The sequence below is a fragment of the Pinus tabuliformis genome, chromosome Q (genome assembly GCF_031772625.1).
Source record: "Pinus tabuliformis cultivar Carrire ecotype Pingquan chromosome Q, CPIR1, whole genome shotgun sequence".
In the NCBI taxonomy this organism is placed as follows: Eukaryota; Viridiplantae; Streptophyta; class Pinopsida; order Pinales; family Pinaceae; genus Pinus; species Pinus tabuliformis.
The window spans coordinates 368,314,506-368,458,684 of record NC_142296.1 but is presented as its reverse complement, the minus strand read 5'-3'; the positions used below and the strand labels follow the sequence as shown (position 1 = coordinate 368,458,684).

General features: G+C 38.9%; 1 protein-coding gene and 1 long non-coding RNA gene across 2 annotated transcripts; both read right to left on the bottom strand.

The window, feature by feature from the left end:
- Positions 1–52,888: 52,888 nt before the first annotated feature.
- On the bottom strand, positions 52,889–139,183 carry LOC149219704 (uncharacterized). The gene is made up of 4 exons (XR_016249252.1): positions 139,159–139,183; positions 135,115–135,227; positions 54,484–54,753; positions 52,889–54,180 (listed from the first exon to the last, which is right to left on the bottom strand). It is a non-coding gene; the product is annotated as an uncharacterized LOC149219704 (long non-coding RNA).
- An 89-nt stretch (positions 139,184–139,272) lies between these two features.
- On the bottom strand, positions 139,273–141,937 carry LOC149219703 (uncharacterized). The gene has a single exon (XM_089384456.1). The coding sequence runs from the start codon at positions 141,607–141,609 to the stop codon at positions 139,345–139,347; it is 2,265 nt and encodes a 754-aa protein (XP_089240582.1). The 5' UTR covers positions 141,610–141,937; the 3' UTR covers positions 139,273–139,344.
- Between the last annotated feature and the right edge of the window lie 2,242 nt (positions 141,938–144,179).

The window sequence follows — 144,179 nt, the reverse complement described above, 5'->3', positions numbered from 1 at the left end:
GATAAGGTGGTTGCACATGGGAGAGAATTTTTATAACACCACTTATCACATGTCAATTTGGATGACTCCCTTCAAAGCCTTGTATAAGTATGATGCACAAACATTTGTAGATCGAGTGTTTGGAGAAAACAGAGCACCTAAAGCTAAGGATTGGATTCAAGATAGCTAGGAAATACTTCAACTCCTCAAAGATAATTTGCAGATAGATCATAATAAACAAAATATTTATGAAAATAGGCATCGAGTGGAGTTATATTTAAGGTGGGGGACTTGGTATATCTTTGTCTCCATCCCTACTAGAAATCATCACTTAAAAGGAAGTGGGAAGAGAAATTGAAACCTGTATTTTATAGACCCTATAGGATTGTGAGGCATATACGAGACGTGGCCTATGAGCTAGAGCTTCCAGAGGGGTGTAAGATACATAATGTCTTCCATTTTTCATGCCTAAATAAAGCTATAGGGCAACACATTGTCACTTCTATTGAGTTCCCACTATTGGACGAAGTAAGGGAGTTGATTCTGGTCTTGTAAGAAATTTTGGATATAAGGGAGCATAATTTAAGAAGTGGGATAATTAAAGAATATATGTTCAAATGGAAATAATTTTTGTCAGAGATGCCACTTGGAAAGGATAACAGGTACTCCAACATCCTAGATTGAAATTACTTGAGGACAAGCAATCTTGAGTGAGGAGGAATGTAATGTCCCCATCTACTTAGGAGACATAAGGGGAATATTTTGCTAGCATAATTAAGTTCTTCTAGGCAAGGATAGGAAAAATTAATCAAGGACAATTCTCCTAGGAGAAAAAATTTTAAAATCTAAATAGGGAAAATGGGGACATGGGTCCCAGGCTAACAAAAAGTAACTTTTAAATCATAAAGTGAGAAAACCTACTAAGTGACTTTATTAAAATAAAAGGTAAAAAGGTTAGAAAAAGAGTCGGGTGAGTTATAAAAAAATGGGAAATGAGGAGTCTCTCCTCATTCTTGCATTCACTCACTTGAAAATTAGAATCTGGAGAGCACTTGAGAAAGAGACTAGGGTTTTTGGAAACTCTCATTTTGGTTCTCGATTTCACTATTGAAACTATACACCCTAGCTAGTATTGGAGTGGAATCACTCATATTTCAACATTGGGCTTCATTGTTGACAAATATAAAGGCACTAGAAGAAATAGAGAATATTTGAAGGTTTATCAATTGATTTTATAACCTATGTTAGGTATTCTCTACTCTCTCTATACAGGTCAAGTATCACTATGCTTGTTGGTTTATTGGGTTGAGTTCATATTCATATTGTCAGTCGAATTTATTATCAAGGATATATAATTTTCTTGGGTCGAGTTGTATTCTATTGTGGTTGACCGAGTTTTTCATTTTGTGGGGTTGAATTCTCCCCTTTATTAGCACTGAGTTTACAGTCCACTTGTGGAGTTCGAGCTGTTATTTAAAAGAGGGTCGAGTCCCTTCCTTTATGCCTATTCGAGGTTCCCAAGATCTATGTTAAGGTTGGTAAGGACTTGTTTGAAGGGACTGTGGATATTCTTATATATTAATCCAGCATTTTGACTTGGGTCAAGTTCCTTTATTTGGGTTCCTACTCGCTCTGTCAAGGGAAAACCTCTATCACTTTCTAGGGACGTGTTTGAAAGGGTTGAAGGAGTTCAATGTTTACTAGTTCAACTTATCTTGATGGGCCTAGTTTCCATATCGTTCATTGGAGTTTCCATCCTATATATGAATTGTTTGCACTAAATTTGTTGATATTTATTGTTATATTTCTCCTAATACTATTGTGGCACACTTTATCAGTGGTATGTACCATATTTGAGTTCAATATACATTATATATTATTGTTCTAAAGTTTTTTTATGGTGTCTTTTGGGTACTTTGTACATTTATTAAATTAAAAATGAAAAAGAATGCACCTACATCCATATGCATGCAAATTGTTTGACAAAACTCTTCAGTGACAAACTAAACAAAACACATAAAATTTAGTGGGGATTTCAAGATATTCCTAAGGGGGTATCCTGCAAATGGATTTAAAACCTCTAGAGATCATTACAAAAGCTATGCTTGAAGACCAAACTCTCTTCTACTACATCATGACCGAGAGAATCTTACTCAACTATAATAATCGAAGGCCAAAATCCCATCATCCATTCTCATACTTACAATTTATAATTGGGCTCAAGAATGCAAGCAGTTACAAGAAGTCAAAGTCTTCCCACTTTCAAAGACCAAGAAATCATAATGGTTAGTTACGTGGAGCATAACTCCTTTTTCTTCATGGTATAATTGAATCACAAACATAATTAGAATTCATTGTTCTTATTTGTGTCTAACTCCATGCTCTTTCCATCATTAGGATTTGTAAACAAGTTTGCCTTTCCCTTGCCATTCTTCTTCTTAAACTTGTTATTATGTTTTTCTCTATGTACCTTCACATGCCTCTACACTTCTTCCAATTTGCATCTTATATAGTAGAAAATTTTCTATGACAATGATTGTCATAACAAGGTTTTGCATGCTTTATCACCCCAATTCACAATGCACCCAAGTTTTCAATGCCTTCATAAAGTGGAAAAACAATCTTCATTGAAAATGCCCTTTATCTCCAATATTAATCCTGAAAAATTATTAATGTACACCTAAACCCTCCCTAAATGCTTCAACATCATCCATTGGTTCCTTCCAATCTAGGGTTAATTCTCCCCAGTCCACATTTAGTGTTCAATCCTTGTTTCATCTCTACCCAATGGTCGATCTTCACAACATTTCTCCCCACAACCAGGTTGTCCACTAAATTTTGGGGGAAGCAATGAGTTGATTCCTTGGCATTGTTTAACCTCTATTAGGTTGCAGCAAGTGGTCAAACCTATGTTTTAACATATTTATAATAAATGTTCACAATAAATTTTAGGCACTTATCTTGGGTGTCTCTCTACAAGTGTTGTCATTGTTTATTGTGTTGTTCATCATTCTAGAAATATGTTGAAATGGTTTAAGTTTGAAAATTGGAATGTATTATGAAACAATTGGATGACACCCTCTTGTGTTATTTTTTTTGTAAAGCTTACTAACATAACTCTAGGCATAGGGTTGGGCCCTCTAAAGGTTGTTGGCATTGTCTAGTCACATTAAGCACATGGTAAATTTGTCACCATGTTTGTGTTAGAACTGATAAATATGCATTAACATACAACAAAGATCTACAAAAGCTTCATTCTCCTATAAAATCATTAGAAAACCAATAAATAAACAATACATGAAAAAGGAAGGCAGAGACAAGGAATTACATGGTAAAAACCTAGTGTGGGGAAACACCCACAAAGTTGCTATGTTACTTTCCAAGTAAATTGTCGAATCATACAAGGATACACCACCACATAAGCATTAAATCTCATTACATTCAACCTTGCACACTCAATAGAGCCTCCTTCACCTCAATTATATATGAATGAGTGAAAAAGGAATAATTCCCTTGATAAATGTGGAATAAATATTTTAACAATATGGTGAGTTATTGAGGACTAACTTAGTCTAAGTTTATAAAATTCTATAGGCATGTACACATGACCACTAGGAAATGATTAGCACATTCTATCATTCCCCCTTAATTATGACTAAATGGTTAGAATCATAAGAGGAATATGTCATCAACTAACATTCCCACTTGATGACAACTTCCCACATACCCAAGAAGTTACAAAGTCATGGAGACTTCATCATTGTGTTCGATTTGGTGAAGATATTTGTAGTTTTCTATTCAGTAGAATAATACTTAAGACAAAAAATTCCATCAACTACCAAATCTCGAATCATTATCAAGATATTAGAGACAAAAAACACCATTATCTATCAAATCTTGAATGAGTATCATGATCAAAGTGTTTTGTCTTAGAGACAAAAAACTCCATCAACTACTAGATCTCAAACGAGTATCAAGATCAATATGTTTTCTCTTGGAGACAAAAAATGACATTAGCTATTAAATCTCAAATTAATATCAAGACCAACGTGTTTGGTCTCGAAGTGATATATTGAATTGTAAGCAAGCACCCTGATTGTCACATCTTAGCTTAGTGGGAGAATTCTAAACCGGTTGGGGCCACTCTACTTCTTTAGCTACTCAAAGGACCTTCGGTTGCAATACCCCTTTGTAAACTAATCTTCAAGGAAAAAAAATTACAAGGCACAAAATTCCCCCTTAAGTTGTTATCACTACAAAGGTTGAAAAATCACAATACAACAACACTCTTAAATAAGCTTGAACGCTATCATTAGTAACAAAACAACAGTTATGAGGAACTCTAAACATATCACCAAGAAAAAGCAACACTCCTAAAGAATTCTAAACATTGTCACCAACAATAAGAAATACTCCTAAATAAGTCCAAACCACATCACTAGTAACAAACCAACACTTCTAAGGAAGTAAACATTGCCACCGACAACAGCCAACGCTCATGAAAAAGTATGAACATTGTCACTAGCAACAACAAGCAACACCCCTGAATAAGTATGAACTTTCATCTTTTTCCATGTCACCAATAAAAAAGAAACACTTATGAGGAAGTTCGAACATTGTCACTAGTAACGAGAAATACTCATGAAGAAGTATAAACATTTTCACTAGCAATAAACATTGACACTCATAAAGAAGTATGAACAAAGTCACCAAAAACAAGAAACATTGTTGAATAAGTTTGAACATTGTCACCAATAACAAAAAAACACTTCTGAGGAAGTCGGAACATTGTCACCAATAGCAAGCAATGCTCATAAATAAATTTGAACATTGTCGCCAGCAACAAAGGAACAATTTTGAGGAAGTACGAACATTGTCACTATCAATGTTCACCAAACACAAGTAATGGAATATCATATAATAAATCATCCAATTCATTAAAGGGGGTTACCAAATTGTTGTCCAAAAATTGTCTTAGTCAATGACTATACAACAAGATAGCACAGTCCAATCAATCAATTAAATAAAAAAAGTTGCAACAATAGGATGTATGTATCCACAATACAAACTATGTCAATCCTTAGATAAGTACTAACATATGTGGTAGTATGCAACTACATATCCCAACGTCTTAGTGAAACAAAGTTCAATCAGTGTTGGCAAGTAATAGAAGTGACTCCAATCGACAAACATCTCATGTTGAGCCTCAATTGACCACATCCAAGGTAATCAACAACAGGTAAGAGGATAATTGTATGGTTGTACACTTGAGATACAACAATATAAAGTCCACAAGCATCTATGAAATGTACTCTGTGACTATTCATCACTCCAACCATGTAGTATACCATTATAGTCATTATTAGTCTCATTCTACCTTTCACATCTTCACTACAAATATATAAAAGCACAGTTTCCATGTTTCTAAGAGTTATGATTCCTTGATAAATTCCTCTACTTTTTATGAGGATGATGTTATGGCATAGATATAGGCTCGGGTTCAGATTCACTAACAAGGGTAGAATAACCTTGTATATTTTTGGGAACGGGATCCCCCAAGGATAGTTTTGGGGCTAAAAGCCCATGTTTTGGGTCAAATTTTGTAATAAAGTTGTAAAGTCTCCGCATTTTGTGGTCGCAGAGCACGGAGGTGTCAAGATTCATAAAGGGTTGTCCACCCTTATTTTGTAAAGTGTAATGTCGATTGTAAAGATATCCCCATGGACCGCGAACCATGGGATTGTATAAAAAGAGCTAAGTAAGTAAGCTCTAAGAGGTCAGAAGTCTTTTAGCAAAGAATGGAGTGAAGAGTCTTGGTAGAGAAGTCTAAGTATTTCGGGTCTTAGCGTAGGTAGAGGCTCTGTAGCTGAGTGCGCAGAGGCCTAGGGTAGAAGTCTGTAGCTGAGTGCGCGGACCCTGCAGCTGTGTGTGCAGGGCAGATAGAGTCTGTAATAATCTAAAGATATCAATAAAGAGAAGTATTCTACAAATTCTATGTATTTATTTCCTATTAATGCATCTTGTTATATTGCATATGGGTTTAATTCACAATGTTTATGTGATGCGCGAATATATGTGATTATATTGGGTAATTGACGTAAGTAATAATATCATATTATGCAACGCTAACTGTGATTGTTTAGTAAGATAAGTAAAACACTTAAGATAACTTAGGAACCTGTACAATACGGTGTCATAGCAACGCGAAATTACCTAGACCGCATGTTAGGGTTGCGCGAAGGTCAACTATACTCCTTCGCAGAGGTACTGAAGGGCAAAATAAAGGGTTAGACTGACAAAGACCTAGAACTTAGTGACCTGCGTGAAAGAAGGAACAGAGGGTATAAACTGACATCATGACCATATCAGGGTGTGGAAACTTGGTTCCAGCATCCCCCCATACTACTTTGGGTGAGACTTCGGTCCGCGCTCCGCGGGCTGATGCCAAAAAGGCTAGTAGTGTAGGGATTTGTTTGGCTAACAATGTTGAACATGGGTTAGGCCAGGACCGAAATCTACATGAGAGATGTGTGATGTTGTATCATTGGAATCCAACTAAGAAAGAGATCAAAGACTAGTTGGACATGAAGATCCACGAATTCGTGGCGCAGGAGAACAGAAATCTGCAGCTGAAAAAAGAACAGTGGCTGGACAGGTACTTATATACAAAAATCCAAGAGATCTTTTTTTGTTCCTTTCCAGTTGAATTATACGAGTGGATCGTGAAGCTAGCGGATAGCCAAGGAAGGTGGAGACTTGACGGTCCTATTGATTGGACCCCAGAGTTAGTACACAGACTAGAAGCCTCTGAGGATAAGATCACCCGTGCTGTCGATCATTGGCTTGATCGCATCATAGGAGGATTTGTGATTGAATTCGCGGTCGATACCTCAGTTAGCTAAAATGAGGCAGAACAGCGCTTTTTCAAGGGTCCACGAGGTAATTACTTGAAGTCTTTGAATACCTAGGTTAAGATGTTATTGTGCGAAAAACAGGTTATGCAGCTACCTTGATGTTTGGAGCTATGCGAAGTGGAAAGTCTTACAAGAATGAAGGAAGAAAGGGTCTTGAATATAGCCCACTGATTTCACCTCCATTGGGTGATGAAGAGGGAGTAGCGTAGGCTTCTCTACGAAGTGCAATTCAGTTAATAAGACAAGGATTCCCGTGACTGCCACCTCCACCCACACCACCTCCAACTTCACCACCATCACCTGCGACTTCACCCATACCACCACCACCTCCACCGCAGTTTAGCATGAAAAATTCAGTGAAGCTGACTTTGTTTAAAGGCTTGGGAAATGAGAACCCAGACCAGTTTTGGTACATCATGAAAGTTGTATGGGAAGCTTAGGGCATTACAGATGATCACATGAAGAAGGCAACATTGGGTAGTGCTTTGCAGGATCGCACACTAACCTGGTACATCAAGTACTCTAATGATAACCCAGACGCTGGGGTGGTGGACATCCACACTGTGCTAAATAAAGAGTTTAGTAGGCCTAAATCTAAGGCAAAGTCGATTGTGGGGTTCAAGGAAATCGCGATGAAACCAAGCAAGACACCTTGGGAATTGGATCAGAGGTTGAAGTGTAAAATCCGTGAAGCAAATATGAAATTAACAGATGGACAGCATCGTGAATGGTTCGTGGCTTCGCTCCTACCACACCTAAGGGTTGCACTGTCACAACAAAAAATTACGACTCAGGCAGAGGCCTTGGATATTTCAATGAGACTGCATGAAACACCGATGCAAGATCTGAATCTGGGGGTTCAGCAGATCCATGCGCAGTTGCAAAATCTTTGCCTTGAAATGCAAAGTTTGAAGCAAGACAGAACAGTTCGACTGGAGGTGCGCGAAGAGGTATGGTGCTTGAAATGTAAAGGTCAGGGGCATGACAAAGACCATTGCCCAGTCTTTGCAAAATATATTGCAGGAGGAGGACCGATTCCTTTGAGGCCGAAAGCCCAAGCAGGACCGAGCACGGGGCCTGCGTTGCGGTGTGCTATATGTCAGGTAGCAGGAAAACATACGATGGATAATTGTCATTTGCTGTAGAAGTTTGTACAAACACCGAACAATTGTTTGCAACTTTTGTAGATTGGTAGGGCATGATGAGCACAACTACAGAAGTTATGAATTGATGATGGACAGAACACCCGCATATTGGGTTCAAGCAGAAACGTAGCCCCCTAACCAAAGCATAGGGATGGCACGAACAGGCTTTCAAGGGTGCGGATGAGGCCGAGGTAGAGGAGGACCTGGTAGAGGTTGGGGACAGCTAATCTCCTACAATTGTGAAGGACCAAGACACTATGCCGATGATTGCACTAACCCAACGCATCCGTCGTGCAAATATTGCACTATGTTTTATCATGAAATGGAGGATTGTCCTATGTTGATAGCGAGGATACACAACAAAGGGCTGCTACCACCTCAGCTAACTCAGAACCTACAGATGATGAGGTCTCATCCTCGCAAAGAGGATCTGAACATGAATATAGTGCTTCGAAGTGGAATTACAACGAACGATGATAAGGGGAAATAGCCCGAAGACAGCGCATGGATTCGCAAAGCTCCGACGAAGGAGGCTGAGTTTGACTTAAAGCGTGCACGCGAAATGTACATGCAATCAAAGAAGAGATCCGTTGAGGCCTCCACCTCAGGGAGCAAGGATAATCCTGAGCAAGAAATGGACCCTTCTATGCTTACAACCTTTCTACAAACCTGCATGAAGTTGTTGCTTGATAGCAAGGCTGTGAAGGGATTATAGGAGCTTATAAATAGATGCGCCGGAAACACTCTGGTGAACCACGCGTTGTAGGAAAGATTGGTAAGAATAAAGCAAGCACAGGACAAGAGATGAGACTGACCGCGTAGATAGGAGAATATGAAATGGATCAAGTTATCTTGGATCTGGGGTCAGACGTGAACGTTCTACCGAAGCAGACTTGGGATAGGATGGGAAGACCCACACTGCAGTGGTCTTCGATTCATTGAAGGATGGAAAATCAGCAAAAGATCATCCCCATGGGGTGGCTGCAAGGGGTGACTGTAGATATTGAAGGCATGAGCACGTTGGCAGACTTTGAAGTGATAGAAATTATGGACGACAGCAACCCCTACCCTGCGCTCCTTGGCATTGATTGGGCTACTAATATGAATAGGGTAATCAACCTAAAGAATCAAAAGATGATTTTTGAGAAGAAATCTCTCCACGTAATAGTACCCATAGATCATGTTGAAGGATCATGCTATACTAAACCAGTCCGCAATTATGAGAGCGATGATGATTTGGACTGCATATATAAGATAACAGCGCGAGACCAAGATTGGGTGAATCCAACAGTAGATGGATGAATTACATGGGATCGCAAGAGTTCCTACACCTTAGACTATGATGAAGAATTAGAGCGTTGGCAGAATCGATTACATGAAGTAACCAGCCTAAGTTGTAACATGATGACCCAGTCGCTGCATTGTGTGTCGTCAGAGGTAATACATCTACCCACTTATGATGGCTTGAATGATGTAGATGTATTTCTTGATGCATTTGAGAGGGAAGTTCCATAGAAGTAGTGCTTCCAGGCTTTGGACTGGGCACTACGCCGACAAGATGGTGGGGTACGCACAAGGGTAGCTTTGATGATTGGCGCAAGTGTAGGAGGATGATACGAACATGCTTTGGGAAGCCAAAAGTAATAATGACAGACAAATATGACAGGAAGGATGATCCATGCACACACTTGGCCAAATGGGCTAAGGCTTATGGAGCAAAGCCCCAACCTAAATGGGTGCACTTGTTCTGTCATACTTTGGATGTCATCCCAATGAACTGGTACTTGGAAAAAGAGCTCCGCCATGGTATAAGTGAATGGGATATTCTACTCGAAGGATTCATAATGACATTCAACTTTCAAGACGAGTTTGACTGTAATGACGAAGCGCTACAAGAAGTGAAAGCAACAATATTTAGGATATCGCATGATCCTTTGGATCTGATTCAACCCGATTGGACTACTCAGCTGAGCCACACGCTGGAATGCTATAATGTGACTACTGAAGAAGAATATGAGGAGCCGCCAAAGATTAACATCCCTAAAATAGAGGGTCACCGTGAGGTTGAGGGACCACAGATTGAGAATCTCGATATAACTGCGCCACTGAAAACAAAACAGATAAATATTGGTATGGAGACAAAGCCCAAATTTGCGAAGATTGAATATTACTGGGATGACGCGACGGTGGATAAGGTCACTAAATGGCTCCATGAATACTAGGATGTGTTCCCTACCAAGTGTACGAAGCTAAAAGGGATAATAGGAGACCTGGGCGTTATGAAGATCACGTTTAAACTCGATGCGAAGCCAGTTAAGAAAATACCTTACCGCCTCAATCCGAAGTATAAGGAGAAGGTTCTCTTAGAGCTAGACAAGATGATCGTGGTAGGCATCATTGAGCCCGTAGACAAATCTAATTGGGTAAGCCCAATGGTGGTACAGGAAAAGAAGCAGAAGGATGAAATAAGGATATGTGTAGATCTCAAGAAGTTGAATGATGCTTGCGTACATGATCCTTTCCCAATTCCATTCACTGATGAGGTATTGGATAATGTAGGTGGCTAGGAAGCATACTCCTTCACTGATGGGTTCTCCGGGTACCATCAGATCAAAATCGCGCTGGAGTATAGAAGCAAGACAACCTTCGTGACTGAGTGGGGATGTTTTTAGTACACTGTAATGCCTTTCGGATTGAAGAATGCACCTGCGCTTTTTTCGCGTGTATTCATTGTTGCATTCAAGGAATTTATTCATAAGTTTCTGGAGGTGTACTTTGATGACTGGACTGTGTTTGGGCTGGTGAAACACCATGTGGCAAGTTTGTGCCTGATACTAGATACCCGTCGAAGGTACCAGATCGTGCTCAATATGAAGAAGTGTCTGTTTTGTGTTCCTTTGGGACCCTGTTGATTCATGTGGTTTGTAGGCAGGGACTAATGGTAGATCCCGCGAATATCGTAGTGATACTTAACTTGTAGGCACCGAGGAGTGTGAAACAGCTGCACGCAACCTTAGGACATACTGGGTATTACAGGAATTTTATCAAGGGTTATGCCCAGATCATTGCGCCTATGCATAAGTTGTTGAAAAAGGATGTCACGTTCTATTGGAATGAGGACTATAAGAAAAGCTTGGATGTATTGAAAGAAAAGATGGTCACTGCGTCAATTTTAGTCTTCCCGGATTGGAAGAAGGAGTTTCATGTACATGTTGATGCGTCATGTATAGTGTTGGGAGAAGTACTAACACAGGCTGGCGGAGGAAAATTGGACCATCCTATAGCGTTCGCAAGTAGAAGGTTATCCAAGGCTAAGAAGAACTATTCCACCACCGAGCACAAAGGGTTAGCCATGGTATACACGCTCCAGAAGTTTAGACACTATTTGCTGGGTGGACATTTTAAGACGTATACGGATCATTCCGCTTTGAAATAACTGGTCAATAAGCCTGTGTTGGGGGGGAGAATCTGCAGGTGGTTGTTATTATTCCATGAGTATGTTTTGAAGTTATTGTAAAGCCTAGACGACTGAACGCGGGACCAGACCATCTGTCGCGCATCGAAACGGGGGAAGAGCCCACTAATTTGGAGGAGGGATTTCCTGACGTGTAGCTATTTGTAGTGCACGTCGCGGATGGTCATTTTGAAGACACCATACACTTCCTAACGATAGGAACAGCCCTGGAAGGTTACATCATCCGGCAGAAGGAGTTAGTGGTGTGCGTAGCAGGCTTTTCTGTCATTGTCAGGCATCTGTACAAAATGGGGTCTGATGAAATATTGCAACGATATGTACTGGAGTTTGAAAGGAGTAGTATCCTCATGGATGCTCATGGGGGCGCCGCAGGGGTCATTATGCAGGGAGAGCGACCGCACAAAAGATTCTACATGCAGGGTTGAGGTGGCCGACCCTCCATCAGATTCAAAAGCTTATTGCAAGGCGTGCAATGTGTGTCAAAGGACTGGCAGGCCATCATGGAGAGATGAGTTGCCTTTGAATCCACAGATGACGTTACAACCCTTTGAGAAATGGGCGATAAATTTTGTGGGACCCATTTAGCCCCAAGGGAAGAAGACAAGAGCACAGTACATTATCACCGTAACTGAGTATTTGACTCGATGGGCAGAGGCACAACCTGTGAAGGATTTCACAGGCGTGACCGCTGCAAAGTTCCTCTTTGAGTATGTACTAACGCGATTCGGGTGTCCAAATATTTTGATGAGTGATCACAGTACACACTTTCTGAATGAGACGATCAGCACGCTAACGAAGGAATGTCAGGTATATCACCAGAAAAGCATGCCTTATCACCCACAGGCTAATGGGACGCTGGAAGCATTCAATAAGGTGTTGGAGAATGCGCTAACTGAGGTTTTCAATGCTCAGCGAAGTGATTGGGACCTACGCATACCTGCAATACTATGGGCCTATCGGACGACATGCAAGAAGTTGACTAGACAGACACCCTTTAGGATTGTATATGGAGTTGAAGCAGTGATGCCCATAATTGTGCCAAGTCTGTGCATAGCGGCACTCACGAGTATGACGGTTTGCAGATCCCTAGAAGAGAGGATCACGCAACTGGCTGGGCTTGAGGAAGATATTTCTAGCAGGATTCCACCAACAGATCCAAAAGCAACGCGAAAAAGCATGGCATCATCGGCACATTAAGTTGCACACCTTTAAGGTAAATAATCTGGTTTTGTTATATGACCGTAAGTTTGATAAATTTCCAGGGAAGTTCAGAATGCGCTGGTTAGGGCCCTATATCATTAAGGATATTACCGATGGTGGAGTGGTTCAGTTGGTTAAAATGAATGGAGATCCCTTCCCAGGAAAGGTGAATGGCAGTCCATTTAAGCCATACACCGGTGGTCCGACCATGTGACTATATGAGGGTAGCACAGTCTTAGCGCTCCAGGTAGCTGAAAGGAGGCGTGGGACTATAAACTACACTACCCGGGTTGGGGAGCTGCGCGATTGGAGGATTGTGCGAATCAAGGAAGTGTCACATGGTTCGCGACGGTGCGAAGGGAGTTGCTACTCAGGGATAAATCACGCAGGTCAGCCGAAAAGTGACTGTTAAAGTCACTGTTCATGATTTGATGATAGAATTGCGGCCAAATGGAGCGGGCGGCACTGGTATTTAAGATGAAATTTATGGGTAAGATCCTTGGAAATCTGCTGCCAATCCGGCACTAATGAAGTGAATGTGGGGGAACGATCGGATTTGAATTCAAAATGCCCTATAAATTACAAGTGGCTGCCTAGCGAAAAACACTTGGAATTTTGAGAATTGAGTTGTTGAGCTCTCAGGCACACATGAACCGAGAATTCTTCGAAGCTCTGATAGCGAGTTCGACGTTTGAGCAATTACCAGAGATGACACAAGAACTGTTGAATAGCATCATGTCGACACCCGCAGAAGCTATGGACACCGAAGCAGTGATGGCCAAGGAGGTTGTGCCGGAAGTTGTTAGAGAGATAGAGGAAGCTACTCCAGAGGTTTCCGAGGTATTAGTTGAAGTTCCCAAATCACCACGAACACCTAGACTGAAGCCGACCCCAACCAAGGAGAGCACAAAGGATAAGAAGGGTAAGCAGCCTGTAATACCGGTGCGCGCATTGCTGACAAGGAACCCACTGAAGGACAAGCCCACCGCACAAGAAAAATGTTGAAATATGGCAACAAGAATATTCCAATTTAATTTGTCCTTGAATTAAATTGTGAATTAAAATCGAATTTAGTCTTAACAGCTACTTGGAAATAATTAATTTATTTATTTTAAATTAATTAGTTGGAGAAATTCAAGTTAGAAGTCTTTCTGAAGTCATGCAAGAGTTATCCCTTAAATTAAGGAGATAAGATTGAGTTATATTTGAGTTGTAATTAGTTAACTCAGTTTATTGAGTTAAGTCCAATTAAATTAGTTCCACTATTTGAGGAACTAATAGTGAGTTAATAGCCAGTTGTTGCATTAATGCACTCAACTAGTGCTACTCCAGTTAACTGAAGATTCCCTCATCAGAAACTCATGCATGTCTATTCTGAGAAAGACCCAGCTGAGATTAAATTCAAGGACAGTGTACTATCAGTTGCATGTGTTTTCTCATGGAGAAAACTCATGCATGCAGTCAAGGATTTAATCCTTGAGGATTGTGCAGTTTTGGAATGAGATCGTCCACTGGGTAAGAGGTGAATCATCCACAAGGAACAGCGCAAGGAAATAGGAGCTTGGAGGGTAGAGAGGAAGGCTGGAGAGAAGCCAAGATTTCCTGTGAGCATCTGTGAGGATTGTACTAAGAGCTAGCTAGCAGTGAGAGCTAAGGCTTTGTATAATTCCTATGTATTTCCACCATGTATGATAATACAATAGTGTGGGGTTTTTAACGGAGGCTTTCCCCAAAGTATTTTCATGTGTATTGTGCGATTGATTCTTCTTCTTCTGGTTATATTGTTCAGCTCGATCTTTAAGCTTCCGCAAATTTATAGTAGAAGTAGGTTATAGTATTCTGCTTTGATTTATATTGCATTATCTGGTTAACCTACCATCATATTTTCTATAAAAAGGGTAAATCCATTAACCGAGAGCTGGAGGAGGAAGAAATTGTAAACATCCCAATGGATGATGAGGACTTGGGGATAGACATGGAGGAAATTGAAGTCTAGGGTGTTGATCCTATCACTCAGTTGCATGAGTACGTCCCTCTGCACAAAGGAAATACCAAGGTGCCGAAGGAATTGACGAGAGCAAGGTCCCCTTGCAAACCCCTCTGCTGCCAAAGGAGATTGTCTTTGAAGGACCGCACTTGGGGCGGGTTCCTCTGTTAAATCTCTAAGACTGGGACTTAGTTGACCATGAGAATTTCCCACACTTGCCAACCGAGCAGCTAATGCACCACATTATTGACACAACCATTGGGATGACCACATTGGAGCCGCAGAAGTGGCTCAAGGGAGTAGACAAGGCAGGTCTACTCAACCTGCTATGGGTGCCGCACTACAACCGCACCACGATTACAGTATTGGTCATCAAGCAGCTGTTATAATTGGTGCATGATGGGTTTCTATTGCTGGAGGAGCCAATACCCATCACCGATAGATTAATCCCTAGGATCAAGCAGCTGCCCTACACAGGTGAAAATCCGGCCATGATGTTTGGTGCAAAAGGTAGTAAGCAAGCCCTCGCGGAGGCCATGAAGGAGAAATTTAAGCTTGTGAAGAAACCACGAGGCTATGCCATCTCAAGTATCAGTGAACCTGTAGTCAAGGTGGCCATGCAGATTTTGGCAGGACAGGTGATGAGGAAGTGTCGCGCAGATAAGGTGTCGGCACCTGTCGTCGTGCTAGCATCCAAATGCACCGAAGGACTCCAGTTCAATTAGGTGCACTATCTCTGCGATGAGTTCCTTGCGAACTTTCGTGAGGCACAAGAGCTTAGCAAGACCTTCCACTATGCGTGGCTCTTGTTGCCAATTGTGCTGGTAGCATGGGAGTTGCCAGAAGATAGTCAATTCCCCTCGTTCGTACCGGACCTACCAGAAGCAGCGAAGTACGCTTCATTGTGGGTGACCAAGGATGTGCAGCGCATCAAAGATAGCAATATCTTCTGGATATTCATGGAGATGAACATCTGCATGGCTATCAATCGCAAACCACGGTTGTCACCTATCGTGTTTTCCAACCTGCAGGGGTATGTAGAGTTCAAGGTATACTTTCACCATGTGTCAATTAGGGCACGAAAGGACCCTGCGTAGGCATGGTATGACTTGCCTTACTTGGAAACAGATGACGCAATTGATGCAGTGCTTGATCGCTGGCAGGTAGAGTGGTGCACTACATCAGACTTGCCGGTGGGGGCGAGCAAGTCCACTATTAGACCTCAGAATTACTCTCTCTTTGACAAGTTTTCTCACTTTTTTCTCTTGTTTTTCCATGAAATACAGATCCCCATCACTGATAAATGATAGATTTTGTCTCAAGGAAGACATTAAATGATTGACATGTTATACTTTTATGTTTTTGATATTTGAAATAATTTTTTTCAAATTAGCTACGGAATGTAACCTATTGTGCAGCTAACAGTGTGTTCTGTAGCTACTTCCATGGTTGAATAGGTTACAGGTGTCAAACGAGGAAATCGGCCATATGGGCATCTCTAGAATGGTCACGACATGGATCCTATCCTAGTCACCCAGTCCAGATCGACAAAAAAGCCAACTCAAGACCACAGTCAAAGGTGGAGTCAAACGAAGAAACCCGGGAGCAATAGGACTCTATGTCCACTCTTCGTGGTTAATTAATAAATCCGACAGTTTTGTTGTAGCATTAACTCGAACCAGCCACTGGTGATAACAGTTTCATGCAACCATCTTGCTGACTTAAAGTCACCTGTAGCTGATCAATCATTTACGCAGATCTATTGTAATACGTGGAGACCACCTGTAGCTTAATTCTCTCAAAAGACAGTTAGGAATGTTTCTTTAAATATCATTTGTAAAGAACTGAGAAAGAGTTCAAATTTATATATGTATTAAGCTTAGACTTACATCTCTATAATTTTGGAACTTATTTTCCTGTTAATAATATGAAGCCGTGTTTGACCAAGTGATCATTTGAAAGAGTATCTTTAGCTAGTTAGCATCTCAACTCAATCAGTTGCAGAGGGCCCCTGCGCTGAAGGAGATTTTTCTTTTGTTATTTTGGTTATTGTTCAGTTTAGTTTCATTATTTACTTTTAGCAATAATTGTAGTTTAGGTTTATTTCCTATAGTTTGTTTTATTTTAATTCTATCTAGTAGCATAATGTTAGAATTCGATGGTGCAGTCTTGTTCTCCTATCTATTTCATAAATGAAAATTGTTTTGTTTTAACAGGGTAAGGTGGAAAAGTAACAAGGATGCATTGTTGATTAGTTTACTTATTGTTTGTTTCCTCTGTTATTTATTTCCTAGTTCATATTTCCAATGCACTGTGTGGATAAATATTTTTGGTCACCATTTCAAGTTGATATCCATCCTAACTAAATGGTTTCACTTCACACAAGGATTGAAATCAATTAGTTACTCTCTGCATATTTGATTTAGTTCTCTAAACTATAAAGTACAGTAAGTTGCTTGTTTGCCATCTCAAGAAAGTTATCTTTCAAAATTGGAGGCTTGGACAACTAAAAGTGCTTTAGTCATTTTTCATTCTCTGTAATTATTTCAATTTGCCTTACAACTTCACCTTTTAATTTTTGACTTAGGATTAAATGACAAGATAGGATAGATGCTTTGTTTTTCCTTCCTTTAACTTAGATTTTGATTAGTTCACCTTTAGGAAATTTAGACTCAGTTTCTCATAATTTAGACTGTACATCATTAGAAATCAAGGAAACCCCCAAAACAAAACAATATAAAAATACAAAACAACGAAGTAAGAAGGGTTAACTAGCACATACAGTGCACTACACTTCATCAGCTTACGAGCCTCGGTTGATAATTTATGCAAAGCAATTTAGGAAACTAAATTGACTAAACATTTTGGTGCCGTTGTTGGGGAAGTGTAACTAGGTAACTTTATCTCTTACATTCAAAAAAAATGATATGCATAGAGAAAGAGACTCTAGGGGTAGATTTATAGCTAGAGGCAGGAGTTCAATTCCTACAACACCACCTACTCCACCAAGAACAAGAAAATATACACCTCCATCCCAAACTCATACTCCCAGTCATAGAACTCCTGAAATTCCAGGGGCAGAAATCCAATCAAAAGAATCTCCTACTTCATCTACCAAGTCAGTCCTAGAGGAGAAAAATCTTGAATCTCCAACAATAGGAGTAGCCTTTTTCACCTCCACAGGGGAGCACATTTTAGTTGAATAATTAGGAATACCTAGTGAGGAAGAAGAAGTAGAACCTCTCTCCCATATCCCATTAATAGAAGAACCAGAGGAGGAGAAAGTAACCTTGCAGGTTGAACCCTATATTAACCCTGAAGAAACTATAATGGCAGAAGAAGTAGAAGATGGAGAATTCACACTGTTTGGAGGAGGGGGTAGAGGAAGAGGTAGAGGAAATAATGGAGGAGGCAGAGGAAATAGGGAAATAGATAATTCTTTTGGATTCCTTATAGTGGATTAAAAAACAAATGCCACAATGAAAAATATCTCACCTTCTGTCCCCCCAAACATCCATGGGTTAAAAAGTGAGGATCCTGAAATATTTTTATTTGAGTTTGAAGTCTTGTGTAGAACCTATGATTATCTAGAAGACTCTAAAAAACTTAAGTTGTTCCCTTCAACATTAAAAGGAGCTGCTTTGAAGTGGTTCATGGGGTTAGTCACTCAGTCCATTAGAACATGGAATGACATGAAGAAAGTATTTTTGGATAGGTATTTGGATCATTGCATGCCTACCAATCACAAAGATGAAGTGTTCAAAATTATGCAAAGAGAGGATGAAAACTTAGAGGATTTGATTGAGAGATTCAACTATAATTTGAAAAGAGCAAAGATGGACAATGTAGATGAAGATACCTTAGAAGCTCTTTTATTAAAATCCATTACAGATGAGTGGATAGATATCCTTAACACGATGGGGAAGGGAGATATCTCTCAACTCCCATTAAATGATATAGGAGAACTATGTGTTCATCTCTTAAGAGGGAAATCCAAAACTGGGAAAGGTCCAAGTGATCCTTCTCTTGTTAGAGTAAATAAGTCTGCAACTAGATCAGTGAGTAGGGCAGAAATTGGTAATATGCTTGATGAATTCAAAACAGATATCCTAGGGAGTCTTAGTGAGCAAATAGACAACCTTAAGTTGCAAAACAAGCAGAAAACCGAGGTTGATGCTTAAGATATTTTCTGTCCAAAATGCAAAAAACAAAAAAAAACAAAAAAAAAACAAAACAAAAAACAAAAAATGAAAACAAAAAACAAAAAACAAAAAACAAAAAACAAAAAACAAAAAACAAAAAACAAAAAACAAAAAACAAAAACAAAAACAAATACAAATACAAATACAAATACAAAAACAAAAACAAAAACAAAAAAATACAAAAAAAAACAAAACAAAACAAAACAAAAAACAAAAAACAAAAAAAAACATGCTCTAAGAGAATGCCCTTTAGATGCAAAAATTATAGAGACTTGTATGATTTGCTCAGAGAATCATGAAACCAAGGGTTGTCCTTCGATTCCAAGTCTTAAGGTTGTTTTTCAAGAAGAAACAGTTTCAAATTCAGCATAACCTCTTTGCTTTGTATCTAGAAAACCTTGGCAGGGGCCACAAAATCTGGGATTTAACAATCAAATGCATCTTCAGCCCCCACCAAATTGGAATTCTTCTCAACAACCTTGGCCCCAACCTCAATCTCAATCTCAACCTTGGCCTCAACCTCAATCTCAATCTCAACCGTGGGCATGAGGAGTACAAAATCCTTATGGGAGATTTTCTCAATATTATCAATATCCTCCATCATATTAGAATTATCCTCCCCCGCACATTCCACAACAAAATCAGTAGCCACAACTTCAAAATCAGAACCCTCAACTTTCATTACCATTTCCACAATAAATTCCACAACAAAACCAAAATCTTCAACTCTCACTGCCATTTCAGCAGAAACCAAATCAGCTACCTGCCCAACCATTACCAAACCCCAACAATAAAAATCCTCAGAATACTTACATGGTGGAAGGACAAAAATTTCCAACTTATATGATCACTCCTCCAGATCTTAATGATGTTCCACTGAGATCTGGTAGGATATTAGAAAAGGAAAGACCTTCTGTAGTTATTCAGGAACAAGACAATTCTGAGGAATATTCTCTACAGCCCAATAAAAGTTTTGAGGGAACATCTTTTCAAAACCAAAATACTAAAAATGAAAAATAGAAAGAACCAGTGAACTCAACTCCTATCATTGAGTAGCCAGTAGCTACTTCTGCACCTCCTTTTCATGAAAGACTACGAGTTGATAGAGGAGTAGAAAAGCAGATCATGTTGCCCAATTATGATTTTCTAAATGAATTGAAAAATGTCTATATCAAAAGTCCTTTGTTACAAGCCATTAAGGAGATTCCAATATTAGCTAAAACAATAAAGGAGTTGAGCATAAAGAAACTAGGAAGAAAAGAAAAAGAAACAAAAATAATTCACCTGGTAGGAAAAATCGCAGATATAATGATGGGAAAAATTGCCATACAAAAATATGTAGATCCAGGAAGTCCAATTGTGAAAACACATATCAATGGTTTTGAAATTCCAAATACATTGATTGATTTAGGGGCAGCAATAAACATCATGAGCAAACAAGCCATGGAAAAGCTCAAGCTTCCTAATCTTCTTTACACACCTACATTATTGCAATTAGCGGACAGATCTGTAATCAAACCAGATGGAGTGTTAGAAGATATTTCAGTATCCTTAGATTCTTGGGAATATCCTATTGATTTTATGATCTTAACCCCCAAGAACAATCTAGGAGGACATCCACTCATATTAGGAAGACATTAGCTAGCCACAGTTGATTCTTTCATTAGCTGTAGATTTGGAGATATGTATATTTCTTATGGGAATTCAACAAAGAAATTCACTCTATATCCTCTAGCAAGAAAAATAATAGAAATATATGATAAAGAATGGATTGATGATGAAAATGACATTCAGCATCTCTTTACTATTTCAGATATTAGTGAAGATAGCCAAATCCTAAATACAATGGAAAATTTTGAATCATCTCAAGAATATGACATGATCAATTTCAAGAAAAATCCAATATTGAATATTTGTCATCTAGGCATATGTTTGTTTATTGTATGGAAGAATTTGGTAGCTCTACAATTGAAATCTTTCCAAGGAGAACATTGAACATAAACAATAACTTGGAAAAATTACGACAGGAAAAGCTAATCAAGACATTACAACAACTGTTAGGTCCCTATAATACTAGTGATTACCCCATTACTATTGTAGTTATATCCCTTATTAATATTGTTGTGCCCCTATTGTCCCCATATTGTTATTACTGTGCCCCATACAATCCCTCTATTATTATTTTTGTGCCTTCATATTATTATTGTTAGGTCGGCTGGGTTATATTGTGACTCCTTAGACTCCTATATATAGAAAGGAGGTTTTGTCATTTGAATCATCAAAGAATCATTCATTTGTGTAATGTAAAGGAGGTTTCCCCCTCGAAGACATTGAATTCTAAGGCGTTGATCTATCTTTTCTATCTTTTTGTGAGCTGGTTTCATAACATTTGGTATCAGAGCTTTGGATTCTAGGGCTTCACTGCTCCAAATAGGTCATCGTGGCATTTTCGCTATAACTTTTTTTCTGTGATGTTTCAGAAGAAAAAAAAAAAACTCCATTTGAGACGAAATCACATGAACCTCAAGTCTGCATTTCAGAGCTTTTCACACTATATTTGCGGAGATATGATCTGAGGAAGTTGGTCTTTTTGCAGACTCCTGAATTACATTCCAAACAGGTGACCTGGGGAAAATCATCATAACTTTCTCTCTGAGCATCGGATTGAAGTTTTGTAAGAAGGTACAGAAAGAGGACGGACTGTCGTTTCTTGTATATATTTTTTAGATCCAAAGGTCGAAACAGGGACACTTGGCATGTCGTACAAGTTCGCTCTGCTGAACTAGTCTATAATCAAGTCACTGTGGGAGATTTGGCATAACTTTTTCTTGGAGAACCAAATTTGGATCAGACTAGTGGCATTGGCAAGAGGACACAGAGGGCTACTGTAGATAAAAATTTCAGAACTGGATGATCCGAAATTACAGAGATACATCAGAGGCAATATCGAGCTCCTACAAAGTGGAAAAAGGGGTGTAGATTTTTTAAATTTTTGCTTAAGCTTGGTTTGAAAAATTATTTTGAAGGAATTCAAAGGGAATAGTAGAGAATTATTATCAGTAACTAATGCCCCAAGGAAATAAAATGCAAACACCTAGTAAGCAACCTGAAAGCTCTAGCATGACTCATGAAGAAGAGGAAGAAATATTGCATGATATATCAAAATTACAAGACCAAGTGCAACAAATGTCACTCTCACAAAAGCTAACAGAAGCTAAGATAAATGGCGTGGAATCTAAGAAAAAGGGCGTGGAAGCTAAGATGGATGATTTGAAGATAGATTTGAAGACAGATTTGAAGAGAGACATGGTAGATTCGAAGACAGACATGGTAGATTTGAAGACAAATTTGACAAATTTTCTACAAGAAATACTTACAAATGGTGAAAGGGTAGTAAAGGAAACTCATGATGCAAACAAAAGAAATGTTAATCATGATTTCATAGACTCTAATGTTGGATCGAAGACCCACCATTTTCCAAAAATCGATATGAGGAAGTTTGATGGCAAGGATCCCGCAACATGGATATTACAGATGGAGCAATTTTTCGATCTCAATAATGTGCATAACACACAAAAGGTACCTATTGCAACTTTATATTTGGAACCAAATCAGTTTGTATGGCATCAATGGCTTTACTCTCATAAACAAATTATCGCTTGGGAAATTTTTATGGAAGAATTGACAGCACATTATGAGGATACAAAAAGCAACACTTTTTTTAGCCAATTGATAAGTCTCAAACAAAAGGGTTCAATAATGGAGCACATTGAAGAGTTCCAAAAATTGAACATAAGGGTAAAAAATATTCCAGAGGAGCATAGGATTGATGTGTTCATAGGGACTTTAAAGGATAATATCCAACATGATGTTCGCCTTTAGGAACCTGATTCATTAGAGAATGCATTCAGGTTAGCAAGAAAAATGGAAAGCAAAATTATGGCAACCAAAAAGCATGCCACTCACAACTATAAAGATGGAAGTGTTGTTTCCCCTAGTCTTCCACAACCTATAAGGTTGACACCACAGCATTTGGAAGAAAAAAGAGCAAAAGGGCTTTGTTACAGTTGTGATAGCAAATACACTAAAGGTCATAAGTGTGCTAAGAAGAAATTATTATACATAGATTGTGAAGAGGAAGAAGAAAAGGAGCAAGAAAGGTCAAAAGAAGGGGATATACTCCAGGAACAAAGCCTAGATAAAGAAGAAATGAATCTGACCATATCTTGTAATGCATTTGTGGGAATTACCACTCCTCAAACCATCAAGATAGAAGGAAAAATCAAGAATAAAAAGGTAATAGTGTTGATTGATTCAGGAAGTACCCACAATTTTATTCATTGTAAGGTAGCAAAATAATTGAATTGCTTCCTATATCCAGCACCAGAGTGTCAAGTGATGGTTGCAAATGGAGGAACAATAAATTGCTCTAGAAAGTGCCATAATATCAAGCTATCCATGGGAGAATATGTATTGACTAGCCCAATGCTTTCCATTCCAATGGAAAGTGCTGATGTTGTACTAGGAGTCCAATGGCTACAATCATTGGGTACAATAGCTTTTAATTTTCAAGAACTTTTCATGAAATTTTCTACGGAAGGAAAGAAAGTTGAATTAAGGGGTATTGCAGGGAAACCAGGAAAGATAATCATCTCTAACGGTATGACAAAGCTTCTAAAAAAGTAACAAAGAGGTGTAATTGCACAATTATGTTCGCTAGATGTCTCCACATCGAAATCATCTATTTCTCCATATTTCCAAAAAGTCTTGGACAATCATTCCAATGTATTTGAGACTCCCAAAGGTCTCCCACCTATTCATGATCATGATCATGCTATTCATCTGATTCTAGGAAGTGTTCCTCCAAACAGCAGGCCGTACAGATATCCCTATGCCCAAAAGAGTGAAATTGAATGTATGGTTGCAGAAATGCTAGAGGCTGGTATAATTCAACCTAGTCAAAGTTCTTTCTCTGCTCCAGTAGTATTGGTGCACAAGAAGGATGGATCATGGCGCATGTGTCTGAATTATAGGGAGCTCAACAAGCTCACTATTAAAGATAAGTTTCCCATTCCTGTCATTGATGAATTACTGGATGAATTGCATGGATCAATTTACTTCACCAAGTTGGATCTTCGTTCAGGATATCATCAAATCAGAATGAAGACTGAAGACATTCTGAAAATAGCATTTAGAACTCATGAGGGTCATTATGAATTTTTGGTCATGCCTTTTGGCCTTACCAATGCACCTTCTACATTTCAAGGTTTGATGAATTCCATTTTCAAACCCTTCCTTAGAAAATTTGTGTTAGTATTTTCTGATGATATACTAATCTACAACAAGTCTTGGAAGGATCATGTTGACAGGGTGCTACAACTACTGGAGGAGAAACAATTATATGCAAAAAGATCCAAATGTTTCTTTGGAGTACAAGGGGTGGAATATCTAGGTCATATTGTATCTCATGAAGGAGTTAAGGTAGACCCTAGAAAAATTAAAGCCATTAAGGAATGGAAAATCCCCACATCCATAAAACATCTGCGAGGATTTCTTGAGTTGACAGGGTATTTTCGCAAGTTTGTTAAAAATTATGGGAGAATAGTAGCACCTCTAACAACATTATTGAAGAAAGATGCATTTTCATGGACTTCAGAAGCAACAAAGGCCTTCGAACATCTTAAAGAGGAAATGTGCCAAGCACCGGTCTTAGCTACATCGGACTTCACAAAAACCTTTATTGTGGAATGTGATGCTTCAGGAAATGGAATTGGTGTTGTTTTAATGCAAGATGAAAGACCCATTGCTTTTGAAAGTTTTCCAATCAAGAGAAAGTTTTTACACAAAGCCATTTATGAGAAGGAAATGTTGGCAATACTACATGCACTTAAGAAATGGTGACCCTACCTAATGGGAAGACACTTCAAGGTAAAAATGGATCATGATAGCCTTAAATAATTTTTAGAACAAATATTATCCTCTAAAGAGCAAAAAAAGTGGGTCACAAATATGTTGGGTTATGACTTTGAAATCATCTACCAAAAAGGGAAGCAAAATGTGGTGGCAGATGCACTCTCAAGAAAGGATGAGGATGTGGAAGCATTGTTGTGTGCAATTTCTATTATCCAACCAGATTGGATAAACGAAGCAAGGGTGGAATGGAAGAATGATGAAGAAGTGTGGGCACTTATTCAAAAGTTATAACAAGATTCCAGTACATCTGATACATTTAGCTAGCAAGATGATTCGTTATGGTACAAAGATCGCTTATACCTCTGTAAGAATTCCCAACTCAAACAAAATATTCTTATGGAATTGCACACTTCTCCCTTAGGAGGGGACTCAGGATTTTTAAAAACTTACCACAAGGTTAAGAAGGAATTTTTTTGGGATGGCCTTAAATCGGATATTCAAAAGTTTGTGGCAGAATGTTTGGTTTGCCAACAAAATAAAGTTGAAACAATTAAAACCCCACGTCTATTACAACCTTTATCCATTCCAAGCCAACGTTGGGAGGAGGTTTCAATGGATTTTATCACAGGTTTACCCAAGTCTGAGGGAAAGAGTGTCATCATGGTGGTAGTTGACAGACTTACCAAGTATGCAAACTTTTGTGCATTATCACATCCTTTTAAATCCAGTACAGTTTCTACTGCATTTATGGAAACAATTCAAAAGCTACATGGAAACCCAAAGATTATTGGAAGTGACAGAGATCCCATTTTTACTGGAAATTTTTGGACAAAATTATTTTCTTGTCTCGGTACTCAGTTTGCTCATAACTCATCTTATCACCCTCAATCTAATGGGAAAACTGAGATAGTAAACAAATGTTTGGAAGGATATCTTCGTTGCTTTGTATCTGATAAACAGACACAGTGGGTCAAATGGTTGCCTCTGGCTGAATGGCGGTATAACACTTCCTTCCGTACATCAACAAAAATGACCCCATTTATGGCACTTTATGGATATCAGCCACCATTCATCACATCATATTTAAGAGAAAATTCTAAGGTTCAAGCAGTGAAACATCACATCGAGCATCAACAACAAGTCCTCCAACTCTTAAAGGATAACCTCGTGTTGGCGCAGAATAGAATGAAACAACAGACAGATCAACATCGCAGTGAAAGAAGTTTTGATGTAGGTGATTGGGTATTCCTATGGCTACAACCATATAAACAAATGTCCCTCAAGCAAGCTAATAAGGATAATAAATTATCACCAAAGTATTACGGTCCGTACAAGGTGTTACAAAATATTGGTACTATGGCATACAAATTCGAGCTTCTTGCAGCTTCTCGAGTGCACCTAGTTTTCCATGTTTCAAGTTTAAAGAAGGTTATAGGCGACAAGCTCCCAATTCAAACAATATTTCTAGAACTTGACGAGGAAGGAAAAGTTATATTGGAACCGGAAGCAGTCATAGAAACAAGAACTCAACAGCTACAAAATCGATCAATTTCGGAGTATCTCATCAAGTGGAAGAACTTATCCGCTGAAGATTCCACATGGGAGGATGAGAATTTTATACAGAAGCATCCAGAACTACTCAAGCGTTGAGGACAACACTTTTTTGAAGGAGAGGGGCATGTTAGATCCCTATAATACTAGTGATTACCCCATTACTATTGTAGTTATATCCCTTATTAATATTGTTGTGCCCCTATTGTCCCTATATTGTTATTATTGTGCCCCATACAATCCTCTATTGTTATTCTTGTGCCTTTATATTATTATTGTTAGGTTGGCTAGGTTATATTGTGACTCCTTAGACTCCTATATATAGAAAGGAGGTTTTGTCATTTGAATCATCAAAGAATCATTCATTTGTGTAATGTAAAGGAGGTTTCCCCCTTGAAGAGGCTGAATTCTAAGGCGTTGATCTATCTTTTCTATCTTTTTGTGAGCTGGTTTCATAACAACAACATTCTGCTGCATATGCATGGGAATATACTGACATTAAAGGGATTAGTCCTAAGACTTGTATTCATCACATCTACATTGAGGAAAATTGTAGACCTATCAGACAACCGCAGAGAAGAATGAATCCAAATCTTAGGGAAATTGTGAAAGAAGAGCTGCAAAAACTGCTGAATGTAAACTTCATTTACCCAATTTCACACAGCCAATGGGTTTCCCCTTTAGTGATTGTGCCTAAAAAGAATGGTAAATGGAGCGTGTGCATTGATTATTGAGAATTGAATAAATCTACCCTTAAAGATCATTTTCCTTTGCCCTTTATAGATCAAATGTTAGATACATTAGCAGGTAAGAAGTATTTCTCATTCTTGGATGGTTTTAGTGGTTATAATCAGATTCAAGTGGCACCTAAAGATCAAGATAAAACCACATTTACTTGTCCATGGGGAACTTATGCCTACTGAGTACTTCCTTTTGGGTTATGTAATGTACCTGCAACATTCCAAAGAGCAGTACTAGGAATTTTTTCTGATCTAATACATGATTGTGTAGAGGTATATATGGATGATTTTACAGTCTATGGGAATACATTTGAAGAAGCTTTCGAAAATTTGGAAAGAGTTCTTGAAGATGTAAGGAAGCAAACCTTTTAGTAAGCCATGAAAAAAAAATTATGATGTTTATAGAAGGTATTGTTTTAGGGCATCACATTTCAGGAGATGGGATTAAAGTTGATAAATCTAAAGTAGAAGTCATCTCTAAATTATCAATTCCAAATTGCCTAAAGGATGTTTGAAGTTTTCTAGGATTCACAGGATACTATAGACGATTTATAGAAAATTTCTCTAAAATAGAATCCCCGCTCTTCAAATTACTCACCAAGGATTGTGAATTCAATTGGAATCTGACTGCCAATTAGCATTTGAGACTTTAAAAACAAAAATTTTTGAAGCACCCATCTTGAGAGGTCCAAATTGGAAACTACCTTTTCACATTTCAACAAATGCTTCAGATACAGCTCTGGGACCTGTATTAGGACAAAAGGACTTGATTCCCTATGCCATCTACTATACAAGTAAGAATTTGACTCCCACTAAGTTGAACCATACTGTAACTGAAAAAGAATTTTTAGCTATTGTTCATGCAATCAACAAGTTCAGACATTATATAACAGGCTATGAAACCTTTGTTCATACAAATCACTCTGCAATTAGATATTTAATGAATAAACCTATTACTAATGGCAGAGTTACAAGATGGCTTTTACTCTTGCAAGAATTCAATATTATTGTGCTAGATAGACCTGGAAAACAAAACACAGTTGCTGATTTCTTGTCCAGAATTCAGAATATCAAAGATGACACTCTGGTTGAAGATAAGTTTCCTAATGAATATCTTTTTGCAGTGACTACTCAAACTCCTTGGTTTGTAGATATTGCTAATTACTTAGTCACAGGGAAATTGCCTTCACATTTGTTTCCTAGAGAAAAAAGAAAAATCATTTAGATAAGTGCAAGATACTCATGGATCAACAATGAATTGTATAAAACAGGCCCAGATCTTATGATCAGAAGATGCGTTAGGGAAGATGAAATGCCTGAGATTCTTAAGGCATGTCATGATGAGTCGTGTGGTGAACACCTTGCTGACAAGAGGACAGCCTATAAAATCCTTTCTTTAGGATATTATTGGCCATCCATCTTCAAAGATGCCAAAGAATATGTCAGGAGGTGTAGGTTTCAATTTGAAACTCTATAGGGAACAGGGTTTGTTTCTCATAAACAAGTTCATAGGGTGTATGTCCCGTTGTGTTCCTCCATGTAGTTCTATAGGCCCATAAGGCTTCAGGAAGCCTTTCTACCCAATCTCTTCTATGTAGATGCACAGTCTTAATGAGAATTCCTTCAATCACCTTATTTGTAGATTCAAGTTGACCATTTGCTTGTGGATGATAGGGAGTAGATTTCCTATGTTTGATCTTGTAATTTTCCACAAGATCCTTCACCATTTTAGATGTAAATTGAGATCCTTGATCTGTCACAATTTCTCTTGGAACACAAAAACAAGTGAAGATGTCCTTAAAAATAAAATTAACTACGGATTTTTCATTAGCAAAGGGTAATGCTTTGGCCTCTACCCATTTAGTGACATCATACTTGGCGGTGGGGGTGAGCAAGTTCTCCACTCAGCGTAAAAAGGAGGAGGCCAAGCTCAATATGGCGCAGCTGGCCAAGAAGAGGAAGAAGGAGGCCGCTGACAAGGCCCAAGTGGAACGCGATGCCGCCCAGTAGACGGAGAAGCAGACAGGTGGAACAGAGCAGGGCTCTAACAAAGGCACGAGGTCACCTTCACTCGAAACAGAGGAAGAAACGGACGAGCAAACAGAGCAGCATGGCACGGACCCGCAGGAGACATCTGCCCGCATCAAGCATCCAAGGGAACAAGATAAAGGAGGGTCAAGGAAGAAATCCAAGGCCATTAAGATGTCACTGGACCCAATCACCCTCACAGAGGGAAATTTGCATAACATTGGAGACACGGTGTGAGATATCACTGTATAGGCCCTACAACAGTTTGAGCAGCAGCAACAACTAATATTGGGGGCCATCCAACAGGCCTATAGGAGCTAGAGACCCGCACATAATAGGTTGGCACAGTGTCCACCAGCCTTGCTATCGGCACTTCAGAAGCTGTTGAGATGTTGTGCATGAAGGTCTCCAGCGCTATAGTGTTACCAGATGAAGCACTGACCACGGAGAATGAATCTGATAGGCCCACTGTCAGTGCCCTCAAGGGAGTGGGGTTGAACTTGGCAGTGCTCCCTGGCGATGCGCTCCACCTACTGTAGGATGGAGTGATTGCGGAGTTGAGGGCCCACGAGCACTGCACTTTGCAGGTGATCATCTAACAAAGGATTAATAATGAATAGATGGCCCTACAGCGAGACTCTACCATTGTCGCTGTGATCGAGGTAACCGACCGAAAAAAGCATATAATTCAGGTTGTGGAAGAGGCATGTCAAATGGTCCCGGAGTTGGCCCTTCTTGAGGAAGTACCGGTCGAGGTGCATGTCTGCAATCTTGCTAAAGGGGTGCACGATGCTCGCACAAAGATGGCTAGGGTTTAGCTGGAGCTGAACCTACAAATTACAGAATTACAGTTGAAGGCCCAGCGTTCAACTCTGCCAGAAGTAAAGAATCAGCGTGCAACTGCTATCACAGAGGCGATAGCGGCGGTCAAAAGTGCAGTAGCAGACTGTACACAACATTTTAAACATTCGTTCAAGGTCCTTACGAGCCTGCATGAGAACCCTAATGTATAGCAGCAGTCGATAGTGCAATAGCAGACTGCACAAAAAATTTTAAATAGTCGTTCGAGGTCCTCACGAGCCTACATGAGGACCCTAATGTACAACGGCTGGAGATAGAAGCGCGAGAGCTGCAACAGCGCAATGATGAATTAAAAGGTACAGTGTGAACCGTCACTCTCATGCAGAGACTGGAAAAGTTGCAAGAGGCCAAGCAATTGAAAGAACAAGTAGATGTCGCGCAACACAAGGAGGCAATGTTGAAGGCGCACTTGAAGCCCTGGTTGGACAAGGCTTATGTAGTCACAGCCTCTATTGAAGGAAAGCTTGTGAATTTACAAGCAACTCAGCAAAAGCTTTAGGCCAACATTTTAGGAGCATTGACTGAGCAGATGGTTGAAGAAGTGAAGTAGGTGGCCGCACATCGCACTGCCTGAGTTGCGGTCATACAGGTTGAGCTGGGAGGTCTTCGTGCCAAGATCTTTGCACCTGCAGAGTGACTCGAGGACGATTCATGATGTTTGTGTTGGGGGCCTATTGGGAATGGGATCCCCCAAGGATAGTTTTGGGGCTAAAAGCCCATGTTTTGGGTCAAATTTTGTAATAAAGTTGTAAAGTCTTCGCATTTTGTGGTCACGGAGCGCGAAGGTGTCAAGAGTCATAAAGGGTTGTCTGCCCTTATTTTGTAAGTGTAAAGTCAGTTGTAAAGATCTACTCATGGTCTGCGGACCATGGGATTGTATAAAAAGAGCTAAGTAAGCTCTAAGAGGTCAGAAGTCTTTTAGTGAAGAATGGCGTGAAGAGTGTTGGTAGAGAAGTCTAAGTATTTCGGGTCTTAGCGTAGGTAGAGGCTCTGCAACTGAGTGTGCAAAGGCCTAGGGTAGAAGTCCGCAACTAAGTGTTCAGATCCCTGCAGCTCTGTGCGCAGGGTGGATAGAGTCTGTAATAATCTGAAGATATCAATAAAGAGAAGTATTCTATAAATTATGTGTATTTATTTCTTGTTATATTGAGTATGGGTTTAATTTACAATGTTTATGTGATGCACGAATATATGTGATTATATTGGGTAATTGGACGCAAGTAAGAATATCATATTACGCGGCGCTAACTGTGATTGTTTAGTAAGATAAGTAAAGCACTTAAGATAACTTGGGAACCTATACAATACGTTGTCATAGCAACACAAAAGTACCTGGGCCGCAAGTTAGGGCTACCCAAAGGTTAATCGTACTCCTTCGCGGAGGTACTGAAAGGTGGAATAAAGGGCTAGACTGACAGAGCCCTAGAACTTAGCGACCTGCGCAAAAGCAGGAATAGAGGGTATAAACCGACATCACGACCATCTCAAGGTGCGGAAACTTGGTTCCAGCATCCCCACATACTGCTTCGAGTGAGACTTCGGTCCACGCTCTGCGGGCTGATGCCGAAAGGGCCAGAAGTGTAGGGATTTGTTTGGCTAACTAATGTTGAACCTGGGTCAGGCCCCACGCAGCCAACAGATATCAGCAACATTATCATTTGCAATGACACTTTCAATCATCTCATTGGTTTTCTCAACACAGTGCACAAAGGGTTTCCCTTCCCATAACCGAGTCTGAACTGCACCTAAAATAGATAACACCTTCCTAGACTCAACAAGATTAGATGTAGACAATGAAGCAAAAGTAGCAACATCATATCCAAGACATACTCTATATTTCTCTATCTCAATGGTAATATGTTCAAAAATGTTGTATTCTCCCTAAGTCCACCACTAGTATAGCTCAATTTTCTCAATAGTCGGGACCGAATACCTATAGTGAATTTTTTTGCACTAGGAGAAACAACATGATTAATGGCCAATAAACCATGTGATTAAATAGAAACAAAAACATCATTTATCTTATAATTAACTGGCCTACAAGAAATATCATCAATAGATGATCCTAGTTGCTCAAAAACATATGTATTATTCTCATCATTCCGCGGACAATTGAATTCTAGCTCGAGGTTTTGTTTGTATCCCTGCAAACTTTGAATAGTCTCATCATTCTTAACCTAAAACATTAAGAAGGATTCATGATCTTCCTTCTAATCCTAATACTAATGTTTCAATCCTTCTTTCTTTGTATACTACCAATGAACAACAGACTACAAGGTAATGACTTCTTGACACAGTGGATCAATAGCATTCTTCTCTAGTGAATAGGAAAAAACAACATCAAATTGGTCATGCAGAGAAGCTAAAGTTTGCCACACCTCAATTGGGTTATATTCAATTGCTATATGTTCTTGTAAACTATCTAAGACACTTTTTTGAATGAAACCTCTTGCCTATTTACATTGTTCCTCCCATATAGCCAAATCTTTGGCATATATTGGTTTCATGCTAACACCACTCATGATACACTATAGATTATTCCCCTTGAGAATGTCAATCAATGTTCTCTTCCAAATAAAGTAGTTAGCAGCAAAGAACTCGGGAATGGAGACAACCTTTTACGACATGATGATCAAGCTCATAAACTAAGAATATGATGCAAAGGATTGAAGTGAAGATGAACACAACAAATTGAATCTACAAAAAATGTAAGAGATCACTGCAAAAACACTCCATATATGCAAAAAAAAAGTGGAGGAATTACTATAAAATGATGATAAATCACTACAAAAACACTTGATTCACAAACTTTTTATGTGGTATGATTTGAATTGGAGTGGTTCCATAAAATTTTTATGTTGGATGATTTGAATTGTCTTGATCTTGCTGTGGTAAAACCAATTTGGATCAAATTAACCCAATATTGATCAATTCCATGCTAGACTGAGTTGCAATATCTTACTAACACACCCACATAAAGTTATTTGATTTAAATAAAATAGTCAATAAGATCTTGGTCAAACCAATAACAGAATTATGAAATCTTGTCAATCCTTCTACGAGGCACAGGATTTAACTAATTGATCCTACTCTGGTCAAGCAAATACTGAGCAAATCCACAAAGGGTTACTTAATTTAGTAGTGGTTTACCACAAGACTCTCGGGCTCTTTTCTCGATGAATTGGGATTGATTTAAGAATCCCACAGCAATTTCGATCCCCAAATGGAATTTGGATCCCAGAAAATTGGATGGTTTAAAAAAAAAACTTTAGTATTTAGATTCAAATCTCAAGCCCTCTCACAAACTTCTTGCAACGAGCTTAAACTAACAATGTATATATTGAAAACAACCCACTTTCTTAAAGGGTCTCTGTCACATTGTACCAATCACATACCATTGTCCACAAACCACACAACTTAGACCCATAAGAATAAGGTACAGTGTTGCTCTCATTATTTTTGTTGTCCAAATATCTCTAGAAAAGACCAAAAAATATGAGAGAAATTGGTTGTAGAATGAACTGAATAATGGTCGTATGTTGAAGAGCGGATAGAAGCAACCCAACAATGTTTTGGCATTGTCTACAGATGCATCAATTTCACCCAAACAATCAAAAATAGTTGGAATCTGGCCTTTTTTTTTCAAAAAATCTGACAATATGAGTGTTTGAAACATGTTTTTATAGTGGAAATGGATTCAACACCATCAAAAACCCTGGGGTACCAAAATCTTGAAGCATAACGGTCGTAACTTGAATTCCGTAAGATTTTATCAAAATCGTACCACTCTTTCTATTGTTTTCTGAACAAAAACAATGCCTCGATAGACTATGTCCAAAAGAATCTGCAAAACTCAACCATACGCTGCAAAAATCGATCATATGTTGCAAAAAAAAAAACCAATAGTACAAACTTAAACATATGCTAATCACATGATTACCTCTGAGAGAGATGAAATGCAAAGAATGTGAAATGTGTTGTTTTTCCACAATATTGGTGTCTAGGATATAATATTAAATCATTGATGCTACCAAACCAAGTATCATAATAAGTCTACTTTGCACAGCAGAATATAAATAGCAATAAATGTACTAGTGCACAAAATATACACAATTTTACAATAACCCAACTTCGTTATATTAATCCAATTGAATAATACAACAGTCTAGGGCTACCGCACCAGGGATAATGACCCTCAAAAGCATCCACTAGTACAAGAATACAAAATACAAGATACACTAACAATCTCGCTGATGTAACATGCAATCGCAGTTGCTTTATCATATCTTGTACATTGTGGGTCTTTCGCTTCCGTTCTGTAGCATTACATTAGAGGAAATTTCAGCCTAAAAGTGCCCATGAAATTTTCACATAATTTCCATGTCATAATATGTAAACCAATCAAAATCCTTTAAATTTAAAAAGAGGTACATGTCCTAAATAATTTTAAATTGTTTAATTTGGGTATCCATGAAATATTTTATTATTAATTTAGGTATCGGTGAAATATTTTATTATTAATTTGGGTATTCATGAAATATTTTATTAATGTTATTTACCTACCTTACCCATATGAATTAGAATATCAAAAAAGTTATTAATGCAATGTAAATCTTGATATTAGTGAAAAAATATAAATTAAAAATGTAGGCTCATTTGACATTAATAACCATGGCCAAAAAAACACCAAAAAAAATAGTTAAATATAAAATATAAATATAGACAGTCATAGTTAAAAATAAAATATAATTATAGTTAAATATAAAATAATTAAATGGTTAAAAATGAAATATAGCTATAGTTAAATATAAAATAGTCAAATAGTTAAAAAAATGTATTCTAGAAAAGACAAATTATTGGATTTCAGGTAAAAAATATATTTCGAGTGAAATTGTGACTTCAATAGACAATGTCGTTAAAAAACCCCAAAAAAATATTTAAATATAAAATATATATACATAGTTAAATATAAAATATAACTATAGACAGTTAAATTTAAATATAAAATATATATAGACGGTTATTTAATAAAAGTGCTATATATTGAGGGATTTCAATAAAATTTAAAAAATAGAAATAATATATTAAATTTTTTTATTAAATCTCATGCTAATAAATATTGTGGAATATAGATAAAAGTAAAATAACGTTAAAAGTTTGTCTACTTAGCATTTTTTATTAATTTCTTGTTTTTTCCTTAGGACACCACTTTTAGGCTGAAATATCCTCTAATGCCTCTATCAATGCACCAACTCATTTAGGCCACTGAACTCGGTCTCTACAATCTTCCCTCTAGTTGATCATAATTCCATCTATCATCAACACATAGGGTCTTCATGCTCACTAGTTGCTCCATCCCTCAAGGAAACTACACTTTGAGACTTTTGCCCACTACTGCTCAGCTTTTTTGGGACTTGTCTTCCCACTGTAATCTTCCTACGTCACTCCAACGAAGACTAACATAGGGCAGGAGGGTTTCCACCTATCACCATCGAATGTCACTTCTCCAACAATGAACACCGGTTGTCAAAAACTACTCTTCTTGTCTGGTCAAACCTTGAGCTCCTCCAAACTACCACTCTTAGCAGCCACCTTTGTCCATCAATGTGTTGCACTAACGGCTCATACTTAGGCACTGTCATGTTTCCCTCCAACAGACCTCAAATGTCCAATACCAATGTCCAAAATAGGACCTCATCCACTAGCATCAATTCAACATAAATACATCAACAACATACCTCTTTACTCCTCAATCGCTAGTGTAAAGATACTGTAGGTTTGGTTCACCTGGTTAGGGTTGTTGGAAAGCTGCTACAACCCTCTTTTCTACCTCCATACCTCTTCCAAAGGATGCAGCCTCCCTTCAAACAATTTTGTCCACTCTTCTATGTTGTTATGCGTTAATTCCAACCCTCAAGCATACCTCACGGCCTCCCTTCTCTCAAGAAACAAGGTCTGCGGCCTACCTAGGTTGTTCCTCAACCATTCAACCCAATGTCCAAGTTGTTCTAGGTTTGTGGCCTACCTGAACTATCCTCCCTGAGGTGTGGCCCACCTTCAAAAGTAATATCCCACACAAGACAAGCCCAAGACACCATAAAAACTGCCCTTAAGGACTGTGGCTACCTACTTGTAGCTACTTGGCCCTAAAATATACCTCAAGAGGCACAAAATAAGTCTTCCTGTTCCACGTCTAGCCTCCTCGCTAACTCGGTTATCTCAAATATGTGTTATCTATGAAGTGATGCACTTTGATGGTGATAAATGACCTCACACGCACCTCTTATTTATATCTTAATGTGTGGCTCCAACAAATTGCACATGTGGGCTTGACAACCTATCATAAGGCCTATAAATACCAAGCCAACTCTAACCTTGTGCCTTGCTTCTTTCTTCTCTCGAGATCCTCTATCGTCTCAAATCATCACATGTCAAAATATCCTTATGGTTTCACACCCACCAGCTTAGGTGTAAAGCCCACATCTTGGTTTCCAAGCCCACAAAGCACTTTTGTGGTGCACCAACCTCCAAACCTGAACCCTAAGGCTTGAAGTACCTCCCAAGCTACCAAATCTCAACACTCCCTCTTAGGGAGGGAGGTACTTCCAAAACTAAGAAGTAACTCGTCATCATCATTGTCACTTCTCGCAACACTCTCCTTACTCTTGGCACCCAAAACTGTAGAAATCCCTGTAGCATGGACTACGCCTCTCTCAAAAGCATCACTGTCACTAGAAGCCTCCTGCTTCTTCTTCTTTTCCTGAAATGATTTCCACTTTCTCCACGATTCCTTCTTGGCAGATGTAGAATCACTCTTGCTCCCCATGGACCACGTGCTCTTCTTGGGCTTTAAAGTCTCCCTCTGAACCTACAAACTCCCTATAGAAATCGACTCCCTCTGAGCCTCTAGAACCTGTACCAGCTCCTTTGAAGCCTGCACCTACTTCACTGGAACCTGTACCTAGTCCTCCTTCTTCTTCTTCTCATGATCTATAGGCTTGCCTATCAACCTGTATAGACCATGCTCTCTAACTCCAATCACGACACCTCCAGAGCTAGAGCCTTTGGGCTTGATTCTTGCCTTCCCATCTTGGAACAAGACCTCAAACCCCTTCTGCTCGATGACTGAGACAGACATCATGTCATATCTAAGTCTTGGTACAAACAATACATCTTGAACTCGTGTCACCTATTATGACTTTATCCTGAATGGCACAACTCTCGATCCTCTAATCTCTTTCTGACTCTTATCGTTGAACACCATGTGCAACTTTGAGTCCGACTCAGCTAGAGTCTTGAACACATCCTGTGGCCTTGTCATATGCTTCGATGCTCCATCGTCCATGTACCATTCAGCCTTGTTAATGGTACCCTGCGAGAAATGAGATATCAAGGCAAAGTCCTCCTCCTCCAATCTCTTGGAGAGATCATCTATCTCGATAGAAGTGGAAACACATGTGACTTGCTTCCCTTTCTTCTTCTCATCATCTCCCTTCTTCTTCATCGGACATCTCATTGAAAAATGACCCATCTCGCCACAGTTGAAGCACTTGATCTTACTCAAGTACTTCTTTTGTTTTCCCTTCATCCGTGCTGCAAGTGCCATGTCATCATCTAAAGCCCTCTTTTTTTGATGAAGTTCCTCATCTCGCAACTCTTCTTGAATGAATTCATCCCACAACCTATTCCAATCTGGCAGCTTGTCCCTAGAAATGATTCCCTTGATGAATGGCTTCCACTCTAGAGTAATCCCTTTCAAGGAAATCCTCACCATCTTGGAATCTGCAATAGTCACACCAACGGTGGCAATCTCATCTCGAACCTGAGACAACCTCATCAGATACAATCTCACCCCTTCACCCTGTATCATCTTGGTGGACTTCAACTTATCCTCCAATACCAACACCCAATTCCCATTCTTATTCTGGAACAAATTATGAAGAGCTACCCACATCTCATGTGCAATGTTCTTCCCAGAAAAATGAGGTATAAAGGAATACTTCACACCATCTAGGATGATTAAATTTTCCTTCATATAACTCCTAGTACACTTCCAACTCCTTAGGGTCTGTTGGATTCTTGATTGCTTTCTCAAAAAATTCCCAGATCTTGTTGATCATTTACTTCCACAGACTATAAGTGGACATACCTTCCAACTTGTCCTCATACTAGAGACCAACCTGCGACTTCGAAATTGTTGTGAGACCTTCACCAACAATGTGACCAACTCCCTCTTAAGTTGTACATCATTGTGCATACTCTGATCCTCTGGCCCTTCAAAGTAGCTCTATTACCATGTCGTTTTTCCACGATACTAGTGTCTAGGATAGAATCTTAAATCACGGATGCTACCAAACCGAGTATCACAACAAGTCTACTTTGCACAACATAATATAAACAGAAGTAAATCTACTAGTGCACAAAATATCGCAACTTTTACACAATTCTACAATAAACCAACTTTTTTATATTAATCCAACTGAATAATACAACATTTTAGGGCTCTCGCACCAGGGATAATGGCCCTCAAATATCCACTAGTACAAGAATACAAAATAGAAGATAAACTGACGATCTAATTGATGCAGCATGCAATCACAACTGCTTTATCGTATCCTGTACACTGCAGGTCCTTCGCTTTTTTTCTTCAGCACTGCCTCTATCAATGCACTAACTCCTTTAGGCCAAAGAATGTGATCTCCATAATCTTCCCTCTAGCTAATCATAAGTCCATCTATTATCAACACATAGGGTCTTCACGCTAACTAGTTGCTCCTTTGTCCTTCAAAGCAACAACACTTTGATATTTATGCCCACTGCTACTCCTCAACTCTTTTGGGACTTTTCTTCCCACTATAGTCTTCCTGTAGTTCTCCAATGAAGACTAACATAGGGCAGGTGGGTTTCCACCTATCACCATTGAATGTTGCTTCTCCAAAAATGAACACGGGTTGTCAACAACTTCTCTTCCCAGCTGGACAAACCTTGAGCTCCTCCAAACTTCCACTGATAGCAACCACTTGTGTCCATCAAGGTGTTGTACATAGGGCTCAAACTTGGGGACTTTCACATTTCCCTCCAACAAACCTCAAATTCCTAATACCAATGTCCAAACTAGGACCTCATCTACTAGCATCACTTCAAAATAAATACATCAAAAAAATACCTCTTTACTCCTCAAGGGATGGTGTAATGTTATTGTAGGTATGGTTCACTAGGTTAGGATTGTTGGCAAGCTGCTACAGGCCTTTTTTTTTTACCTCCAGGCCTCCTCCAAAGGTTTCATCCTTCCTTCAAACAATTATGTCCACTCTTCTAGGTTGTTTTGGGCTAATTCTAGCCCTCAAGCATATTTCATAGCCTCCCTGCTCTCAAGAAACAAGGTTTGTGGCCTACTTGAGTTTTTCCTCAACCATTCGGCCCCTTGTCCAAGTTGTTCTAGGCCTATGGCCTACCTAAATTATCCTACCTGAGTTGCAGCCCACCTGTAGAAGAAAGATCCCACACAAAATAAGCCCAAGACACCATACAAATTGCCCTTAAGGATCGTGATTTCCTACCTGTAGCTTCTCAGCGCTGAAAGATACCTTTATAGACACAAAACATGTCCTCCTCTTCCGAATCTAGCCTCATCACTAACTCAGATGCCTCAGAGATGTATTATTTATGAAATGATGCACTTGGATGGTGACAAATGACCTGACACACACCTCTTATTTATATCTTAAGGTGTGGCTCCAACAAATTGCACTTGTGGGCTTGATAACCCGTCATAAGGACTCTAAACAACCAAGCCAACCTTAACCTTGCCACCATGCCCACGCATTAACTTTAAAAATTAATATCTCAAGTTCTACAACTTGGATTTAAGTGATTTTTGTTGCCACCTTCTTCTCTCGATGTCCTCTATCGTCTCAAATCATCACATGTCAAAATATCATTGTGACTTCACACCCACCAGCTTGGGTGCAAAGCCCACACCTTGGGTTCAAAGCCCACAAATAACTTTTGTGGCACTCCAACCTCCAAACCCTGAACTCTAGGGCTTGGAGTACCTCCAAAGCTACCAAATCTAAACAAAATGTACAACTGCAAATTAAGTTCTATGAGGGTTGAATTGCAAAGAATTGTTGTAAAAATGCAACCTGAGGAGAGAAAACATGGTTGTACAGATTTGTGCAGGTCCATACAATGTTGGAAGATGACAAAGAAATGGCTAAGAAACCACCCAAAAAAAAATCACTCAAAATAACCTCTCCATCAAAAGTTAGGAGGTTTAGAAGAAAACACAAGCCTAGTAAAAATGCAAACTTTTGTATAAATATGCCAAAAAAATATTTAGAAAAACAAAAACAAAAAATACCTAGACTAAGGTAGGTAAATTAATTCAAATTTGGGCAAACTAGTGTTAAATTTAGCGAGCTAATAGTCAATTTTGATTGATTTTATTGTTTCGGAGCCAATGGTGAGATCAAAATTTGGATAAATGCCCTTAAATAGTAAGATGTGCTTAGATCCAATGAAAACTCAAGTGGTTGTCTATGTTGAAGAATCTAGGGAAAAATAGTGTTATGATGATTCTTCGTTACTTGATAACAGTTTGTGGAGTCTTTTTACTTTTCTTGCTAGCTTATACTCCTTCTTATTATTAGTGCTTATGTGTGTACTTCATCAAACTGCTACCAAAACAAAATAACAAGAACACAAAGTTTGACTCTCTGCCAGGGACAAAACCTCTCCACTCTTGAGAGGAAAACCCTTTTTAAGTTTTTTCTTATTGAAGCTTCTTATTTGAACAACTCCCAAACCCTAGACCCTTGACTAGGATATCCTCCAAGCATGAGTCAAATCCTTACTCTTTCTACACTATAACTTCTAGCACATGGACCTCTTCCTTCCGGCACTTTGCTCCTTAGTACTTTTTCCTTCTTTTGTTGCTTGTCCAAGTCAAACTTTTCTTCTTCTTAGGAGAAACCCTAGAAAATTTGGGCTTCTTTACTTTGCTATAGGGAGAGATTTCCTTAGAGACCTTGTAGACCTAGTTGTACATCCAAATGAGGTCTCTCAATATGTTTCCTTCCTCTGCTATCAAATCTGCAATAGTTCACTTCTGAAGTCTTCACATGTGTGGACAGAAACCCTAACACAATCCTATTATATTTGCCATATTTTCCTTCCTTCTTCGTTGGATGAGGAGGCCTTATAGGCCTTGTTTATTAGCCCAGAGCAGAGATTTTTTTCCACTGTAATTCCTTGTTGTAATGACCGTAGGTAGAAATTCATTCCTTCGCACATGTGATTGTGTGAACCCTATAAATAGTCCCTTTTAACCTTTGTTGTTCCTCCTTGCTTCGACGTCCTTGTAGACCTTTTTCTTGACTTTTCTTCATCCTTCTTTTTCTCTCTTGCTTGCAGATTTCAGAGCACAATATATGCATTGAATGAGAAGTGGACAGCCTCTATAAATAGAGGTATGTCTCTCTTCTTTAGGCCGAATTGACTATCCTTTAGGCTGACATGGCAATTTGCTCTATAATTCATTTTTATTCATTGTTTTGTTGCTTGTAGACTTCGTTGGTGCTAGGAGAGGATTTGACTATGCTCGGAGGTGTTACCATGAACTTGTATGATGACATACATGATGTAACATGCCCTCAAAGGGTCTTATCATAATTACATTTTGACATTGAATCTCTAGAAGCACTTCGAAATGTGCTTGACCTATTTTCAATGAGTAAGAAACTCATTGACAAAAAATACAAAAATAATTTATCTTTTCTTGAATAAGTACAAATATCAAAATTACATTTATGAAGAACTACCCTAGTTACATTTCCTTCAACACTCCCTCTTAACTAGGGAGGTATTCATACAACATTACAAGGTGTTTGGCAATTTTCAATCTTGAAGAATTCACATAAGAGAAACTAGATTAGCAATCCATCTGTTATAGCATCATATCCATCAACGTTGTCATAGTGTAAGGCCTTGACTAACTACTCCATCTCTTTACGATACCATGAGCTACAATGCTAGCGAGACAAATTATTTATAGACACCTTCATCATTGTCTCTCAAGGTACACACCCACTCGAGTGTTCTCCGAGTATGACCTTCTAGGACTATTCTTATCTTGGGTTCCCAACGCTCAAATAATATCGGTCCTCTTGCCTACTATTGTCTTGGATGCCCTACACATCCTCAAAGAGTACCGGATGCCAGATGATTATCTAATCCTCCCATTCTTTCTTCCCAAATGAAGAAAAGAATGTTGTGTCTATCTTGTGTCTACATTTCCATTCATGGCCTTCATCTAGACTTGCGGTTGTTAGTCCTAGTCTAGTGCATGACCCATGAAATGGAAAACACAATTGTCACTCCTTTATAATCAGGGGTGATTCAAAAACTCCCTCCTGATCAAGGACTTGTCAGAGCTCCCTCTTAAATGGAAACTCTTTCCTTCATCAGCAGCTTCTTCTTCATGGGTCCTTCAGCTGCTTGATCTCCTTCCTTTCTTGACGTCATGAAGTCTTTGATCGAACTTCTTCTAAGTAGGGCACCATCCCTTGATCACTTTCCTTCTTGGTTTGTCATGTCATTGCTTTGTGGAAAGTGACTATTAGGTTTTTCTTGTCATCTTGGCTACTCCTTTGTCATCTTGTCCAAGTTTCAGAATACTCTCCTCATGGATGCTTCATAGTACTTGCTAGGTTACATTCTTTGACCTAGTAGCCCATCATGACTTCATCCTGATATTGCTTCAACGTTACCTTTTCTTTTGTTGGATAGCTTCTTCATCGTGACATCTTTGTAGAGTAGAATCAGTTACCTGAACCTTTGTATCTCGAAGGCCTTCATAGGTGTCAAGGGTCCTTTCTTCCTTTATCAGAGTTGTCTTGCCTTCTTTCGGGAGATATCTTTCAAGGCATTTTGTCAAATAGTGATTCTTGGTGATCATGGTGTTCCTCACATGCTTGATCTATATCTTCATTTTCTTCTTCTCAGATAGATATGTCAACCATCTAATGCTTCTTGTGAGAGAATTCCTTCATTGCTTGCTTTATGTACTTGTCAGCATTTCTTCTTGCTTCTTAGTCAGCAATCTTATGCTCCTTATGTGAGCATATTCTTTTGTTGACCTTCATTGCATTGTGGTACATGCCTTCGAGAATGTTCTTGGTGAAAGAGATTCTTTTATGCTTGATCATGTTATATAACTATACACATGACTCAATAATATACAAATGATAACATGACTTAAACTTTGATGCATACATACCTCATCTTGATTCTCCTTTGATCATCCTTTAGTGTGGCCCTTCTTGCTTCATCTTAGTTTGCCTACTTATCATCCCTTTCTTGAATCCCATGAATGGGATTCCTAATGAGACATCTGCTTTGGTCCATGAACCCTCTTTTGAAGATTCCATCATAGGATCTTAAAGATCTTTTCCTTGCAAATGTTTCCTTTCTTTTGATGATGTAGGTCTTTTAAGATTCTTATCATGATCAATTTTCTTTCATCATGTATGAGGTCCTATACTAGGTATGCTTCTTCTACATGAATATCTTGAGTTATATCTGCCATGCTCCTATATTCTAGAAGATATTTCTACTTATGCATTTTTGTTCTTATCATAAATGTTACATCTACATGAGTGTCTAGAATTCTATGTACATCACGTTGCTAGATTCTAGAGGGTAATTCTAGCCATGCAATTTAATTTAATCCTACATGCTCCTATTCTGCTCAAAACTTTGAAAGAAGTCTAGAAGTAAAGAGTTTTGCCTAGTCATAGTAGAGATCCAGATGATCTTCCTTCTTTTGCTTCTTTCCTTTTCTTTCATCTCTTGAGTTACGTGAGCTTCTTCCCTCTTCCTTTTGTTATTCTTGTCCTTCTTAAGCTTAGGACAATTCCTTTTGTACTGTCCATACTATTGGCATCCAAAAAATTGGATCTTGGACATGTCTTTGTTGTTTGTTCTTCGTGGACCAAACTTGCCAAATTTACCCTTTCTTTTGGCCATGGTAGTAAATGCTTACTCCTTTGTTCCCACGTCTTCTTTTTCCTTGAGCCTGGTTTCCTTTGTTCTGCATAAAGACCACATTTTACTTAGAGTGGTTGTTCCTTCTTGGCATATATGATTGATGTGAAGTTTCCCCACTCCTCAAATAGAGCATTGAGTACTATAGTTGTCGTCTCTCTGTCAAACATGACTTCCCAAGCTCTTGAAGTTGATATCTCATTTCAGATATTTTCATGACATAGGGAGCTATTCCTTCCTTTGTTATCTTCATCTTGTATAATTCATTCCTCAGAGATATTACTTCTCCAATTATGGATACCGAGAATAGCTCTACTAGCTTATCATAGATTTCTTTCGATGTCTCAAACTTGAAGACATAAGGAATGAGAGAGTCTTTGATTGATTCTATCATAATCCTTTGAGCTCTTGTCATCCTCACTGTACTTGGTTAAGACTTGAGTCTGCTCCCTAGCAGGGATAGTGATATTACCTTTGACATGCTCTAGGAGTTCATTCTCCTTGAGTAGTAGATTAGTCCTCTTATTCCATGCAAGAAAGTTATTGGTACCTACCAATTTATTGCTTTCTGCAAAAAGAAATTGATGTATATTCAGAAGGGGACATGTATTTGATAGATTTTGAGATGTAATGGAATTGCTTCCTCCTTGAAGGCTTGATGGCTTGTCTTCCCTGGATCTTGATGTTCTTCAAGTTTCCTTCTTCAAGTGCACTGACTTGATGATGAGGTTTTCTTGAAGACTTGTAGCTTGATGTAGGTCCTGCTTCAATCTGCTCTTCTTTGTAGGTGCCTTTATGTAAGGCTCTTCTTCTAGCTTTGTAGACCTCCTTGGTGAATGATGGATTGTAGACCCTTCTTGTCCTTAAAGTGGTTGATACTTTTATGCTTGATGCTTCAACTTTGTAGATGCTTCTTTTGATGAGTGTTCTTGAGTTGCCCTTTCCTTGATGTGTCACCTACGCTCTGATACCATGTTGAAGAATCTAGGGCAAAATAGTGTTGTGATGATTCTTCATTACTTGATAACAATTTGTGGAGTCTTTTTACTTTTTTTGTTAACTTATACTTCTTATTATTATTAATGCTTATGTGTGTACTTCATCAAACAAAAAAACAAAATAACAAGAACACAAAGTTTGGCTCTCTGCCAAGGACAAAACCTCTCCACTCTTGAGAGAAAAACCCTTTGTAAGTTTTCTCTTATTGAAGCTTCTTATTTGAACAACTACCAAACCCTAGGACCCTTGACTAGGATATCCTCCAAGCATGAGTCAAATCATTCCTCTTTCTACACTATAACTTCCGGCACATGGACCTCTTCCTTCTGGGACTTTTCTCCTTAGTACTTTGTCCTTCTTCTGCTGCTTGTCCAAGTCAGACTTTTCTTCTTCTTAGGAGAAACCCTAGAACATTTGGGCTTATTTACTTTGCTATAGGGAGAGCTTTCCTTATAGACCTTGTAGACCTAGTTGTACATCCAAATGAGGTCTCTCAATATGTTGCCTTCATCTACTGTCAAATCTGCAACAGTTCACTTCTGAAATCTCCGCATGTGTGGACAGAAACCCTAACACAATCCTATTATAGTTTCCATCTTTTCCTTCGTTGGATGGGGAGGCCTTATAGGCCTTGTTTATTAGCCAAGAACAGAGATATTTTGCCACTGTAATTCCCTATTGTAATGACCGTAGGCAGTTCTTCATTCCTTCCCATGTGTGATTGTGTGAACCCTAGAAACAATCCCTTTTAACCTTCGTTGTTCCTCCTTGCTTCGTTGTCCTTGTAGACCTTTTTCTTGACTTTTCTTCGTCCTCCTTGTTCTCTCTTGCTTGCATATTTCAGAGCACAAGATATGCGTTGAATGAGGAGTGGATAGCCTCTTTAAATAGAGGTATGTCCCTCTTCTTTAGGCCGACTTGATTGTCCTTTAGGTTGACATGGCAGTTTGCTCTATAATTCATTTTTATTCATTGTTTTGCTGCTTTTATAATTTGTTGGTGCTAGGAGAGGATTTGACAATGCTTGGAGGTGTTCCCATGACCTTGTATGATGACATACATGATATAACATGCCCTCAAAGGGTCTTATCATAATTTCATTTTGACTTTGACTCTCTAGAAGCACTTCAAATGTGCTTGACCTATTTTCAATGAGAAAGAAACTCATTGACAAATAATACTAAAATAATTTCTCTTTTCTTGAATAAGTACAAATATCAAAATTACATTTATGAAGACCTAGCCTATTTACATTTCCTTCAACAATCTAGATATGAATGAAAATCTAGAAGAGCCCAAAAGCATGGATTTGCTAAAGTCTCATGGAAAAAGGAAATACAACTTGGTCACCCACTTAGAGAGCATGTTAGATTTGATAAATATGCATTAACATACAACAAAGATATACACATTCTAATCTCATACGAAAGAATCAAAAGACCACTACATAAACAATGCAAGACAAAATAAGGGAGAGACAAAGAATTACATGGTAAATAAAACTTCAATGTGAGAAATCATCCACAAAGGTGCTCTCATATTCTCCAAGTAAATTACCCAATCATACAAGGCTCCACCCCCACATACGCATTAGAGCTCACTACATTTCCCTTGCACACTCAATAGAGCCTCCTTCGCTTCAATTATATATGAGAGAGTGAAAGAAGAACAATTCCCATAATACATGTGAGATCAAAAAAAAATACAATATAGTGAGTTATTGAGGAATAACTTGGTCTAAGTTTACAAAATGCAATAGACATGTACACAAAATCAATAGGAAATAATTATCACATTCTGATAGTTTGAAGTAAGTTAGAATCACACTCCCTAAGAATGCCAAAACGAAAAAGTCCAGCAGCTCTAGGGGCAAGACAAGGATGTAGCCTTTAAAAGTGTCTTTCACAAGAATAAAGAATGATGTTGTCGACGGTAACATTACAACAAGAAGGCAATGTTTCATGGTCTCTTTGTATCCAAAATCGTTATGTTAAAGTCAATACTCATTGAAGGAGAAGCTAGCAACCATGGAAGAAAACCATGTGCCATAGAGTTTAAGGACTAGCATGGCCACTTTGAGTGTGTTGGTAAGTGCTTTGACTAAAGGTCAAGATAGTGTGTTGTGGAGCTGAGGCATATTAAATGACCTTCGCTTTGTGAACATGAATATGAGTGGGTTAAAGGTGGTGGCTTTAACCGACACTAAGTGCAACTCATTGTTATAATTGAATGAGATGCTAAGTGTCTTCATTGCAAGGTTAAGTGTAACAGAAACTCCTTCAACGATGTTAACTCAAATGTGAACACAATTGCAAGAGTAGATTGTCAAATTCCACTAAAAGTTGGACAGTGGATTGGTACATTAGATTTGCCATAATGATTCCTTTGGACAAGCACATGGTCATTTTGGGACACAGTCATGCCAACATAGCAGCAATCCCCTACATGAATAATTTGGAATTCTTTTATGGATCGTCTTATATTATGCCAATGGTGACAAGACAGAATTTGGAATTAATGCCACAAATGTCAACAATCAAATAACTTAATGTAAGCAACAAGCAAACCAACTAATAGACCTTGTGTTGTTGCACCAAAGCAAGGAGTGGTGGGACATACCTAACTACTATTGAAGAGAAACAATAATGTTAGCTCTAACCGGGAAACTTTGGGTGAGCAAGCTAACATTATCACCATGGAGAGTAGGTTAACAAATATGGAAGCTTTGATAGAGTTGGCTTTAAGGAAAATCAAGTGATTAAGAAGGTTAAAAGCAAGATCCAAAGCAACAATGGTGGTAAGGAGAAACTTGCATTAACAATGAATGCAAGGGCTCTTGTTGAATATATTTGCTAAGGTGTGACCTACGATGTTGAGGAGAACACAGAATTGGCAGTAAAATAGGATCCAAGTCTTTTGTTGGAAAATGGCCCAACCATGGGATCGAATCAATATGTGGAAATACTTAGCAAACAAAGCCCTCAATTGTAGATTGGTGAAAAAGTTGAAGAAAGGATTGTTGAGTCATAAATAGATGAACCTTAGATGGAATCTAAGGACTTGTTAATTGCACTTCCACAAAATGAATATGAAAAGAGTAAAGGGATTGGGGAAGATTTTCAAAGTGTTGACCATGCTTTGCATAACTAACAAATAACGACTCAAAGCTCATTTTAGAAAGGCAACCCCCCACATGGCAGATGAGGTGTTAACACAAATCTTGGAAGAAAAAATAACATAATATGAAGAATGAGGCAAAGGCTTTTTCCACTATGGAAATAGTTTTGTAACTCGTGAATACCTAAGTGGAACAAAACATTCATTTTAGCAAAAATGAAGGGTTCAATCAAGTGATTCAAAAGATTTCATTGAACCAAAAATGGTGAAGTGTTCATTCAATGTGCAATCATGGAGATAGAGTGGCGCAAAGGTGCACCTAGTGAACACATTGATGACCATGTAGTGGAGTGTGTTGTGTTAGTGTTTGGTGAGGCATAATGGGTCCCACAAAACTTGCTAGGAACTCAATTGCCCTAATACTCAAAATGGAAGTTTCAATGAGCCAAAGGATAACGATTTTAATATTTTCTCTAGGTACTAGAGCAAGAATCATGAGTATGAGAGAATAATTTTAGAATTGGATGATGAAGATAGTTTATCCAATCTTAATGAAGATGGTGGCAATAGTTCATGATGATGGCAACCTACTTGAAGGTGCCATGGTGATAGTGTTGTTTTTTAGGCTAGGAGAAAAATGTTTGTTTTTCACTGCAATTAGGCATGTGCATAAAGGCAGTTCAACGTGTGATCATTGATGGCAAGAGGATACATCGCTCTTATACCAATATGATGTCTAAATTGTCTTGGATATCCCAACGTACAATTCTACTCTTGTGCCAATGGCTCAATTCAAGGTTCAAATAGCTTTGCTTCTATGTAATGGACTCCAAACTAGTTATTATAGCTACAGATACTTCCTTTGTTCTATTATTTAAGACTTGGCACCCTTCTTCAACAACTCAGCTAAATATTTTCACTAGGTACTTGAGCAAGAATCATGAGTATGAGAGAATGACTTTAGAATTGGATGATGAAGATAGTTTATCCAAACTTGATGATGATGATGGCAACAGTGCATGTTGATGGGAACTTGCTTGAAGGCGCCATGGTGATAGTGTCGTTTTTTAGAATAGGAAAAAAAAAGTGTTTTGTCATTGCAATTAGGAACGTGCTTAGTGTCAATTCTCTTAGGTATCCCAATGTATAATTCTACTCTTGAGCCAATGACTCAATTCAAGGTTCAAAGAGCTCTCAAATAGCTTTGATGTGTAATGGACTCCAAACTAGCTATTGTAGCTACAAATGCTTACTATGTTCTATTATTTGAGACTTAGCACCCTTCTTCAACAGTTTAGCTAGAGCTTTGACAAGTATGTTTCTAAGCCCTTCTCTTTGGGCTTTCAAACCAAGCCAAATAATTAAAGACTGCTCTTATTTTCTCAAAGGAGTATTCTCTATGCAATTTGCAAAAAGAGCTCTTTAAAGAGCAATCACCTTGTAGCATGGATAATTGAATACTTTCCTTCTTTACTCTACAACTACCTAGCAAACGCTCTCTTGCTATGTATTTCAACTAGCAAGGATATCCTCTCCTCTATTATGGATCCACTCCATCTGGAACATGTTCTAGTAGTCCTCTTCATTTTTCTTTGCACCAAATTGAACTCCCTCTCCAAATCATTGAACTCTCCCTTTAAGATGGGTATTTTATCCTCTCTTTGTCAAAGACATTAAGAGGCTATCCACTCTTCCCCTTCACAAAATCATGATACTAATGTGGAAAAAATATAAGAGCCAAATCATTATGTGGTGTTGGTTTTCATTTTCTCCAACACCAATCCTTATATCATTGAAAATACATCTTTGACATCCCCATTTAATCATTCTTTTGACAAAGGAGAACCAACATCAATCATGAACCATAAAAAATCCTAAACCCACATTTATATGTCTATTTATCTCCTCTTTTTCTAGAAGGCCAAACGTTTACCAAGAATTAATGACAATTTCAACCTAGCATCCCTCTTTGAGCTTTCCTCCACCAAGAAAAATGACTTATTCTAAGTTATGTTACACAAAGCATCATTGGTGTGTCTTAATGGGGTTATAACGGCATTCAAGTGTCCACTATGTACAAGGCAAATACATAAAAATGGGCCTAGAGGCTACACAATCTTGTTGCATTGGTGCCATCATCTCTAGGAGAATACCCATCAACTAGCTAGTCATGCTTGACAATAATAGTTCCTTCCAAAATTTCTCAACCTCAAGCTCATTTCTTTCATGAGACATGTCAATCACTCATTGGCACCGGGTCCCATCCCCCTGTAGCAACTTTTTTCTTCATTTCTCTTTGATGTGAGGGGTAAGGGTGGAATGGTGTCTATGCACCTCTCATTTATTGTCTACTCCACATCCTGCATGACCTAGGGCCTACTGTCACTTTGTGATGCAAAGGAGAGGTAACTCTTTTCTTTTACATGTTACCTGGCTCCACCTTTGCATTGGGTGTTGCCCCCACCATTCAGTGAGTTCCTTGTGCATTTCATCATGTTTAGGGGTTGCCTTCTCCACCATTTAGTGATGCAAGGAGTGGAGAGTAAAACTCTTCCTTGTGCATTTCAACATGATCTATCTCCACACTTCATATTTGTCTTCGCCAACTTTTTTGGTGCAGAGAGTGGAGTGTAACAACAAAGTAACACTTCTCACTTGAATTCTCAGCTTCTGGTTTTGTATGATATACAAAACTTGTCAGAATTCAATCCTAAAGTCTAGAAGACATGGCTTGAAGAGTAAGCTCCCCCACCCACATGACATCTTGGCTCTTGCCAAGTCACAAGTTATTGGTATGTCTGGCTTGTGGGCTGTTGCATATAATCTTGGTGTTATAGTGGCAGCCGGAAGATTTGATACCCACATTGCCCAAATTACTCAAATGTGTTACTGATCCATCCTAGTTTTGAAATTAAAAACGAACACCTCTAATGTTCATAACCAGTGATCACAAATTACTTGAGTGGGATTTCACCCAAGCAGAAAGTGAGATTTTATTGTTTTAGATGCTGTTTTGAAGTGCCAATAATGGCATAAATTAACAGTTGGTTTACATTAATGTCATTTCTCTCTTATGTCCAGGTTATCAATATTGCTCCTATTCATGGTGGATCTATGAATCCTCTTCATTGATCCATTTGCGATCATCCATAAAATGCAAGCAGCTCTACATTCCAACAGGAAAGAGATGCCTGTAGTCCATATTCCTACCCAAAATATAACAAATTCTCTCTCCAATATTGTCATAATGTGTCTTTATTTTTAACATTTTGCGAGACATTTTTAAATTGCTTTATAGTACAGTTTTCCATCCCTGTATTCAAGGTGCATTTTTTAACACTATATACGAGGAAATCAATTGAAGGTACGACATGACTTACCTTCGACAAGGGCATTCAATTCAAGAGCATATGATTACAAAGCAGATAGTCATAAATGATTCATCATCTTGTTATAATGATTATTTCAGGAGATTCTTGTGGTTTGTTGAATGGAAGATCAAGTAGCTGCAATCCATGGGGTTAAGACTGCAATTTAGCTTTTGTTAGTATTCCATCTTCCAGTCCTCGAGGTGATGATATACAAGGCCAAGCCGGCAACATTCTCCCCTAACTATGGGCCAGGTTGATTCATACATTGTTAAAAGCTCAACCATTATTTTGGTTCAATGCCAATAACAATAAACTCAATAGTAAGATATCCTTAAAAAATGCAATAATAACTTTCAACCGGTAATAACTCCAAAATCTCAATTTATTAAGTTACACGCTGTTGAAAATACCAATACAACCTTATACAGATTATCTCACATTTATGACTGCATATGTATAAACCTCTGGGGTTTCAATGTGTCAACGATATTGAAAATTTTAACTAGCATGTACAAATTATTTCAAAGCTCCAGTATGTACAATCTAATTCTTAACACATGTCCATTCTTTGTATGTGCTATGAAATTTATTTCATGATCAAATATATCTGTATAGAGGTGTTTCTGCAAATGATTCATCACACTGTTCAACAATGGCTTGCCCTTATTTTCTTGGCAAGGAGCCCACAACTATGAGTACACCCGGAAATAATCTTAACGAGATAACACAAAGCAAATGCACTATATGAGGGTAAAATCTCAGAGATTTATACACCCATAAAAGGGATAAGTCTTGACAAAGCCAAGGAAGAAACACGAATGATCTCCTGTCATCCATGCATCAAAGAATCTGAAATAATTTTCCAAGAGCAGTATAAGATCCCTGCATCAATTTCAAGAGCATATCACATTTGTTAATTTAGTTCTAAAAACAACATGCACGCATAGACAGTCATAAAGGAATAGAAGCTACATGAGACGGCAAATCCAGTCGCAATTTATTTAACAAAGTGGATAAAGGAACACTCCCATGTCAAGCCTGTTGATGGCACCTAACCTACGCTGACTTAAAACGAAAAATGATTGCAGGCCATAAATCTAAAAAATCACCTTAAAAAATTTATACTTGTTGCATATGTTTAATGGCTCATAAGACTTCCAAAAATCAAGGACAGCAGCTCATTTTTCGCTATCACTTTACATAAGGATTATGACAACACATGTACGCCATGGCATAGACAGAAGCCACATCATGAAATTCCATTAATTTTAAACAGATTTAGGCACATTTCCTATAAGAGAATCACATGTAATTTTAACGCTTCTACCATCTGTTTTGGTATCGTTTCAAGTAGACAATATTGCCAGAATTTTGGTCTACCACCTTTACAAACTTCTTAAAAATGTTACTGTGCTGATGTTACAAAACCAGACTAAATCTGGATGCTAAAACTTGCCATACAAGAGACAAGTGCAGACCTAATGATTACAGTTCCCAGAAAATACCATCTTATTTAAAATGACCTTATCCACTAAATGACCTGGCCATATTAGACTCATACAGCTATAACTTGATTCAGATCAGCTTGCTTGCATGATAAGTTAAATACCAAATAGCTTTCGTAAGGAAATAAACTATTACGGCAGACTTGATTTCAAAGATCAAACAGACAGGTTAAAGACCACTAGGAGAAATTGATGATTTCAAGAACACTGAAGCTAGAGCAAGGATATAAACTTCCCTCATGGGATACATACATTGTCACATGGCTTAAGAAAATATATAAAATCCGTCTGCTTTACTCTTTCTGTAAGTGGATGTGTATATGGTGGGATTTAAACAAAGATACCATCATTCTTCTTAAATTTATGAAGATTGTCCAACATGCACACTTCAACCTATAGTAGGTGAATATCCCAGCAAGAAGAAGAACCCAAAGGTTGCCACATAATTATATCAAACCTGTAAGAAATTCACTTTACTTTAGAATAACCCTCCAAACCCTGTGCATATGGTGAATGCTAGCATGCCCGTAAGTGTCACTGCTCCTCTAGAAATTTACCATTTACCAATATTTCCGAAGTGCGTACTCCATCCTAAAATTGTGGCCATCCTAAAATTGTGGTAATCCTCCTTTTGCTTACTCCAACTACTGCAACTTGTTGCTTGTTCTAACAGGGAAGCAAAACCAAAAATTTGAATCCATAATTATATTGCAAATCTGTAGGAAATTGAATTCTCAACTGTTGAGTGCACATACAAACACCACATTGAACTTCTATCAGGAAATAGTATGCCACCCATCAGTCTGTGCAGCTAGCAGAACGTTGCTAGTTCTGTTGTGTCTGTCCTTTGTTCTTCTCGTCCAGAAGGACGTTCATCAGCATTTGAAATTCTTCTTCTCATATTCAAGGCTGATAATTGTATTTGAAATTTTACCTTATGTAGATAATTCTTTGATGGTTCCCCAATGGGCCCAACGATAGTCCTGAGTGTCCGTGGCCTTTTGCTTGAGAAACTTAGATCGCTTAGGGATAACTGACAAGATGATGTCACAAAAGCCCAACGGCCTTAGTTTCAATTTTTCACTGATGGAAGATGGGACTCGTGAAATACAAGAAATGCCCCCTGCAGTAAGAATAGATAATCCCTCTATCATCCACAAAACACAAATTTAATTAGAAGGCATAATACAGCATTGAATCAACACTGACATCTTCAAGGATGTATTCAATAAACTATGATACATCGTTAACTAATCACAAATCAACTCATGACATCGTCAAGGATGTATTCAGTAAACTATGCTACCTTATAGACTAGCCATGTACAGATTTCTCTTCAAGCAGATATACACACTTACGCCAAGGCCAATTTCATTTCCCTTTGGATCCATAATATAAATTGCATTTAAGGATTTCTTCTACTTAGCACGATCAAATTTGACAAACTTACCATGTTGACAAGCATTTCATGGTGACTTTTATGTCATGGTAACTACTTTTAATGAAGGGCTTCATCCAATTCTTTCCAACCAAATTTAGATTGTGAATTTATCCATCGTTTTTCGATCCATTAGTACTTCCAAACATCATCATTTTGTGGCCACAACGAATAAGGAATTGGTTGATTTAGGCTGGCATGAACATTGTTTTCTGGAAAGCATTCTGTGGTTTTGAGAGGTAACTTGAGGATATTTCTGAAATGCAGTCTTTCATGTCAACCCTGCAAGACAAACCATTTAAAAGCATTATGTATCATATAACAGGAAGGCATAGTTCTTTATTCAATATGAGTAAAATAATGGCAGCACCTGGACGTTTAAGGTGCAAAGTCATGAAACCAGACCTTAATTTAATAAACATCTAACAACTTCTAAAAGTATTATTAACTATACTGAATGTTTGACCTAACTGATTCTAACAACTCTTCTCAAGTCCAAACATTGCAAAGCAACCATGCAAGATCTGTGGTTGCAACAATCAAAACTTCAAAAAACAATTGGATGTTCAATCCTATTTACCATAGAAATTCTTATCCAGTCCATATATTCAAAAGCAGCCATGCAAGATAGGATCCATGATTGCAAAGAAACAGAACTTCGGAAAACAAAGTATCTAGTAGCTTTTTTTAATCCAATTTTAGAGGGATCATCCCAGAGCACAACAAGGAACATAAATCACTGAAAGACGCACTTTATCCCAATGTTATCATGACCATAACCATTTTGCCCAAAAATTAGACTCAAACCGGAACAGGCCACAGAACTGGTAAACAAATCAATTGAATAAAAAATATATAATATACAAAATTTTAATTTATATATATATCAATATTCAATGAATCCAAAATTTTGAGATAGTAAATATACAAAGATTCCTTGTTTATATTGCATGTTATGGTGCAAATAGCAAACTTACAAGAAGATTTAAGTTCTGAGATACATTAAATTAAAGATGAAAGAAAATACATAAAAATTGAGGCTCCAAATGGCCACTACAGTCCAAAAATTACCACATACTGTAGATCATCAGAAATAGCATCTGCTAAACATTCTGTATCATCCTCATAGTCTGATGTATGGTTACCCTCCTCTTTAGTTGCAGTGATTCTTTAGTAACAGTTGCAGTTGTAGTAACTCAGCTCAATTGAGCTGGGCCACTTCTCAGACTTTTTTGGGTGACTGAGCCACGCGAATGAGACCCAGTCAGCCTATTGGGACTGGCCAGTGCGGACCCTGAACCAACAAGTTGATTGGTTTTGTGCTGAACTGGCCAGTTCAGTGGCCAACTCAGCCAGCCACTGACCAGAACTGGTTGACCACAAAACCACTTCAAAACTAGCAGGTTCTGGCTACATTGTGTTCTCCATCTAAACTTATCTGATTAGTCCAACCTTGTGAATGCATTGGACACTAACTCTGAGACGGCAATACATGAAAAATGTTAAAATGAACAAAGAGAGAGGAAATGAAGCAAAATGGGAAAACTAATGAAATTTATGGCAATGTAATAGAGGCTGAATGGCCTTTGAACATTATTGTAGTAGGGCAAAGCTCTCAGGTTTTGGGACTTGAATTTTGAAGATTCTTAGCCAGTTATTTAATAGCAATTACTTTGCCTAGAGGGCAATGCTTTACAGAAAAGAGAAACATCCATCTCAAACCACCAAATACACAGTGATATATTCTACCTGCTTCTTACATCACCAACGAACATTTATTTTTAGTGTACATACTCTCTTCGTTCTTGGTCAATACCAGGAGTTTTGTTGTTAGGAAATCCAATAGGATGTATGGATTTTTTTAATCATAAATGACTTATTGGGCTCTAACTCGCCTGTTTAATTGAAAATCGGATGCCACACTTAATTTACCTATGCATATGCAAAGGGCAAAAGATTGAAAATTTAATGTTTCTTGTAACTGTGATTATGCTGGCAACGAGAGAACACTAATATTAATAAGCTTCTATTCTTTTACAATGTTGGCCAATCTGTTGGCCAAATCATCATATAGAAAGATTAAACCAAAAAAATAGCAGAAACTCTATTGTAAAGAAACAGTATTTAAATAGTAGAGGTTCAACAATGGGATCCCTATGTTGCCAATTTCAAGAAAAATATGCATCACAGAATATTTTAATACAGATCTAAGTACACCCAAAAGATTAACGACACTGCACTCAAAAATACATTAATACAAAACTGATTTTAACAGAAACAACCTCCCTCAACAGGCAATCCAATCTACCCACAGAACCTTACCCAGCAGAAATTGGTGGTGAATAACACATACTCTACACCTAATCCCTTTGAATAGATGAATAGTTGAAGATTGTTGGTTCATTCTCTTCAACTAGCTGACACATAATTTCCAATGCAATCCTAATAAATATACTAATTGAAACAGATCTAAGGCATCTACAAAACCCCAGAGTCCAAGACATTGCAGTTAACTGCACATCTATGCCATGTCCTTATCACAAAATACTTCCTCAGCGCTAAAAAAAGATCTAGCCCATATTTGACATGCAGAACAAAAAATTGTAGGGAATTGAATAAGCTATTACCCCCACTGTAAAATGCCCCCATTATAGCTTAATTCACCCTGCAACTTTCAATCTTTCTTAGGAGTGGCCCTCTCTTTGTGATTGTTGAGAAATGTAACTAGTATCAGTCTTCATAATTGTACTTGAGTCATGATGTAATGTATTTGTCAAAAAGAAAGAAAATAAAAGTTATTATAAAATAAAAAAATTATTTTTATGAGCATGGGTTTCACGCTCTGTATTTTATTTCTAGGTCAAGCCTCCATTGAAGGCTTCTAGGATTGAATCATAAGTCATTGTATTCTAGACCCTTCTTGGGCTATTTATGTCAAGAAAGAAAAATATTTTTATGTTAAACTTCTTGTCCCTCCTCCTCCATCAAGTCGGCCTAGCCTCCTACCAAGTTGGCCTCAATGTCGTCCCACTTAAAGACTATAGGTTAGCAAGGGCACTCGACCTATTGGAGTATTGATCATTCAAGATTCGATCTGCAGTTGTCAATTCAAGAGAAGAAAATGTGAAGGCTGAAGGAAGAGACAAGGCTAGCAAGGAAGAAGGAAACTTTTATCTAGCAATAAAGAAGACCAAAAATTCTCTATTTTACTGCCACACATGTGAAGAACGCTGAAGTAATTTGCAGGGTCGAAAATCAGAATTGCAGAGAGGGCCGAGACAAATGTTGATCTATACCGAAGAAGCTGACTCATGCTGAATTGTGAAGAATTTGACTAAAGTTTGACATGTCTACATGAGGGGCTGACTTGATGGATGGAAGGAAGTCTGTCTTGGTCAAAGGGTCTAGGTTGTCTCATTTGATTTGATTCTAAAGAAGAAAAGAAGAATTTTTTGGGTTTTTCCCTAGGAAAGGGGTTTTGCCCTGGCCTACATCTTGTTTCCTTTTTAGTGTTTGTGATCTTCATTGTTTGGCAATTGTCTTGATGATAAGAATACAATAATTGCAAAGAAGAATTAATAAGAAACATCACAAGAAAGTGTCAAAGAAAGAGAAATCAGATTAATAAAACCCTAACTATGCTTCCCTAAGGATTTCTCAACATGGTATCAAAGCTAAGGTCAGTGGCATAAGAGGCAGCTATAAGATCACTGTTGATTGGAAAGAGAAGAGTTTCATGTCCAGCCCTCAAGACTGAGCCACCTAGAAGGAGGACCAAATTAAAATAACTCATTTCTGGACTTGATTATAAGACAAAAACTCAGTAGTTCGTACGCATGCATGAACTAGAAAACAAAGTAATAAAGGGAGTCGTGAAGCATCAATTAGGGATCCCAGAAGGCTAATCTATAAGCCTTAACCAAGCCGAGATCTCTGGAGGATAAAGCGAAGGTCTGTGCCTGAAGTATTGGGTATGAATTGACCTCAGAAATCCGATTTCCAAGCCATCTCAGAGATCTGAAATTGCCAGGATCTCTGGATAACAAAAATTAGTAATTCCAAGGATCAATCTAAAGTCACTTTAATCTTTAAAAAGGAACCAAGATCCCTGTGGGAAAAGGACGAAGACCTGTGCATATATGTAAGGGAATAGAAGAAGTCGAGTCTCCTGTACTAGAATGCGAGCATATATATATATATATAAAGACCAAGATTTATCAGTGACATTGAAGCCGACTTTTATTAGCAGAATAAATTTCCTAGAAAGAAGTATACATCAATCTTTGATAAGGTCTGTAGCAGCCTTTCTATCTCACGAGATCAAGTCCCCATTCTTTTGGCAAAAGGACCAGCCTTATTGTCAAAGACAGTGAAGAAAGAATCAAGTCCGTAGTCTATCATTGAAGAAAGGAAGACCTCGTTAAGCAAACTTAGTATCTCTGTCTCAAAGAAGGAAGCAGTCTACAACAGTGAGAAGAACTTGTTTGATCGTCTTTCAGCAACATGTGGAAAAAGCCTTGAAGATTTCATCAAGGTCTAGTAAGTATTGTTTTTGTTCTTTATGTCTTGATCATCTAACGATATGTCTTCAGTTTGCAAGGAAAGCAATAAGCTCTATGGAACATCAATCTTTCAATCATAAAAGACAGAGGTATGTATAGCATCTATTACAAAATATTTTAGGGTTTAATTGCCTACTTGTAAGTTCTTATTGTGTTGAAGATTGTTAATGTCTAGGGATTATGGATCCTAGATAGAACATATGGAAATCCTTATCCTAATTCTCTTAACTCATGATATCTAGGGTTTGTAGGTATATGACAATCCTTTGTGAAAATAGAATTGAATAATGTCTAAGTTTTGACATATTGCTCTTTAGAGCTAGTTAGGGTTTGTACTCAAAATCCCTAGGAATTCATTCTCTAAAAGGTAAGGGAAATCCTAGAAAATCATCTCACTCTTGTACTTGTATATTTTATTTTGGTTGTGCTTGTCAATGAATATTGCAGGTATATTCTAAAAGGAAAGATTGTGGCTAGATTTAGAGGGAGCCCTCCAATAAGGAAACCCTACAAGGTTTGTAAAAGGAGCAACTCAAGGTATGTTTAAGACCACATGATTTGTAGCTAGGTACGAACATTTTTTAAATTTTCTTTGTATTACTAACTCTCTCGTGTGTAAGGTTTTGAATCATGAAGATTCTTATTGTTAGGGTGATTAATCTCTAGATTAAATCAACCCTTATCATACTATTTATCGTTTGTTCACTTTGGTAAAACCCTAACCTTTAGGGTTCACTATAAAAACCATATCCTTTTTTATGTTTAGGGTTTGTTGATGTTATGATGAAACCCTAGCTTTTTAGGGTTTGTTGTTGACATCCAGAATATATGATGAAACCCTAGATTTGTAGGGTTTGATGAATTAGGGTTTATGACAAAACCCTTCCAATAGTCAATATAAAATCCTAGGAGCGAAACCCTAGGTAAATATGCTTCTGTTTGATTGAATCCGTAGCTTGGTCCAGCTATTGTATATCTAACATTAAAACTTTGATGTTTGTGTCTAGGGTTTACAACAAAACCCTAGTAGAGATTGATATAAGTTTCTAGGGCATGATAATGAAACCCTATATGTAATAATGCTTTCGCTATGATTAAATTGTTGATATCTAAGGCTTTAGTCTTGATGATGGAATCTAGGGTTTGTGACAAAAACCCTAGCAAAGATGGTTGTGTAAGTCTAAGACATGAAAATGGAACCCTAGTTGACTGCTTCTCTCTTGATTACTATCTAGGTTTAGAATTTGATACTTAAAGTTCAAGTTCTTGCTCAAAGTTTTTGATAACCCTAGATACTCTCTCTATGATAATATGCTAACCCTAGTTTCATAAAATTGATTTCAAACCCTTGTATCTATGCTTGGTTGTACTTGCTACTGAAGATTCACAAGTACATAGTCTTCAAGATGTTGAAGATGCCTCATATTTGATGATAACATAATGATGATGAGCATGATGGAAAGAGGGAGCTATAAGAATCGTGATAGCATTGAAGTATACATTGTTGATTAATAAATGACCTTGTTTCCATGTGAGGATAAAAGGAATGATCTTCCGGAAGGTTGAAGTTCTCCGATGATATGATGATAAAGCCTGTGTGGCTGAGTTGTTAATGGATTTGTACCCTAGAAGAAAAGAAGCTTAGATAAAGAAAGTGTATAACTCCCTAGTTAAGAGGGAGGGCATATTGTGACAGCTATAGTAAAGACCTTGAAGAAAGAGTAAGACCGAAGAACAGTTAAAGCACTACAAATGGTTATTCATCATTGATAAAGTTGTGTTCATGATTAAGAATTGGAAAAGTGTTGAGGTTGAGTTTGATGTTGCTGGAAAAGTTGAAGGAAGCTTTCGTCAATATGTGTTTCGATATTGTGATAACCTAAGCAGCATCAGAATAGTTGAAGACCCCAAAGATTGTGCTAGCATACAAGAACATATACATTGAAAGTTTGATACTGATTGGGGTCGTGAAGCTACAGTACATGCCAACAAATGAACAAGTAGTTGATGTGTTGACAAAATCTCTTCCCCAAAGTTAGTTTTAGGAGCATTCTCGGATTGGTGGATGTGTTGACCCAGTGTTGATACCTGGATCCCTGTAAGGGTTGGTCTCAGGGCATGGAGGCCTAGATGGTATTTATATTCTATTGGATTGATACTAGAGTTGTAGCCTGATGGTATCTATAGTGGAAAAGGCCTAGATGACACCTTAGTCCCTGTTGGGAGGATACCTTGGCAGTGAGGGTATCACAAGCGTTGTGTATGTTGTTCTACTCTTCTTAAGAACATTTCAAATTGAGATCAAACCTGTACTAGTTGAACAATCATGAATACCTCCTTAGTTAAGAGGGAATGTTGAGAAATGTAACTAGTATTGGTCATCATAATTGTACTTGAGTCATGATGTAATGTACTTGTCAAAAAGAAAGAAAAGAAAAATTATTATAAGAGAATTTTATTTTTATGAGCATGGGTTTCATGTTCTATGTTTTTTGTTTCTAGGTCAAGCCTCCATTGAAGGCTTCTAGGGTTGAGTCATAAATCATTATATTCTAGACCCTTCTTGGGATATTTATGTCAAGAAAGAAAAATATTTTTATGTTAAAATGTGTCTTGTCCCTCCATCAAGTCGGCCTAGCCTCCTACCAAGTCGACCTCAATGAAGGAATGTCGTCCCACTTGAAGACTATATATTAGCAAGGGCACTCAAGCTATTGGAGTATTGATCATTCAAGATTCGATCTGTAGTTGTCAAGTATGAGAAGAAAATGTGAAGGATGGAGAAGGAAGAGACAAGGCTAGCAAGGAAGAAGGAAACTTTTATCTAGCAATAATGAAGACCGAAAATTCTCTAGTTTACTGCCACTCGTGTGAAGAAGGCTAAAATAATTTGCAAGGTCGAAAATCAGAATTGCAGAGAGGGCCGAGTCATATGTTGATCTATATTGAAGAAGCTGGCTCATGTTGAATTGTGAAGAATTTGACTAAAGTTTAACTTGTCTACATGAGAGGCTAACTTGATGGATAGAAGTCTATCTTCGTCAAAGGGTCTAGGTTGTCTCATTTGATTTGATTCTAAAGAAGAGAAGAAGAGCTTTTTGAGTTTTCCCCTAGGAGAGAAGTTTTGCCTTGGCTGAGTGCCTACATCTTGAGTCCTCTTCGGTGTTTGTGATCTTTATTGTTTGGCATTTGTCTTGATGATAAGAATACAATAATTGCAAAGAAGAATTAATAAGAAACATCACAAGAAAGTGTCAAAGAAAGAGAAATCAAATTAATAAAACCATAACTATGTTGCCCTAAGGATTTCTCAACAGTGATGTCTCCAACCTTTGTTCTCTATGTGCAGCAAAATAGAAATCTTGGAATAGTAAAGCCCCCTTTCTAAGTAGTTTAAAATCCACAGACTGATTCACCCGCAAAACCAAAACAAACAAGTGGGGAACCCTAGTTGCTTGCTTCCACGTAGTGTATTAGCTCCTCAATGGAAAAGAACATTAGTCTTAAGATAAATTTAATCATTAGGAAGATGAAATCAGATAAAAATGATGCCTAATAGCAATAACAAGAAAACTAACATTAGCAAAAACCACTCGACAATTATACAAAACGTACAAAGGTTTGCAAAATAGATGAACTCTTTTTATTAGATAGCACTTGTCTCATGTGAACAACAATGATTTACAAATAAGGAGAGGCTAGCCTTATATAGAAAAAATTATAACAAAGAACTAACGGCAAGTTTGACTCTTCCCAAATAAAATATTTACTAGTCGTCCACATGTTGGAGACTTAATAAATTAATCCATAAAATATTACTATAATTTTTAATTCACACACTAGGGGGTTAATTTGGACAAATTTCCACAATTTAGCTCAAAATTACCTTTGATCATGGTCCATCGCTCAACTAATTGGTCCATCGAGTCTCCAATGACTAATTAAACTCTCTAACAGTTAGTTGACTTCACCAACAGTTAGTTGATTGCACCAACAGCTATTTTTTACTTGACTTTTCCCTTTAGTAATTCGACTTAGCCACATGGAAGTTGAATCTCCAACACCCTTGACTTTCTAACAATTCTAGCACCTGAGAATGTTGAAACCAGCCTCGATCTAAACTAGGTATCTTTAGAAATCTTCATATCTTGCCCAACATTGCCACATCACCATGCACAATTAGAACTCTAATGCCCTTGGGAATTTGGAGAAACTAGGACATGGGTTTTGTTCCTCTCGTTCTATATGTTGAAAATGTAGCGAGCAAGATCTTCTAGCTTGTGCCTTAGTTAGTGAAGACCTCGAGTTGTCCTCGTGAGTTAGACTTCAGTTAAGATGAGTTATTTCCAATTTACTGGAATAATCATCAAGTTAGCATGCATAGAGTTGGAGCTTCAGTTAAGTGGAGTCTTCATCAGTTTGACTACAGAACAAGGTGGCAGTTAGCAATTCAGTTAGAGCGAGTTAGTCTTCAATCTTGATTGAAGGAAGAGCGAGTTAGATCTCCAGTGTTGATTGGAGAGAGCACGAGTTAACAACTCCAGTGATGATTGGAAGGAGAGCGAGTAACACTCTCAATTAACTCACTATCAGAGCTCAAGTTCTAAATTAAGTTGGGCCTCCTTGCATGGATCGAAGTTCACCTATAAAGAGAGGACAAAGACACAAGTAAATCACAATTGTTTTGTGCACAAAGGTTTGTGACAAAACAGAGCTCACGAGTTTGTGAGAGAGCCTTGATTGTGGAGCGCAAGAATTATGTCCTAAGAAATAGGAGCCACAAGTGTGCTAGGATTTAGAAGTTGGTTGTGTGCAAGAGAGAGGAGTTGGGGTCCTAAAGAATAAGAGCCTAGAATGCGCTAAGAAACGAGGCACAAGTCCGCTTGAAAATAGGGCCTAGAATGCACTAGGAAATAAGAGATCAGTGAGAGGAATAAGGGGCTAAGTGTGCAAGGAAGGAGGAGCATAATTGAAGCCTATGTTGCAAGAAACGTGGGGCAGGGGTACATTTCCGTACGGACACTGGTACGAAACGGTGAAACGCGTTTGGTATGGCCGTGAAACGTGTTTTCGGTCGTACTGCCACGTTTCACGAAACGGAAACGTGGCCAATACGGCCGGAAACGTGTTTCACAGCCGTACAACCCACGTTTTAGCATTTACTTGTGTGTGTGTGTGTGTGTTTTTTTTTAATTTGTATTTTAATTTATTTTTAGGGTATGCTAGTGATTTCTAGCTGCTTCTAGATGCCTGTCTAAAGTTATAAAAGTGAACTTTGTCTCATTCTCTCATCACACTATTCAGCAAGTCGTTTCTCTTGGAGACTGGCAATTGTTTCAGCTAGGCTGTTTTGAGCAGTGAGCAAAGTAGATTTCAGCAGCAAAAGCAAGAGATTTCAGCAGCAAGAGAAAGAGATTTCAGCAGCAGATTTGGCTCAGCTACAGCCATATTTCTCCTCTTTTCTGGCATTTTGGGGTAGCTTCAGCTACAGAAAATTAATTTGGGTAAGCAACATTCATTTTGTTAGTTTTTTCCTACTATTTCTTCAATTTTTTTAGGGTTTATGCTGCCAAAAATATGAAAAACGTTTTTTATTTATAGATTTGTTTTTTTAATTTATTTCTGCAGCAGATTTGGCTCAGCTACATCCATTTTTCTCTTCTCTTTTCTAGCATTTTGGGGTAGCTTCAGCTACAGAAAATTAATTTGGGTAAGCCACATTCATTTTGTTAGGTTTTTCCTACTATTTCTTCAATTTTTCTAGGGTTTATGCTGCCAGAAATATGAAAAACGTTTTTTATTTACAGATTTGTTTTTTTAATTTATTTTTGCAGCAATGGCTTCCAGCCAAAGTGTAGCTGCAAGTTCAAGCCCTAGGGCCAACCCAAGGGCTGAATATTATCCTCTTTGGAGGCATGTGACGAAGATTCAAAGATGTGGAGGTGGTGGCTCATGGGAATGGCGATGCAATCTTTGCAATAATTCGTACAAGGGCTCCTACCCAAGAGTGAAGGCACATCTATTGCATGGCGGAGGACAAGGGATTTCAGGTTGAACAAAAACAGCAGATCCATTGGCAAGGAGGGCATATCAAAGAGAGAAAGATGAGCCGGATGGTACTAAGAGAAGGCATGATGACCTTACTCAAGCTCCATTTAACATTGACCCAAGGATTGTAGTTGAAGCAAGAAAGAGGAGAGCCGGTCCCACTCAACAACATGAACAACCAGCACCCAAAAATACTAGAGGCCCAGGGGCATCCCCTTCAATTCAGGATAGCAAAATTGCTAAATTGGTGAATGTGCAAGCAAGAGAAGAAACAGATTCCAGAGTGGCTAGGTGCATTTATGCATGTGGTATCCCATTCAATGTTGTTCGCTCTCCTTATTGGCAAGATATGATAAGGGCAGTTAACAAAGCTCCTCAAGGGTACAAGGGGCCCAATTATGAGAAAGGTAGAACCCAACTTCTCAAAAAGGAGAAGGACCTTGTGGAGGATATTTTAGCTCCAATTTGTTCTTCCTGGAGTAGCTCTGGGGTTACCATAGTCTCAAATGGTTGGACAGATATAAGGCGCAGACCATTGATAAATATCATTGCCACTTCCCCCAAAGGAGCAATGTTTATCAAGGCAGAAGACTGCTCAGGAGAGGTGAAAGATGCACAGTTCATTGCTGATGTTATTATAAAAGCTATTGAACAAATAGGGCCTAACAAGGTGGTGCAAGTTATCACGGATAATGCACCAGTTTGCAAAGCTGCAGGTTTAATTATTGAGGAGAGGTATGACCACATCTTTTGGACACCATGCATTGTCCATAATCTGAATCTGATCGTAGAGGAGATCGACAACAAAGTTTCATGGATAAAGGAACTCACAGGGGAAGCAAGGGAGATTGTCAAATTCATCACCAACCACCACCAATCTCAGGCCATATTTCGAGAGTACTCCAAATTGGAGTTGTTAAAAGTTTTTGAGATAAGATATGCCACAAACTTCCTGATGTTGTGCCGCCTTGTTGAGGTTAAGCATGCATTAGTTTCTATGGTGGTGAGTCAACTTTGGATTGAGTGGAGACAAGCAGATTCAGAGCGAGGATCTATGGTGCGTAGATTGTGCCTTGATGAGGATTGGTGGATCAAGGTAGATTTCTTGCTAAAGTTCACAACCCCTGCATTTGAGCTTCTCCGGAGTGCTGACACTGACCAACCTTTCTTAGGAGAGGTATATGATGGCATGGATTCCATGGTTGAGAAAACTATGGAAATCATTTCGCAAGAGTCTCCACAACTTTTGTTTGTTGATGATCATTTTGCTGGTTTGGTCAAGAAAATCATTGTTGATAGGTGGAACAATTTCAACACTCCATTGCACACTTTAGCACATGCTTTGAACCCCAAATTTTATGATGAGGAGCTTATTGCTCAAAGCAATGGGAAGTGGAAGGCACCCCATAAGGATAGAAAGGTGGCTAATGGGGTGAAAAAAGCCCTTATGAGAATCTTTCCTTCTCATCTACACAGGGAGGTAAAGGAGGAATTTGCCAATTTTGCTGTAGGAATAGATGATTATGCAGATATATCAGCTTTGGAGGAGAGGAGCACCATGAATCCAGTGAAGTGGTGGATTTGTCATGGAGCAAATGGTGTACATTTGCAAAACCTTGTCATTCGTATTCTTTCACAAGTGGCAAGCTCTTCATCAGCAGAAAGGAATTGGAGCACTTATGGTTTTATTCATTCTGTGAAGCGCAATAGGTTGGGCTCACAGAAGGCAGAGGATCTTGTTTATGTGCACTTCAACCTTCGCCTTGCATCTCGTAGGGGTCCAGAATACAATAGTGGTCCTCCTAAAGAATGGGATGTGGATGCAGAAAAGCCTGATTTGGAGCTCTCTCTTGCTGCCCTGAATATTGAGGCTGAGTCTGGAAGTGGAATTGGTGCATCATCTTTTTCAGCACCACCATCCACTGTTGAGCATTGTGCTGCTTCTATTTTTTATGAGGATTGTTATGATGAGGATTAGTCTTTTGTCTCTATAGTTCTTGCAGCCTTATAGTCTTTATTGTACTTGTAGCCTCATATATTAATATAAATAAAGGCTGATTTTGAGAATTGGTCCTTGGATATATAAGAAAGGTTGCTTTTGGATATAACGATATTTTTATTTTCATTATGTGATCATTCATGAGTAAATGCGATATAAATTTAATCTTAATGTTTAAATGTAATAAATTATAATGTATCATTTATGCTTTATGATTGCACATATATATATATATATATATATATATATATATATATATATGTATGTATATATTCGCGTTTCCCTGTTTCCAAAATTTGGGGAGGTCACGTTTCATATCGCTTCCCATTTCGGAAACTCGTACCCATTTCCCCGTTTCTTGCAACCTAGAATGAAGCAAGACAACAGGGTTTGCAGAGCAAGTCAAGGAGGCAACAGAGGAAGAATTGTGTGCAGGAACTGAGATCAAGTAGTGATCAAGGAAGGCCAAGACCAGTTGTGTCAACTGAGAGTTGTGTGAGAAGTAGAACACTTTCTTGAGAGAGACGAATTGCTTTGTAACAGATTCAAAATTGCTCCAAAAAAAATCAATAAAATAGCCACATCAGGCAAGCAAGTTTTCCTGTTGGGTTTCCTAAGAAAAATAAGTGTGTCAATTTGTGTGATGTGTTTTTATCTTTGTGGTTTTATTACGTTACTTATAAGTTGTTAAGAGGCTTTGTGTCTTGGTGAAAGTTAACGAGTTTCGTTTTTCAGTTATTCATCTAAGTAGTTGCAGAGTTTTATGGAATTTTAACATGGTATCAGAGGAAAGATCAAAATAAAGATCAGCACCGAGTTGATCAGTTAGTGAAGAGCGCATATCAATCAGGAAGGCTAGCACCAGAGTTTGAAGAGCAAAGCAGAGCAGTTCTTTGGATAGCAGTATGGCATTCCTAGGATTATGGTCAAATAACAAGTTAGATAGAGCCTTGAATTTCTATGCACAGAAGGAGCGGATATCAGTGGTGTTGGAAGATAATGGAGTGCTCGAGTTTGCAAAGAAGCAGATAGTGCCACCTACAGATGCCCAATAGTTGGCCCAAAATAACAAGAATGACACAAACGCCAGGAGGATCATTCTTGAGGGGATTAGAGACCATATTACCCCTAATCTCCATGGGAAGAAGACAACATATGAGATGTTTAAAGCCATCTTAGATCTGTATCAAGGTTCCAGTGATGCCAGGAAGCTCTCAAGGAGAAGCTAAGAAGTATCCAGATGAGCAAAGGAGCGCCCATCATCACATACTTTGAAGTTCACTCAAGTTCGAGATGACCTAGGTGATGTGGGCGAGACAATAGCCAAAAAAGACCTTGTGAGTCTTGCGCTTCTAGGACTTCCATAAGACTTGATATAGTTTCTAAGATGTCGTAAGTGGCGGAGAGAATATTCCCATGTTGGGAAACGTTATGGAGTGATTGTGTTCAAGAAGAAATCCGGAGAGGATCAAGCGCTTGTAGAGAAGCTCTAGCAGTGGATAAGGAGAACTTTGCCTTGGCAAGCAAAGGTAGTAGAGCCAAGGGCAAGAAGGGCCTAGTTGAGGCCGAGTTCAGTCAGAAGGGTGAGAAGAAGGAGGATCTGAGTAAGATCAAGTGCTTCCATTACCATGAGTTTGGGCATTATGCCACTAAGTGCCCTAATCGGAAGAAAGAGTCCAGTAAGGATCATGTGGCTGCATCAACGGAGGTAGATGCATTTTTTGCGCAGTTCGAGAAAGATTTCTCATTGATAGCTTGCATTGCAAGCTTAGCAGACAGCAATGTATGGCACATTGGTTCAGGAGCATCCTTCTGCATGACCGAGAACAAAAAGTATTTCAACCACCTGAAGAATAAGGACGTGCATTTTCAGATTAAGCTAGGAGATGATGGCATGTATGTGACTAGAGAAGTTGGTACTGTCAGTTTTCAGAGGGAGTCAGGTAATCCTCTCCATCTCAAAGATGACCTCCATGTTCCAGGCCTGAAGCAAAATCTTGTTTCAGTAGCTACCCTTGAGGACAAGGGTTATGATGTCATATTCAGCAAAGGTAAGGCTTACCTACAACACTTAGCTTCTAGATGTAAAAAGCAGATAGGTGTGAGGATGAAGAATCTCTACAAGTTCCAAGTAGAGAAATGTGCAGCCTTGAGTAGCAAGGCAGGAAGTTCTCAAAGTAGAGAAGTGATGGTTGAGGAAAGCGGGGCTCCGAGAGAGTCCTTACAGCAAGAGCGGGTTAGAGTACCTAAGAAGAAGCTACTCAAGAAAGAGCCTCAACTAGTATCTTAGTTTGAGTCTCAGCTAATTGACAGTTGGGCCGACCAGCATGATGATGAGTAGAGCCCAAGGCGAGTGGAGGCGGTCACTCGATCAGTGACTCCTAGAATAGGGAGAGTTCGAGCCAAGTGCACATAAGAGTCGTTTAGGGAGGATTATAAGAGAGATGGACCTCCTAGTACCACCTTCAGGCAGAATAAGCAGCCACCGAGATACATGAGGTACATGTCAATTATGACTGAGGTGATAGACTCCCAGAACATGGTTGGAAAGAACAGGTCTTCAGATCAAATTCCACAAGAGAAAGTAGGGAATTCTTCTAGTTTAGAGGTGGAAGTTGCAGCAGCTGAGAATGTGGTAGTGTTGAAGACAGATCCAGGGGGACGAGGATCTTCCAGAAGTACCTTCCTCGCTAAGAGGGAGTGTTGAAAATGTAGTGAGCAAGGTCTTTTGGCTTGTGCCTTAGCTAGAGAAGACCTCGAGTTGTCCTCATGAATTAGACTTCAATTAGGATGAGTTATTTCCAGTTTACTGGAATAATCATCAAGTTAGCATCCGTAGAGTTGCAGCGTTAGTTAAGCGAAGTCTTCATCAATTTGACTACAAAACGAGGTGGCAGTTAACAATTCAGATAGAGCGAGTTAGTCTTTAGTCTTGATTGACGGAAGAGTGAGTTAGATCTCTGGTGTTGATTGGAGAGAGCACGAGTTAGCAACTCCAGTGATGATTGGAAGGAGAGCAAGTAGCACTCTCAGTTAACTTATTATCAGAGCTCGATTCTAAACTAAGTTGGGCCTCCTTGCATGGATCGAAGTTCACCTATAAAGAGAGGATGAAGGCACACATAAATCACAATTGTTTTGTGCACAAAGTTTTGTGACAAGACAGAGCTCACGAGTTTGTGAGAGAGCTTTGATTGTGGAGCGAAGAAATTGTGTCCTAAGAAATAGGAGCCACAAGTGCGTTAGGATTTAAGAGTTGGTTGTGCATAGGCGGCATGAGAGAAGAGTTGGGGCCCTAAATAATAGGAGGCTAAAGTGCGCTAAGAAATAGAGCACAAGTGCGTTGGAAAATAGGGCATGAGTGCGCTAGGAAATAGGAGTCAATGCAAAGAATAAGGGACTCAAGTGCACAAGGAAGGAGGAGCAGAATTCAAGCAAGACAACAGGGTTTGCAGAGCAAGTCAAGGAGGCAGCAGAGGAAGAATTGTGTGTAGGAATCGAGATCAAGTAGTGATCAAGGCAGGCTAAGATCAGTTGTATCAGTTGAGAATTGTGTGAGAAGCAAAATGTTTTCTCAGGAGAGACAAATTGTTTTGTAATAGATTCAATTGCTCCAAGAACAATTAATAAAATGGCCACATCAAGCAAGCAGGTTTTCCGTATTGGGTTTCCTGAGAAAAATAAGTGTGCCATTTTGTGATGAGTTTTTATCTCTATGTTTTTATTTCGCTGCTTATAAGTTGTTAAGAGGCTTTGTATCTTGGTGAAAGCTAACTAGTTTCAGTTTTTAGTTATTCATCTAAGTAGTTGCAAAGTTTCATGGAAATTTAACACTATAGACCAATTTTGACATATTATACGTCAAATTCTATCAATATTTGCCTCTATTACTCCTAGAAACCTATCCTACTACATCATCACACCCAAGTGGATGATTTCTAACACCCTTGAGGATTTGAAAAATCTGAAACGTGAGTTTTGTTCCTCTCATTAAGTAGACCACTTTTGACGTCATGCATGTCACAACCTATTGGAAATGTAACTAAGTTTGGTCTTCATAATTATCAATGTACTTGTATCAAAAGAAGAAGAAAAAATTATTATTATTATCACTTTTATTTTTAGTTAAAGCATGTTCTTCATGCTTGTCGGGTCATTTGAGTCAAAAAAAAATATTACGAGTCAAAGAAATGTAATTGAGTCAAAGTCCCATTTGGACTTCTTGTAAGGAAAAAAAAAATTATTGAGTTGAAAAGTCAATTTTGTCATCCACAAGTCAAGTCATCCTAGAGAGACACCTTTTCAACCTCTTGAATGTGTATAAATACAAGTCAACTAAGACATTTGGAGACCATCAATCATCACATTGATTTATGTGCCAAGATAAAGAAGAAAATTAGTTGAAGTCAAAGGCGAGAGAGAGGAAAGTCAAAGGCAAGAGAAATTTGGAGTTTTCTACCCTAGATGTACTTACGTGTGAATTTTTCCATGGAATTGCAGGCCCGAAATTTCAAGAGGACTGAAATTCTAGGAGTTGACCATATTTCAGAGATTTGACCAACGTTGACATTGACTTGCTGGATGTGACTTGAAGGAGGGTTGACTTGAGGTCTTTGTGGCAATCTTGGTCTTGGTCTTGGGTCTTGGATATCTCACGTTGATTTGATTCTAATAAGAAGAGTATTTTCTTTGGTTTTCCCCCTTGTGGGGTTTTGCCCTGGCTTGGAGCCTAATTCCTTGTGTCCTTTGTCTCTTTGTGAGATTCATGTTTTATACATTTTAGGTAATTGCTTGATGAAGGAAATATAAATTTAATAAAAAAGCCAACAAACACTCACAAGTAATTATCAAGTTAAGAGAAATCAACCCTAATCTATAGCATATTGATTTCTCAACACAAACATTCCAATGCTCTACCTGAAAATCCTCTTGGAAGCCTTCCCTGTATTGTTGACCAAGTTTGACCAAGTTGTAACTAGCCACTAGGTGCTCAGATTGAGAAAATTCCATGTGACATGCAATCCTCTCATCATGCTCTATAATGTGAGACTGGGTTGACTTTTTGACCACCTGAACCATTTTGCATTGGGAAGCATGCACTACCTTGGGAAATGTGAAAATTGCCACAAGAGACTGTTAGGTTGTGAGCATTGCAATGAGTAATACCAAATCAAAGCCAAGGTCACCTACATACTCTATAGACACTAAACATGTGGAATGACAAAGGTGCACCTTAAGAGTTGGACTAGCCCATACACCTGTGATCACCCCTACAAATGCAAGCTCCCATAAAACCATGAGCCCTCATGAAAAGCTAGTCCAACCAAAACAAAATGGATATAGACTCAAACCAACAAGATATAAGTCTAGGAAACCTAATACAACGCCTCACATGGTTTTTACATGGCTTTAACTTGTGACCTTGAGCTTACAATGGCAGTGAATGCTACACTTAAAAAAACTACGTACCCCCATAGACAAAGGGGTAACAAGGCTTTTTTGTGTTGTTTGCTACCAAACTAGCTAAATTTGAATGAATCAATTTGTTGCAACGGTGAAATGAGGTTAAGAAATTTTTCCACCAAAACTATAAGCAGCCTCCCATCCGTCTATCAAGCCATGGAAGAACAGGGCTTGAGGAAGGAGAATTATGGTGACAACAAGTGTAAGTTGTGCCATGACTATTGTCGAATCACCTAGGAACAGTGCAACATGGGCTACGTGAATAGTTGTGCAAGTACAATACCAATATCCAAAGCACAATTGATATGTAACTTAGCAATTACTAAAGTGTGCACCAAAGTTGGAGAAAATGGCATACCTAGTTCAAAGGTGTAGTTGTTCTTGTCTTCGTGCAAATCTATGACCACAACAAAACAATTAACCAACTTCTCAGAGCTCACCACCAAATTGATACTAACAAGCAAGTCCTAGACTAGATTACAGTGTATCGAATTTGAATTGCGCATTGAGAGACAATCAACAAACCGCACCCTTTGGATGAGCTTTGTCCAACTCTAAATGAGGGTTATAAGAAAATGGAAATCACATCAAGTAGATATTTTCATCTTCTTCACAACATTGGGAGCACTCAATTTGTAATTCAAAAACCATTGGTGAAGACACATGATTGGGATCAGCTAAAGGATAACAGTGGGGCACACTTTCACCATTGCAAAGGATTCATGTGATGCACTATATGAAACAACATGATCTAGATTTGGTCATTTATATTATTTCTCATCCATCTTGAAGCTTTCATAATGGAAATTTGGAGGAATCAATGTACACAACCATTTTTACCAGTAGTCTCAGTTTGGAAAATTGGGGACAAAAAAAATTCAAGAGTCATTTTGAGGCCTTAAATGACCACTTTTTGTGGTCGTGACCTTACTATGGACCTAGATTCCATAATCTACCCACCAATACCTTTCCAATGACGCAAAAATCAACTCAATCGAGGAAATATGAGAAAGTTATGCCTCCCAAAAGTTGACCTATTGTGAATTGACCCCCATAATTCAAGAAGGTACCATGCCAACCCCTATTAGGCTATTACTCATGGAAAAAGTGCTAGCCATGTGAACATGATGAAGAAGACACTAGAAGGGTTAATATTGTGACTCTAATTAAGAGTTGAAGGAGTCAAACTTAACCACTAGTAGGCTATCAAGCTATGTTACAACCAAGCCACTAGGAAGAAAAGGGGTTCAATTCTATTCTAAGCACATTATGTTACATAGTTGAGCAAAGTAGCTGAGAGTGGATAGAGACAGGGCATAAGAGAGAGGGTTTGTGTTCTATTGCAGAACAGGGGCCACAGGTCTCACTCCTTTATATTTACACCATTTCCATTAGGAGAAAGAGAGCATAGAGCAACCTCACCTTCCCGATAGAAATTCCTTGGTCATATCTTGTGTTATAGTAGTTTTATGAGTGATTGTTCTATTTGCTCTCAATTTTCTGTATTTTATATATTGCATGCATAAGCAAAAACAATAATTTAATAAAATCCAAAAAGTGTAAGTAAAAATCAAACCACATAGTGTAGATTTTTGTATTTCAGTAAATATTTATTAGATTTGTTGTGACGAACTATCTAATGGAATATCCACGACAATTTACAGATCATATTGGTAATAGCGCAAGTTACTTTGGTTATATTTTAGGAAGTTACAAGGGATCCAGATCGGTTAAGTTGAAAGTCATAAAACCCTAACAATGGCCAACAAATCTATTAATAACCCTCAATATCTAACAAACAAGAAATCTGCAAGGCTAAAATAGCAAGTCATATATATCAACCATTATATGAACCTTCTCATGGCAACTTTGGAAAATACCCTTCAAATCAAAGAAGATAGAGGTTCCAACTTAGAGGTCAAATCAGAGGGAAAATCGGGGGATTGGGAAGAACTAGAGGAGTCTAGGAAAGAACTTAAAAAATAACAATCCAATTCCAATTCTATGAACTACTCACAATCCTTATTCAATATGGAAACGAAGGTTGGCATCAAGCTATATCAAGGTGAGATTGATGTTTTGAAATTAAATCACAGGTTGCAATAGTTAGAGGTTTGTTTCAGCATTCATCACGTAGAGTTAGAACAAAAAAATTATTTCACCCATTTGAAACTAGAGGGCCATGCCCTAACCTGGTGAAAAGGCCATACAAAAACATTGAAGTTGGAGCCTGGAGGGGGATCCTCCAGTGACTAAGTGGGAGGATTTCAAAACTCTCATAAAGTCTCAGTTCTACCCTATCAGGTATGTAGAGGACCAGTGGATCTGGTGGCATTACTTCAGGCAAACACAGTGGCAGAGTGTACAAAAGTACACCATAGAATTTAGGAAAATGGAAATAATGTTAGGTATCTCTCCCAAGAACCCAGACGTACTCCTCAAGTATCTAGTGGCATTACTTCAGGAAAAGACAGTGGCAAAGTGTACAGAGGTACACCATGGAATTCAGGAAGATGGGAATAATGTTGGGGATCTCTTCGAAGAACCTAGAAGTACTCCTCCCTCCAGTATCTGGGGGGTCTATGGAAGAAAGTGATGGTTTTCAAACCCAGAACAGTGGATGAGGCTTGAGTACAAGCACAGTACAGGCAAAACATATGCTTAAAAAAAGGGCAATCAAGTGGATTGAAGCAGAAGGAACACCCGAAAGCTTCCAAAGAAGGGAAGAAGAAATGGAAAGGGGGGAAAGACAAAAAGACAACAACCATAGCGCACCAGAGCAAAGATCCCCACAACCACTATAACATTGATGGTCATACAAAAGAGAAGCGTTGGAAACTACATCCAAAACTCAACCCAAACAACCAGGATGGAAAGAAGAAAAATCTCAAGGCCGCATACTAGAGTAATCATGTGTAAAGCAGCTTCAACATGAATGAGAAGATTGTCTACACATCAATGAAGAAGGGGGTGAATGTGAGTAGTCTTCATCAACAAGAAGTGAATGAGATGACCAAACTCTTCCATATAAAGATATAGGTTAAGAAGATGAAAATCGATGTTTAACTCGGGATCATAGGCGAATCTCATTACAACAGAGCTGGTCAACAAATTGGGATTTGAGGTTCATGACCATCCTAGCCCATATCCACTGGGATGTGTCAACAAGGAGGCCAAAATAAAGGTAAACAAACAGTGTAGAATCAGTTGAGAAATCAATGCTAGTAGAATTAGAGTTAGATTTCTCTTTCTTGATAATTACTTGTGAGATTATGTTGGCTTCTTTTACTTATTTGTTATATTATCTTCAATCAAGCATTTACCAAATTATGTGTGCATGAAGATCACAAAAACACTGGACACAAGATGTAGGCACTCTGCCAAGGAAAAACCCCCATCTAGGGGAAAACCAAGTCAAAAATCTCTTCCTTCAATAGTTTTCCTAAGACTCTTCAACCTAGACACAGACCTCCTCCACACCAAGCCAGCCTTTCCTTCTTCGATCCAACCTTCGACCTAGCAGCAGCAACACTTCGACCCCAGCGACTTCGACTTGGCAGCTTTAGTCAGCAACTAGCAGCAGATCCCAAAAACTTCGATTTTGTCCTTCCCTTCTTTCTTGACCAATTTCGCACTCCTTTTAGCCTCCTCCTTCAACTTCGCACTTTTCCCAACTCTTTCTTGGATATCGAACTTGTGAGAGAGAGTGTGTCCAAATGAATTCAATCTGCTCCAATATATAGGCTTTTGGTGAGGTCGAATTGCCCAGTTGAGGTCGACTTGATCTCCTTGAGGCTGACTTGGTGTGGAGGTTACATAATTCATCTTTGACTCAAAAATAATTCTTTTTACATCGTTCAAAAGCCCAAGAAGGGTCTCATAAAATATACAATGACTCTAATGACTCAATATTAATCCTAGGAGTCCACAATGGGGACTTTGACTAATAAAATGATGACCCAAGCATGAAACCCATGCTTTAATAAGTCATTGTAACAATAATAAAAAATCTTTTGATGAATACATTTTATGAAGACTGGACCTAGTTACATTCTTCAACAGAATCAAAATTGCTATTAGTGTTGATTTTATTGATGAAGTAGAATTTGATGTAGTTTCACTTGATGTATGTGGAGTTGTGTTTGGGAGTCCCTATATGTACATGCGAGATGTGATCTTCATGCAGAGGTCCAACCAATACTACCTCAAGGACGGAAAATCCTTCATCATTATTGCGCATGTAATGTCCCCAATAGATTAATTGCCCAAGAGACGAAAAAGCCTATCAATTCCCATAGGATAGTCCTTGATAAAGGGGAAAACCCCAAATTTCCCAATGTTTTGGAAGCGGAGGGCAATTTTGGAGCAGTTGGGGCAAAAAAATCCAAAGTTGGGTTTTGTTGTGAACCCTACTCAATTAATTAATTTGAAAAATCCCCTCAAGGAAATCTATAAATACAAGAGGGTTAGATTCATTTGGAACATCATGGAATTGAATTGAATTGAATTGTCTCTATTTTTTTTAGCATGAGGCTCTGAGGGTTTTAAGACCCTTTTTCTCTTTGATTGATTTCGGTGGTGAAAGATTCCACCCTAATCAATCTCCTCCCTTATTCTCCTTTGTCTTGCATAATTCTCGGAGGCACATTTCAAATGATTTCTGGTAAATAATGAGGTTCTGTGATTAAGTTATGGAGGCATGCTAAGACAATTGTTTTGTGCGGGAATTCTAAGGCGAGATAATTCTTTGGCTAGGATTTCTCTACGACAGTTAATCCACAAAAAGAGCGAAGGTTTGATTAAAGTGTATTATGCGGCAGTCAAAATCTGGTTATAGCATCCTCTGCAGTAGTCAGCCCCAGGAAGAGTGAGGATCAATCCTCATTTCCCAACCAGCGAATTACATCACGACGAGTCTCCTGCACAATGGATAGTAAATGGGTAAGTGTTGGCTCTGTTACGAATAACAATACGTGGATGTGAAGCGAGACTGGGTGGCGAGGTATTCCTAGTAGCAGTATGAACATCGATGAAGTCGCAAAGGAGATACAGGAGGGTCCCTATGCCAAGTTGTAGCTACGAAAAGAAATAAGAAAGGGTTCCTATGACCAATTGAAGCCGCAAAAAAGGATATGTGGGGGTCCCTATGTCAGACTATAGCTGCGGAAAAAGATAAATGACGACTCCTGTGACAAATTGAAGTTGCGAAAGAGCCAAAGTGAGGACCCTGTAACCGGTTGTAGCTACAGGAAGGTTAAAACGAGGGTTACTATGACCATGTGAGGGACAACGACTGAAGCAGCAGGGGATGAGCTAGGGCGTGGTATCAAGTTGGCACCGGTGTCAAACCTGAAGCAGTTGGCTATATAGTAGAATACAATAATAGGATAGGCAATCCATTAAGGCATCACTAGAGTCACAAAATTGATAAAGACAGGTTCAAGTTGTTTTCATAAGCAATCCTGTAAGTGGTTGTTGGGTTAGAATTGTGATTAGAGTGTTGATAGTAGTTACAATCACATAATTGCCAATTCTTATATTGGAGAGATTTCCCTAGGAGCAATTGTTAAATTAGAATTGATTATATATTATGAAATTAGAATTGGTAAATTTTGTTTTTTTTATTAACCTATGGTTTAAGTGGGGCCTAGGGTGAGTTAGGGGTGAGTTAGGGAGAGGGAGGATGAGGTTAAAAAGCCTCTCCCCCCTCTCTTTTCCTCATTCTTGCATCTTTGGCTCAAGCTTGGAGAAGAGAGGAGATAGCAAGATTTCAAGATCAGATTTGTGAGAGGTTTGAGGATAAAGCAAATGAGAGTTTGGAGGAGTGAAGGAGGAGGAGAGGAGGAGCTTGGAGAAGTGAAGAAGGACAACTACCTCAAGTTCTAAACTTCTCAAGAGTTAAAGAGGTAAGTGCAAACCCCAATTAACTTCCTCATTTTCTTGTCCTTTTTGTTTGTATATTTCTCCTCTCCTACTCTTTCCCATTCTTTCTTCTTGCTCATTATCATTCCACTTTTGGTTTTCATGGTGTTGATGGGGGGTAGGCATAAAGGGGAAGAAATGGAAGAAGATAATAGTGGTTTCACTCATAGTGACCCAATTTATGATGAGGAAGAAGGGTTTGAAGAGAAGGGGGATGAAGAGGGCACTAAAAAATGCAAGGGGGGGAAGTTGCATTGAGGCCCTCGTGGAATTTCGTGACAAAACTTGAGGGGGGAGAGGTGGTGGAACCTTCAAGTTTTTATGCCCTCATGATTGTCATGGAGAAAAACCTTATAGTGGTTCGTATACCCGTGTGAGGAGGCATCTTTGTGGATAATGGGAAATGATGAAAAAAAGGGTGCCATAAGGATCTCAATTTGCCCTAATGTATCAATGGAACAAAGGAAAAATACATCCAAATAAAGGAGGTTGCACAAAAGAAAAGTAAGAAACAAAAACTTCAGTCTGATACAAGTGCAACCTCTAGATTTGGTGGCCACACCTCATCTCCTCTTGGTACTTCTGGAACCTCTAAATCTAGAAGAACAATAGCAGATTTCTTGAATATTGGTGGGATGGATGATGTGGATGCAAAAGTGGTTTAGTTTCTTTGTGCTTGCGGTATACCATTCAATGTGCTTCGCTCTCCCTACTAGCATGATTTGGTTAAGGCCATCAATGAAGCCCCAAAATGATACAAGAGCCCCAACTATGAGAAGTTAGAACTTTGTTATTAGATAGAGAAAAAGCAACGATTCATACAGCTTTGACACAGTTTACAGATCAGTGGGCGAATTGCGAACTATCCATTATATCAGATGGTTGGAAAAATGTTAGAAACCAACATTTGATAAATGTTCTTGGAATTTCTTGCAAGTCATGACTCCTCCATCACTGCATATTCTCAAAACATTGCAGCTGATCCCACTCACATCAAACCCAGTGCCCAAGTAGTTTGGCCAATATTAGGCCAAGAAATAATGAATGGGGATGTAGGTGGAGGTTTTCAAGGGATACAAATAACCTCCTATTGAAAATAATTAATGATGTTGGTCCTAATAATGTCGTTCAAGTGATCATTGATAATGTAACAAATTGTAAGGGCGCAGGAAGAATCATTAAGCAAACTCATCCACACATCTTTTGGTTTGGGTGCTTGGTGCATACATTGAACCTCTTGATCCATGATATTGTGAAGCATAAAGAATGTGGATTAATCAGCGATACAAGATAGGGAAGCAACTCATTAAATATGTCATAGGGCATATAAGGGTCAACTATTTTTAGTGCACTTGCTCCAAGTTACAGTTGCTTAAGCTTTCAACAACTAGATTTGCAAGTTATTACCTCACCTTTAGGCGCCTAGTGAAGGTGAGACAAGTTTTAAGTGCTATGGTGATGTATAATTCATGGGATGAGATGAGCACTGATAGAGATGCTGCTTTTGGTCACAAATTAAATATGTTTTCAAAATTCACCAAAGCCAATTTATAACATGATCAAGTTTGCAGATTTAGATCAACCAATTTTTGGGGAGGTGTATGAGCAAATGGATAGCATGTTGGGGCAAATTAAAAGCATTGTTGAGCCTAGAGATATCACCATGTACAATTATATTTTTGTGGAGATGGAAAAACGATTGGAAATGTTAAACATTCCATTACATGCCTTAGCATATGTGCTTACACCTAAATATTATCATGCATCATGGCTTTCAACACTAGCACATTGTTGTGTGTGGAGCCTGATTATCTTCTATATTCAAAGGTATCGCCACATTGGACCCCAGTTCGAAAAGAGGCGGCAACGCCGCCCATAAAATATTCGCTGCAGGGGGGGGCAGCTGCGACCTTTGGGGAGCCCCCCCCCCCCCCCGCCCCCGGCAGGGGAACAGATGCAAAATTGCCTTGTAAAAGTATAGTAATTTCTAATCATTCTAGACCGTTCATTAGGTAGATGATTTGACGGTAGAACTTATGTTTAGTTTAGGGTTTTTTGCCCTAGAAGGAAACCCCTCTCTTTGTATGAGGGCATTGTATTGAGTCTCTGTAATATATGTGTATTCTCCGAGTGAGAAGTAGAGAGATGACACTGTGAGAGAAAACAAAGGATATTACAGCGGATCTACTGTAGGTTGTGTCTCTTCATTTTGCTGGATAATAGAAAGAAAGCACTGGTTGTTTAGGGTGGACGTGGCCCAAACTAGATGAACCACGTGTATCTATGTCTCTTGTTTCATGCGTTTTCTGTGTTTATATCTCTGCAATATTTTATGTGTTCCATTGCTCCGTAATATATAATTTTCTAACAACTGATATCAGAGTCGAAGGTCTATTTGGCTGATAAACTCGCAGGAAAGAAGGGTTCCTCGTTTGAGTGGGAGCAATGGCAGAAGATGGTAAGTTTAGGGTCAAGAAATTTAACGGCCAAAACTTCTCGTTGTGGAAGATGCAGATGGAAGATTATCTGTATCAGAAATATTTGTACCTACCATTGGGCGGAAAAACAAAAATGCCGACGGGAATGACAAATGAAGAATGGAACCTTCTCGATAGAAAAGCACTCAGAACAGTACGGTTGTGCCTCACAGCGTCGGTCGCCTTCAACATTTCGAAGGAAACAACAACAGAGGGTTTGATTAAGGCGTTGGAGAAACTATATGAAAAACCCTCGGCCTCAAACAAGGTATTTCTTATGAAACGGTTATTTAATATGAAGATGTCGGAAGGTGGATCTGTTGCAGACCATTTAAATGATTTTAATACTGTTACAAATCAGTTAGGTTCTGTAGGGGTAAACTTTGATGATGAAGTTAGAGCTCTGTTATTCTTGTGCTCATTACCAGAAAGTTGGAATGGTTTAGTAATGGCCATTAGTAACTCTGTTTCTGGATCTAGTACTCTAAAGTTTGATGATGTTGTCGGTGCTATCCTTAGCGAGGAAATGCGATGGAAAAGCTCCGGTGAGACATCGGGTAATGCTTTGAGTGCAGAGTCTAGGGGAAGAAAAATGGAAAGAGGAAAGAGCTCAGGATATCACAGTAAATCAAGGAAAGGCAGATCCAAGTCTAGATCGGGGATAATGTGCTGGAAATGCGGAAAGAAATGACACTTAAAGAAAGATTGTAGATCTCGGAAGGGAAAAGAAGGAGATGCACAGCAAGAAAACAATCATAAAACAAATGTGACAGGTGAGGTGTTACAAAATGCTTTGATTCTTTCTTTCGAAAATATTACTGATTCCTGAGTGGTAGATTCAGGGGCCTCATTCCATGCCACACCTGATAAGAAATAATTTCATGACTATGTTCAAGGAGATTTTGGACAAGTTCGTTTGGGTGATGATAAACCCTGTAAAAATGTTGGAATGGGTAAGGTTCTTGTAAAACAACAGAATGGAAACCAATGACTACTAAAGGAAGTAAGGCATGTTCCAGATCTAAAGAAAAATCAGATTTCAACAGGGCAGTTAGGCGGTGAAGGTTGTGTGACAACTTTCACAGATAGAGCTTGGAAGGTTACTAAAGGAGCCCTGGTAATAGCAAAAGGTGAAAAGGTTGGTACATTGTATTTATGCAATGGTATTTCTAACTTTGTTAATGCTTTAACTTCCAAAGGAGCAGATGCAGCATTTTGGCATCATAGGCTCGGACACATGAGTGAAAAGGGGATGAAGATTCTTCACTCAAGGAATTTGTTGCCGGGTTTGAAGAATGTTGATTTGGACTTCTATGAGAATTGCATTTATGGAAAATAGAAGAAAGTCAGATTTCTTAGAGTTGGGAAAGAAAAGAAGAGCGAAAAATTAGAGCTTGTGCATACAGATGTATGGGGACCTGCTCAAATATCATCTCTCGGTGGCTCTCGTTATTATGTTACTTTTATTGATGATGCAACTAGAAAAACTTGGATTTATTGTATTAAGAATAAATCTGATGTATTTGATACTTTCAAGAAATGGAAAGCTTTGGTTGAGATTGAGACAGGAAAGAAATTAAAGTGTCTCAGATCAGACAATGGAGGTGAATATTGCAGCAAAGAGTTTGATAGGTATTGTTCAGAGCATGGAATTCGCAAAGAGAAGACAATTCCAAGAACGCCACAAGAAAATGGTGTGTCAGAAAGGATGAACAGGACAATCATGGAGCGTGCAAGGTGCATGAGATTGCATGCAGGATTACCTTTACAATTTTGGGCAGATGCTGTAGATACTGTTGTTTATCTAATAAACAGAGGGCCTTCAAGTTCCTTGGATGGTGGTGTTCCAGAGGAAGCATGGACAGGTAAAAAGGTAAACTACTCTTTTTTAAAGCCTTTTGGTTGTGAGGCCTTTGTCCATATTGATAAAGAAAATAGAACAAAGCTTGAGGCAAAGTCAAAGAAATGTACCTTTATTGGATATGGTGTTAATGATTTTGGTTATCGCTTATATGATTACGAAAATCACAAAATCATTAGGAGCAGAGATGTAATATTCAACGAAAAGGTCTTGTATAAGAATCAGTGGCAGGAAAAGAAACAGGAAAAAGAAAACAACAAATACGCAGTTCTTGATGAAATCACTGAAAAAGTAAAGGTGCCTGAAAATAATAATAATCAACAACCACAACAACAGCAACCACCACAACAGCAACAGGCACCCCAAACACTTGAAAGTGGTGTTAAAAGATCTACCAGGATAAGTAGACCCCCTGAACGATACTCTCCTTCATTATATTATTTATTGTTGACTGATTATGGTGAACCCGAATGTTATGAAGAAGCAATGCAGGTTGAAAGCAGGAAAAAGTGGGAGGTTACCATGGAAGAAGAAATGGACTCCTTAATGCATAACCAGACTTGGGACTTAGTCAGGTTGCCTGCAGGAAAAACTACATTGAAGAATAAATGGGTTTACAGGCTGAAGGAAAAAGATGGAGGAAAACAGAGGTACAAAGCTAGACTTGTGGTGAAGGGGTTTGCACAGAAGAAAGGTATTGATTTTGATGAAATATTTTCTCATGTTGTTAAAATGACTTCAATCAGAACTATTTTAAGCCTAGTAGCAGTTGAAGATTTGCATCTTGAGCAGTTAGATGTCAAGACAACCTTTCTCCATGGGGATTTGGAGGAAGAAATATATATGCAGCAGCCACAAGGATATGAAGTGAAAGGGAAGGAGAAACTAGTGTGCAGGTCGAAGAAGAGCTTGTATGGCTTAAAACAGGCTCCAAGGCAATGGTATCTAAAATTTGACAAGTTTATGTCTGAACAAGGTTATACTAGACGTCACTCTGATCATTGTGTTTATCTAAAAAACAAAATAATGGCAGCTATATTATATTGTTATTGTATGTAGATGACATGCTTGTTGCAGGGTCTTAACATGCAAGAAATAAATGTGCTCAAAAGAAAATTGACAAATTCATTTGCAATGAAGGATTTGGGAGCTGCAAAACAAATCCTTGGTATGAGAATAACTAGAGACAGGAAAAATCGTAAATTAACAGTCTTAGAATGAGTACATACAAAAGGTGTTGAAAAAATTTAATATGCACAATGCAAAACCAGTTAGTACACCTTTTTCTAGCCATTTCAAACTTAGTAAGGAAATGTGCCCAAAGACCCAAGAAGACATGGATTATATGTCTAAAGTTCCATATGCATCAGCAATTAGAAGCTTAATGTATGCAATGGTCTGCACAAGGCCTGATATTGCACATGCAGTGAGAGTTGTAAGCAGGTACATGAACAATCCAAGAAAGGAACATTGGATGGCAGTGAAATGGATTCTCAGATATTTGAAAGGTACCACAAATCAAGCATTATGCTTTGGTGGTTCAAAAATTTCTCTACAGGGATATGTTGATGCAAATATGGCAGGTGACAGAGATAACAGGAGGAGCGCTACAGGATATGTATTTACTATTGGTGGAACAGCTGTCAGTTGGGTTTCAAAAATCCAAAGTGTTGTTGCACTTTCAACAACAGAAGCAGAGTATGTTGCTGCTACAAAGGCTAGTAAAGAAATGATTTGGTTACAAAGGTTTATGGGTGAATTGGGTAAGAAGCATGATATGGGCACGTTATACAGTGATAGCCAGAGTGCCATTCATCTTGCAAAGAACTCAGCATTTCATTCCAAGACTAAACACATACAGCTCAAGTACCATTTCATACAATCAGTGTTGGAAGATAGAGAGTTGAAGCTGGAAAAGATACACACTAGCCAGAATCCTGCAGATGTGCTAACAAAAGTTGTAACCAAGGAGAAACTAAGAATATGCTCAGTTTCAATTGGTCTTCAAGGATGACGATGAAGATGAGAAACAGCCAGGTCCAAAGAGGAGTCATTGTCCAGCAAATGAAGCAGCGGTGGAGTTTCTATAATCAGTCTCCAAGTGGGAGATTGTTGGGTGTGGAGCCTGATTATCTTATGTATTCAAAGGTATCGCCACATTGGACCCCAGTTCGAAATGTCGCCCATAAAATATTCACTGCAGGGGGTCCAGGAGGGGGCAGCTGCGACCTTTGGGGAGCCCCCCCCCCCCCCCCCTTGCGAGGTTTTCGGGCGCACCACCCCTGAAGCTAAAAACAGATGTAAAATTGCCTTGTAAAAATATAGTAATTTCTAGTCAATATGGGTCGTTCATTAGGTAGATGATCTGACGGTAGAACTTATGTTTAGTTTAGGGTTTTTTGCACTAGAAGGAAACCCCTCTCCTTGTATGAGGGCATTGTATTGGGTCTGTGTAATATATGTGTATTCTCCGAGCGAGAAGTAGAGAGGTGAGACTGTGAGAGAAAACAGAGGATATTACAACGAATCTGCTGTAGTTTTGACTCTTCATTTTGCTGGATAATAGAGAGGAAGGACTGGCTGTTTGGGGTGGACGTAGCCCAAACTGGGTGAACCATGTATATTTGTGTCTCTCTTGTTTTATACATTTTCTGTGTTTATATCTTTGCAATATTTTATGTGTTCCATTGCTCCGTAATATATAATTTTCTAACACACATGGTGGGGGGACCAACAAAAAACCACACCAAGAACCAAAGGTTCTAGTTGGTTAAAAGAAAATTCATTAGATAAATTTCTCCCTGATGAGGAGTGTGAATCATATGAAAACAATTAAGCAACTATATCCTTGCCACTGGTGCATTTGGGACCAATCATGCAATTAGAGATCGACGGAATTTGTCATCTCTTGAGTGGTGGAACATGCATGCTAAATGTTTGGCAATAAGAGTGCTCTCGCAGGAGTTGAACACTTCTTCTGGAATCTGCAGAGAGGTGATGAAGCACCTATAGTTTCATCCACAATGTTAAAAGAAACAAGCTAAATGTAAATCGAGCAAAGAGCTTGGTTCATGTCCATTACAACTTGAGATTGTTGTCCCATTACTGTGAGGAGGCAAAAACTAAATAAAGACTAAAATCTAGAGGAGGCCAATTTGGAGGACATTTAGAGAAATTGGAGGAGGCCCTTATCCAAGATGATGATGATCAGTTGTTTTTAGATTATTGTGGGATTGTGATTTGACACTTGAACAGTGTCCATTGTGGAGTTTACTTCAGACAATTTAAGTATCAAATGATGATGATTGTTATGTGAGGGCACCCCCATCCAGTGCCATGGTCACCATGTTCCAATCTTCAACAGCAACAACAGGGGCTTTATCTTCAGTGCCACGACCACCATCTTCTTCACTGCCACCACATGGAGGCTCACGTAGTGGTCATGGTGGTGTAAGGAGGAGAGATTAGTAGATAGATTCACACTTAACTACTTTTTTGGTCATAGTCTATAGATGATAGATTAGAATGTTAGACTTTAGTGTTTTGAATTTGAACTTTTCAATCTTCCTAATTCAGTGTGCAGTTGGTGGTGGCCAAGTGGCCTATTTTGTAAACATTATTATTTGGTCATGACTCATGTTGACAGTTGCTCACTTGCTACCATGCTAGATAAGTTATTTGAATGTTTTATCTTCTAAATGTCTACTTTTTATTATATCCTTAAAAACTTCATACTTTCTAATTTTGTACCTTCTATTATCTGTCATGTGCTTAAAAAATTGTTGTATGTATGTAACTGCTAGAATCTAGATGGTTAATGCTCAAATAATTAATCATTGATGTACTATGGTTGCCATATCTATCTTGATTTATGTACAAATATGCATGTTTTCATATCTTCTGCAACTAATTTGATATCTTGGATGTTTTTTTAATATAAATGTATATGTATATATAGACGCTTTTGCGATGCTTCGCTTCCAAATACTTTTGGAAAATCACGCTTCTAACATTTCGCTTCGGAAAAACACCCCTGCTTCGTGTAACATTGCCTTGACGGTTGCTTCTTATACAACACCATTGGTGTTACCGACGAATAGCAACTATGATATGTTACTTTTTCTAAAATAACATTACCTTGAGCTTTACCTTGTTTTATTTTGAAGCATACGCTTCATTTTCTAGACAGTCAGCGTATAATGACCGGCACATGTCACTTTCCAATGTTTTTTTACATCGCTTCTAGTTATTGCATTGGGAGATTTTGAGCAAGATGTATCTGCTGGTTTCTGCCTACAGTTTATAGTTCTATATCAAGAAGTACTACAAAATATCATCTTCCGTTGGGCTCCGAATTTTGGCTGGATGTTTAATGGGATTTGTAGTTCTACCACTATTTTTTTTCTCTACAAGCATCCTTAAGCATCAATCATTCTGACATGGTGGTCAAGTTTCAGATATGGAGATCCTTGGAGCAACCATGTATACTTTCCATGTCTAGATAGTAATGGCCATCAGTTATTTCACGTGGGAAGGACAACAGATCTTACAGCACCTGAATCTGCAATTGCTTGAGGACAAGCAATGTCAAGATGGGGGGATTGTAATATCCTCTTCAAATTAATTACCAAGGAAGAATGTAGCGACCTATTTAACCCCATAGGCTATAGTCATTTCAAAAGGGGGAACTACTATTTAATGTTACTTAGGTAACATTAGATAGTAAGAAGTAAATTGGTGCAAATGGAGGGAAAACTTGCAAGTCAGTCAAATTTGATATTAGGAGGGAAAAGCCCCAAAGAGAAACTATAAAAGGAAAGGGGGGGGAGTCATTATGATCATCATGGATTGTTAATCTTCTTGATTTTGGGTTGAGGCTCTTGGAGGGTTTTAAGAACCCTTTTCTTTGAATAGTTTCAGTGATGAAAGATTCCACATTAGTCAATCCTCCTATCTTACTTGCTACACGACATAATTATGGCTAAGTTATAACTTTCTGAGGCATCAAAAGGCTGGCACTTATCTATTTGTGGCAGCAAATTACCTTTCTGGGGTAGCAAATGTCTTCCTGGAGGCAACGGACCGGCTTTCTGTGGCAGCAAAGGCTCTTCTAATGCAGCGGTCTAGCTTTCTGCGGTAGCAAAGGTCTTCTAAGGCAGTGGTCTAGCTTTATGTGGCAGCAAAGGTCATTGTAAGGCAATGGACTGATTTTCTGGGCAGTGAACGCTTTTCTGAGGCAAGCAAGGGTTAAATCTTAGTTTCTAAGGCAGCGAGGCTGGAATTGATCCTTCTGAGGAAGTACGCCACCTTTCTGAGGCAAGCAAGGGTTGAAATCCTAAGTCTTTGTGGCAACAAGGGTTGTAATGAGTCCTTTTGAGGCAGTGAACTAACTTTCTGAGGCTACCAAGGGCCAAGAGGCCATTTTCCTGAGGGAGCGAGTGACCTAGATATTGGTAAATATCCTCTTGTGGCAGCGGAAGGCTAAGACCTAACTTTCTGAAACAGCGGAGGGCCAAGAGGCCATTTTCCTAAAGCAGGTGGCAACAAAAGTTTGAGCCCTAATTCTCTGAGGCAGTGGAGGGCCAAGAAACCATTTTTCTGAGTCAACAAGTGGCCTAAAGAGCCACGATCAAGAGGCAAAAAGGGTAAACAAGGGTGCAAGGCAGCAGTGAAGTCTGTTGGTGTGATTTTGTGGCAACAAGGAGACGGCTACAGTTTGTAAGCCTAGAAACCATGTTTGATTTGATATTCCTGTTGTGAGACTGTTGACCGTTGTAAGTCTATTATTTAACTGTTGAATCAGCACTACTTCATAATGGGTGCTTGTGGAATCAACTGTTGATTGAGTTCTTTACTATACTACTTGTGTATTCATTATAGAGCATCATTGTTTCATAGATTGATGAATACTGCAATATTGTTATGAAATACAATTCTTTCATATGTTTTTGAAAACCCTAACCCAACATTGCATCCCAAGGGTAATCTTCTCAAGATAGACATTACAAAGTTCACAGTCTTAAAGCTTGACATCGCCATATCATCAAAGCTCTCATAGATCAAAGTTAGACCAGTTGACTCTTGCTAAAAATTAGCTAGCCCAAAACACACTAGTCTTCACTCCATTGAACCAAGGTTTCATAAGCAACATTTTATGTCATACCCAATCATGGAGCTCTAATATCATGTAAGATTCTGCATATCCAAGCAAAGTAGATAAATGCCTACAATGCCACAAACTAGATATAAGATCAAATAAGGAAGTGATAACCTATGTATAGTGGCAAAAACCTAGAAGAGAAAAACTCCATTATGAAGTTGACATAATATTAGTGTGTGCAACACATTGCAATGGAACATGATCCCATTGCAAAGGGACTAGAAATAACCAAGTCGGTAAGGCCTCTAATGATCTCATAATATAAGGATTAGACATAACCAAGTCATTAATGCATTTAACGAGAGAGCTCTACGACTTAGGTATGTCGAAGGTTTGCAGTAAGGGTTTTTATTCTTAGTCGAGGGAATATAGAAGATTTTTGTAACCCTCATTTGGCGTACTGTCTACAAGCAAGGGATTTTTTACGTCTGAAGGTCGTTTTATATTATTTCATGCTAGTTGTTAAATGGATAAGTCTGTCGTTGAGGGTGTTGGCAGAATGGAGGAAGCAGTGGACTCTTCGTTCAATCCCAATGATTATGCCCCTATCTGGACAGAGATGCCACCTCAGACGAATGTGATGGAGGTTTAGGGGACAGTTGGCTCTATGGATCTAGGAGTTAACCCAACACTTCAGCTTTGAGAGACAGTAATGCCAAATGCCCCCTTCATCTCCTCTCTTGTCTACCCTTCTGAATAGGGTCGGGGTTCACCAACAATGTTAGGGTCTCAGAATTTGTTAGGGGTTAGCACCCCGGATGTATACGATGAACAATATATCGATGCTCCTAGAGATGACCAGTTTCTGGGTATTTTCTCAGGGTAATTCCCTACATTTGAGTAGTCATAAAACAAGACAGTTGTGGACAGCATCGGGTTTTATCAAGCAAGAGGCTCTTTTGAAGGGGACTTCGAAGAAGGGTTTGATTATGGCCAAGAGCAAAGGGCAAGGACTAATCTGTTTGCAAATTCCCCCTAGGGTTTGAGGGTTTTTTTTTTTAGGAACCCAAAAATTGCTCAATTGTTTCAGCGGGGGATAATCGCAGGCCTTTGGGGAGAGACGATGGGCTCGAACAACGGGTGCAAACCTTAGAAGCTCAAGCGAGCCCAAAAGGCTAACAACGTCCAGGGAAAAAATGGAAAAAAGGAAAGTGTGATAAAATTAAAACTAACGACCGCACTTTGGTGTTGGCGAAAGATGTACAATTAAGTGAAGTTATCGAGATATCAGAAAAAGTGGTGGTGGGACGACCCAGAGGAAGGCTATTCTTGGTTGAGCTCTTACGTGAGTGAACAAAAAAGGAATAGGGGAAAGGGTTGAATAAACCCCCTAAGGTAAGCACCCTTACTCAAGGCTAGTTCATGTTCAAATTCAATTCGGCAAAAACGACCAGTTGGGTCCTTGGTAAAAACATGCAGCATTGATTCCTCACCAGTGATGATGAAACGGTGGAACCCTTTATTCGATGCCAGTCATCAAAAATTGGGCTATGCCCCTGTGTTGGTACGACTTATGGCCTATTGCCACAACTTTGGTCCATGGATATTTTCAAGATTATTGGGAATAAATTAGGGACATTTTTGGAGGCTAACTGGTCTTATGAAACAAGTGGGAAGATGGCCATGGCAAGGGTGCTGGTAAATTTGGACTCGTGTGATGGGCTTTATGAAAAATTGAATATAAACTATCAAAGGTTTACTCACCGACAGGTTTTGGACTATCAAGGAATTCCCTTCAAGTGTCGTAGATGTCATAAACACGGTCACATCTTGAAGGACTACCCTCTACCTTTCTTGGGCAAGAAAGGTATGAAGGATTCACATGAGGGAGATTACAGGAGGGGGAAGGGGAAGTTTTTGGATGTTTGTCGACACTCCCCAAGTACAACAGTAGGATGCTCCAAAGCTTATGATGATGCATGAGGGCATAAATACGGTGGGCAAAGCGGCAGCTAAATCTAGGTGGACCGACACATGAGGGCAGTCCATCGTCCTCGAGAATCTCCTCTTCGAGTAACTGCTCTCCTCCTCTCCATGATTCAAATCTCATTAGCTCTTTTTGTTCACTTGCTATGGGGTCGAGCCATCTCTCATAATCTCCATCTTTAACTTTTGTTACCCCTTCTCTGCTCGAATTGGATCCTGTATATTGTCTTATTCCCCCCCGCCCCTACCTATTGCTCGTCTCCGATATCTTACCCATCTATGGCTATGGCAGCATCCTCTGAATCAAACTCTGGGAGCATCTCTGTTAAAGTTGGCAACCAGGGCAAAACTTCATGTGGGTCATCTTATTCATGGCTGATAATATTTTTATTAGATTCCTCTCGTCGAGAGGTGTAGGATTGATATAAAGATCATCCGATTCCGATAAGTATTCATGGAGATATGAATTTATTTTGATTATGGAATTATTATCAAGCCAACCTACAACTCATGTAGGCTCAGAAGCCCAACAGTCGCATCTATTCACCCACCAACGTTGTGTATAAATATAAGAGGACTTTTCCTCATTTGGACTCACTCATCTCATCACATCTCTCTCTCTCTACTGCGCAGATATGAGTCTCTTCTCTACTGCGCTGAAATGGGTCTCTCTCTCTCACACATGTGAAGCTGGAAACTGCTGAAATTGAAGCTGCAACTGCAGAAGTAAAGATTGACTTGCGTGACCTAGAAGATCTCCTCTTTGGAACTGCGCTGTAGGTTCATCTGAACCTCCTTTGAAAGCCGCAACTTTTGGTGGTGGAATGAAGTCAATCCGACGAACAGTTTGCAAGATATCGACTGCCCTAGTTTGAAGCCGGAAACTGCTGAAACTGAAGCTGCAACTACAGAAGTAAAGATTGACTTGCGTGGCCTAGAAGATCTCCTCTTTGGAACTGCGTTGTAGGTTCATCTGAACCTCCTTTGAAAGCCGCAACTTTTGGTGGTGGAATGAAGTCAATCCGACGAACGGTTTGCAAGATATCGTCTGCCCTAGTTTGATAATGAAGCCGCTAATGTTGATGCTACTAATCTAGGGTTTGCTACTGCTGATATGAATCAGATTTATTGTACTATTTCTCTCTGCTGAATTATTGAAGATAAAAGAAGATTTGATCAAAGGGTTTCCCCACACATTGTGGGGTTTGTCCCTGGCTAGCCGCCACATCTTGTGTCTCTTGTCTTGGCTTGTTTTCTGTCGATCGTTTAATGTTCTATCTGCACTTTACTTTATGTACATGTGATTGCTAATCGGTGGAATATAATAAGAAAAAGAAGTAAACTGTTATAAGCATAGAACATACCATAACTTAACATGGTATCAGAGCTGAGGTGAAGACAAAGCCCGAGCAAGAGCAAGAGCAATCATTGAAGAGAAGATTGGCAAGGCTATCCTAAAAGAACTATGGGGTCCTCAACACTCTTTCCTGCCGAAGACAAGCTCCGTGAGAAAGCTGACTATCACGGATGGATGTCTATCGATCTAACCCTTGAAGATCAAAGAGTGCTGGACCATGTAAGAGGCAATATTGTTGAGCCTTCATCAAATGCATCTGCTGCTGCCTGGAACAAATGGAAAAATGGAGAAGTCAAAACAAAGAAGATCATCCGGGACTCTATCGACAAGCGCTTGGTGGCCTACATCTCTGATCTAGACACCTCCAAGGAAATCTACGACAGACTGGTGAGTTTATTTAAAGTTAATGATGCAAATCAAGTTTTGTTTCTTAGAAATAAGTTGAAGGAAATCAAGAAGGGTAAAGATGAAAGTATGCAAGCATACTTCTTAAGAATCACCGAGATCAAGAACGATCTCCTATCTATTGGGGAAACCATTACTGACAAAGAAATGGCACTCACAACTCTCGGAGGATTACCATCTAAATGGTATGTGTTCAGGACTACTCTTCTGAACAATAATGTAATTCCTAGTTTCGAGGAATTAATGGCTAGATGCATTCAAGAACAAACAAGGGTAGAAGAGCAAGAAATGCCCATGCCTAAAGGTCCTCCTGCTGCTTTTTCTTCTCATGCTAAGAAAAGAAATAATTCTGGGTCTAAATCGAAAAGAAAGGCTGGATTTAAGGGTGGAAGAAAAGGACGATGTTTCATTTGCAATAAAGCAGGTCACTATGCAAGGGAATGCCCTGATAGAAAGGACTCTCACCGTGACGATGATCGAAATCCCTCTGATGGCAATCAAAGGAATGACAAATTCAACAGCAAAGGTAAGAGGAGAGCTGGGAATCAAGGAAGAGGACAAGCATTCAAGAAGGCTAGAAATTCCAGGATGTATTAAATGCACCTGACCTCAAAAGGAACCTAGTGTCCATCTTGGCAATGGAAGACAGAGGCTACAAGGTAACCTTCAGCAATGGCAAGGTATGTATATGGAAAAATAATGTTAAAGATGCCTTTACTCTTGGGTTTAGTGTTGATTCATTATATCAGGTCGATGGAAGTCTGCTAGGTGTCATGTCTTGTGACACAACTCTTTAGTCCGAACTTTGGCATCAGAGGTTTGCCCACCTTCATTACAAAGCTCTTCCCGATGTAAGACAGATGGTAACAGGGATGCCCGAATTCCAAGTTGAGAAAGAAGGTGTATGTCCGGGATGTGCCAAAGGAAAGCTCAAAAGGGGACCATTCCCCTCAAACCAAAGCAAGACCTCCGATATATTATAATTGGTTCACTCAGGCATACCTGAGGTTGGCATTAAGAGGGAGACTACTACACCATATACTCCTAAACAAAATGGTGTGGCAGAAAGGAAGAACCGCACAATTATGGAAGCTGTCCGGGCCATGCTACATGATCAAAGTCTTCCTAAGTTTCTATGGGCTGAAGCTGCAAACACTGCCGTATATGTACAAAATCGATGCCCTCATCAAGCATTGGGTTCCAAGACTCCTGAAGAAAAATTCACCGGTAAGAAACCTGATGTTTCTCATTTTAAAATTTTTGGAAGCCTTGTATACTTTCATGTGCCGAAAGAGAAAAGAAATAAATTGGGAGCATCTGGAAAGAAGGGAATTTTCGTGGGCTATGGTGAAAATACTAAAGGCTATAGAATCTATGTAGCCGGTCAAAGGGAAGTCATAATTAGTCATGATGTCACCTTTGACGAAGATGTGGCTCTCAGCAAGGTGATCAATCTTCCAACTTTGAGGAGCTCTCAAGAAGCCGACACTAGGGAACCGAAAGAAAAGGATGATGAATCAATGCCTGATGTAGAAGAACCCATGGATCCGATTGATCCTCCTCCATATGAGCCTTCCTCTTCTAGGAAGAGGCCTTCATGGCTTAAGGGGTTACTTGATGATGCTGAAGGACATGCTGCACCCCGAGGAACCTTTCGTGAAAGTAAGAAACCTATAGGTATCATACTATCAAGGATACCTAACCATCATGAGCATGATCATACAAAATGAGCCTTCGTCATTCTCAGATGCCGTCAAGCATCAAGTATGGAAGGATGCTATGACCGAAGAATATGAGTCTATCGTAAAGAATGATGTTTGGGAAGTAGTTCCCAGACCCCAGGACAAGACTGTTGTTACTTCCAAATGGCTTTACAAGATAAAGCATGCAGCAGATGGAAGCACGGAAAAGTATAAGGCTCGTTTTGTTGCTCGAGGTTTCTCCCAAAAGGAAGGTATAGACTATGATGAGATATTTGCACCTGTTGCCAGATATACGACCATCCGCTCGATCATAGCCCTTGCCGCTTCACAAGGATGGAACCTACATCAGATGGATGTCAAGACTACGTTCTTGCATGGCTCGATCAAAGAAGAGGTCTACGTGGAGCAACCCGAAGGATTTGAGATTTATGATCGAAAATCTCATGTATGCAGGTTGAAGAAAGCTCTCTATAGGCTGAAGCAAGCACCCCGAGCATGGTATGAGAGGATCGATAGCTACTTGATGAAGCTGGGATTCACTGGGAGTGAAGCCGATCCTAACCTTTACTTTAAGGTTGAAGATAACAAGCCTCTCATACTGGTGTTGTATGTGGATGACCTCTTTCTAACAAGTGCAGACCCTCTCATTCACAAATGTAAGAGGGAGCTGGCCTCTGAATTTGAAATGAAGGACCTAGGACTAATGCACTACTTCCTAGGACTTGAAGTGTGGCAAAAGCCAGGAGAAATTTTCCTATCTCAAGGAAAATATGTGGTGAAGATATTGGAAATATTCGGAATGGTGGACTGCAAGCTTGTAACTACTCCGATGGAGCTTGACTTCAAGAAGTTAAGCGGTAGTGCTGCTGGACCTGTTTTAAGAAATGTTACCGAGTATCGGCAACTCGTCGGAGCATTAATGTTCTTAGTGAACTCCCGTCCAGATATATGCTTTGCAGTCAACACGTTGAGCCAGCATATGGTTGAACCCCACCACATACACTGGATTGGTGCCAAGAATCTACTGAGATATCTTCGTGGCACTATCACTTATGGGTTAAGATACATAACCAGAGATGTGAGACTATTTGGATACACAAATGTTGATTGGGCAGGCAGTGTGGTGGACCGTAAGAGCACTTCCGGGTACTATTTCACCTTGGGATCTGCTTCGATATCCTGGATGAGCAGGAAGCAGAAGTTGGTGGCTTTGAGCACCGCCGAAGCAGGATATATTGTTGCTAGCATAACCTCGTGTGAGGCAGTCTGGTTGCGAAAGCTCTTCAGTGAGCTGTTTGGATTTACATTGGATACCACTGTGATTCTTTGTAACAACCAGAGGTGGGATTCAATTATTGAGGAATCCCGTATTCGTCAATTGCTCCATCAGACAGACATCATCTGGGATATGGTAAGTCGATGAGCAAGGAAGCTCCATCACGTTAAGATGATGTACAGGTTGATACACCTTGTCAAAGCCTCGAGGAAAGATCTAATCTGTGATTTTCCCAAACGACTTGGAGTCGGCAAGAAACCTTTGTACAAGGGTCTTGCATGTTGCATACATTGAGCTCTGGGAGCTCTGAGGGCTTGCGGTTCCTACTGGAGCAACATATGACCACAGGGTGACTCACCCTCCCCTGGTGGTGCACACTGGAACAAGATGATTCGCTCTCTTGTGGGACAAGATGATTCGCTCTCTTGTGGAACAAGATGATTCGCTCTCCTGTGTAGCAGGATGATTAGTTCTCCTGTGAGGCCTGGATTGATGTGTTCTCCATGGCAATTGTAGCAGGATTGATGTGTTCTCCTGTGAGGCCTGGATTGATGTGTTCTCCATGGCAATTGTAGCAGGATTGATGTGTTCTCCTGTGAGGACAGGATTGATTAGTTCTCCTGTCGAGGCATCCTACCCATGCAGTCTGGGACTCATGGGAAGTACCTCTCATCTGATCAATGAGCAGGGAAATGAAGTTAGGGACCATAGTAGTACCGATGGACACATCGTTGTAACTACCGTACTCCCTACGCTAGGTTGACCTCCATTGATCTGGGATCAATGATACTGGTCTGGGACCAGTGGTAGGAGTTGTACCATACTATGACACTGACTTCGAGTCGGTTGAGACTGGTCTGGGATCAGTGGTACATACTTTGAGACTGACTTTGAGTCAGTGGAGGATGATATTGGTCTGGGACCATTGGAGTTGTACTCACTATGACGCTGACTTTGGGTTGGTTGAGACTGGTCTGGGACCAGTGGTACATACTCTGAGACTGACTTTGAGTCAGTATGATACATCCTCGATCATTTCTTCTTCTTCATAATTCGGACAAAAGTAGAGTAGAACAGAACAATGCAAGAGCAGAGCAGAACAAAACAAAACAATACAGATCAGTGCAGGGCAGAACAAGACAAAGCAAAACAGGCAAAATAGAGCAGAGCAGGGCAAGGGTCAAGCTGTACAGGGCAGTGCATTTGATGGATGAATAGTAACGACCGATAGACAAATTGCAGATGAAGTTCTCCATGGTTGAGAGGGAGTGTTAAAATTGGCAACCAAGGCAAAACTTCATGTGGGTCATCTTATTCATGGCTGATAATATTTTTATTAGATTCCTCTCCTCGAGAGGTATAGGATTGATATAAAGATCATCCGATTCCGATAAGTATTCATGGAGATATGAATTTATTTTGATTATGGAATTATTATCAAGCCAACCTACAACTCATGTAGGCTCAGAAGCCCAACAGTCGCATCTATTCACCCACCAACGTTGTGTATAAATATAAGAGGACTTTTCCTCATTTGGACTCTCATCTCATCACATCTCTCTCTCTCTACTGCGCAGATATGAGTCTCTTCTCTACTGCGCTGAAATGGGTCTCTCTCTCTCACACATGTGAAGCCGGAAACTGCTGAAATTGAAGCTGCAACTGCAGAAGTAAAGATTGACTTGCGTGGCCTAGAAGATCTCCTCTTTGGAACTGCGTTGTAGGTTAATCTGAACCTCCTTTGAAAGCCGCAACTTTTGGTGGTGGAATGAAGTCAATCTGACGAACGGTTTGCAAGATATCGACTGCCCTAGTTTGAAGTCGGAAACTGCTGAAACTGAAGCTGCAACTGCAGAAGTAAAGATTGACTTGCGTGGCCTAGAAGATCTCCTCTTTGTAACTGCGTTGTAGGTTCATTTGAACCTCCTTTGAAAGCCGCAACTTTTGGTGGTGGAATGAAGTCAATTCGACGAACGGTTTGCAAGATATCGTCTGCCCTAGTTTGATAATGAAGCCACTAATGCTGATGCTACTGATCTAGGGTTTGCTACTGCTGATATGAATCAAATTTATTGTACTATTTCTCTCTGCTGAATTATTGAAGATAAAAGAAGATTTGATCAAAGGGTTTCCCCACACATTGTGGGGTTTGTCCCTGGCTAGCCGCCACATCTTGTGTCTCTTGTCTTGGCTTGTTTTCTGTCGATCGTTTAATGTTCTATCTGCACTTTACTTTATGTACATGTGATTGCTAATCGGTGGAATATAATAAGAAAAAAAAGTAAACTATTATAAGCATAGAACATACCATAACTTAACAATCTCAAAACTCCTAACAGGGGGGGCTTATTTGTCTGAGGAATCTAAACAGTGGATCATTCAACTAGAGGCTACCAAGAATTTTTAAAGAAAAGGAGGAGATTTGGAGGCAAAAAAGTAGAGCCATATGGCTGAAAAGTGGTGATGAAAACACAATTTTTTCAGCGATTTGCTAAGGGATGTCGAGCACACAACACTATTTGGGCTTTGGATGATCCAGAAGGTGGCAGAGCTTCACCATTTGAAGATCTCGCAAAGTTCGGCAAAAACCACTTCAACACTTGTATAAGGTCCCTCCTAAGGTGACCATTGTTGATGTCATCTTATTGGCCTAATCTTTCCCTAAGTTCCCAGGAGCTGAAGATAACTAATGTTTAATGTAACTAGTGATTGAAGTCGAATTACAAAAAGTCCTCTGCAGCTTTCAGAAGGATAAAAGCCCTGGCTCTGAAGGTTGGTCTATGGCTTTTTTTACGGGGCATTATGATATTTTTGGGGGAGACCTATTAAGGGCGGCTGAGGACTCACGGCAATTTGGTAGGATGCTTGGTTCTTTTAACTCTACCTTTATTGCCCTCCTTCTGAATACTCCACAGTGTTCTGATGACTTCAGGCCTATATCACTATGCAACTACATATACAAAGTCATAGCAAAAATCATAGCCAACAGGCTAAAATTGATTCTATCCAAAAATGTATCTAAGGAACAATTTGCCTTTCTGGAAGGTCAGCAAATACATGAGGCAATAGGGGTTGCTCAGGAAGGGCTTCACAGTTTAAAATCCAAGAAAATCAAAGGATTGGTGATTAAAATTGACCTTTCTAAAGCATATGATAGAGTCAATTGGATATATATCAGATTACTACTGACCCATCTGGCATTGAAGTGGCTTTTATAAACTAGGTTATGAGTTGCATAACCACAATATTATTTGCAGTACTAATCAATGGGTCGGCTTTGGCCTTTTTACATGCTCAGCGAGGACTGCGATAGGGTTGCCCTCTATCTCCCCTATTATTCCTACTAATGGTTGAGGGCCTTAATAGGTTGTTATATGGAGGAAAAAAAAGGGGTGACTTAAGGGGTGTTCCCGTAGTTGGTGATCTGACCATCACTCATCTATTGTTCGTGCATCATATTTTATTATTTGGTGATGGATCCAAGCGTGATCTAGCAGCGATCAAAGAGGCCTTAACGCTTTTTGAGAACGATACAAGCACGCAGGTAAATGTTCATAAATCTACTCTCTCCCCTCTCGGCCTATCCAGGGATGAGCCCACAAATGCTCATAATCTTTTTTTCTTTTCAGACTAACTATTTTGATGAAGGTAAGTATTTGGGGTTCCACTTGAAACCTAATGACTATAGAAAGGTCGACTGGAACTAGCTAATTACAAAGATTGAAAAGGATTAAAGGTTGGAGTTTCAAATGGTTATCTAGAGTCAGCAAATTGGTTCTCATAAAATCCATCTTGGAAGTTATTCTAGTATTCTGGATGTCCTTATCTTGGATCCCAAAAGGAGTTCTAAATTCAAACCACAATATCTCTTGTCAGTTCTTATGGTTGGGGTCAAAAGAAGGTTGAGTCTTCCCTTGGGTTAAATGGGGCAAAATTTCCTTGCCAAAGATGTGGGTGGGGTCTTAAAAACCTCCACCTCTTTGCAAATGCATTGGCCACGAAAGTTGGATGGAGACTGATATCTACTAATAATTTGTGGGCAGCCACTGTATCCAGGAAGTATATCCACCCTTGCAAACTTGAAGAGTATCTTCGATTCCCAGACAAGGAGTAGCCAAAAGTTTGACAAGGAGTAGCCAAAAGTTTCAATGATCTAGAAAGTTGTCTTATCATCATTCTCAGTGGCGGAAGAAGGCCCGGCCTAGAAAGTTGGGAATGGAAAAAAGGTGAGGATTAGTATTGATCCCTGGGTGGGATGTGGAGAAACTTTCACCAGACTCATGAGCTGGTAAATTTTCTAAATACAAATGGAAGGATTACCTTGAACCAAGTGGTCGATAATGCTCATACATCTATCTGGGCTCAAGGATCGATTGATGCCAACGACCTCAAGGACTAGGGATCACCTTTTTCTTTCTTGCCCTTTCACTTTGGGAGTATGTAACACAATAAGGAACTACTTGGGAATTGTTTCAAATTTTGCAAGGCGTATCTTTCAATGATGCCTAGAAGCAGTGGTGGGAACAAGCAAATCCAAAAAAGAACAGGAGTTCAACTTCACTTATTAGCTGGGGAATTTGGATCTCAAAGAACAACAAAATATTCCAAGACAAGTCTACTACTCCTAACAGAGTTCTAGCACAAGTCCTTGCCACTTTCTCTCTCTTATCCATTGTTGAGCTCGCACATAATCATAATAATATAATAGTTGTAGTAGACCGTGTTGATTTTCTATTGCTAAGAGAAGAAGCACAATTTTTTGCTACTGATAATTACTTCTAATGATATTTTTTCACTTTCTAGATTATCATGAAGCAATTGCACTTCTAGAAATTTAACTATAAATGCAATAGAACAATAGAATAGTAGAGATCACAATAGCACAACGGACACCACAAATTTTTCAACTGGGAGACCCAACCATGGGAGAAAACCCAGCAATCTTTTCTAGGAGAAATTATAGTTCAAATCAAAAAATGGTATAATCTAATTTTCAGCCAAACTTGGTCAATCTAACTACAGTAACTAGCTAGGTCAAACCTAGTCCAAACTACCCATAATATTAGTCAAACTGCTGCCCAAGAATCTTGGTCAACTCTGCCCAAACTTCGGTCAAACATTGCCCAAAAATATCGATCAAATCTGCCTCAAAAATTCTCAATCAACTGCAGTCTGCAGTCAAATCTGCCTTAGATGGTTCGATCAAATTGCCTTAGACAGCCTGCGGTCAACTCAAAATTTTTGCTCAACACTATGCCTTAGAAGTTCGGTCAACTTTGTGATCAACTCAACCAAAATTTTGGTCAAACAAGGAAGTCAAAGATTTTGTCAAACAAAGCATATAAGACTTGGTCAATGCTAGTCAACTTCATATCTCCTTCCTCCTTTGCACATGTGAATAGAAGATTTCTTCACTTGATGATCTAAATTGATTTGATTCCAAACGGAGTAGGTCAAATGGTCTATTTATAGTGGTCAAATCTTGTAGGTTTTGACCAAGAGTCATACCCATTCAACTCGTGTAGCCAACCTGTCCTCCTGAAGTCAATATGAACTCAAGAAAAAATAGTTTTCTCTCCTTTTGAATACCAACCTCAGCTACAAAAATTCAACACTCCCTCTTAGCTAGGGAGGAATTCATCTTGACTTCTCCAAGTGTCCATTTTGTGGAAAAAGAAATCTTATTCTCTAGAAAATATTGAAAGAGTATGTTGATGTATCTATCCACTACATGTCGAAAGCATCATGCATTAGCATCATGCAAAGGGATCTGGTTGCCTACCAGTCAACTATCCTTTGCAAATGGATCTAGTCACCCACTGGCCAAAGCCCTTCTTGGGTCAAGACTAGTCCTCGTTCACCAATTATCCAAGTCATCACTTGAAACCTGGTCAACACCTGTGACCTATGGTGAAACCCTAGGCAATTATCATTCCTGCATATGCCAATTGAATGGTAATACACAACCTGATGCTAAAGGCACTCACTTTACCCACTAGCCAAGTACCCTTTGGCAATCAGGGGGAGCACTTCGGACCTTGATGCTCTCTAGGCCATTTCTCCCTCGCCGCATTACATGGCCCCTGGTCAATACCTTTGACCTGTCAATATCCTAACCTAGGGAGAATGTTTGCACCTTGATGCTACAACATCAACACTCTCAACGAGGCATTCTCAACCACTCCAAGCTTGTCCCTAAAGTATGCAAACTTCGCCCTGGGCAGAGGCTTGCCGAAAATGTCAGCAAGCCTACTCGTCTATAGAAATGTATTGGAGCTTCACTACTCCCTTTTGTACCATGTCTCAGATGTAATGATATTTGATCTCGATGTGCTTCGACCTGTCCTGGAAAACTAGATTTTTAGAAATCTTCACAGAGCTTTGATTGTCATAATGTATCACAATCGGTTCTTGCACATAATCAAACAATCATGCAAGTAGCTTTCGAAGCCATACTTCTTCATAGCTTGCCAAACTCGCTGCAATGTACTCAACCTCTACAATGTCAAGTGCAACAAATGTTTGTTTTCTGCTCATCCAAGATATCATGGCAGAACCCAAACCGAAACAACATCTTGATGTGCTCTTCCTCTCTTCAGCACTCCCTACCCCATTGGAATCTGAGAATCCTAGCAGTTGTACTCCACTGTTTGAGACATATCTCAAACCATAACTAACTGTACCACGTAGATATCTCAAAACATACTTTGTCGCAATCCAATGTACATGCCTTGGTTTCACCAAGAACTAGCTTAAAGTGTTCATTGCAAAGCAAATATCAAGTCTGGTATTAACCAAATACATCAATGAACCAATCAATTGTCGATACATAGAGGGATCTACCAAATATGAATCAGTGTCTCTCAGCTTCTTTAGATTTGTCACCATGGGAGTAGACATGGACTTGCATTCCATCATCCCAAATCTCTGAAGGATCGTAATGATATACTTCCCTTGACCAAGGAAGATCTCTCCTAGCTTCTGCCATACTTCTAATCCCAAGTAGTAATGCATCAAGCCTAGATCCTTCATCTCAAACTCAAAGGTCAACTCCCTCTTACACTGATCAATGAGATTCTTTGCGCCTGTGTCAGAAGCAAGTCATCAAAATATAACAAGAAGATCACAAGCTCGCCTCTAGCAACTTTGTAGTAAAGGTTGGGATCAACATCACTCTTAGTGAAACCAAGACTCATCAGGTATCCATCAAACCTAGAATATCAAGCTCGAGGTGCCTGATTGAGTCCATACAAAGCCTTCTTCGGTCTGCAAACATGAGTCTCCCTTTCATGTACCTCAAAACCTTAAGGTTGTTTTATGTACACTTCTTCCTCAATCACTCCATCGAGGAAAGTTGTCTTCACAACCATCTAATGCAATTTCCAATCCATAATAGAAGCAATAGAAATAATTGTTCTAATATAAGAGTACCTAGCAACTGGAGCAAATGTCTCCTCATACTCCTCTCCCTCTTTCTTAGAGAAACCTCTTGCCAGGAATCTTGCTTTGTACTTCTCTATGTTGTCACCCACTGCATGCTTGATCTTGTAGATCCACTTGGAAGTCACCACTGACTTCCCCTTCAGGTCTCAACACAATATCCCACACATCATTCTTCATGATGGACTCTTCCATCATGGCATCCTTCCAAACTTGTTGACCTATTGCCTCCTCATAGTTAGATGGTTCATAATCAATGATATGACACATCGATGTTGCATATCCTAAGTAGGTCTTAGGACATTTGCTTTCTCTGAAAGTGCCACGGGGAGTTGCATGTTCCTCTACTTCCTAGAGTGCACTTTGAAGCCATGTTGGTCTCTTCTTGGGTTCTAGAACAACAATCCTAGGAGGGTCCAATGGATCATTTGGCCCTTGGCTCTTCCTGATGATCCGAAAGATGTTCCACAGTTCAGAAAGGCTTGAACCAACATCCTTGGGAGCTTCGTGTTCTTCATCATCATCAACATCTTTAGACTTCCTGAACGCTACATCCTCATCAAAGGTAACGTCTCTGCTGACTTCAATATTTCGTTGCCCTGGACTATAAACTATGTCAGCCTTTGATGACTCACTGTATCCAAGAAATGTTCCCTTCTTTCCAGAAGGCTCCAGCTTCGTCCTCTTCTCCTTGGGTACATGAATATAAACAGGACAACCAAAGATCCTCAAATGCCCAACCTCTGGTTTCTCACCTGTGAAAACTTCTTCAGGAGTCTTGAATTCCAAAATCCAGTGAGGACTTCTATTTTGAACATAAATTGTTGTCTTGGATGCTTCTCCCCATAAGAACATGGGAAAATCTTGATCATGAATCATTGCCTTAGAAGCTTCCACAATAGTCCTATTCTTCCTTTCGGCAACCCCATTTTGTTAAAGGTTGTAAGGGACTATCAACTCCCTCTTAATCCTGGCTTCTTTGCAAAAAGCAATGAGTTCCTTGGAAGTGTATTCTCCTCCATTATTTGACCTTAGAGTCTTGATCTTCTTCCCTGTCAAGTTTTCTACCTGAGCTTTGAATTCTTGAAACTTGCTAAAGACCTCATCTTTTATCTTCATGAAATAGAACCATTTTTTTCAGTAGAAATCATCAATAAATGTTACATAGTACAAGAAACCACCCAAAGAAGTTGTTGCCATTGGTCTGCATACCTCTGAATGAATTAGATCCAAGATTCCTTTGGATTTGTTGCCACTACTTAGAAAGTATCCCTTGACATTCTTTCCAAGTGCACAACCTTTGCAAACTCCTTCATGTTGTACTTGAAGCTCTGGAAGACCTATAACCATGTTCCTTAATACTGACAAAGCCTTATAGTGAATGTGAGCAAATCTATGGTGCCATAGCTTACATAGATTGGTGTCATTATGTACCAATACTTGATTTGATTGTCCCAAGAATTTGTACAACCCTCCCTCTCAAACACCAATCACCTTTGCAGAATCTATGCTTGAGCCCTTTTTCCATACTAGAGCCTATCCATAACAAATGCAACTCTATACCCTTTGTCTTCCAAAGATGAAGCAGAGACTAGGTTCTTTTTCAAACCTAGAACATACAACACAGCATTTAAATAAACATTTCCTCCTAACTCCAGTTAGAAGATGTTGACCCAGTACCTTTGACTTCATACTTGACATTGTCACCAAGTTCCAACTTTAGTGATGACTTCTTGTCTACCAATTCTATAAGACTATTACGGTTACCTGTCATATATCTGGAGGCACCACTGTCTACTAACCAGATGCCACTGTTATCTACAACAGTACCTGAAAGTGCAAAATAGAAACAAAATCTGCTTCACTTTCATTCTTGAATTTCTTTTAATTTGGATGATCATCACCATCAATGGATGTTGTTGAAGCATGTTGCTTGCATTCTTCCTTTTAGTGCATTGGTTTTTATAGTGACCAAACTTGTGACAATGAAAACATTGAATAATAGACAAATATTTCTTCTTTTGATCATGATTGGGAGCAAGTCTTCTACCTGTATTCTTTTTTTTTTATTTTCCAAAATTTCTTCTTCCTTTACCATTTTTTGCATGAACTGCAAATGCTTGAGATTCACCATCTTGAGGTCTCTGAATCTTCCCTTTTGATATTAGTCAAGATTCTTCTTGAGTACATGAGGTCCATAGTTGATCAAACTTGGGAATTTTTTTTTCTACCACAAATGCTAGATGCAAATGAATCCCATGAATCAGGTAGACCATTAAGAGTTTTAGTCACAAGTTATGTTTCTTCAATGCTTTCTCCAATAGCCTGAAGCTAATCTCTCAATTGAGAGATCCTCATGAAGTAGGTAGCTATAGTATCATCTCTAGTCATATGAACATCACAAAGTTGGTTCCTCAAGCTCATTATCTGACCAATGTTGTTAACGGTATACAATCCTACTAAGGCATCATAAATCTGCTTTGAAGTTTCCAACCTTGAAACATATGTAATCAAGTAGCCTCTGATACATTTAACAAAAATCCTCTTGGTTGTGATTTCAGACTTCTTGTACCTTGTTTTCCTTCATTATCCTATGGTTCAATAACCTTGCCCCACGTAATCCATAACATCATTCTCTTCAAGAATGAGATCAATCCTTGTCTTCCACGCCCTAAAATTTGTAGCACCTTCCAACTTATTCTTGGCCTTAGTAGATGAACCCAGGATCAAAAAGCTGGCCACAGATTAGATTGCAGAAGTAGATGTCTTCAAAAGTGATCTCAATGCCCCTTTTCCTTCACCAAAGCTCTAATAACATGTTGATTTTCTAGTGCTAAGAGAACAAGCACAATTTTTTGCTACTGATAATTACTTCTAATGATATTTTTGCACTTTCCAAATTATCATTAAGCAATTACACTTCAGAAAATTCAACTATAAATGCAATAGAACAATAGAACAGTAGAGATCACAATAGCATAGTAGACACCAAAAAAATTTCACCTGGGAAACCCAACCTTGGGAGAAAACCCAACAATCTTTTCTAGGAGAAATTATAGTTCAATTCAACAAATGGTACAATCTGATTTTTCCATCAAACTTGGTCAATCTGACCACACAAAGTAGCTACGCTAAACATGGTCCAACCTACCTAGAATATCAGTCAAACTTCCTCCCAAGAATCTCAGTCAACTCTAGCCAAACTTCGGTCAAACATTGCCCAAAAATCTCAGTCAAATCTACCTCAGAAAATTTCTGTTAACTATGATCAAATCTACCTCAGAAGGTTCGATCAAACTGCTTTAGACAACATGTGGTCAACTCAGTCAAAATTTCAATCAAATAGAGCAGTCAAAGATTCAATCAAACAGCACAAATAAGACTTGGTCAATGCTGGTCAACTTCAATTCTCCTTCTTCCTCCTTCGCACGTGTGAACAGAAGACTGCTTGACTTGATGATCCAAATTGATTTGATGCCAAATGGAGGAGGTCAAATGGTCTATTTATAGTGGTCAAATCATGTGGGTTTTGACCAAGGGTCAAGCCCATTCAACTGGTGGGGCTGACTTTTCCTCCTGGAGCCGACATGAACTCGAGAAGAAAAAAAAAATTCTCTCTTTTTGAATACCGACCTCAGCTATAAAAATTCAACAAACCACTCTTTCCCCTAGCCATTCTTTAACAGGGTTTCTCTCGCTGGGGGTGAATGTGAGAAGGGATTGTTTTATACCTGCAAGAAAATCATTTTTACAAGCTTCAGATTGGTTTGGGGCCTGGGCAGAGGCTCAAAGAATTATTTTGAGTTACTCTGCCTCAAGCTTCTCCTTTTATTTGATATTGAGAAGGGATGTCATCAGTTGCAGATTTTTGGTGACTCTACAATTGTTAGAAATTTGTTTAATGAGATTTCGAGATGTCACATGCACACATGTACCCAATCCTTGAAGAGCTTTTTCATTTAAAACATGCTTTTGAGCGGATCTCATGTTGCCATATTTACAGGAAAAGAAACTCCATTGCAGACTCATTATCTAAAGCAATCGCTTTGCAAACTTTGGGCACTTGGAAAATCTTTGAGCAGATAGGTGATAATGTTTCAGAGTATTATAATAGACCTTTCATAGAGGGCCTGCAAATGGATATTTAACAGGACAGGCTATAAACTTGTCTATTTTTTATTTTTGATCTCTCTGATAAAATTCCTAGGTGACTGGGAGGATATGTATGTAATGTAGCTTTTATTCTCCATGTATCTATTGTTGATGGACATATTCTCTGGACATGATAAGGAATTTTTGTAGGCCTGTTTTTTTATTTTTCTTGGATGGCTGTTTAGCCAACTTTTGAATGCACATTAGTGCATATACAAAATGTAATTTTCTTTTCCATAATGAAAATTGTGATTTTAACAACCTCATAGATGAGGGACCATTGACCACCTCAGTATTGACGACCACTAACCTATTACATATCTCATTAATGTGGGGAAGATAAAATTAGCTATGAATGACAATCTCCATTAAGACAATATTAACTACCAAAGTAGATCATTCACACCAACAAAAGAAAGGCTGAAGTGTGCCCCTTAAACATTGGGTACAAAAATATAATACACAATTACAGCAAAACAAATGCTTCCAACAATCATGGCCTCTCAAAGCATTGTTTGTCCTATTCCTAGACTTGCTTAATCAAGCAAGCAAATCATAATTATCCTGTTTCAAGGCATGTGAAAATAGTGATACATATTCGAAGGGGCTCTTGGGAACAAGAATGCAATTTCTTGCCACAAACTCTACAAGGACTTTTTACAAGAGAAAATACACACCTTCTGTATGAATGGAGAAATGGTTTTGATGTGTGTGGAATAGTAGGAGACCTAAATGAAAGGAGCATAATGATGTTTGCAAGCTTAAAAAGGTAGTTATACTACAACATGTTGGATAATGTAACTAAGTTCGGTCTTCATAATTTGTACCATTATGGATTTGATATAAAAAGCAAAAGAAAAAAGGAAAAAAAAAATTATTATTATTTTTCTAGACAAGCATGTTCTTCATGCTTCTAGGTTTTTGAGTCAGACTCAAAGTCCTATTTGGACCCATTGTAAAGAAAAAGAAAAAGAAATTTTAAATATGTATTTTTGTTGGGTCAAAAACCCTTTAGATGCCAAGTTGCCCCTGCCCCAAAGGACATGTCTATTCACACCCCCTTTGGACAGTATAAATAGAGGGAAGATGGAGCTCATTTGGACAAACACACTTGATGAATTGTGGTCTGAAATATCGCAGAAAAGACAGAGAGGAAGTGGAGGGCCGAAGTCTGAAAGGAAGTTCTTCTTGAGCTGGAATTTGTGGAAGTTTTACCTTGGTACATCTCTTGTTGTTGGTCTCTTAATGATGGATTTATTGTGCAGAAAGAAGGGTTTGTTTGGCATCTAGAAGGCTAGTATTTTTCTGTTTGTCATGGGTCTTGAATATCTCACTTTGATTTGATTCTATATGAAGAGAATTTTTCTGGGTTTTCCCCTTTAAGGGTTTTGCCCTGCCTTGGAGCCTATATCTTGTGTTCTCTGTTTTCTTGTGATCTTCATGTTTATGTTTGGATAATTGTTTGATGAAGAAAAACATAATTAAATGAATAAGAAGCCAATAGATTTCACAAGCAGTTATCAAAGAGAGGAAAATCTAATCTAATCTAATCGTAAAACCTCCCGATTTTCCAACATGGAATCAGAGTTGAGGTTTGTACAAGGAGGTTTGAAGATCACATTCCTTTTGGAATATTTGATGAAGACTTTGTGGAAACCTTCATAAAAGGATTTGATCATGTGTAGTCTGCACTGGTGTTGAATTCGATGGTTCTCTAGTTCGCTCTTATGATTGAAAGCTCGCTTATATGATAACATCTTTGTGGACTACACTCATGTCCACAGCTCACGGTGGATAGGCTCATATTACACTCTGTGGCTAGTATGCTCTGTGATTCGCATACTGAGGTCCCTGTGGCTCACTTAACTCTATGCTTTGTAGTTCATGTCTTGTATTGAAACCTTATTCCTGAAGTATGAGAGTGATCTATTCAGTGACCAATGTAACAGTAAGATACTTGGACAAGTAAGCTTGATGTTAAGCAACCTGGCTATATATATATATATATATATAGAACAAAGATCTTATTTTCTATTATATCACATGGCTCACTACAGAACTCACATTATTAAATTCTGAGATGGCTCATTTTTCTCACTATAATTCGTGTTGAAGCTCACATACATTGTTTGATCTTTGTGGTTCCCGCATTGTATGGCTCGATGAATGCATCAACTCTAGATTGTGTGATTATATGACTCGCTCTACTATAACATTACAAGAGCAATTGCATTGTTCATATTGACATCACATAATATTGCTATGATCTGTGGTGGATCGTTACAGCGACTCTCCAGAGGCTCACTATAATTTTTGTGGTTCACTACAAAATTTGTTTTCACTGGAACCTGATACTCACTATGGAATTTTGATTTGATTGGAACTTGGTTTGTCAGCTACAGTGTATGGATGGCACAGCTCTGGTTCTTGCTATATAACTATGATATCTCTCTAAGACACTATTGCTCTATGGCTTCACTCTCTCACATTGCTACATATATGGTCTCGCATGGCTCTCACATTTGAAATATGGATCCATCTCTTGATACTCACTATGGCTCTCATATATCCCTATAATGGCTTACATATACTATACAGCGTCGCTGTAATGATCTTGACTCTTTCTGAGTGACATCATTGCATTATAGCTCTACGGCATCGCAAGGGACTATGACTATTCTCTGTGTACATTTTGGATATGATACAATGTTATATGGTACGCACACTTCAATTAATAATGTAGCCCACAGAGATCTCAAATATTTGTTGGCTCGCATCCTATATTAAATGATGGCTTGCAATTTTGAATCTCGCTTCACAGTGACTCGTTGGCATGTATAAGTTGGCTTCTACAATTCACTTATATTGGTGGTTTGCAAAAAAATGGGTTTTCACTATCCCTACAGTTGTGGGAATGAATGAATCATTCGAAAAGTCAACTTAAAGGTTCTAAAAGGGAAGTCAATTAGCACAGAATGATTGAGGCTTTGTCTACGCCGTAAATAAGTAGAAAACGAGGATACCACGAAGAGATATTGTAGTTATTCTGTAAAGAGAAATGTTTTCATCTGGATATAGTAATGTTAAGCTACATATCTGGTCTACGAAGGACACATAATTCCTTCACACATTGGCTGGTCTATATAGTTTCGTTTGGTCACAATAAGGACTCACTCCAGCAAAGAAGCTAACCTAAAATATGGACTCGTAAAAAGTTTGAAATATGATCGAAACTTGTATCCTATGGTAGTATTACATCCAAAGATCAAGTTCATCTTTGTGTAACAGTCAATACATGGAACATTGCCCAAGCTAGCAGCTCAATAAAAGGGTTATGTAATTGGAGAAGAAAAGGCACATTTGTTGGGAAGATGATTGGACTTGACACTTAAAGAGAATCCAAATCTTTGCAAGTAAGAAGGTAAAATTTGCAAAGGTATGCATTGCTTGATTTGTGTCAATCTCCTGTTGATTATTTAAAAGATAAAGGGTCTGTAAATTCTTTAGGGTTTTGCAATTAATTTTTTGCATCTAGGGTTTGAAGATATGTGTAGTCTTGAAGATCCTTGATATTTAGGGTTTTTAAACCCTAGATTGAACTAACCCAAGGAATGAAAACCCTAATTGGTTGTTCCCTCTAAGGAAACCCTAAACACTTGGGATATAACATCTAAGGTTTACAAATTTAAATTTTGAAGGGATAATCTAGGGTATGTGGTAAAATCCTAGCAAGGGTTGAATCGGATAAAACCCTAGGGTTGATGTTTCTACTAAAAACCCTAATAAGGGTTAGATCAAGAAATTTAGGGTTTGTATATGGAACCCTAGAAGTACACCCTCTGAGAAACCATGGAAATCCTAGATTGACAAAATTGACATCATGCTCTTGTCTTTGTATATTTTGTTTGGTTGTACTTGGAATTGCAAGCACAAAATTATGGAAGCAAGATGAGAAGGATGGAAGAACAAAGCAAAGCAGCACTCGTGCTTGTTGATGACTCCTTGAAAATGATAAGCATGAAGGAAAGAAGGAACTGTAAGGACCCCGATGGGCATGATGTTGAAGTTTCCAGCTAATGAGTTCATTGATGATTGAAAAATGAAGTAGAACCTTGTTTGAATGTGAAGATAAAGCATGCAAAGGAATGTTGACTTTTGAGGGAGCAAGTAGCAGAATTTGACATGACACTCTGACTAGAGGATATTATAATTTGACAACTCTAATGATCTACTCGAGATATGGCTTGGCTCCCTAAAAAACATATTGCAAAAATATGTGAAAAGGCTGGAAGGAAAGTATGCATGATGATACTAATCAACATCCGATGTGATCTCTTGAAGGAAGTAAGCAATGACCACTTCAAGAAGAACGTTGGTCATGACAAAAAAAATCTGATGGACAAGATACTGAATCTAACTAATTGGTTCTTTCGATAAACACGTTGATTGATGATTGATATCATGGAGAAAGATTTTGGTGAAGAAAGACCATGCAAAAGGTTGTTGATCTCAGAGGAAACAAGTAAGTAGAATCTGGCCACAATAATGTGGTAATTATGATATTGATGATTTGGTATTGGTTATCCAGTTAAGATATGGTTCTGCTACCTGGAAGAATGTCACTGAAATGCATAATAGCAGTTGAATATATATACAACTGTTTGTTCTGAATTCAATTCAAAAGGGCACTTGGATTGAATGAAGAGATTTGGGAATATTCAAAGGACAATGTGGCAAAGATGTTTACACCATCTTGGCAAAAAAAGATAACCTGGTAGTCTTGTTTCAAAGAAGTTCACTTTCCAAGATGGTTGAAGGAATCTACAACTAGCTTGACATTAATTGTCTCGATATAATGCCTTTGTTAAATGAAGGAAAGTGATATGAAAGATGACCTAAACCCTGTTTGAAGAAAGAGTTTTGACTCTGATACATCTAGAAAGGTCGAAGCTCTATTATGATGTGATAGGAGCCAATGCAACTACAAGATAAACTAGTAGTTGATGCATTGTTACAGTTTGAGACAAGCTGAGAGCTTGTGGTCATATCTCCCTAGTTGATAAGGAGTGAGGAATCTCCTTTATGTTTGAGAGGGAGCTAGTATTTATTCCCTAATTAAAAGGGAATGAGAATCTCCTTTCTGGTTGAAAGGAAGTGATGATGGATATAATATTTTCTTCTTCATGTGTCATGCACTAGACTAGGATTGATAGACATACGTCTAGTGAAGGCCATGGAGAGAAAATGGGGTCTGAAGGATTGGTTAAGCATCTAACACTAGTACTCCTTGAGCATTGGGAATCCAAAATAGGAAGTAGTCTCGTGGACCAAACACTCTTTGAGGATGGGATAGGGTATCCAAGATAACAGTGGTTGAAGAGGACCAATATTCTTTGAGATAAGAATAGTCCTAAAAGGGCATACCTAGTGAACGTTCATATGGGTTATGTGCCTTAAGAGGTAGTGTGGTGTCTCTCACATAAAGCCTACCAACATTATGCTCTGATATAAGTAGAGCTTGTTAGTTAAGGCCTTGCTATGTTGACAATGTTGGTTATCATGTTGATGCTTAAAAATGGCTCATAAATCTGACTCTTCTTATGAGAATATTTCAGTTTGAGAGTATCCTTGTCCCAGGTGTACAATTATGAATACCTCCCTAGTTAAGAGGGAGTGTTGGAGAATGTAACTAAGTTCGGTCTTCACAATTTATACCATTATGGATTTTATGTAAAAAGCGAAAGAAAAGAAAAAGAAAAATTATTATTATTTTTCTAGACAAGCGTGTTCTTCATGCTTCTAGGTTTTTGAGTCAAAGACTCAAAGTCCTATTTGGACCCATTGTAAAGAAAAAGAAAAAGAATGTTTAAATATGTACTTTTTTTGGGTCAAAAACCCTCTAGATGCTAAGTCAGCCTACCTGTCAAGTCGGCCCTGCCCCAAAGGACATGTCTATTCGCACCCCCTCTGGACAATATAAACAAAGGGAAGATGGAGATCATTTGGACACACACACTTGATGAATTGTAATCTGAAATATCACAGAAAAGACAGAGAGGAAGTGGAGCGCCGAAGTCCGAAAGGAAGAAGTTCTATGTTTTCTTGTGATCTTCATGTTTGCGTTTTGATAATTGTTTGATGAAGAAAAACATAATTAAATTAATAAGAAGCCAACAGATTTCACAAGTAGTTATCAAAGAAAGGAAAATTTAATCTAATCGTAAAACCTTCTGATTTTCCAACACAACAATCATCAAGGAGCCAAGTATTGTCAAAAATGTTGGAAACCAGGACAATACTAAGACGGGGGTGAATCAATATTGTAGCAATTTTACCAATTCAAAATTTCTTTTTACTTTATGTGAGAACAATAAGACAGTAAAGAGCACTTTCAACAATAAATATGATAAACAACTACTTCAGCAATCAATGGAATATTCAAGGAACAAATAACTTCACAAACTGCTTCTCCATTTTATTAATAGGGCAAGCTACAACTTGCAAATACAATGTTTTGGCTACAACCAGCAGGAAGCTACAACTTCCTAGTTTATCAGCTACAACTGAATGGAGCTACAACCCCACCTATTCTCCAGCACCCACTGGAAGGAGCACCAACCCTTGATCAGCAAGCTACAACTCGCTTTGGACACTCATTGTTCCATTTTTCATCCATTTTCACACTAGGATCAATGATTGTCTTCTTTGCTTTCAAAAACAATTAAATCTTTGTCACCACTTTACAAAAACACCTACAACAATCTTTGATTACTGTGAAAACACCAACTGCTTTACCTTACCCACAAACTCTCAAGATATCTCTCTCAAACTATTTACACAAGCCTGCTTTTAAAGAATTTTTGGCTTGCTAATTTTGGCATGCATCTTGCATTAGATCTATGCATGTGCCTTTAAGTTTTCCTTCTTCCTGTTTATTTCAGTTTTGTGGACCTGCTCCCCATGTTCTCTAACCTTGACTATCCTTTTATGCCAATTGAACTAAGTATATTTGCAGTTTTTAGCTAATCTGGACTTTTACAGGTTTTAGCAGTCAACCTACTATTTTTTTTGTAGTTAAGTTAGCTTAATTGCCAATTCCGGTGTCAAAACTGTCAGTTCCGTCGAATTTGGCCTTAAACACACTTTGATGGCTCATTTTCTTGCTTTATCGCCATAAGATCGGTCTTTGCGACCATCGGCTTAGGCCCTATTAGCCACCATTTTGGGGGTGATATCCCTAGGAGAAAATATTTCTCCATGATAGTCCTCAGCGGAATACCCCTCGCAACCACCAACTAGCTCAATGTGCCATTTCTCCACCACCTGAGCCGGCCATGTGGTCCCTCAACCATCTGTCATGATCATATGTTTGAAGGTGGGCCTCCCGAACCTAAAGGTATGCCTTGTTATTTGGTAATTGAGTATTCTAGTTTATTTATCATGGAAACTTTGGGCATGGATTAATGGGGGGATTCGGCGGAAAGAGTGGTCTAGGTCTGTGTTCTTGTCCCCTAGGTCTCTTTTGGGATGTTAACCTTACACCCTAGTCTCGTGGGATCTCTTTTATTGACCTATTGGATTTAGGGATAGTACTACATAGGAAACCCTAATTTTGGTTGCATGGTTGCTCTCCCCGATTCGCATATATTACTCCCCTTTCGCTCATTACACCCCCAATCATCTCTTCTGCCACCTAGGTCCACATTCCTCCACTGGGTCCACATAGGATCAGCCACCCCTTCCCCTTGCCCCACATCTTGGGTCGGGCCTAAAATGATGCTCGAAGGTTGATGCAGCTAAAGAAAACGAAAAAGCATTATTGGCCACATTCAACAGGAAATTGTACCACAAAATGCAAAAGATGGCTAGGAAAAATCATTTAGCACATGGGGCCATGACATGAGCTCTACCCCATTCCATGGCCATCACCCTAATTCCTACATGGACCTTAATGAGCCTCCTTTATCATTCAGGAACCCATGATTGTCCCAATCCCCGGTGGGCGATAAACTGACCCAACCTTATAAGGGGGTATCCACTGTTATACTTTACGCATCATGCTCTCATTACCTAGAGCCCTGAGCAATTAACCAAAAAAAATCATAAAAAGGCAAAAGGCATATGAAGAAGGGTGGAAAAAGCAAGACTGGGGTAACTCATGCACCACGATTGCTCCCTCCTACACATTATTTACCCATGTGTGGGCTTCCCTTTTATTACCTACCCTTGTACCATGGCATGTGATCCAAGTTGCCCCCTTTCATTCCCTACTCCATTCCATCATTATTCCACATGCCATCACCATTAAGGATGTACCACATACATACCACCCCCTTTAGAGGTAGAAACCACCTAATAGGATGCCTGGTTAACCCTATTTGGAGTTGGGAGACATTAGCACATGCCAAAGCCCATTATGGAAGGGCATGCCATTATTAAGTGCTCACATGTTATCCATGGTGTATAAACTCTTTTACTTGATTTTTTTAATGGCTTGGTGTGCTGGAAGGCACAAGGACGCGTTGGATCTTATGCAGGATTGCAGGTGGTTTCCATTTGGGTTTGGTCTCCCTATACGGGGTCCTGACCCAAGAGGGCTACATTGGCACATGTAGGGTGTGTGCAGAAAGCCATGGGCCTCCACAGCGACAGACAACACTGCATGGATCCCCACATCCATTCAGAGATTACTCGTGGTTCACTTATGGGATGAGGAAGATGCACCTGATCCATCATGCCCAGTTGGCCCCAGAGTTGCACCATACACTTGGCAAATGATCCAGGACTTGCACAATGATGTGGCATCACCTACACCATCATCCTAGCCCTGGCAAGCGATCTACAGGCATCTTCAATTTGTTTGAAGACCCATGAGGACACTTGTGTGCCCCCACATGTCATTTGGAGCACCACAGGTTATGCAAGGGGCCAACCCCTTGTCCACTGCTTTTGGGAGTTCAACGGCACATTATGGCACATATGGAATCCATTAGTCCTCCTTCAAGGCCCAATGACATGCACAATTCATTATTCGACCTCTTGAGGCTTATTCTTTTGTTTATGAGCTAGTTTGGTGGGTTTGTCACCAAAAGTTAGTTATTTTGCACATTATTTTATTTTAGGGGTTAATGTAGGCCTAATTCGCTAAATCAAACTCATTAGAAGTGTATAAATACAAGTGATGTGAATTCATTTTAGCATCATAACTTGGTTGGACTTGTATCTCTTTAGAGAACTTCACTATCCTTCTTGGTGGGCAAAATTTTGGAGCATGGAATGAATTTTGATGTTTGGATCATTTTCTCTCGTCTTGAAGCTTCTTGTTCGGAAATTTTTTTATGATTGGATATACTCTAATACATGTGAGTGCAATTTTAATGTTATTCTTTGCTCTATTTTTGTCACAAACATTGTTGCTAGGATTTCGCTATTCTAGGGCTAATTTGATGCATCTATTATTGCAAAGTTGTGGAAATTTTGTTTCTAGATAGTGATGCTTCATGTATGGGCCATGTATGATGAGTGAATGTTCCTAGGGATAATTCATGGTTGAAATTTATCTTGATAAGCAAACGAAGTATAAAGTCTTTGAAGTTGCTCTCCTTTGCCCTAGTGCTAAGTGAAGTTGCCTTTAAGGCCTCCTTAACCAAGAAAATCAAATCTGAATTCATAATCATTCTTGACTGCAATCTCCCCAAGGATTAGGCACTAGTCTACCATAGGTGATCACCCTAAAACTTATTTTTCTTCACCTTCTCCTCTTCTTTCTAGGTCTAGCCCCATAGGTCACCTAGGGCATTGAATATCCACAATCTAACCGTCCAAATACTTGATTTTTGGTCCACAACTGCGTTGGTGTGTCCTCAAGAAGCCCTCCAAGCTTCATGAGATTTTGACGGTTGGATCTTGAGATATCGCAAGCCCTAGCTCAAAGACCAATTCTTGCACTTGGTTTTCCTTAAGCTAGTTACCTCATAGGGATCATTGTGCTACCTTTCATAGAAAAAAAAAAATCCTTTGATCCCCTTCTCTTCCCTGATTAGGTCAACCTCATCATTGGTTGCTAAACCCTCCCCCCTTGACCTAACTTGCGGTCCATTTGGTCTCATTTCCTATCAAAGCTAACTTTTCATGGATCATTTAGGAATCCAAGTTCCATAAGGATTTTGAGGAATAGGAAGCTCCATTGGAAGACATACTCCCCAAACCTAACCCTCAAATCCTCATCAACCTTTCCTAGAAAAACCCTACACCAAAGAAAGCAAGCCCTAATTTTGAGTTTCTCCTTGGAAATGGTGATTGGAATCACTTATTATCCATTGCATTGATATATTCTTTGTAAGTGAGTCCTCATACCAAGTCTCCTCGCATCGATGAAAGTCCGTAAAGAGTAGGGAACCTTAGTTGAGGTGACAGTGGGCTAAGTCTCCATTGTTGCCCTTGTCCTAGCAGTTGCCCCTCTAGGATTCCCTTTAGGACCCCTAGTAGTTTGAGCGAAAACATGCATCGGGTGCTCAGCTCACGCTCCTGAACCCGACTCTTCTATTTAATTCAATTCTTAAGAGTTTACTGGATTCCGGGATCCGGGATGAGCTGGCTGATGGGGTCTGCTCGGCCCTCTATTCATTGGTTGTCGCTTTGTCCACTGTCAGTGTCGACGTGTACTCTACAACTTGGCACTGCCGCCAATCTTCCAAGCTAATCCCTCCAGGATGACATCCCATTGACATCATCAAGGACACCTAGCACCTCCAAAGTGGTGACACGTGTCACCCAGAAAAGGTCCACTTGGTTGTCCAAAAACGCCATATCTAAATGCCACGTGTCCACCTCCTATTGGTTGTGGTGACATCACCTTCCACCGTTGTCTTGCCCAATTTCATGTTGCCACCTGTCTTGTTGTCAAAGAGGAGAGAAGGTCTCCTCAGAGGCCTATTTTGCTAGCATTTTCCTTTGTAATTTCGAAAAGCACCAGGTTCAATCCCTTCCCTCCTCAACACCACTCCTGAGCGGTTTGTGGTTTGGGAGGGGTGTCGTTGAGGTAGATCTCCGATGTTGATCTATGCGATCGACAAAGCGGGAAACCACTCCTCGGGACCACTAACTTTTTCCAAAGGCCTGTCTCCAAGTGTTGTCGAAACGCCACCATGTCTTTAGCCCCTTTATAATTCGTTTTACGCCCTTGGTCCTCCACTGTTGCATGGAACCTGTGTCCAATGCTAAGGCTAAAGCTCCCGGATTTTTTATTAATTTTAATTCTAAACAAGTTATGGGATTCGGGATTTCTAGGATTTTCCCTGAGCCAATGGGGAGCCTCGTTGTTGCATTGTCGGCCACGTCTGCTTGGTACTCTGTTTCGCTGCATCTCCAGTCTTGTCGTTGAGATTGGCACTTATGCCAACTTTGGCTATGCGCCAAAGGGTCCTCCAAAACCTTTGCTAACTATGTTACATTGGACTTGGGGTCATAGAGCTTTGACTAGCTCTATCTTTCAATTCAGAGGCCAATTTGGGACTTCCTTATACCATTGGAAAGCTCTTTTAGAGTACTTTCCAGTTGAGTGGGTCCAATGTGGCCTTTGAGCTCATATACTGCATAAAAAATGGCTTCAAACTCTCTGCAGTTCTTTGCACCTGGACCTTTCTTCTTGTGCCTGGAACCTGATCTTTTGAGATTTTTATTTGACACATGATGCCACTTGCTAACACATGTTGATATCAATGACAACATATTTCCAACATTCTCCCGCTTTGGCATTGATGGCAACACCAAAATTAAACAAAACACCTCTTGTTCTTCTAGGAACACCCTTAGCAAAACATGAGTGTTGCTCCCCCTGAGATAAACTTATGTTGTTATGTATTGTTGTTATGCTTGATAGATTTCTCCCACTTTAGATTTCTCCTTCCATATATCTCTCCCTCAATTTTAATTTTGTTTGATTTCACTAGATCTCTCTCCCCCTTTGACATCAATGACAAAGACACCAACATGCTCCCCCTGTCACCATGCTTCTCTGGTCAACGAATCTTCCTTTGTCATGTTGATCCTTGTGGGCTTGGCAACTTCACTTTGAAATGCTGAAAAATATACCATATGCCTTGCTTCCTCTTGGAGGAGCTACTGAAGGGAGGCAAAAGAAATGACTCCCAATCTTTGCCTCAAATACTCATTATTCTCTAGGAAGTGGCTTACTAAAGATATCAGCAACTTGCTCTTTGGTAGGTACATACTCCAGTTTCACAATTTGAGTTGCAACTTGCTCTCTAAAGAAATGATACTTGATGGGGATATGCTTGGTCTTAGAGTGAAAGACTGGATTCTTTGACATGTTGATTGCACTTGTCTTGTCACAAATAAAACATTTGTACATCTTGCAAAGTTTGCTTCATCCACAGAAGTTGAGTACAACAAGAAGTTGCAATATATTATGCTTCAGTTGTAGATAAGGAAATGGAAGCTTGCTTCTTGCTCAACCATGAAACTAGACTTTCTCCAAGAAAGAAACCACCACCACTTGTGCTTTTTCGATCATCTATATCACCTGCCCAATTAGCATCAGTATAAACAGTAAATGAAAAATCATTACCTCTTGGGTACCACAGTCCATAGTCCATTGTTGCTCTGAGATATCTAAGAATTCTTTTGGCTACAAGGAGATGACTTTGTCTAGGAGCTACTTGAAATCTTCCAACTATTGCAACAGCTTGCATGATGTCTGGCCTTGAAGCTGTCAAATACAAAAGGCTGCCAATGATGGATCTATATAAGGTCTGGTCCACTTCTGGAGATTCATCCATCTTACTAAGCTTGCAACCTGTCACCATTGGAGTGCTCACTAAAGAGCATTCTTCCATGCCAAATTTCTTTAACACTTCCTTGAGATACTTGCCTTGAGAAATAAAAATGCCTTTAGGGGTTTGCGCTATCTGCAATCCAAGGAAATATGATAGCTCTCCAAGCATGGACATCTCGAATTTTGCCTTCATATCAGCTACAAATTCATTGTTCAGCAAATCTAAATTACTTGCAAAGATGATATCATCAACATATACTACCACCACAATGAGTTTGCCATCCTTTTCTTTGACATATAAATTGTTGTCAGTTGCTCCTCTTTTAAATCCACACTTGATCAGGTAGTTGTCTAGCTTGGAATACCAAGCTCTAGGGGCTTGCTTGAGACCATACAAAGCCTTCTTAAGTCTGCAAACATAATTTGGGTTGTCTGTCAGCTGAAAGCCTTCTGGCTGCTCTATGTAAACTTCTTCCTGTAGCTCTCCATTAAGAAAAGCAGATTTGACATCCATTTGATAGATTTTGAATTTCTTGAAACAAGCATATGCCAAAAACATTCTTATTGCTTCTAATCTAGCAACAAGAGCAAAAGTCTCATCAAAATCCAACCCTTCTACTTGAGCATAGCCTTTGCATACTAATTTGGCCTTGTTCCTTACCACTTTTCCACATTCATTTAACTTAATACTGAAAACCCACTTTGTGCCGCCAATGACATTCTTGTTTGCAAGGCTTGGTACAAGTTCACAAGTCTGATTATTTTCTAGCTAGTCCAATTCTTCATTCATGGCCTTTAGCCAATGTTGATCTTGATTGGCTTGAACAATATTCCTTGGTTCCTCCATGGAGAGCAATGCAACATGTGCATGTGTGAGGGAATCTTGCAACCTCCTCCTTGTCTACACTCCAGAATTTAATTCACCAATTATTTGATTAGTTGGGTGATGTTTTTGTACATACCTTGGGGGATCTATGGCTTGAGGAGTAGGGGGTTCTTCCTGTCTTTCTTCTGCAGTTGCCTCATCATTCTCATCACCAATGCTTACTGAGTCATCAGCATTGGCTTTTTCGAGTTGTTGCAATTCTTGATCATCGTGCTCATCTACTTTCACATCTATAATCAATGATTCTCTTACTGACTTTATTGTAACATTTGTAACCCTTGTTGTTATTTGAATAACCCAGAAAAATGCCTTCATCTGCTCTGGCATCGAATTTCCCAAGTTTCTCATCATTTTTCTTAATGTAACATCTGCTGCCAAAAAATTTGAAGTGTTTGACTGTTGTTGGTCTGCCACACCACAGCTCATAAGGAGTTTTGTCATTGTTGGGTCGAAAATGAGCTTTGTTGAGGATGACCATTGTTGTGTGAATTGCCTCTGCCCAAAACCTTTGTTGGACATTATTTTCTCTCATCATTGCTCTGGCCAACTGCTGCACTGACCTGTTTGCTCTCTCTGCCACACCATTTTGTTAGGGAGTCTCTGCTATGGTAAATTGTCTTTTGATGCCATTTGTCTTACAGAATTCATCAAACTCCTTTGAAGTGAACTCACCTCCATTGTCTGACCTGATGCTTTTGATTTTGCAATTGGTTTCATTCTCAACCATAGCTTTGAATTCTTTAAACTTCTCAAAAGCCTCATATTTCTCTCTGAGAAAGGAAACCCACATCATCCTACTGAAGTCATCAATTATTAGCATAAAATATAGCTTACCTGTGGTTGATTGTGTTTTAGATGGTCCACACAAATCCATGTGCACTAGCTGCAATGGCTTTGTTGAAGAGTTTTCCTTTGCCTTGAAAGGAACTCGAGCTTGCTTTCCTAGTTGACAAGATTTACAAATAATGTTTTCTGGTTTTGAAAGCCTGGGCAGGTCCTTGACTGCATTTTTCTTGCTAAGCTTGACAATTTGGTCAAAATTCAGATGTCCAAGCCTTTTGTGCCACAGCCAACTCTCATTTCTCTTTGATAAGCAACATTGTTCTACCTTTTCTTTGAGCACATACACATTATTGTATGTTCTCAACCACGGCAACTATTTCACTTGTGCCTGTGGACTTGATTTAATAATTTTTAGCTTTGAAAACCACATCATAGCCTTGATCACACATCTGAGACACACTCAGCAAATTATGTTTCAGCCCATCAACATACAAAACGTTCTTAGCTTTACCTTTGCCATTTGAGAGACTGACCATTCCTTTTGCAATTATTTTTCCTGGAGCATTGTTACCAAAAGTAACATTACCTTTGTCAACTGGCTTCCAAGTGAGAAACTTGCTTTTGTCTCCTATCATGTGCCTGGAACAACCATTGTCCACATACCAATGGCTCCCACCATTGTGTGCATACAGTGCAATATCACATTGCTCTAATTTTCTTTTTCTTTCCATACTTTGGGCTTTTATCCAATTTGTTCAATAATTGGCTCTGTCTTCTTTTCTTTAAGCCTGCAATTCACTGTTATATGCCTAAAATTTTGGCATTTAAAACATTGCACTTGATAATTCAGGGGAGCAAAGGAATTATTATACCTGGATCTGCTTCTTCTCTGTTGAATTCTTCTCTTGGATCTGAGTTGTTTGTATGATAAATTAACTCTACAATTTGCAGCGTTGTGGCCATAATTTGTGCACGTAAAACAATACCATGGTAAGATATCGTTGTACCTAGATGGCTACCTTCTGCGCTGAGCAGAATTTTGAGCAAATCGATTTGCATGGATAGAGTGATCCTTTTGTTGTTGCTGCTGATTTTTCTTTGACTGGGTATTGTGTTTTAGCTATTGTGTCAACCCTTCTTTTGTTGGGGGAACGAAGGTAATTGTCTTTTTACCCTTTAGTTCAGCTGTTGCGCTAGACTCACCATCAAAACCAAGACCAGTTCGATCTTTGGAGATGCGTTGAGCCTCCAAATTTTCATTTAAATTTTATGTCCCTTTGTTGAACTTCTGATTTAAGTTGAGCTGCGTTTTAGCTTTTTCAAGCTCCTTCCTTAAGAACACAACTTCTCCTTCCAGCTTCTCACATGTTTGAGACTTTTCAACCAACTGTTGGTTCAAGGTTTCTTGGATTTTCTTACCTTCTTCTAACTGCAGAAGTAATGGCTATACTGCCTCAACCTTCTCTTTTATCAAGGATTCTTTCTGGGTTTTGTTTTTCTTTCTCGGCCTCTCCATTTCTTTAAGAGCACTAACCAGTTCTCCTTCAAGGTCGACTTCTCCTTCTTCATTATCAAAGTTAATAGCCTCGACTTACAAATTTTCAATGGCCATTAGCATGAATTCCTTAGGGCTCTCATCATCTCTGTCCTCATCTAAGGATTGGCTAGTTTCAGTTTCTGAAGAGCTCTCATCTTGAGCCTTTCTTCTTAGCCTTCTTTTTATCCTTCTAAACTTTCTTAAACTTTTCTTTAGGATCATAATCCTTTTTCTTCTTTTCAGGACACTTTGATGCATAATGACCAACTTTGCCACAATTAAAACATTTAAAGGGAAACTTACCTTTATACTTGCCTGATCCTCGCTTGAGCCTCCTCACAAAATTAGCTTCTTCTTCATCTGATTCACAGCATGTGTCAGCATGCTCATCCTTGCACTTCTTTTCTGCTTTGAAGGTTGATTCTTTGGCTGCAGACTTTCCTTTAGAACTCCTCATCTCATAGGCAGTGAGTATTCCAAGGAGTTGATCTAGAGTGAGAGTGTTCAGATTTTCCATTTCTTCAATGGCTGACACCTTGGGATTAAACCTCTCAGGAAGAGATCTCAACACTTTTTGAACTACCACGTCTTCATCTAGCTTCTCATCAAGCCCTCTTATGGTGTTCACAACTTCATCAACTCTTAAAAAATACTTTGCAATCTCTTCATCATCATGCATGCTTAAAGATTCAAATTGCATCCTAAAACCTTGGAGTTTAGCTTTCTTTACCTTGTTGTCTCCTTCATAGTAGTTGCTCATCTTCTCCCAAATAGCTTTGGCAAATGTGCAATCCATCACCTTTACAAGTTCTGATTCAAGTAGGCCAGCAAGCAAGGTATGCATTGCTTTAGCATTGCATGTGAACTCCAACTTTTGATCTTTGATAACCAATGCTAGAGATCTTTGATATTCTTCTTCCACGGCATCCCACACATCAGCTCCAAGTGATTGAATGTACATCTTCATCCTCGCTTTCCAAAACACATAGTTTGTTCCATTGAACATAGGTGCTTTATTGATAAAACCTCCTTCCTGCTTTGCCATGGTCCTTGATCTTTTCTTCCAGTTGTTAGACTGATTAGAAGTAACCGACTCTGATACCAATTGTTGGAAACCACGACAATACCGAGGGGGGGGTGAATCAGTATTGTAGCAATTTTACAAATTCAAAATTTCTTTTTACTTTATGTGAGAACAATAAGACAGTGAAGAGCACTTTTAGCAATAAATATGATAAACAACTACTTCAGCAATCAATGGAATATTCAATGAACAAATAACTTCACAAACTGCTTCTCCATTTTATTAATAGGGCAAGCTACAACTTGCAAATACAATGTTTTGGCTACAACCAGCAGGAAGCTACAACTTCCTAGTTTATCAACAGCAACTAAACGGAGCTACAACCCCACCTATTCTCCAACACCCACTTGAAGGAGCACCAACCCCTAATCAGCAAGTTACAACTCACTTTAGACACTCATTGTTCCATTTTTTCACACTACGATCAATGATGGTCTTCCCTGTTTTCAAAAACAATTAAATCTCTGTCACCACTTCAGAAAAACACCAACTGCGATCTCTAATTACTTTGAAAACACCAGCTGCTTCACCTTACCCACAAACTCTCGAGATCTATCTCTCAAACTGTTTACACAAGCCTGCTTATAAAGAATTTTTGGCTTGCTAATTTGGCATGCATCTTGCATTACATCTATGCATGTGCCTTTAAATTTTCCTTCTTCCTGTTTATTTCAGTTTTCTGGACCTGCTCACCATGTTCTCTGACCTTGACTATCCTTTTCTACCAGTTGAACTGAGTTTATTTGCAGTTTTTAGCTAATCTGGACTTTTACAGGTTTTAGCAATTCGCCTGCTATTTTTATCTATAGTTAAGTTGGCTTAACTACCAATTCTATTGTCAAAATCGTCAATTCCACCAAATTTGGGCTTAAGCCCCCTTCGTTGGCTCCTTTTCCTGCTTTATCGCCATAAGACCGATCTTTGCGACCATCGGCGTCGGCCCCAAGCGCTAAGCTCGCGCTCCCGATCCCAGCTCTTCTATTTAATTCAATTCTTAAGAGTTTACGAGATTCTGGGATCCGAGATGAGTTAGTCGGTGGGGTCCGCCCAACCCTTTGTTCATTGGTTGTCGCTCTATCCGTTGTCAGTGTCGATGTGTACTCTACAATCTGGCACCGCTGCCAATCCTCCGGGCTAAACCCTCTAGTATGACATCATGCTAACATCATCAGGGACACCTGGCGCCTCAAGAGTAGTGACACCAGTCACCCAAAAAAGGGCCACTTGGGTGCCCAAAAATGCCATATTTGCATGCCACATGTCCACCTCCTATTGGTTGTGCTGATGTCACCCTCCACCGTCGTCTGGCCCAATTGCATGCTAGCACCTGTCTTGTTCTCAACAAGGAGAGAGAAGGTCCTCCAAGGCTTGTTTTGCAACCATTTTCCTTTGTAATTTAGAAAACCCCCAAATTCAAGCCCTTCCCTCCTCAACACCACTCTTGAGCGGTTTGTGGTTTTGGGATGGTGTCGTCAAGGTAAATCTTCGTCTTTGATCTACGCAGTTGACAAAGCGGGAAACCACTCCTCGAGACCACTACCTCTCTCTAAAGGCCTATCTCCAAGTGTTGTCGAAACGCCGCCACGTGGCCTTTAGCCCCTTTATAATTCGTTTTGCAACATTGGTCCTCCACTACTACATGGAACTTGTGTCCAGCGCTAAGGCCGAAGTTCTCGACTTTTTTATTAATTTTATTCTAAACAGGTTACGGGTTCCAGGATTTCCGGGTCTCCGAGATTCTGCCTGAGCCAATGGGGTGCCTCGCTGTTGTGATGTCGGCCACGTCTACTTGGTCCTCTATTTGGTCGCATATCCAATCTTATCACTGAGGTTAGCACTTATGCCAACTTTGGCTATGCGCCAAAGGGTCCTCCAAAACGTCTGCTAACTATGTTACTTTGGACTTGGGGTCATAGAGCTTTGACTAGGGCATAGAGCTTTGACTAGCTCTATCTTTCAATCCAGAAAGCCATTTTGGGACTTCCTTATACCATTAGAAAGCTCTTTCAGAGTACTTTCCAGTTGAGTGGGTCCAACGTGGCCTTTGAGCTCATACACTGCATAAAAAATGGCTTCAAACTCTTTGTAGTTCTTTTCACCTCGACCTTTCTTCTTGTACCTGGAACCTGCTGTTCTGAGATATTTCTTTGACACCTATGCTTCCTACTACCACTTGTTGACATCAATGACAACATATTTCCAACAAAAAAGGCTAAGGAGAGGAAAGCAATGCAACAAGAATCCTCAAAACCTACAAGCACAACTCAAGATAGCAAATTAGTAAAAATGTTGAATGCTCAAGGTCAAGTTGAAACTTAAACAAGAGTGGCAAGGACCATTTATGCAAGGGAATCCTACCTAATGTGGTTTGGGTTCCCTGCTAATAGGAATTATTAAGGGAATTAACACATCCTCTCAAGGTAACAAGGGGCCAAAAAAGCAAAAGGTCCAAACTAAATTAGTCTAAAATGAAAGGCAACTTATTGAGGATGTTATCAATTCATTCCTCATGCAATGGTTTAATAGTTTGTATTATCTCAAATGGGTACATAGATATGAGGCAAGGCCATTGGTCAACTCAATGCCTCTTCACCAAAAGGTGACATGTTTCCAAAGAGCAAAGCAGCGGACAAGGAAGGATTCCAAGCCGAATTCTTCAAACAAGGCCTCCGACCCTTAGTCGGATACCTAGCAGATCTCTTCAACCATGTGGTCCGAGAAGGGTTCCCCCCCATATGGTCCCACCATATTATATATCCCATCCATAAGTCAGGGGATACCTCGGACCCCAACAACTACAGGACAATTATGGTGGGTCATACATTCTCAAAACTCTATGCCACTATCCTTCATAGAAAGCTTTCCGGCGATTTCGAAGAAAGAGATCTCAGGGCTAGAGGCCAAGCTAGTTTCAGGCCAGATCATCAGACCATTGACCACATCTTTACACTCCGTGCTGTGATCGAGGAAGCACGCCACCGATCCTCGAAGGTGTACTGCTGCTTTGTGGACTTCCGGAAGGCTTTTGATTCAGTCCCGAGAGAGGATCTTCTACAGCGACTCAAAGACATCAATACCTCAAACCCCCGGCTGACTGCTGTTATGCGTCTTTACGAGTCTGTCCTGGGCCGTCTTCGCACTGTTCGGGGACTATCTGAGTTCATCCAGAGCACGATTGGAGTTAAGCAGGGGTGCCCACTCTCCCCCACCCTATTTGGGATATATATTGATGAGCTCGAAGCCTTTCTGCGGGAACACATACAGGAGTCTGACGGTTGCTATCTTCATCAGGTTTTGATCTATATCTTACTCTTTGCAGATGACATTGCACTCTTATCCTCATCACCAGAAGGTCTCCAGAGGCAGCTGGATGCATTAGCCCTATTCTGTGATCTCCGGAAATTGATAGTGAACCTGAGTAAAACAAAGGTAATAGTCTTCAACGGGACGAAGAAGTCTCAGGATCTCCAATTTCTCTTCAAGGGAGAGAAAGTGGAGATTACCAATAGCTACACGTACTTGGGAGTACAGTTTTCGGGCCCCCGGTTCAGTATGCGGCCAGCTCTGCAACCTCGGATCAATAAGGGGTATGGCTCTCTAGCCATTTTAGAGAGACAATGTTTCCGCCATCACTTCCAGGACATCTCGTCAAAGTTGAGCCTTATGGACGCCCTGATCCGACCCACGGTCCTGTACGGATCGGAAATTTGGGGCCCCTCCTTACTTGAGTCAGATTGGGCAGCAGTTGAGAGAGTCCAAACCCTTCTCCTCCGTCGTATTATCCGTTGCAAGCATACTGTCCCACAACAAATCATACTGGCCGAATTTGGTGCACAGCCCTTCCGCCTTGAGACAGCCTTCAGACTGGTCTCCTTTCTTCACCGAGCCCGGAGCTTCGCAGATACATTGAAAGGACGCGACAGGTACCCTTATCTAGCCTACTGCTCTTCTGAGGCCATCGACCGCACCCAACCAGGAAAAGCCAAGTGTTGGTATACAGGGGTCTCGAAGTTCCTCGAGGCAGTGGGACTCCATATAGATCATCTCCCCCCCTTTCGGTATTCCCTGAACGCCCCCAGAGGACTCCCCCCCAGGCAGGAACTAAATAAGATCATCAAGGAAGACATCTACAGGCAGTTTATCCAGGTCACATCGATTAACCCCCCGGGGGGCCTGCGCCCAAAGATGGCTTTCTATGCAGATCACTTCTTGAGTATCAGAGACGGGCTTACAGTTCGCCCCCAGTACACGCTTCGACATTGGATGCATGCTCTTCGGATCCCCCTCGGGCAGTTCAGAGTTGGATCACATAGGCTTCGAGTAGAGACAGACCACCAGATAGAGTGAGTTGATAGGACTTGTCGGCTATGCCATACACAGGAGGTGGAAACCGAATGGCACTTCATCTTCGGTTGTCCGATATATTATGAGATCAGAGGTCGCTACCACTGTCTGTTCAGAGGACCACAGAACCTATCCAACTTCTTCAACTACACGGACCAGAGATGCGTCGCACTTTACATCCATGAGACTCTTAAGCATCGGGAGCATATCCTCCAGCCTCCCGTCCGACCCAACATTACTCGTCAGATCACCTCTTTCTTCAGCATACTCCCCTCAGCCCGAGGAGTTAAGAGATCAACCAGTCCGAGTACCGATCAGTCCGGCTCACACAGATCGACAGACCCTCGTTCAGTAAAGAGGAGAGGCCCCTTGCTTACGAGGGCCCAGCAGCAGAACCGTTCCAGGCATCTCCCCGAGAGGCGGCCCAGGATCGTTAGATCATGGAGACAACACAATGGGAGGCAACCAGCACCCACCGCTTCAAACCAGCAAACCTTACTGAACTACCCACAGTTCTTTTCTCTCGGCCTCAGATGTTAGGAGTAGCGGACTCCCACATCCGCGTCCCTAGGGTCTTCTTCACCAGTGATCCTACGACGCAGTCTAGAGATCAACAGGCGTGGCCGGGATCGGAGCTCCATACGCTCTTCCCAACCCGCCTCGTTTTAGTTTCTATCTTCCTTTCAGCATTTGTCTTTCTGAGGAGACCGATTGGTTCTCCTACTGGGCACGGCCCCTTATGTAACCGGCAGTCCCGTTGACCTACTTTGTGGTCATTCGTTGGACATTAATAAAATTATCTTATCTTATCTATCTTAATGCTTTCAAAGTGGAAAAATTAATGGAATCACCTTGCAAGGTCATTTTTAATGGTGGGTCCCAATTGGATAATTGGGGTCTAAAACCTTCTTGAGCTATTTTGAGGCATCAAACGACATTTTTTAAGGTCAAAACTTTCAAACTTTAGGGTCAAACCTTGGGACGATGATCTACACTCAGAAACTTTTCCAACAATGAAAGAATACTATCAAACGAAGCTTGTACGCAAAAGTTATGCCTCCTACAAGTTGAGCTACTATGTTGATTGACCATCATGGTACAAGTGGATGCCACATCAACAATCATTACTCATGCATATGGGACTAGCTACATATGAACTTTCAAGAAGACTCTAGAAGATCCAAAATCGTAACTCTAGTTGAGGATTGAGGGAGTCAAATCTTACCACTAGCTGGCTATTGGGCTATGTTAAATACCAGGTTGTTGGGAGTAGGAGTTTCATTCTATGCCATTGTATTTTGTTCCATAGTTGAGCAAAGCAACTAGGTTTAGAGAGCAAAATAGAGTGGGTTAAGATTTTGTACCAACCTTACATGCCACAAGTCTCAAGTAACTCCATAGAGAGTACCTCTTTCTTTGTACTTGCACATTTTCCATACCAGAGAAAAAGATAGCAAAGTAGCCTCACCTTCTCCATGGATTTTCTCCTATAAGGGTTTCTTAGGGCAAAATTTGTGTCTATTGTGGATGATGTGTGAAATTTTTTTGTTCTCTATTTCTCGCATTCCAACTATTTCATTTAATTAAGCAGAAAAAATCAATTGTTAAAGAATCTTAAAATCTAAAGGAAAAATAGCCTACATAGCATAGGTTTCAATGATTTTATTAGATTTGTTGTGGTGAACTGTTCCAGTGGAATATGCATAGCAGTTTACGGATCAATGATTGCTCAAGCAATGTAAAAGATAATCATTGCAATATTTGACTTAATGCTATCAAACGAGTTGGACCACCAATGTGATGCAAGTTACCAAAGAGAATACCACAATTTGCAAAGTTGCAAGATTGCATTTTTGAGAATAGGTACAATCACATATCTTGAACTATGTACATTATCCATAATTTAAACCCAATTGTGGAAGAGTTTGAGGCTTCAATATAATGGATTAAGGAGGTCACGTGAAAGGCTAGAGAAATTATAAAATTCATCACGTATCTCAAACAATTTTTCAAGAATAATCCAAATTGAAGTCATTGAAAGTTTGAAATGGCATGGCCTCAAAATTCATCATGTTGTGCTGCCTTGTAGTTTGCATTAGTGTCTATGGTGGTGTGTGAGATTTGCATTGTAAAGACACTCATATTTGAAGAGGGGAACTACGCTGCATGGATTATTGGTTGATTAGGGCTGGTGGAACGAGATTAACTTCTTGTTCAAGTTCACAACACCAGCATTTAAACTTCTTTGAAATTCAAAAACTAACAAGCCTTTCTTGGAAAAGGTTTATCATGGCACAGATACCATGGTCAAGAAAACCATGGAAATTATTTCGCAAGAGGTTCCCATACTTTTATTTGTTAATCAGATTTTGCAAAGAATGCAAGGAATTGTTGATTGATGGAACTGATTCAACAATCCCTTCCACAGTTTAGCTTATGCTTTGAATCCCAGATTTTATGATGAATAAATCATTGCTCAAAGCAAGAGGAAGGACACATAGGGATAGGGCACTAGCAAATGGAGTGAAACAGAGCTTCATGAAAATATTTCAAGCTTCTATATCGACTATAGTGAATGAGGAATTTGCCAATTTTGTTGTTGAAATGGCTGAATTCTCAAACATATCAGCCTTGGATGAGAGGAGGGCAATGAAACCTGTTCAATGGTGGATTTACCATTGAGCAAATGGTGACCATGTGCAGATGCTTTCCACTCATCTTCTTCCACAAGTGGTAACCTTTTCAATAGCAAAAAGGAACTAGAGCAGCTACAGTTTTATTCACTTTATGAAGTAAAACCTAAGTCACGACTCACATGACACAAGGACATAAGACATGGAGGACAAGGAAATGCGAGTATCTGACATGGGACATGTCGACACTGGAAACAAGACATGAACGGCTCATTTTATATATATAGGCAGATAAATATATTATATATTATTCAAAAGAATTATATATGTTATAAAATTACAAATTACAAATACAAATATAAAGATCCATTTTTTTAGAAAATAGAACAATTTACATAACACTTGAAGTCCCTTCAAATCTCGATTTTACCCTTCACCTACATAAGGAGTGACCATAAAAGCTCTTTCCGTGCAGCTGAAAGTTAGAAAAGAGCAATGAAAAAATGTTTTTGAGTCAAGCAGGTAGGACACATCTAGGGCAAGTGTTCTGTTTTAGGACACGTGTCCTAGCATGTCCAGTGTCTAACACGCAGGTTACAGACGCAGCATCCCTGGGGGCCATGTTCTATCACTTAGAGCACAACAGGTTGGGATTACAGAAAGGGGGTTTTGTCTTTCTCCACTCAAACCTCCACCTTGTCTCTCAGGGATGAAAAATATAAAAATGGGCCCAAAATCAAGTGGGGTGTGGATCGTTAAACTCCTGCCTTGGACCTCTCTCTTGCTACTCTAAATATTGCTGTAAATGCTTCTTCCATTCCACAATCTATAACTGAAAATGGGTCTTCTGCTACTTTTCTCAATGCAAATGAGGATGAGTTTGATGTATATGATAGGTAAATGTAGCTTGTTTTGTATTTTGGTAGATATAGCCTAATATATAAGGCTGATTTTTTAATTTTAAATGACGTAATCATTTACCTGAGTTGATATAGACATGAGTTTTCTACTAAAATTGTCATTTATATTTATCATTCTGTGTTTCTTGATCATTTAATTCTATTTTTTTTTCTGATAAAGTGCTATTAAAAATTCTATTATTTTAAATATTTATTTTTTCGTATTTTTTAAATATCTTGTTTCGTTAAGTTTGGGTGGTTCACATTTCCAAGCCATACTAGTCTCGGAAACCTGTACCTATTTCCAAGTTTCATGCAACCTAGGTCAATGCTTACAATAACCAAAACATAACTGACTAGTGACTACACATGCACTGTTCTGATCAAAGGATTGTGATAACGAATCCAAGCAATTGTACAAGTATAAACAGATTGGATGGTCACCAATGACTCGCCATTGATAAAGATCATTTAACCATCATAGTGCAAATATAGAAGTAGATACAGAACTCTCATCTGATTTGCCAAAAGCAATGGAATATCCAAGTATAAATAGAATTACAATGTCAAATTGGCCAACTATGATCCCCTAAAAAAAGGTGCTCCTTAGGTCACATGTCCCAAGAAAAGAACACTACCATTTTTTACAATCTTTTACATCAATCTTGTTTCGTTAAGTTTGGGTGTTTCACATTTCCAAGCCATACTAGTCTCGGAAACCTGTACCTATTTCCAAGTTTCATGCAACCTAGGTCAATGCTTACAATAACCAAAACATAACTGACTAGTGACTACACATGTGCTGTTCTGATCAAAGGATTGTGATATAAAATAAAAAACGAATCCAAGCAATTGTACAAGTATAAACAGATTGGATGGTCGCCAATGACTCGCCATTGATAAAGATCATTTAACCATCATAGTGCAAATATAGAAGTAGATACAGAACTCTCATCTGATTTGCCAAAAGCAATGGCATATCCAAGTATAAATAGAATTATAATGTCAAATTGGCCAACTATGATCCCCTAAAAAAAAGGTGCTCCTTAGGTCACATGCCCCAAGAAAAGCACACTACCATTTTTTACAATCTTTTACATCAATCTTCAAAAGCGCACTACCATTTTTTTACAATCTTTTACATCAATCTCAAGATCCACACACATAAGATTTTTTGCCTCGGTAAGCATGTGCCTAAACCAGGCTCATCAATCTCTAATTGTCATAGTCACCAGGCTGGTGACCATCAAAATTTAATGGGACAAACTTTAAATTTCAAAGACAAGTATAGCCCATGTAAATGACCCAAATTCACAATTAAATGGTAAAATTCTAGTATACGTTAGAACCCTCGTCAATAATGGACAAACAAGTGAATGTCCTCTTATACATAGTGCTTGAGGTCCTATGTTTAGAGATATGATAAGAACAGCAGAAGTACATCACCTTTCTAAAAGACTCTTCTCTTGCATGCTACAACATGCATCCTTTGCACAAAATTTTGGATCAAGATTGACAACCAATCCATGCCGGTTTGTTACAAGGCATTTCCAAAGGTGAAATTTGCTTTAGACCTGCAAATCTATGTTATAAACTTACAACACCTTTCAGTAAAATGGATAACAATTAGACATCTTTCAATTATGGAAACCTACACTGCACCTAGATTTGCATATGATAAAAAACTCCATGAATCAATATATACCAAAGATTATGCAAGAAATCATCCAAAAGTTATCCAAGCACCAATGGTACATATGTTGAGATTTTGATTTCCTATTCTACTGCCCTTAGGTAACATCAATCATATCCAAGCTAATCTCTTTACAAGCTCTTCAATGCCTCCCTTCTCTATGATACATTACATTTTCCTTCCAAGCTCAAAGCTATCTAGACTTCAGGAGGATCATCCACTAGCATTTGTAAGTCCTAGGAAGAGTTTTATGTGTATCTTCAGCTCTTTAGTATCTTAAGTTGTAACTCACTTCATTTTAAATCAAGGTCAGAAAAAAATCTAAAAAACAGAGCCATTGAGACATGTATAACACTCACTTGTGCTCATGCGATTTCTTTGCACCGATGGATACATGATCAACTATGTTGTGCACCTTTTGATATTGACGATACACATCTAAGCCCAATAGGATTGTATGAAGAAACTAAAGCTTGTCATTTCACACCAAAAACATTGCAATTGAAATTCTTCATTTCCATACCAACATTGTCCAGGTGCAAGGGAGGTTCATTCTTCTGAATCCTGATTCATCTCTACTTAGACTCTATTTGGGAATATTTCACAGCCATTATGATGGGGAAGTTGGAGATGACGTGTGAAAGCTCCCTGTAAGAATAAAGTAGACAAGAATATCATGAACAAGATATAACAAACTTAAAAACAAATGATTCAAAGAATTCATTTGTCAAGGGATTGAAAAATGATTCAAATGTTGGAAAAAGCTAGAAAAAACACTGGAATTGTTTAATGATCCTCACCAGTCTGGAATTCAATTTTGGTGATATCCAAACACAAATCAGTTTTATTATTGGAACCTTCCAACAAGTTTTCCACTTTCAAAGCATGCATCTTATACTATTTAAAGATTGCATAGTGAAGTGAAAAGGCAGAGGACCGCAAATCATCTATCTCAGGTTCAAATCTGGGTGTCAAAGATATAGATTTCATTCATGATTTGAAACAAGAAATTAAGAAAGAAGAATGAAAAAGAAGAAATTGAGAAACACGTCTTGATCATCATCTCTAATCTTTTTGTTTTACAAAATGTGTATATTATAGGAGTTTCTACATGTAATAATTCGTGTCTTCCAGCATATTGTGAACATATAATGGATTCCTCTTTGATACAGAGGGTGCCGGAGGATGTTTTCAAGCTCGATTCTAAAACTAACTTGACATGAAATATAATTCACACCCTGATGTCCAAGCAGCCCTTTTGGAAAGGTGTTTGAATATACATCCTAGAACTCTTGAATTAGGATGTTCTAATTGATTCCAAACAGTATCCGGTTCCTCCATGTTGAATATCTGTAATAGAAAAGGTGTTGCCATATATCAATTATCAATAGCTTTATTGCTGACATTTCCTAAAATATATTCACTAAAAGTACCATTTTAGATTGCGTTCAGCTCTCAATAAAGATTTTATTCAACACCTGGAAGCATATAGAATGATATAAATGGGGAAAGTAATAATTGTCCTTTTGCAGAAATACTCCCCCCACCTATGAGTATAGCTAAAAGCAATTGAAATTCTATCGACAAAAGATCAGAAAAATTCACACTATACACAAGCAGATTTAATAATAGTAGCACTCCCCACCATGCACGAAGTAGAAGATTGATTGCTTTTATATAATAACAAAGAACAGAAAATATAAGAACTAAACACTGGCATGTATTTGGATCACTTGGCTTTATTTTGAAGAGCAATTTTATTAATTATTTCCATCTGACAAGATACTGAATGTTATATATTGATTACAAATATTTTTTTAAATTTAATAATTCTATGAGAGACTGAAAACTATTTGATGGGCATTCACAACTTCAGGTTTGATTCATGGCAGGAATGTTCTGAGTATTTTCCATAAGTTTGACTAAAAGAACACCAAGAAGAGAATGGGAACAGAAACATCACTGCATGCAACAGCTATTTTCCCAAAATCTTTCAAGCAAAGTGCCAAAACTTCCAGATGTTGCTCCCTGTCATTTAGATTACAAGTCCAAGGACATAAAACCATCAGTTTCTTCTATACAAGTAAGCTAGGCCTTTCTGATTGTGACCAAATTATCTTCAATAACTAGACAAGGTATCTGTCCATTTGCCTTACCAGCCATGTGTCATCTCATTTGCTGGTAGCTGAATGATTTCTTTAAGGGTTCCATCTGACAAGATACAGAATGTTATATATTGATTGTAGATATTTTTTTAACTAATAATTCTATGACGGACTGAAAGCTGTTTGATTGGCACTGAGGACTTCAAGTTTGATTCATGGCAGGAAAATTCCAAGCATTTTCCATCAATTTGATCAAAAGAATACCAAGAAGAGAATGGGAGCAGAAACATCTCTGCATGCGACAGCTATATTCCCAAAATCTTTCAAGCAAAGTACCAACCCTTCTAGACATTTTCTCCCTATGATTTAGAGTACAACGCCAAGGTTAAAACCATCAGTTTCTTCTCTACAAGCTATGCCTTTCTGATAATGTGACTGAATCATCTTCAGTAACTAGACAATGAGTCTGTCCATTTTCCTTACTAGTCATGTGTCATTTCATTTGCTGGTAGTTGAATGATTTCTTGAAGGGCCTCTTCACAACTAGCATGCTTTTAACATGTGAATGAAACTCCTAGGCTGCCTCAACTACCACTCAAGGCTCCACTTCACATAAACCAGCATATACTCCATACTGGTTTGCTAGCATCGACAAATTATTCTACTTAGCTACTTTAATATCAACTTCCACAGCAAGGAGTTAACAGTGACTTTGCCTGTAACTAGTTAAATACTACAAAGAATGTACTACTAAAATATATGGTAATGTGATGAATAATGGTTCTACACCATAATGTGTAAAGTAAATGTAACACTTTTATGGTGACTGCGCTTAGTAACCCCAAATCAGTTAAATTGCTAAACTTCACAGAAACATAGATATGAATCATGATAGCAAATGTCAAATAATATGCCTATGTGCATATAGAAACGCAAATCCATATTCTCTAGTCTTATTTCTACAAATAAGATTGTAACATGGATCTAGAAATCGAGAATGGCTAAATTTTTAAAAAACATTTCATATAAGAATATCAGTGTTTATGTCAAACTGTATTTAAAATTTATTCAATCATTGTTTTTGACCAACTGTTTTGCCCGTGATTCATCAATGTTCCACCAAGTTTCCGGGACAAGGGGATGCAGGAACGGGGAGACACACACAGGGGATATGTGGGCGCGACGTGGGATGTGTGTATGTGTGCATGTGTGTTATAAACATGATTCAAATTCAAATTCAATAATGACATACATTTATTCATGCATCATAAATGATTCAATGAAATAGAAATAGTAAAATATTGTATACACATTTAAATTCATCATTTCTTATTCTAAAATCCGATTAGTACTAAGAAAAATAGTAGATACTAAAGTCTAAAGACTGAAATAGTAAAATGAAATTACTCGAACTCAAAAATACTAAAGAGTGATGAGTCAAAGACTCAGTCTGAGGTCAGCAGTATCTAAAGTCAAGTCTCAAAAGTTAAAAATGAAAATGAACAATGAAGCAATGTTACCAGAACCAGACTGGTCATCAAACCAGATGACCCCACATGAATATTCATGTGCATCCATATGAACCCAAATCATCATACACAAATATGCAAATTTTCTCATATATATATCAAGTAAGGGTGCATGTAACCAAAATATCACCGAGTGCAATCCATCTTTGAACCAAAAATACATCAACAAAGAGGCTCTAGATGGCCTCTAGAGTCAAAAAAAAAAAAATCATGCAACAACAAATACCTACATATCATTAAAATCATTGCCAATATTGGGATCCTGACTGTCAACATCACCCTCTAAGCATTCAAATAAGATAGAGAGAGCTTAACATGTCAAATCAAGATTTTGTTTCAGTGATGGGTACATTTTTACTAGGGTCATGACATAGGAGTTCAACAATCAATGCCACCAAAATCGAGGTACGTAGAGGGCTTGGTGTTGTTGATTAAATGCTAGTTTCATACCCTCATACATGATTGAATCCAATGGAAACATTTCAATCCCCACAATCCTGAAAGTTGTTAAGTCTGCTGGAATTTGAGTGGAATCTAAAATTCTACTTTCTCAGTATGAAATCCAATGAGGTTGGAACCACTCTCAAACATCGTGAAACAATTTTTCACTTTCATCCTTTTACTTTGAGAATTTAACATTACCATTAATTATAAAACATTAGTTGGGCCCCAGGATTGAATATTAGGCTTCCCCATTTTGGGGAGACATGTTCCCCACATAGGGGAAAGGTTCCCCCCTGCCTTTCCCCGAGTTTCCCCAAAAGGGGACATGGGGAAGTGTTTCCCCAAATGTCGCCCCATCCCCGGAACGTGGGAAACATGGGGAACATGCCCCCCACCCTGGGGGGCCACACCACTGCGGAACGCTGTAATTCATATTACTATTTAAAACAATGCCTTGATCTCAAAACAATCTTGCTTCCCAGACTAAGATAGAGACAAATGTTTCCTAGAAACATGGAAAATGGTATACGTTGTCTGATTCTTTAATTGAGTTAACAGAAATAATGAAGTTGTAACTTATCGACCACACTACATATTGTCGACAACCAATCCCATGTCTTCAGGACAACCTTAGAAACTTGAAAGCAAATGAATTTACATGAAAATTGCATAACGTTGGCCAAAGGCTGCAGTTTTGACACCCGACGTCCAAAACAACACTGCAAAATTGTACAATGTAAAAGCAAAAGAATATTTTGTTAACTTTAATTAAGTCTTGGCATTAACTGAGTTAATCAATAAACTTGAGTCAATGTTCTGACATATGTGGTAGCTTCTGATAAACAGTTTAGTTCAGATGAGTTATAATTTTCCAATTAATATTGATTAAAATCGCAACCAATTGACATCAATCAGAAGCCCACAGGAATACATGAAATTTTGAAATAACTTAGAAGCTACTTATAGCTTACAAATAATTGTTTCATTTCTCAAGTATTCAAGCAATGCATTTGAAGATGCCCCATTGTATAAACATGCAGAAGTAGGTGAAGTGAGGACACTAGCACGTTGCACAGACTTTACAGGATATGGAAAGGAAATATAATTCTTTATTTAAAGGAAACTCCATTTAATTTATCAAAATGCTCGGAAGGAAAGCAATTTTCTGATCAAAAAAGGCACAAGTTCAAATACTGTACTAACCTTTGCCAAACTTTAGTTGATAAAATGAACCCAGGAGTAAACAGAGGATCTTCAACTGCCCGTGAAGAAAAGAGAGATCAGGTTGCCAACGAAGATATGGTTGTCTGAATCATCTTAGCAAATGCATTCTGGATAATTCACTTTGACCAGACACTGCAATTCAGGTCACGCTATGGATGCCAAGTCTCAATAAACGACCTCGATGCCATTTACCCTGCTAAATCTCTCTATTGTTTCATCCTTCAAGCCATCCTCAGTGACAGAATCCCTTTCCAGAATTTCGTTAGGGAAGTTACTAATAGCCTGAAACTTGCCATCTTTACAAAGTCCCTTAACCAATGCACTGTGAGTACAAACGTCTGGTAGAATACCTTTATCCACCATCTCATTGTATAGTCTTAGAGCCTCCTGCAAATTATCTCTGTTGCAATTTTCATCGATTAAAGAAGTGTATGTATATTTATTGGGAGACACTCCTTTATTTTGCATCTCATTAAATAGTCTATATGCCCATTCAATTGCCCCCTCCTTACAGAGACCATGTATTAAAGCATTATAAGTTACTACATTAGGTTGCAAACCTTTTTCAATCATTTCATTGAAGAGCTTAAAAGCTGCGTTTATTCTACCTTCTTTACCCTGTCCATGAATGAGAATGCTGTAAGTAACACAGGATGGGTCTAAACCCCTCCTTTGCATTTCACTAAAGAGCTCCCTGGCTTCTCGAAGGTTGCCCTTTTTACAATGTGCATCAATTAATGAGGTGAAAGTCACTTTATCAGGAACTAGTCCATCATCCACCATCTTATGCAAGAGACCGTATGCCTCTTTTATCTTCCCTGCTTTGCAAAAGCCATCAATTAAAGCATTGTAAGTAACCACATTTGGTGCAGTTCCTCTGCTTACCATTTCAGTATGCAGCTTGAAAGCCTCCTCGACGTTGCCTGACTTACACTCTCCATCAATGACAGTAGTGTAGGTAAAACAATCTGGAAACAAACCTTTATCAACCATTTCATTGAAAAGCTGTTTTGCAACCATCATGTTTCCTCTTTTACAGTGTCCCCTTATCATAACAGTATAAGTAAGCTGATCTGGAAACAAACCCTTATCAATCATTTCAACCATGAGCTTATGAGCCTCTTCCATGTTTCCCCTCCCACAATACCCATCAATGAGCGTATTGTAAGTTACCGCTGTGGGCACAAGACTGCCAGCAACCATGTCATTGCGCAACTTTAGAGCCGCGATCATATTGCCATCCTTGCAGTATCCATAAATCATTATATTGTACGAAATAACATCCGGGACTAGACCCTTCTTCCACATTTCATCAAGCTGTTCCTTTGCTTCCTTCACCTTGCTCATTTTGCACAACCCATGAATCAGGGTATTATATGTCGAGACAGTAGGCAAAAGACCCTTCTCTGCCATCTCATCCCTCAAGCGAAAAGCTTCAACCATATTGCCTTTCTTGCTATGTCCATCGATCAAAGGATTGTAAGTGAAATCTGAAATACTTAAGCCTGTATTCTGCATTTCTTGCATCAGCTGCTTGGCTTTATCCAATTTCCCATCCTTGCAGAGACCACTTATAAGCACATTGTAAGTCACATCATTAGGCGAAGATCCTTTCATCTCCATCTCGACCAACAAATCCAGAGCCTCTTGCACATTCCCCTCTTTACAAAAAGCATCCAACATCGTATTAAACGTTACAATACTTGGGAAAATGCCGCTGTCGAGCATCTGTCGGTATATTTCTCGGGCCTGCTCTATACGATCCGAATCACGCAGGACCTTCAGAACCCTGTTGCAGTTTCGGATGCTGGGCATAATCCCAACATCAATCATTCTATAAAACAAAGCAACGCTGTCCTCAATCAGCCTTTCCTTCGTATAAATCCAAAGCAACAAATCAAGAAGCTTAGCAGAGATGTCCTCGTCTCTGTATTCATTAATCAATGACTCTAAAACATCGCAGCATTGGGTTTTAACAATGCTCTCCATAATGCCATACGCCGACCGATCAAGACCCGCACGGCTCAATATATGCAAGAGGGTACAATAGGTTGAGGTCGTGGGTTCGAACCCGGGCTGACCTTGGGCCCAACGAAAGAAGCGCAAGGCAAGCCTGGGCTTCGCACTCATCTTACACAACACTCGAACAACTATTGAAGCACTTAAAACCATATCATTGTGTGCTAAACCCCATGGCTGGTTTTTTAGGGTTTCACAGATAATGTCCACAATATCCTCTTCTCCGAGCGCTCTGTTAGATTCATCGCACATCTCTCTGACATTAAAATATGAAGGAATGTGGTTAGGATTACACACCATGGGGAATCTGTGCCTGAATCTGTTCAATTTGATCGTCGTTGCATGGAAAAGCCAGCGATTCAGCATCAGAAAATTGGAGGTGAGCGGCCTTCTCCTGCGCTTCTTCACCATTATCAACTCTCTAACATCATTCTTGTCGTGCTATCGTGGCTCGATTATCGAATCCATTCCAGATATAATTGAAGAGCCGTGGGAACGTAACATTGTTCTCCCATTTTGGCAATTCTTTTTAGGCCTCGACGGACTAGAATTCCCCGAGAATCCCTGCAACTCTAATATGGTGAATGTCCCCAACCTAAATATCTCACCAGAGTAGTTGTTCAACATTTGTTGTGATGGAGAGGCCCTCGTGTTCATGCTTCTCGCCTCACATACCAATTCTTCATTAGCTATAATGACAAGAGGGTTTTGCCCACTCCACCCATTGTCAAATCCATGTCTTCTTGATGTTACATTTGATACAAATTCCTAATAAGCTTCAGGCCATTAAAGATTTCAGTTTATGTCTTTTTAAGATAGAAGTTAATAGATTCAATTTGTATAATCTTTTTGAGATAGAAGGTTAATACATTTAATTTATATAATGTGTATGTAATTATGGGTTGATCATTCGAGTGATTTCCATTTTCATATAAAAAAGATTACATGTTATTCCAACTATTCTATAATACTTTATAGAGTTTTGGTTTTGGCTACATTAAGCATTTTAGATTATGTTATTTTTTAGGTAAGTATGGGTTGATTATTTGAGGGATTTCCATTTTCATATTAAAAGAGGTTTACATATTATTTTAATTATTCTATAACATTTTATAGAGTTTTGGCTACCTTAAGTATATTTTAGATTATGTTTTTTAGACATGAGATTAACATATTCAATTATGTTTTTGTAGGGAGGAGACTAATATATTCAATTTGTATAAATTTTATATAATTATAAATAGATTTTTAGAGGGATTTTTATTTTCAAATTCACTTTTTAAGAAGTTTATATGTTCTTCTATTTTCAATTCACTTTTTATAAAGTTGGTATGTTTTTCCCACCATTACATAACAGCTTACTCTAGGTATATAATGGAGTTAAATTAAGTACTTTAGTATATGTTTTTTAGGAGAGAAGGTTAAGATATTCTATCTATATAATTGTTATGCAATTATAAGTAGATATTTAGAAGGATTTCCATTTCCATTATATAATTATGAGTAAATATTTAGAGGGAATTCCATTTTCATAACATTTTGCATAGTTTTGCTTATATTAAGTATATAATGGTTACATTATGAATATAAATTTTGTTTGCATGAATACTTCTGATTCGTGCATTTTTATTTGTGAACTTGTAACCACCACAAAATATCATTTTCAAAAATAAATTGTTTTATTGTATTTTTGTCTATTTTATAATTTTTCATTGGTATATAAATTTTTTCATTGGTATATTAGATGACCATTAGTTTTTGAATAATATGAGTTACTAGTCTTATATTAAATCATAGATAGATAATTAGTGTGGGCATCACTTTATAACATATCTAAACTCTACACTTAAGGTACAAATTTATTGTTCTTACTCATTATCCTTAAGTTACATATTTATTGTTTTTATTCATTTTAAGTTTACATAGGTTCTCTTCAAATTTAACATAATAAAATGATGTAGATCATGTATATATTGAAAGAAGGTTTTCAAAATTTTAATTTAATTATTAATTATTAGGTGGATCGTAGGGATTTAATCTCTACTAAATATTCTAGAATATTCTTAGTAGCATTCATAAATCAAAGATTGAGATTTATTTCCAAAATAATTATGTTTTTTTAATTAAATTGATTAATTAAAACAATGGCATATGAACAAGTGCCATATGAAATGAGTTATGGTTTTTTAGACATGTGGTAATAATAAGTCATGGTATTGGCCCATGGTATTGTAACGAAACATATTTACATATTGATAATCTCCATGGTAAAGTGGGGTGAATTACATATTTTTAAAAATGTATATATGTTAACTTTTATATTATTTTTTATAATTAATAATATTAATTATAATTCAAAATAAAGTTATAATTTAGTTTTTTGTGTTTTTTTTTTAATTTTAGCATTTACCAACCATTTAATTTATATGATTGGGCTATTTATACTATAGCTTTTTCAATCATAAGAAGCGTTAACAAGCACACGAAAGATATATGCAACTATGCATATAGGCATGCATGAACAAGAGTATGTACAAATTAGAGATGTAAGATCTAATAAATCACATGTGCACTAATAATCCATGAAAGCAAATATCAACAATTGAAACATTTGCATGGGACATGAGAAAAATACTTGCACATGATTATCACAACAATGATTTACCTCTAGAGCATTTTCCACTTAGCCATAGTATCATATATATAATAGCCATCTATGGGTTGATAACCCAAGTGTGACAATAACCTCTCTCTCAAATACTAAAACCCTTAGTAACTACTAGTGATCTAAAACAGATCTACATGGCTACTATATGACTTTACTAGTTCTATAGAATGGGGAAGAGAGAATTTGAGACATGGAAGGTTAGTACAATTCACATCCTAAAAATCACATTTATGGACTAGAAGTGAAGATCCCTAGGTTCAAGTTTAACCAAGTGGAATTTGGGGGTCTTGGGCCTAAAAAATGATTATCTAGA

Coding starts and splice junctions, on each gene's coding strand:
- LOC149219703 (XM_089384456.1), bottom strand. CDS start 141,609: ATGGTGAAGAAGCGCAGGAGAAGGCCGCTCACCTCCAATTTTCTGATG.